Source organism: Genypterus blacodes, unplaced genomic scaffold (assembly GCF_046128005.1).
Source record: "Genypterus blacodes isolate CSIRO-AG114 ecotype Tasmania unplaced genomic scaffold, CSIRO-AGI_Gbla_v1 ptg000028l_1, whole genome shotgun sequence".
Lineage (NCBI taxonomy): Eukaryota > Metazoa > Chordata > Actinopteri > Ophidiiformes > Ophidiidae > Genypterus > Genypterus blacodes.
In genome coordinates this window covers 300,604-440,739 of record NW_027466841.1, presented here as the reverse complement: position 1 = coordinate 440,739, position 140,136 = coordinate 300,604, and the positions used below count along the sequence as shown (strand labels likewise).

Below are 140,136 nucleotides of genomic sequence, written 5' to 3'. Positions count from 1 at the left end.
CCTCCAGCCGCTTCGCTAGTGCTGTGCGGTTGACTGAGCAGATAAAAGCTCGGGTAAAAATGGCTAGTGGATGAGGAAATGTTTTGGAGGTGTAACCGTGATTGTTATTCAAGGGACACCCTTCCACCGCTGCCGCCAGTGTGGCCTTGAGGCCTGTCTGTCATCTCGCTGAATTTCACACTCCCCATTTTTTCCTGGTATTTATTCATTTATCTATCATTTTTCTTAATTCCAGTTTATCTTTTGGGAATTGTTCAAGGCCCTTTGTTTCACTGGATGTTATTCCCCCTCCCCCTCCTCCTCCTCCTCCCCCTTCGCCCCCCTGCAGCCGCTGCTTCTCCGCCTCGCCTGGGCTGAGGAAAGGGAGCAGTCATGAACCATTTAACCATGGGAGAGCAGGAAGGCCCCTCTAAACTGGTATTTCTGAACCAATCTAGGCAGTGTATTCGAATTGCAGAGTAACAAATGGACAGTGGAAGGGGTTTGTAATGGTGATTAGAGTCTGAAATTGGTTCAGATTTACAGTGTCAGTCAGAGATGGAGAGAGAGGAATAAGCAGTCTAAGCGGTCTAATGGATCCATCAGCTTGCTTCGACTGCTCAGTGGGCCGAGTGGGGTCACCAGCCATCCGCAGGCACCACAAAAGCACTTCAATTTTGTTAGGAAATGTATCAATTTAACTGACTCGAGCGGCACACTGAAAACCTAATGAATCTGGACTCAATTTTCCAGCACACTGCCTCTGTGAACCGGAGGAAACAATGTTGGTGGTGAAGGGGTGAAGTCAGGCCGCCGTGATTGGCTGGCGCTGACTTCCCAGCCCTCAACGCGGCCAGTCAGGAAAACAGGGGCAGCCCTCCGTTTATCTAGCGATAGTGGCGGCGCCGACTGCTGTCACTCATCTAACAATCACGTCATTAAAGGTAAATTGGCTTCTATTTCAGCGGGATGATAATGCTAATTGAGTGGCAAAACATAATACCAGGAACTGTTGTGTGCCGTTAAGGGGAGGAGGGGGACAGATTAAATGGCCATACAATAGTGGGCGTCAGGCATGGCAGATGTTGCTTTGTGCTCCGGACTGCATTGACATATCTCTTGCTTGTCAGGCCGTGGGCTTTAGGAGAGACTTACAGGACAGGGGACCAGATGGCCTCATACAGAGACTGAATAAAGCGGTTAAACAGCGGCACCGTTTAAGGACAACTCGGCTACAAGAAATGCGCTGGTTGGTAAATAAAAAAACAGAGCGGGCGGCTTTATCGATCCAACTAGCACGAGCCAGCGCTGACGGGCGGCTAATGAAGGGACTCTGGCCCGTGTTGAGACCCTGATCACTGCTCAGCCTCCCTTTAGAGGAGCTGTCAGCCAGCTTTGTCCTGTTGGCTGCTGAGCGACAAAATCAGGGGCCAGCTCACCGCGGAGGTCAAGGAATATTGTTAAACGGCTTGTATTCTCTTCATGGGAGTTTAGGCCTTTGACAGATAGAATCTTATATTGTATAAGTAGATTAACTAATTCAACGGACTCATTTAGAGGATTAGGCCGACTGTTTTTACGATATCACGTACCTTAGTCGTGCGTCAAGAGCGTCTATATTTTGGACAAGGTCTATCTATGTGCTCTGTACTTACGGAGCATAATATAATGCTCGCTGTCAGGCTGTTATGGAGTCGAGAGTCTGCCCCTCCACTTGACCTCACTATTATGGTGAGCACTGATCTCATTTGACAAGGCCGGCTGGAGCAGCCTTCAATGTCTGACAAGTCTTTGGAGAAGAATCCTCCTCAGTGCACTATTAATATTAAATGGAATGAAAGTGAAAGTCCAGTTGTAATCAGTGAGCATCAGATCCAAGAGGCGAGTAGATTGTAGTTCCATTTGAACTCTGAAGGAGGGGAATGTATTAGAGCTCGTTTTAATCAACCCAACGCTGAGGTGATTCAGGGGGGAAGTGTGTGTGTGTGTGCGCTTGACCCCTTAAGCTTTAATAATAATCAATAATAAATTTAGTGCCGAACCATGATATGATAATGAAAACAACAAGGGCAACCGTAATTAAGTAATAATGATTTAAACTAATTAAAAAACACGTAATTACCAAAATACATAATCATTAAAAATAAATGATGATAAATGTGGATACATTTTGGACCACAGAGAAAAATAAAGTTAAACTGAGAAACTAATTTGAGAAAATGGCAACACACAAAATAAACAAATAAATATATTTTTCTGATCATTTTGGAGTCGTGTTTTCAAGGTTGCTATTGTTTTTTTCATTGATTTCCATGCAAGAAGCAAATGAATTTTCAGTTGAACATCAAATCTGCATTCCTGTTTGTCAGAGTTAACAACTTTTGTGTGCGCCTGTCAGATTTCAACCTGGATGGAAATGAATGGAGGCCGACGGCTGCACAGAAAGTATAAAAAAGTACATTTACAAATCTAACACACTGCCTCTTACTCGTACATTAGAGCAAAACTTAGGATTGGCTGGACGCTATACATCAATCTGGCATCCGATCCTTGTGAAATCAGCTCATTTCGTTGAAACTAAATGAAAAAAGACCTTAAATAAATAGTGACACTTGGTGGAATTTCCTGTACAAATCAAGTGGATTCATCTTTGAATTGCCTCTGACACTATATTATTCAGTCAGTGTTTCCCTTGCTTTGGCTATTATTTATAAAGATTGTTACTGAACAAATCGCTCTGGGATTGCTATTTAAATATCCAGGTTGAGACTCTGCAATCTGTTGGAGGGAAAGATGATGTCGCCTATGCGGCGTGTGATATGGGATTTCTTGATATTTTGCTGTCTTTACTGTTTTCCCTCAATGAGAGTGGACCTCCAGCTTTGTTTATCTCAGCAGGAGCAAACACAAACACGCTAGGATAGATGCGTGTTGAAGCCCCACGGAAAAGGGAACTTAGAGATGCTATTTTACAGGTTCGCACAGACTATTTTTTTTCTCTCTCCTGTCCATCCCCAAGGTGTTTGACTGTGAGACATTTAATCGAGGGACTAGCAGTTTCATATCAGTAACAAAAATCAAATAATGCAAGATGATTTACTCCCCCTAGCAACTAGGGAGCGTACTCTTAGCAACCAGCCAAGCCCCGGGCTTCGGTGTAATCAGCTTGAAAATATTTCAATTATTGTGTTGATTTTAGTGGATTTGAGAGGCGGCCGGTGTGCGCCTTAGTACATTCAGCCCATGACCTGCAGAGGAAAGCATTGATTTAAACAGGTGTCAGAGAGGAAACGTAGAGGCAATTTAAATGGGAATAGGATAGCAAAGTCATTGAGCATTGTTCAGTGCATGTGTGACATCCACCCGATGCTGCCAAATCAATGCAGCTCAGCTGAACTAAAACATCTACCTAGAGGAATCATCCATCTGCCATGGACCACTGGAGCAAAAGGATTGCTTTTCTGTTCCTGTGTCTCTACTATTGTTTGTGCAAAATAAACTCTTGACTCTTTAGCACATTAAACTGATTGAAAGCAAACTGATTCTGTGACTCAAAGAGCACCAAAGGGTTTTATTACAGAGAGTTAAACCCTGTTAGGCCTGTTATTAGTGATTCGGAGCGTGTGGAGGGTTCAAAGAGGCTCGGAAATCTGACAAACGTCTTTCTCAATCTAATAATAGAACTTTTAAAGGTGCAATCTGTGGTCTAAATGCAAACAAAAAGGAACCAATGCCTCATAGTTTCATTGCTTAAAACACAGTTTTAACACTGTTTAGACATTTGTACACTAGCCTCTTAAACTCAGCACATGCACATTAATGATATTATAAATGATGTATTTCTTTATCCATAATCTAACATTTATCTACATCCATATTTGTTATTATGGTCACTTAATGTTGCGTCTAAAGAAGGAAGTTCCAGTTGTCAGATTAGTCCAACTCTAGATGAAGCAAATAAAGGATGTGATGCTTTTTTTCCTTGCCGTTAATTTCATAATCAAAGTAATTTTAATTATGAAACGGCATTTCAAAGTAAATTCTTCATATTTTGCAGAATAACTACAAAGCTTGTAATGTACTCCAGCATCTTCACTGTCTGCGACTCCCTTGTGTTCTCTGTAGCCACTGAGGTATTTTCATCTTGGAGGAGATTTCATTTAAACAGAAAATAATTTTGTTTGTCATAGTGACACGTTATCATACAGCAATTAAATGTGTTGCACTCATTTGGTGCTGTATCTGAAATGCTTGGATTTTACTGTTTGAAACGCAGCCTCATGTGGATAACAAAGCAGCTACTGTTCTGGGGTGTAGGTGTTATGTGGTTGTGTGTGTGTGTGTGTGTGTGTTTAGTTCTGCTATCGGTTTTCTCCTCATTTGGAGAAGAACAAGAAGCGTTACAGCGGCTCAAACGTTCAGCATTTATTGAAAATTGTGAAAAAGTAGAAGCTTGTTTTTGACTCATTGAGACTTTTGTCGAGCCCTCAAACTGTGTTTCAATCTCGAATTCCAATCTAGGAGATCGGACGGAATTTTGTCATGAATTTCAAACGAATCTGTTAACTTGAATATCTTCTTAGCACAGTAAATCATTCTATTGTTGAACTCATTATTTAGGTTTGTTTGTTTCAGTTATTTGGCCTCAGTTTGAGCAAAATCAAATGTCCTAAGAGCAAATCTCTAAAATGGTGAAAAATCCAGACCTGTACTGTATATTGATGCATCGAGGAGTGAAATGAGTACATGTGGAGGTGTAAACAGTAGAGTGACACTTTGTAGGACCTTTTTGACCACTTATGCTGCGTTTATGGTCGTTGGTGATTGACAAACCCTTTAAGTTCTTTGTTTGTTCATCAGGGCAATAAAAGTCTGCTGAGGAAGCTGATTCCAGACCACTGTGTATGACAGAAACACAGCTGAGATTGCTCGCTCACTCTACTCACTCTCACTACTGAGTCTCTAATTCTAAAGCCTGATTCAGCAAGAAGAACAATCCTTCAGCTCGTCTTGGATCCCATGGCAGGGTTACGAATGGGAGCAGCATGAGCCTCTCTTTCTAGGCCTTAAAGTGACGCTATCCAAAATGCCACGTCTTCATTCAGTGTGCACAGTGCTACAGCTCGAGAGAGTACAATTGGATCAGTCAGTTCATTTATATGCACTTTATATGCAACTAGACAGGCATTTCCTGAAGAAAATGCTCTGTTATTGGAAGCGATGACAATTTTGCTGAATGCTGAATAAGTACCTGAAGGAATGAAGCCTTTGTTTATAAACAACAGGTGCAGCCAACTAAGCAGAGACAACAAAAGTCAGAGCAATAATGTTCTGAATATTCTAAACATTTTAATGTTTGAATAGGCTCTGTAGGTTTAAAATGAGGTAATAGTTAACTGCCAAAAAAAGCTATTGAAGAAAAAAGAAGAACAATACCTGTGAAGCAATCACAGCAATACATTGGCTTTTTCAATCAATCTATTCAGGCACATAAAGAACAAATACCACACATTTTGGACATTTAAAGCATTGCCTCTAAATGAAAGTAAGAATCTGGGAATCCGTATAATCAGTCCCTTCTAACCTATACAAGGTTTTTCTGAACAGCTTCTATTAATCGGAATAAAAACCCAGTGGGAGAAAAGGAAATGGAAGCTTGAAAGGGATGGGCTACCTGCTGAGGGCGTATGCACTCACTCTAGGGTGGCTTAATAAATGGCGCACTGAATAAAATACTGTTCGTTAGTCGTTAAAGCCCCCCCTTCATCTCCAGTTTCTATACTTATCTTCTCCAAGCAAAAAAGAAGCGCAAAAGCATCACGAAATGTCAAGTCGGAAAGGTGAGGTGCTAATGTGTGTGATCACATTAATCGTCTGACAGGATCTCACTTTCAGCAGTTAGTCCATTATGATTTCCACTGAAGTGAGGTCCAGGTGTCAGGTGTCATAATTTAATTGTGTTGTTTTCTATTTCCCGGCGATACTTTGGGGACTGAAACAGCAGAGCGAATGCAGTAAGAGTCCACCTTCATGTTCTCGCTCTCTCTCTCTCCCGCTCTCTTCCTCCTTAATTGGAGACGCTGGGGGTTCACATCACTTTTCACTTTAATCTTGACCTTAGAAGATAAACCACTGATAAAGATGAGAATCATTATCTGCCCAGAGAATTCAAGGAATAATTTCCCCGGCTGGTGTTGTGTTCATTAATGGGAGAGCTCCTCTGTAGTGGAGGATATCTTGGATATGCAGACATCCTTTACCATCTGTGACAGAACACGCTTTTGTCAGAAATTGTAGATTATTCAAGCAGCCAGCCTTTAACTGTGCTAAGCCACTTCATTTGCCAAGTGATTCATATCGCGGATTCCATTAAATTGTGATTTTGTTTAGAATGGACTCAGCAGGTTTCTTCTGCCGAAACAATATTGAAAACTTGAGGATATCTTGAACCACAGAAGAATCAGAGTGTTGCCCTCCTCTGACAGCACAATCTAATGAACGCGTCCAATTACGTCTTCCAGTTTTCTGCAAGTCCTCTGGGAAATGCTTTGTCCAATTACTCAAAAGAATAAAAGATACTTCCCAATAACCGTGCCGGAAGAAAAAAACAATGTAACAAACAACGACTTTACCTTAACAATGTCTTAATCAAATTAAGCTTGTATCATACTCGGGAGGAAAAGCAAAACTTTTGTTGCCAACAAAATCTTTCTTCTCTTAACCTTTAGTTCCACATACATTTTCCAGCTATGATATTTTTAGCAAGACAATACTGCGCTTCCACAGTTACACAGATATTACACTGAGCTATGTCTTTATTACTGCAGGCACACCTGTACCACCTACTGCAATCCAGTCTGCCCTGCAAAAAATCCGACTTTTTGGAATCTGGTAATTAGTTGCAGGGCTGGAATGCAATTGGATCCAGGCAGGTGTACCTAATAAACTGGTGGCTGACTTTAATCACAGTAACTTCTTTATCATCTCAGTTCACAAACTCCGAGATCTTTAATTCATATAGCTTCAAAAAGGAGATTTTGTGTAAATTAACAAAAGGTAGGAAATAGTCTGTCCCTTTTGTAATTTTAACCCTCTCTGAATTGCCTCTCCCAGAGTTTTTTGTCCGTTTCCCCTGATATCTTAAGGGTTTGTAGGGAGAGTTTGTGAGTGATATTGAGCTATACAGTACAAATGACTCCATTCCAATCCATTTTGGCATTTTTCCATTGTGGAATTCCTACTTGTGCCACTGACGGCAGCTAAAGGAGCTCCGTGTGTTTTAGCTCTCAGGTCTTACTTTTCATGGCTGAAAACATCTTCAGTCTGTGGGCTCCAGTTGGGTTTGGTTTCATATTTGCCTCTTAAAAAGGAAAAAGCCTGCGTTGTACTGGTCACTGGCTCAATTCCCATCAAGGACGCCATCACCTTCCTGCGGAGGAGACTCGAGTCCTCTGAGACTCCCTGTAGTTTGCGAGCCTCCTGCTAGAAGTGGGTCACCTCACCTCTTTACTGGAAGTTGGGCCATTATTTTCTTAATGTCGTCTCTCTCCCTGTGTGCGGCTTCCCTTCTTGTGATGGTCTGCGCCGTGGATTCTCATTGCAGACGAGTCGACACGCTGCCAACAAACACTCGCAGCCACAGGTGTTGTAGTGGCAGACAGATGGATTGAGTCACAGGTTTTATTTTTCCACGCAGAAACACTTTCATGGCCTGCGTTTCCAATAACAGTTGTTTTGTCAGATGAGGAAAATACGATTCATGTTCCTTCCATCTTACCTTACCACAGTAAGCAGCAGGGATAGTTTATTAGGTCTCATTATAGACTATGATGGCCTGATTTCAGTGCAGTTATGATGACAGATACACATGCTTAATGATAATTATGGTGATAATTATGACAATGTGTCTTCTCATCCACAGCTTGTACACAGATACTCAGGTTTTGCATTTGGTTTTCTTGGCAGCTTGTTTTGTGCATGTGAGCTTTTTCCGAGCTGTGTGATATTGCTTTAAACCAGTCTTATCTTCTGTGTATGAACACAGTCTCCAACACCCACAAGTAACACAAACAGCTATTACCGAGGTGGCTCTACCTCCATTAGGACACAAACACTCTCTCAAACTCGTACCCAACAGTTGTTTTTACTTCCCCTACGCTCTATAGAAGCAGCTTTGCCGAGGTGCCACTGCGCAACCGTCGGCAATCTCTGGACTTTTCATTATACAACAGAACTGTCTGTACAACAAGTCTGATAAAACTCCTACTGTCAGGAATTCAACCAGATCAATAGCGCTGTGGTTTAGAGTATTTGACCAGCAGATTGAGGCTTTGTGAGCTTAAAACCCAGTCAAGTAATAGCATGCCACTCAACTTCATACAGCACCCGACTGATAGAGGAAGGCCAGCCTGAGGAACTCATAGCAATGGTGTAATAAGCTACTCATATGCTTTATATCACTCCGTAACAAAGGAGGACACTTGTGGAATTAACATTCTATTGCATTCAATTATAAGCATGCACAATAATGAATTTCTTTTGTGACAAATTTAGCATATTTAACAAATGGGATGAAGTTTTAATTGGTCTTGGTCCATGTTTTCTCATTAACAGAATACTGCACTGCCCTTTTTCTGCTGATCAGTTATTAATAAATCAAAGGTCAGGCTAATTACTAAAAACAAGACCTGCACTGTTCTTCTTATCTTATCTCGACAAAACATTAGAAACATCTGAGAATATCACAGTGCAGTAGGACGTCATCACTGTGGCCTGAAAGAGTTGAATCGATACGTCTCTGACGGTGACAACAATAACTACAATGACACTACGAGCCGCACAGACGACGGCATTATTGTATCGCTGTTGTGTTGCAGTGCATTAAATTGTACACGTTTACTTTCTAAAGCGGTAACTCAGTATATTCACTTTGCCTTTCAAGAACAAGAGATGGTAAATACAGTATGTGCTATTCCTTCCACTGCCTATATGTTTTAATTATTCCCTCCCCTACTTAATCACCTATTTCGAAGGCCTTGGCTACTCGTCGATAGAACAGAAATGAATGTTACGTCTGAAAATGTTCCTTCCTCCGGTCCTCCTCGAGCTGTCAATATTGAGTGGGGAGGCAGCGATCCTCAGCCCTCCTTAGTGCTGCTGATGGATATGCTCACACCTCCAAGAGGTAAACAGCATTGATTCTGTCCCACTATCACCTCTAATTTGCTTCCAGCGTCTGCACAAGAAGCTCCTTTATGACTAATCACACCCGTTTACAGGACCGATACAAGGCATTTTTATTTCCAGAAGTGTGCCTGAAGCTCTCAGACAGACTGTGTCAGTATTGAAATGTTTCTGGGCTGTCACATCTCCTCACTTCTTTAGCCCTAATGTGATCGACTGGCCCTGCTACAGAGCCATAACACGCTCCTCTACAGGACACTTTTATAGCAACATTTCAGGCCCGGTTGAACCTTACTTCCCCAGGGCCATTAAATGAAAAACCGGACCTCAAGTGGATCTGAGCGTCTGGTCCATCCCTGAGCTTACAGGCACGTTAATGACAGAAATTGTACATGTCAGTACTACCAGAGAGCCCAAGGATTAAATAATGTGCATGTAATAGTGAGATCTGGGGTCTTGGCCTTGATGTGCTAAGAACATTTGCAATACCACTTTAATGACGGAAGTAAGGAGCCGGTCTCAGAGTCTCGCCTTATAGGACATGTCAGGCTTTTCATGGGAACCATTTTTAATTGCAGCCAAAAATGTCTATTAGTGAAGTCTCCCTTAGGCAGATCTTATATCCATAATAGAGGTCATCGTGGTTGGAATACATGAGACTGATTTTGTCAATACTGTATATTTCACTTAAAGGGGCCATGATATCCTTTCTCCTCTGAATGTAATCAGGAGAATGTGTTGAACCTTGTTATATTTGTTAAGCTGAGGATGATGCTGATACAAATGCATGGAGTACACAATCCAATGTGCAGGTAAATGATTAATCAAAGACGAAACTCTCAGGGCAGCTCTGGATCTGATATGTTTCCTTCAACATGTAACCGTTTCATTTTTACACACCTTGAGTCTCCCAGGTCGTGGCTGTCCAATTAGAGCACAGCTGAGTTTTGTACAGGGGGGAGGTTAAAGGCACAGAACCTGTAATGGTCTGTTTTCACTCACCATGCACCCCAGGGCTGCAGCAAGGGACAGTAGAAGTGGTTTGTGTGTTTTCTCCACACTAAAGCATTGCAGAATTGAACCCTAAATAAAAATAACAGAAATGGAAATCTGCCTAATATGTTTAAATACTACTGCTTGTAGTAGTAGCAGAAGTAGTATCATTCTCTTTTATATCAGTGTTGTATCTATAGTATAGTATTTAAATGTCTTTCGAGTCACTTTTTATTATTTTGTTTATTATAGTCTGTGTGTTACATGCTTCATTCAAATAGCCCATGAATCAATATATCATAATTACACTGGAATAATTCTGAATAGTGTTGTGCAAACAAACCTGGTATACTCAGAATGCTTGTCAGTACAACAATTACATATATTAATCATGATAAATGATTTCTGTGATTCCAAATAATTTATCAAAAAGGATGTATTGTATGCTTTCATGAATCCACGCATTTCTTTTCAAAAGCTTATAGTACTATAATTTTTTCTTATAACTTGCTTTACACTGTTTCATACTAGCCACTATATCAGATGTCCTATATTGACATTTAATCAGTCTCAACCTCTAGCTCAATACATCAAATGATATTGATGGTGTTTCCTGTATGTTTTTTTGCATATTGCCCTCCTTATATTCACTGAAGTGTTGAAACAATAGTCAAAAATATTCATGAATTCAGTTCAGCTTCTGGCTTTGATGTTGTGATTACACTCATTTCTGAGGACTTACACACATGGAACACACATGCAGGAAGGCTTTAACCCCAACAGGGGCATCAGATGGCCCATGGGGCCATGTTTGCCAGATTTAAGACTTACAAAGAACCGGCACACACAAATAAATTTGGACAGTGTTGCTTTAACATCTGAGAACACTATTTAACTCATCCCATCTCAGGAAGTTTTCACACTTCACACTTCATTAACCTCTAGGGCACAGATTCCCTGGGAAGTCAGGGAAGGGAAACGCTTGTCTTATTCATATAAATCACCACCAAGCGGTAAGCCTGCAGTGACAACATTTACATGCACTCCGTATTCCAGATAATAGCTGATATTCCGGTTACAGCGTGATTCAGGCCATATTATTGAACTGCATCTTCACGTCTCGATCACAAATATCCGTGCACACATTAATAAACAGAATGTTACAAATGTTACAGTGAAAAACCAAGCTTACAATAATCCAAAAATGGAATGTGTTTGCCTGTTTCAGTATTCCTGATCTCATTGACATACAGCTACAAGAGTGTTTGTGTATCCCTGCTAAATGAGTTTGATCTTCATTTCATGTACGCCAATGTGCCTGTGTGCATGACTGAGAATTTTCGAAATTGTGCCACCAAGATGCAACTTTTTGCAGAATTCAACAACAAATGATATTACGTTGGATGTTTGACCAGTGAATAGCAGCAATTGCCTATGGTCATGTTTGGGTTTCTCCTATACAATACTAAAAATGCTACTGGAGAATCTCAGGTGTTCTAGCTTCTCATCATACAAACTGTGTGCTGTGATGTAGCATTAATAGATCTACTTTTTCTGCACCGTTGACATATTAATGCCTGAGGAAGCCCACAGGCTTGTAAACCAGCAAATCACACCCACAGGTATGTGACAGCTGAGCTTTTGTTAGGTTTGATATTTAATAATAATCTTTAATTGTTTTTGGTGGCAGCTTTATTAGTTCAGGATTACAGGTCAAGAACATATAAGACAAGTCAGCGCTTGACTGGAAAGGGGGCACAAACCACTTGGCTTTGAGACGAGAATTCATATCCACAAACCCCTCACACGGTTAAGCTGTCTGACAATTAAATGGTTTACTAAAGAGAAATAATTAATTACGTTATAAGATGATAATTAAAAGAAGAGATCAGGATCCAGCCATCGGCTGTTAGATATTTAATAACCATTGAATAACTAGAGGAGATGGTGTTAATAAGTGGGTCATGTTTGTGTCTGTCAAAATAACAAACAAGCTTCTTTAAAAACCACCATGTTTTAATACATTTTGTGTCACTTTAAGGAATATTTTGCTAATTATAATCTGCACTAATCGTTTGGAGCTGATGGACACATAGCATGTTCTATAAGTAGGAGTGTGCACCATCTCATCAATCTTAGAGTAAGGTGAAATGGACACAAGTGGACTAGTTTGCTCCTTCTTCAAACTGAGGTGTCTGCTTGATTTTCCACCTTTAGCTTAATTTGTAGCTATCCTCAGTTGTATGTCTCCGCCGATACAGACATAAGAGAAGAGACTGGGGTTCGGGTCACTTGGTTTGCTGTGTCCTTGTTCGTTCCTTTGGAGAATCACCTTGGTTGAAGCCTCTGTTGACCTTTGCGACACGTTCATGTCACTGAAGATTGTGCACCTCTTCCAAAGCTTTCAGGAAACGGCTGAAGATGTGCTTCAGGGTTCCTCCAAGGCACAGGTGGCCTGGTGGTCGCTCACACTGGTCCAGCAGGACATAGTGAAAGAAATTATAGACGTATTGAACCATGAAATCCTACCAGGACTTTGAGCCCTGAGGTTATCTCGTTGCCCTAATTTGACTACTGCTACCAGGAGCTACTATGGATCCTGCTTTGACCCCTGGGTTTGTGTGGTTTAAGACAAATGTACAAGCCACTGCACTCTTCACAACCTCCAGAGTCTGGAATCAAATTGTGGAAGATGGATTGTGAGTCGTCAGTACCCTAGAGGTTATAGTTTAAAGACAATGTCCCTGGAAGAATATGCAGTGTGGATAATTGTCTGGTCATTTTCCAAAGTCTCTTGAAGAAACCAATAGTTGGAATAATCTGCCATTAAGACTTAAATCTTGCCTGATTCTATTCTATGAAATGTTGGGCTCATTTAAGTTCATGTCCAACACCATTATTGGACATTAGAACATCTTTCAAAACACCTTTGTCAAAGCTTTCTGTCTGCATTGAAGGAATCCTTTACAATTTGACCTTTCAGTATGAAAAGCAGTACATTTTCACTCCAGTTTAAATTACATTTTTTCTTGAACTCATCCTCTGAATCCAGATGGTCTGTGTCCATACCTCCAGGCGACCTTCACTTAGCTTCAATTTCATCCTCAGGACCCTCTGGAACAAAGAGACAAGTCTTTCACCCCAGGGAGGTCTGAACGACGAGGATCTCCTTGTTTCCCTTATTTGTGAATTTGGCAGTGTGTCTTTATGGCTCTATCATGGTAGTGAATCGGCTCCTCTCTATCTGTGTCAATGTGATTACAATCAAGGGGACCAGTGATCTATTCGATATGCCTAATCAACCGATGTTTTTCTGCCAAGGCAGCTGTTTAACGATTCCAATAGGGAAAGCGACAGTTTGTCTTCTTCCTCACATTTGCTCACTTTTGCCTTTCTGCCCTGCAAGTCTTGAAAACCTTTTTCTCTATCACAAAATGTATTTGGGCCCATTTGCCCCGTCACATTCTCCCTTCTTGTGTCCTTGAACTGCTGTTTCAAAAAACCTGTGTGCCTGCCTCAACAATCTAATCTTTGCCAACGGTCCTCACACTGAGATTATGTCCAGGCCCTTCTCGATAACAAACTTTAGCAGCAAGGGCTGATTGCTGTCATTTCCTGGAGTTTTCTGCAAGACATACATCCCAACTCCACCGTCCGTGTTTGTACTCTTAGCTTCGCCATTCTCAGGCTCTGATGGTGGTTTGCTGAATAAGATTTGGCCCTTCAAGAGTTGTTTCTGCTTTCTGTCACCCAAACCTTGGGTTACATTCTGGAGATCCATCTGCTCTGAATAGACAGTGGCGTGTATCAGTGATTAATTTAAGCGCACCATCTAATTCCACCTATGACAGACACTGACACTAGAGACCTGTGTTTGTGTCCCACACTCTTAACTAAAGGTTAACCAAGTGATTTTCAGCGCTTTAATTAAACTAATGCTGCATGTCAATCACTTTGTTTGCCCTAACTTTTATCTTAAGTTAATCATGCTTTAGTTGCCTTGATGATATTGTAGAAAACAAATACTGAACACAATGAACATTTAGCAGAAACAAGCAAGTTTGCTGATAAAGTGGACTTTTCAGGTGGATTTATGTTCGCTGTGAACTATATTTATAAGCATTTTATTTGTATGCAAACATAATTATTGGGAGAATTTGTTGGAAAGAAGAGTATATTGATGTTTCAGAATGGATTATACACTTAACTAAATAGGCCTTGTGACTTCCAAGGCTATTCGAAGGCTGGAAGCACTTAATCTCTCTGCCAATTAGCCCACACAGGTAGAAATAGGAAAGTAGCCAAATATAGTCCATGGATTTTACTGTAACTGATTCTCTCTTAAGTACAACAACAACAGATTGTGATAATTGGAATAGCATGTGACCAAGGCTGTCTTACAACATTGTGTTTGGAACGTTTGATGAGTGCTTTATAAATTGAGGTTATTGGAGCAGAATGACGCTGTGGAGACAGTTCAAGTCTCAATGTGCCATTAAAGGTGAATTAACTTGTGGGCTATGAGCGAATGCATTATTACACTCTGAGCCCCTCGTGGCATAAAATGTTTGCTGCTGGTCATTTTATCCTCGATGGCCACAGTTTATGAGACTCGTCTGCTCGGCGGGAGGCCACTCATCATCATCATCATCATCTCCACAACAACACACTTTAAGCACCTGTGTACAATGCAAGGCAACTGCAGACATAAGCATGGGCCTTATGTAGAGGATTGTACTTCATATTTCAAGTTTAGTCGAATTAATCTTATTCTCTGTGCGTCACATACGGAGATGTTTCTAGGTCTCAGCTTCCAGGCTGGAATATTCAGAATTCCTTTTTTGTTTCCCAAACCGTTGAAATATCAGAGAGCAAGTTGTCATTACTTTAAAGGTATATTTAAACACTTGGCTGTAGTAGACATAAGACCCTCTTATCCATAACAACACATTAGGTATTGTTTTTCATATTTAATTTGCCCAAATATGTGTTTGTAAGTAATAATCCAAAATGGCCATGCAGATGAGGTCAATCACATGGCAACAGGTGGAATCATTTTAAAAAGGCTCCTGTAACCTCTAACATCCTCATACAAAGATACAAGGGCTCTTATTGTGAAGAGTCAGAGATCAAATCCTCCCCTGCAGCGACTGCAAGAAGATATGTAGTTGGAATAATACAGAAATGTGCAATATTTAAAGCGTGAGATGAGGCGAGTCATGGTTTTATCGCACTTATAGTTGTAGTAGAGAACTTCGGAACACAATCCAACCCACTGTTGGATCGTGCTCAAAACTAATGACAATTTAACTGATTGTTCCCTGAAACACAACATAAATGATCTGTAATGTGAATCACTTTTTAAAAATTAAATACTGTATATACATTGTCATATGGTCAGGTTTGTCCGAACCGATGTTACGCATTCACAGAAAGTAAGTGAGTAAATATTTCCAAGCAATAATATATTTATACATTTTTGCTCCCTTCACTAATTTCCCCTGTACTTCCCCATCAGCCATATCCACCTGTTTAAAGGTACTTTTTTATAAGCCTTTAGGAGATGAGTGTACTCCAGTCCTCACAGGATGCTTCTGTAAACATTCACTTCACAGAAACACTCTTAGGAGTATTTTTTAAGATGATTGCTGCTGCTTAGTGTAATCTAATCTTTTATGATGTCTTTATACTTTCAAAGTTGGCTAATGTACTTTATGTCTTTGTAAACCTTATACACTTATACTCCACAGTGGTATTAAACATTACAGAGGGTATTTAACTTTTTTTCCTCTGCATCTCTTTACCTTTAGTTTCATCTTGGAGTGTTGTGATAGCGTCTCTTTTTATTGTGGGTTTTTTCTTTTTGGCTGAGCTGTCACAGATCAGGCAGGTTATCTATTTAATAAAAGGGGGGACTGTAGAGTTACCGAACAAAATTGAGACTAATATTTGGTCAAAACCTTTTCAATAATTCAGTAATTCTTATAGGTGAGTGAGCCAGCGGGTGAAACTGCTCTGGGTGTAATATCCCTTTAATATTGTATGAAACCCCTGTACCTTCACATTTCGCCTTCGTTCATACTGAAACACAACAGCGCTTTTTTTTTTTTTTGCAGACGCTGCCTCCACGGGTCAAGAGGTCACAAACAATTGTAGTAAATAAAACAACATTTTTAATGATTGTTCCAAACAGCTCTAATTGAAGTGTGTGTGCTATTTTGGCCAAATCAGAGGTGCAAGAGGTTCAAGTGCTATTAACTTAATTTTGATTAGAGGGATTTCTGGGGGAAATAACCTGCTCAAGGAGAATTAGAATTATTTTAAGGATCGGACAGAAATCAATGCAGATGGTAATTTAAGGCCCTATTGCAGGTATGCAGAGGACAGATAAGAATGATTAAATCCAGTGGCGCATTAATGAGTGTGAGATGTAAAATAATCCTAAAAGGCAGAACAGGGCTGCAGCAGGAGAAGCCAAATGTCAAGTGGCTTTTGATTTGATGGAGGATGCTTTTTTTTGAAAGGAGACACGCTTCTTTCTGATCCAAACTGAGCCCATAAGAGCCCATAGAACAACAGAAACACACACGCACACACTTTTAAGTTGATTTAAGCTTGAGACTTGTGAAATTCTGATATATCTTTATTTATTAAGAGACGCGTGGGGGGATATGGAGCCATAACATTGAGAATATTTTCCATCTGTTTTTATATTTTTCCACTGGGTTGAGTTTGGACTTATACATAAATAAATTCCACATTTAGGAAAAACCCTGCAGGAGACAGTAAAGAGCGCAGATCTGCTAAAAAATCATTTCAGCTTTTATGCGCGCAAAGAGATGAATTTACGTCTCGTCAGGCTAAATGAGTTTTTCCATGCTTATTGGCTATAATATAGCAAATAAACAGTCTGATTGGGATGGGAAACATTTGGTCAGTCAACCTGGAAAATGAGACGAGACTGGAGCTGGAATGTTTGCAAATGAGACTCTTAATACCGTGGACCATAATTAATTGCGCAAATTTGTTTCTATTAAATAAAACTAACACATACTGAGAAAACTCTATTAGCCTTAATTAAGCTTGATATCCTAATTTGGGGAGTGTGTGGTTGAAAACAAGCCGTTTTGGTGTCTTTTTTTTTCTCCTCTTTCCTCCTCTGTCTTCCTCCGATAGTGAGTGCAGCCCAGCAGCTCTCTGCCTTTGGGCTGCTTCGGCTCCTTTGAGACTTGGAAATGAGAAATGGAAATGGAAATACCAGGAGGTGCTAAATTAGCTGCCTGATCTGCACTTATTGCCGCATATAGGCCTCTATTACTTTGCCAATCTGCGCCTCTCTCTTAGCATTCCGGGCATGGAGAAGCTTCCAGATAGCAGATTTATCAAATGGGGAAATGAATGCGTGATGATCAGTTAAATTGAAAATCAGCGTCTGCATGACAGCCCGACCTGACACCTCCGTAATTAGAAAGAAAAATGATGGCGTCCGATGCATAATAGAGCAAAAACAATTTACACTCTCCCATAATGATCCGGCGTTCAAATTGAAAATTTCTCCGGGTATAAATTGAATTCATAAAGTATGATTCATGGACGACACATCTCCTGCAGGCTGCCTGGCCGCGTATCGATTGATAGTTTGTCTGGAATCATGCAGCGTGCAGCTCTCAGGCAAGAAAAAGCTTAACTACTTAAGCAAATCGCTAATTTCACCTTAAGGCCACCAATGTGCAGCCAGCGATACTCCTATTCAGCGCGCTAATGAATAATGGATGAACTGGGCACACGTCCCAAATAGCCCCGGAAAGAAGAAACACACGCAGGGAAGAAGCGTATATGGGGTTAGATCCAAATTGGCCCCTGGTATCCCGCCATTTATAACGCAAACCACTACTTCTATTAATTGGCAGTCTGCGATTTGAGGCTGGACCTGATGTGTGGATATGTACATTCAGACTGCTAATGGAATCAAATATATGATGATGGCACATCTTTAAAAAACCTCCAGATCACTTATCTCACTGCTGACTACCACGAGAGTATTCACAGTATTTTTTGAATATTATGTAAACATGACAGTATAAGAGATAAATGATAATAAAAAACAGCATAAAGTACAATAAAGCGTTCTTATCTGCGCACAGTGGATACACCTCTAACCCTGCACAGGTCTAATCTCCTACACGCTCCCTCTGTGTGTGTGTGTGTGTGTGAGAGAGAGAGAGAGAGAGAGAGAGAGAGAGTGTGTGTGTGAGTGTGAGTGTGTGTGTGTGTGTGTGTGTTCCCCTGCCCCCATCCAACCTAATAAGACGTTGCTTCCTCGAGCAAACAGCTGCATGGGGTGAAATTTATGTAAATATTTTGAAAGGGACACTGGCTCAGAAATTCATTTGCAGCAGCAGCAGCAGCTCAGACGTAAAGCTCGACCCTCTGATTAGTTTCAATTTATTTGCAAATCAAGAACCCAAAGAGCGGCGCCATAAAGGGCCTGTGTGCGCCTGTTTTCCTGAGCGGCTCCATGCGGGGCTTTGAGCCGCAACATCAGCCGAGACATGAGCTCCTTACACGGCGACATGATACTGTGGTCAACGCTGCTTTAATATGGCAAAAGAAGAAAGGAAGGGAGAAAGAAAGAGAGGGAGAGAGAAAGAAAGAGGGGAGCAGATGTCCCAGATCCTGCGTGCCCCCCATCCCTCCCTCATCCTACCCCCCCAACCCCTGGGGACCACCAACCCTATTAGAACAAATGTGTTGTGCTATTGTAAATAGGCACGTTTGCCGCGGCCCGTCCCATTACAGCCGACGCATGATCAATAGCCTGATAACGCCGAAACATCAATGTAAAGCGACAGAACAATGAGGGATATCATCGAACATCTATCTTAATATAGCCCCGCTACAAGGGGCCCTGACAAAGTGGAGAGCGAGGCACGGCGAGAGAGAGAGAAAGAGAGAGAGAGCTCATGAAAATGCCTCCCCACGAATCCCCATCTCCTATCCAATATGCACAAACACACACACGCACGTTTACACACGCACACACACACACTCCCAGCTGCCGGGGCTATTATTTTCCTATTTCAATTTGACACCCAGGCCTTTTCATGCTAATTCTATTATTCTTGGAAGTTTATGTGATTTCATATCACTGGAAATCGGTAATGTATTATAACCCCCTTTGAGCTAAAATAAACTGAATCCCCCCGCAGTAGCCACCGGGAAAATAATTACTTTCATATCAAAACTCTGCAGGAGTCGAGCGGGTCCTTTTCGCCTCCGGCTCCTAACCTCATTTCAGTGGGGGCTTATAGATGAATAAATTTGTTAAGGCAATATACAAAGTACAACATGAGATTTCTTAAGAAAGCCCTACTGTAGTCCTGCTCTGTGTGTGCGTGAGTGTGTGTGTGAGAGTGCATGTGTGTGTGTGCTGCTATTTAAGGTCTCACACGCTTTGAGGTGATTGTATACAATAGATTTATTTACGAAAAACCTTACATATATAAATAGTTATAATGCCTTCTTTTTTTTTTTTTTTACAACTCTTGAGGATTTTTGTTGGTCACGTGGTCTTTTTTGTTGTTGTTTTGTTGTTGTTGTTGTTGTTGTGTGTGACACATGGAAGGATATCTACACACTCCTGGCTTACACACACGCTCAGAGAGAGAGAGGAGAGAGAAGAGAGAGAGAGAGAGAGAGAGAGAGATCACACCAAAACATCAGCAGATTGGGGGAAACCTAGAGATTAAAGATGCAAAGATGGAGTTTCTGATCAGCTTTGGCCTAATATAAGATGTCAATTTTTGCTGTTTTGTTTTGTTTACCCCAAATGTTTTATTCCATGTCGACATCTTCTTTACAGTCTGTCTTTGTTTCTGTCGGATTGTTACTCAGCCCAGACTCTCGGGGCTCCTGGAGCTCCTTGTTGTCCGCTAAATGCTCGCTTCTCTCGGCCTCGCCGGGCTTGTTCGTGCGGTCAAAGTCGTTGCTAACACCCGAGCTCTGAGTACTTTGGCCGCCGGAAAAGGCGGCCGCGGGCGGGCTGCTGCCGTGCGGCGAACTCGCGGTGCTCTCGGTGTCCTCAGAAGCGGGGCGTCCCTTGTTGTTTAGCGACGCGTCTGCGGAATCCGACGCCGCGCCGGTTCTGACGCCGCAGCGCAGGCTCGGCTCGGCGGCGTCAGAGTGTGTCGTCGTGGTCGTCGCCGTCTTCAGGGCGGTTTGTGGAACAATGAATCCAAGCGGCTGCGTGATGGGGTAGAGCAAGAAGTGTCCTTTCCCTATCAAAGGCCGGGAGGGGGGTAAGGCCGCGGGGGTGCGTCTGGGTCTGGAGTCCGACAGGAGGCTCTCCACGCTGAACGGGTTCAGCTTCTGCAAGGTGGAGGCTCGGTTGTGGTTCGAGCACATCAGGTTTGACCGGGGGGGACTGGCGTCGGACGAGTCCAGCTCTGAGCCGCCAGCGTCCCGGTCCAAGTGTCTTTGGTTCTGGTTCTGCGTCTGGAGAGGGTGAGGCGTGTGGTCGTGACCCGACGGCTGCGTCTGGCTCTCCATTAAGTCGAAAGGGCCGCTGGTGTGGTCACAGTCGGTCACATGCGATACCCCGCTGTCGCTGTCCGAGCCCGGGGTGTGGAACAGGTCCCCGGACAGGAGCTTGTTCTGGGACTTGAGCAGACGCCGCTCCTGCTTGCGCTTCTTCTTGTCCTGCCGGTCCAGCTCCCTCCGGGCGATCTCCTCCGGGTCCATGGGCTCCCCGCTGCACGTCGTGGGGTGAGCGTTGTGAGCAGGTCGCCCCGGTCCTTTCTTTGTGTTCTCCTTCTTCCTCCACTTGGCCCTGCGGTTCTGGAACCAAACCTGCGGGGAGACACGAGGGGGAACCGTCAGAATAAAAGTGCAAATAAGGCAGAAAATAACGCGCAGAGTTCAGGGAAATTACCGACATTTTTTACTTCCAGTCCGCTGTCAGTGTCATAACACCATGTGGTGATTAATAAATACTGACGGTGCCTCGTGCTGTCGCTGTTTTCTAATTCATGCAGACTTTAATTAGGTCATTAATTAAAAACGAATATGTTCATTAACTCTGAAAATTTCAAAATAAAAGAAGCATGGGGCAGAAAGTTAAAGTACAGGCACGTTGCACCTTTAAAGAGTCTCATTTGTTACTGAATATTGATTTTCATTTTACAGCTTCTACCCTGTTTGTTAGTCTTTGTGAACACATTTATCATTAATTATAAATTATTATATCCACTCTGAAATGTGCAAAGTAATTTGTTAAAATTATCATGAAATATAATTTTATTTGTATTTGGAAAATCCCCTGTTTTCCCATGCAATTGATTTTTTTGACAAAATAATTTAGCTGTTAAAAAAAACGTTTTTTTCATGTCAGCCTGTTGTGAGGGTAACCATTATTTTTTTCGAAATAAGACTGTAATAAAAATGATTTATTTGCTGACATCCTGGATTAACATAAGCCACGGAAGGTCAGACATCACACATCTATGCAATCATTCATTTTATTTATGACCTCAAAGCCAAATCTGGCCCTCGATGACACTTTACAAGAGTTGGGACTCGTCAGATAATAAACAAAAGGATTGAGATGTAATATAAATATATAAATTCAAAAACAAACAGATAAAAGAGGGGGTCGCCATGCATATTTACCTGCACCCTGGATTCTATGAGGTCGAGCCGCAGAGCCAGCGCCTCCCGCATGAACACGTCGGGGTAGTGGCTCTCATTAAAAGCCTTTTCTAACTCCTCCAGCTGCCAACCAGTGAAATTAGTTCTTGTTCTCCGTCTCTTGCAGCCGGGACTATCTTTGTCTGGGTCTCCCGAGTCTGACAGGGCAAGCAAGCAAGAGCACATGTAAACAAAAGGGGCAACAAAAGCACATTTAACACAATTTTCACCAGATTTCATTCCTCACATTCACATCAAGTTCACAGTTTAATTTAAGGGAGTATTGTTATTTTTGCACATCCAATCAAATCTGCTTTTGGATTGAATATAAGAGCCTGAGACGTGAACACAAACACACACACACACACACCGCTGCATCATCTCGACTAAGTGGCTGGTTGTTATTGCTCGGGTGCATCTTCATTCCCCGCCTGTCTGCGGGTCTCGTCTCGCCTTCCATAAACACGCCACGCAGAGGAGAAGTTGTGGCGCAATCATCTCCTTCTCTTTGTTTCTGTGTGTTTGTGCCTCGTCCAACCTTGAGGAGCGGAGGAGGAGGAGGAGGTGACGGTGCGCGGCGCCTCTGATCGCGTCTTACCTGTCAGCTTGTACTGGTTATCTCCGTTCATCCCGCAGCCGGAAGACAAGAGCGGGTTGGAACTACCCACCGACGCCGCGCAGGAGCCATTGAGTAATCCGTCTATCGAGAAGGGAACCGCGGCCGCAGACTGAAGTTGGTGCCCCGCTAATTCGTAAACATGATGGTGGCTCAGGTGGTACGGGAAGCCCACCATCCCGCCGAGAGAGCCTCCGAACTGGGCGTGAGGTGGATCCAGTATCCTGCTGTCCATCATCCCGCAGGCAGGCGAGAGGAAACGACGTGTGGAGGCCGGCGACCGGGATCTAAACAGCATGCAGCGAGCGAGGCCAGCGAGCCGGGGACATGATGTGGAGGGAGGGATGAGCTGTACTTTATCCACATGAACCTCCCGATAATTAGCCCAGGCTCCGGGAATATGACACCCAATGAGAAGCGGTAATGGGCGCTGACGTCACAGGCGCGCTCTGCGAACGCTCCCCGTATCGATTGCTAATTAAAGCTGACATCCACCTCAATAAACAATATCAGAGCTGTCACAACAAGACAGGAGGGCTTTGATAAGAACTACACCGCCGCTACACGGGGGACCCGCCGGGAGGAAGGGAAGAAAAGGGGGCAGGAGCCGGATGGGTTATAGACCTGGCGCTCCTGGTGCTCCTGGTGCACCTGGAGGACCTGGAAACAGGAGAACATTAGAGTACATTAGGCTGCTGAGCCCCTACATGGACTCATGACTGGATTTTTCAAATATTTTTCATTTTTTTAGGCATTTGGTTGTTTTTTATATCTGTTTTATTTATGTATTTATTATTTATTGTGTTTTTTTTTTTTGCTTTTTTTGTATTTTTATCTTTGTCTTGGCGGATGAAAGCTGTGACCAACACTTCACTCCATGGAAACACACTGACAGTCACAATATGATGCGGAAATTAAACTATATTTCAATTTCTCTTCATTTGTCTCTGCAGCCTCAGACTCTATGTGGACCCATTATGGTCCCTGAACGGCCCCCCCACCCTCAGCTTGGACACCCCACAGAGTTTTAGGAATCAGCACACAAACAGGTAAACAAGTCAGACAAGATAGTAAACAAATGGAGGTGAAACATGGACAGTTGAGTAGAATAGAGGAGACATTTCTTTGGGTCCTTCTGCCCATGTCAGGTCCTTCACATGTCCTGTCACGTTGCAGATCTTCCTCCTCTTCACTCCTCTAACCTCTCACCTCAAATATGCGCCTCGCCCAGAATCCATATCTGCTCATTAACTTCTCTAAATATAATTAATTCGACTTTATTTATCCCAAGTCTGGCGCTGTCATAATGTTAATCAGAGTGGAAGTTTCGCACCCCGCTCACCCCCTGACCCTTGGCACCCCGGATTGGCATGTTGTAATAACCTGAATCTCTCAACAGAAGCTGCGATAATTGTTACCCTATTAGCATGCAAATTGTTTAATTAATATTATTATGAGGAAGTATATAATCCGCTCGTCACTTGACCCCCAAATAACGACGTCAGTGTTCCAGCGAGGAGCCTCACATTCAAATGAAGTGATGAGCGCCACTATTTACACATCCTGTCTTCTGAAGCCTCCACCCCCCCGGCCCCCCCACCTCTCTCTCTCTCTCTCTCTCTCTCTCTCTCTCTCTCTCTCTCTCTCTCTCTCTCTCTCTCTCTCTCTCTCTCTCTCTCTCTCTCTCTCTCTCTCTCTCTTCCCCCTCCCTCCCTCCCTCCTAGTCTAACTTTTTTCTCCTTCTTCGGACAAGATCTTATGAATAATTCCTCCCATTCGTTTCTTTTTGAACATCTAAAATTCAATAATTGCTTTTCGTCGATTTCCAAGCTCACACACACATAGGCTGTCCCCAAGTCTCTCTCTCTCTTACACACACACATTGGGGGTGGAGGGGGGTGTCTCAGTGAACAGCAGCCCTTGACACAGTCTCCTGAGACGCTGCATTTAAATCCGTTTTCCTACAACCGGGTGACATTGTCAGATTCTCGCTTTAATTAACCCGATAATAAGACGAACAAGGCCGCGTTCAGGCGCCGCTGCCCGGCCTCGCTCCCTCTGTGCACCCGGCGCCCCTGGCACGAGCTCAGGAGGGAAATAATAATAATAATAATAATAACAATAATGAAATGAATAATGCTAATAGTCCTCTCTTCTCTTGGTGGGGAGCTCCGGGTCACAGAGGACACACCATCATGCATTGATCCAAATCAATGAGAGCACATGAGCCTGTAGACTAATTGATTAACTTTCCATCCAAGAGATGAATTCCTGAACAAATAAGTGTTGGAGGCTGAGAGATCTGTATGAGGAAGACTCAGTGACGTCAGCATGGAGGTGAACATGTGAGTTAGTGATTCTAAATGAGACAGATCCTGCTTATCAAAACAAATCATCAAACTAGATCACCATGTTTGCTTTTCATATTAAATTTCATTTGAATTAATTCCTCAAATTGGCATAAACCAAACACACACACACACACACACACTGCAGTCTGATGTACACTCACACCTCAGGATCATAAGGTGACGCTTTGTGCACCTTAGGGTGTCACATTTTAGTCCTTTATATTGTTTCCATACCAATGTTACTTCAGTTTACTTGCAATATAGGAAATTCAACTGAAAATCAACAAAGTGAAGGACTGAAGAGACACACACACACACACACACACACACACACACACACACACACACACACACACACACACACACACACACACACACATCAATCCCCTCCATCCATACACCCCACTTAACTACACTCCAGAGGCCACACACACACACACACACACACACACACACACACACACACACACACACACACACACACACACACACACACACACACACACACACTCAGCTTCTGTCCCACTCATATTCATCACAGAGTTGCATAAGTGGAAACAGATCTCTTCCCTCCTTTCCTGGAGTTTCCGGCTCTGTTTGGATCCGAACCTCTCACCTGACGGAGGATCGTCGTGACACCAGGATCAGCTGAAGCAGATCGAGGCTCAGATGTTCCACCTCAGCCCCCCAAACGCTCTCAGGCCTAATCAAAGTGCCCATCCAACACGTTACCAGCTACACAATCAAATTCATTTTTAATTAGGCTGGCAAATTAATAGGCAACAGTTTAGGAGTTTAATTACTCAATTAACTTCACGCACGTTAATTTTTAACTATCTAAATTAGGTTGCACATTATTCGATTTGATGATAATTATAGAATTAAATCTAAATTAATTGTTTTGGATGATTTGGGTGAACTAGATGCAATTCCAATTAAACGCTCAAAAAGCAGCAGTAGAAGAAGAAGAAGGCGCTGTTTCCATTTTAAGCTCGTAAATCCTTTGATTCGATTTTAAGCAAGAAACTCTGGCAGGAATTTTTTTTTTTTTCCCTCTGATCCTGCAAATTCTCTCTCTCCCTCTAATCCCACAATTAAAAGTTTCCTCCCATCTAATTATCTGTAATTGTGCCGCTGTCAAAGTAGAATGGAGAAGTGAAAGCGATTGATTTGGACTTTTAATTCAGTTCATTTCTGATAGAAGAGAAAGTAATTCCCTTCAAATTACCTCATTCAATCCTGACACCCTAATGCCCTTCAAACCTCCGCGTTTTGACTCACCAGCATTTATATATTAAAAAATGAAGCTAGAATGACTGCTGCCTCCTAATAATAATAACCAAACTTCCATTAGAATAATAATTTCATTTCAATTAAAACTGACTTATCACCTTTGCTAAAACGTGCTTAATATGCCGAAAATTATCAATGCTTGAAGGAGCCCAAACTGGGAGTCTAATTGTAATCAGCGAATCAGAGGTGCTTGTCGCCGCCGCGCCTTTGCAGAGCGGCAGCCTCGGAAATAGAACTAATTTACTCAACTCCCCCGGGAAATCCGCTCAACAGATTAACATTTTCAAAATATAGTAATGATATAATTTGAGAAATGGTGACGCCAATTTGTGAGGAGCCTTTGTGCGGAATCATTTGCATTTTCTCCCTCCGCCGCCGCCCGCGTTTGGCCCCCCGTTAATTACAGCTCCGCACATGAAGGCTGTGCTGTTTGACTCGCTGCTTATTATTCAACTTCAATCTCATAATTCAACTCTGCAGGAATGAACAAAAAAAAAAGGAGAAGAGGAAAAAAAAGTGGAGTCTGCATGTCCAAAATTTTATGACATCCCCTCTTTCTGTGTGTGTGTGTGTGTGTGTGGGTGTGTGTGTGTGTGTGTAATCCCAAATGGGTTTGTATGGGTGGCAGTGTGTGTGTGTTTGTATAGGGGTGGTTTGGCTTGTCAGTGTGTTAGTCTGGATGATATAAGGTCACATATGTGTCTGTGTGTACGTATAAAAGTGCTGCATGTGTGTGTGTGACTGCATGCGCAAAGCAATTTAAGGTTTTCTCGCAGGTTTTTCTACAACATCATCAAGGTTTCCTGAGACTTATATATACTGTATGAGTGTGTGTGATGAATACAGACCCCCAGCAGGTCACTGCCTTCATATATTGTGTGTTTGTGTGTGTGAGAGTGAGAGTGAGAGAGTTGTAATGCAGCTTACAAAAGTGAACTTCATCCACTTCTCCAAACTTTGGAGACCAAGAGCGTAAACGGCGAGATAAAGTGGAGACAAACGGCTGAGATATTATCTGGATATCATCAAACTATCCGCTTGGTAGAGTTGCGGCGCTGCGTTTCAGTTATTTAGGCTTCAGCCAAATGGGAAGTGATGGCAGGATTGGAAGTCCCTTGCTAGTTCCTCGCAATACAAAGATCTGGGTAGAGAGGACAGACTTGAGTACGTATTCTGCAGCTCAGCCATCTGTTGTCAAAAAGCTAAAGCCCCAGAGATATTCTACACGCCGACAAAAGCAGAAATGGCGTCTCAATGCAGAAACAAGCATGTGAAGGTAGAAGATGGCACCAAAGCCATGTTTCACTGCTGCCTTTGTGAATTTGGCATCACACAACACATAGGAATACATGAAGCACAAACTGTATATTCAAAGTGCTTGTTGGCTGAAACCACACACACACACACACACACACACACAAACACAAGTTTTCATGGCTCCAGCCTGTGTGATGTCCCTCTTCATCACGCTGTCCAACATAAATCAGTCAAAAATGCATATTGGCGATGGATGACAGGATGTAGTCACACCGGTGTGAGCTTCAGACCTGCAGGCCTCATTGACCTCACAGCAGGCCTGCAGTGAACCCAGAGTGGAAGCCAACGCCACACACGGGCCCGATACAAAGACCTCTAGCATCCTCTTGTGGCTGGATTTTGTTGTTGCGGGCCTAGAAATCCCTTTGAGACATTGGATGTGATTTAAAAAATAAGTCAAATGTGTCTTCCAAGAATCCCACAGAGATAATGTTTAAGTATCTGGTCCTATTGGTGAAATTTGACCATTGGGAACTGAATTTTGAATATCAGTGAGTCTGTGTTTATTTTTAAAGTCATGCAGGATGGGAAGTTTATGCTTTGATGAAAGAAGTTCAACAATACCTGCTGATGTCTTTTTCCTATCACGTGACTCTTCAGTTTATCTATGATTTAGTCTAAAATCAATATGAAAATGTCAACCCTCTTCATGAAAGATCCTGCTGTTCAGCACAACATAGATGGATGAGACACTTCAGCGCCGCTGAGAGAATATGTAACCGTTTAACGTCACTGTTAATCTGAAATTATTGCATCCTTGGAGGAATTCCTGCTTAGTTTTGGTTCTGCATCACATGAGTACATTGTGTGTGTGTGTGTGTGTGTGTGTGTGTGTGTGTGTGTGTGTGTGTGTGTGTGTGTGTGTGTGTGTGTGTGTGTGTGTGTGTGTGTGTGTGTGTGTGTGTGTGTGTGTGTGCGTGCGTGCGTGTGGAGGGCCAGATGTTTTCAGAGCAGAGCCATCTGGCTGCAGCAGTAGCATCTTATAAATCAGGTGTTGTAGAACAGCAGAGAAACTGATCCTCTCTGCTTGGACCATTGTTTGGGGGTTCAGAGGACAACTAGGAAGGAAATGCGCTTACGATTTCTTGTGACCTGAAGTTCTTTTATCTACCTTTGTTGAACACACTTATTGTAAGTCGCTTTGGATAAAAGCGTCTGCTAAATGACCGTAATGTCATGTAATGTAATGTAACTGAGCTCTTATATTGTACTTAAATATACTGTTATGTCATTCATTAAAGGCTGTTTCTGAGGAGACTTAAACATGCTTCACATACTTCAGTACCAGTAAATATGTGTTATTACTACAGAGGAACCTTGTAAGTGCCTGTATAATCACCTGTGCCTGTAATTGTGTGACTTTCATGTTTAAAAATAATAGAAATCAATGATTCAATTAGGTTTTTTAACCAGATAATGGCTGACAATATGCAAACAAATGCATATTTTAACAACAAGCACAAATGTTTCCTTTGGGACCCATTTCAGTTTATTGTCCTTTCTTACATAATGCAGCTAGATGAGTCCTATACTGCCACCAGCTGGTCAGACTGAAGAACATTTTCTATGCATTAAGTCATCCCTTTGCCAGGAACGTAATATACCATCTTAAACAAGGTTGAGGTCAGGATGAAGAGCACTTTAAGCTTTGGAATGTGAAAGATAGACGCCAACATCCATTCTTAATGAATTGTCACAGATTGGCTGAACTGAATTGGATTTGAAATATTTATGCTTAATAGTGAATTTGGAATTATTATGGCTCCGTCTCACTTTTTGTTCAAAGTGAGTTATCTTGTCATGATTGCTGAATATGAGGTTGGGCTCTCTATGGACCCCTGTGGGATTACAGTTAAAACCTAGAGAGGATGTCATTATTTTTATGGTTAAAAAAATTATGCTGAATTTATTCCGTAATGAGCATAAATTGATCCTTATATTGGCTCAGCCTCGAAGATTGTAAAATTAATATAGTGGTTTTTACAGCTACACCGCCAGTGATGAGACAGGCCTGTGGAACTTTGTTCATCATGTCATCACTTAAACTATTGGTAAATGTAAACTGCTACATGAGGTGTATCCCAAAAGCATTGTGTCATCGAGCCGAAGATAATTAGGTAAATATTTGCAACTCCTACTCAAACTGTGGTTAAGGAGCCAACTTTGACAGCAAGAAACTTCACACACTCATCTTTCTCGCTCCTCACACTGCTGGTAGCGAGCTGCAAATGGAGTGCAACAAAAACAGTGGAATGATAAATTAATGGAAACAAATCAGTCTGAAATGTTCCTGTGAATAAAAGCTAACAAAGGAAAAACATTATTAAAAAAAACTATTAAAACATGAACATATTTCAGACCTTGATCAGCTGCAGAGGTTTAAGCTGGAAATGTTAAAAAAGAAAAAAGAAAATCAGACCCAAGTGGGGTCTTGATTGTCTCTCAAGCCAGAAAAAGTAATTTGCATACAAAATGATAAAGCCAGAGAGATTAAATTCGAGAGAGGGGCAGAAGAGTCACTGTGCTGAGAGATACAGTATGTGTTTGGTTATGACTAATGGTACATAACTTAAGGAGTCTTGTGTTGTGCTTGTATTCACACAAACAATTGATTATAATGATAGTTTATAGTATACCTAGTATTGCGTTTTAGAGGGGGAACAAATGAAGTAAACTGATCAAATTAACTCAAAAATGTTTGTTTTATGCACCCAAAAAAATCCCGGCAACAACTTTAGTTTCAAACATGTGAACAATGACTGAGAGAAAGCGTTCAGATCCTTCTAGAATTCTCGTGTTGTTTCCGCTGGTGACATCACGAGGCCACGCTGGCATTACGTCACACGTAAAGTGCAATGTCATTGTTGTGGGAGGAGCTTCGGGTACTCATCAAAACACAGTGAAAGGGGCTCGCGGCGCTGCTCGGGCTGCGCACTCAGAGCATCAATCACGGATAAAACACACCCGGGACGGCCGCTGACTTTATAGCGACTTTATTTGGAGACGTCAGACAGTTTCACCACAACAGATAACGTGGCAAGTAAACACTTTGCCCTAATATAAGGTTAGCTAGTCGGTTTCATCTAGGCTACTGTAGTTAGCTAAAGATATTGCCTGCCTGACTATCTTACCAGCAGCTGTGTACGGTAAAACTCAAATCAACGGAATTATTCTTGTCGGGTTTGTGTTGTGGAATTCAGTACATAGTCTATCATGTGTTACTTCGTTACGTTGCAGTTGTTACCTAGTGTATTTTAGCATATATTATCATATAACATTAGCGCGACACAGGCTAGCGTCTGTTTTTGGTGAGGTCGGTAAAACGGTTTAATGTGGAAACTTTCACCTTATTAAACTGCTTTATTCGCGGAGTGTCATTCGGGTTTGGTTACATAACGAGCTAAGCAGCGCTAGCATTACTTATGACATCTCTGTAATCTAGTTAGCTTCGCCTAGCTGGCTAGTGTGCTATGTGGCCGAATTGGGCTGGGCTAATGGTCTCCGCTGTTTTTTGGACTCGATGTGACAGTATTTGAAAAAACAAGAACAGTCCGTTTACATTGAGTTTGATTTGCTCTTATTTATTGTATTGTAACCCGATGTCAACACCGAGCAGTATTCAAAATGTACGAAAGTGCCAACAGAAGCAGCTAAGAAGGTTTCCGCTGATCACTGGTGTTGTGTTTGTACGGGTTTCCGTGTTATCTGGTAGCGTGAGTGTTTATCTGAAACACTGTCAGTCAGCTCGCTGTGGTGAGTGAGTGCTGATTTCTCCATCTCTCCCTCCCCCTCTTCCCCCTTTAGCTTTTGTTGACGTTCGTCTGTAGCCGTTTTGTGCGAAATGGAGTTTCCAGATCTGGGCGAGCACTGCAGCGAGAAGACCTGCCAGCGCCTCGGTGAGTCTCCCGGGAGCTGGATGAACCCGTCCCGCTAACGTGAACTTGGGACTTGTTATCAACTACTTGTGTTTGCCGTTGCAGATTTCCTTCCAATGAGATGCGATGCATGTCAGGAGATTTTCTGCAAAGATCACATAACCTATGCAAACCACAAATGCACTTCATCCTACAAGAAGGTATTTGTTTGTTGTTTTCAGTAAAGTACAGCTGTGTTTGCTATAATCTGATCAGGGCCACAATCATTGATCTACTGATTGTTTAACTTTTAAAGCTGTATTTAAGACTTTTTTTATACACTCCTTTGTCCTGGTCATAGTTGATTTTAATGGAAATTGTAATATTCTCGTACTTTTTCTGCAATCATTACATTTGTTAATGTCCTTAATTACTCCTATAGGATGTCCAGGTCCCTGTCTGTCCATTGTGCAACATACCCGTTCCTGTGAAGAGAGGGGAAATGCCTGACATTAAAGTCGGGGAACACATTGATCGGGATTGCAAGTCAGACCCTGCTCAGAGAAAGAGAAAGGTCTCCTTTTAAAATGCTCTCTTTTGAATCAATCGCTCACAAAGCAAACTTAAGTTTAAAGACCTGTGACAATATAATGTTTCTTTTCTGTTTTTCAGATTTTCACAAATAAATGTTCCAAAGGAGGTTGTAAGCAGAAAGAAATGATGCGGGTGACGTGTGACCAGTGCCATTTAAATTACTGTCTTAAACATCGACACCCGCTAGACCATGATTGTAAGACTGGCAACAACGTGTTGTCCAAACCGGGGTTGGTACAGTGTTACGCCACGTCTCCTCTCAAAGCCGCCGTACGATGTCAAAGATGAGGATGACTGACTGGTCTCTTTCTGTCTCAGACACGCTGCTGCAATGAGGGCCCAAGGTGCTTCATCCTTCGCTGCCTCTGCCTCTAGTTCCGCCGCTTCAGGATACTCTCGGCCTGTTTCTAATGGCCCGAGTGCAAATAGCAGGAGCCACAGCACCGGGTAAGCACTTCTGCTCCGTATCGATCTACACCGCTGTGCAGAAATTACAAATTCAAGTCAACGCATGGGAGCGAGTTCTGACCGTGAGATATTGACGCTGCTGCAGCAGAGTGTTGGAGGGCATCACAGCAGTGCCAGTATCTCATAGTTAGCAAATCTTATTTATTCCCCTTCTACGTCCTTCCAGGATCTGCTGTATAACACCTAAAGTTCATAACCTCAAGTTTACACGTTTAGACTCAAAGTAACTGTTCCAATATACTTATTCTTTGCCTTTTTTACTTTTGATAGCCCTGCCCCAAGGATCCCAACGTCGGTTTCAGCACAGAATGTAGTCCCAGCAACGGCATCACTTCAGGGAGGCCTGGTATGGACATTTCTCCAGTGGCATAGAGAGCGAGTGATAGAATGTTCCGGTAAGGCCCTGTTCACATTACTTAACGGCTCTTGTGCTGTGATTGCAGACCGAAGAGCAGGCTTTACAACGGGCTCTGGAGATGTCACTGGCTGAGTCCAAGCCCGCGGTCCAGCCGGCGCTCAGGTGAGAAACCCTCATCAGAAACCATAATCCCATAAGTATCTCATGGCCCTTGAGATTACTTCAAGACGGCTGCTGTTGTGTCCATGTTGTGCTGCTGTGGAGAACAACAGGAAATGTCCCACAGCATAGAAGAGAGCGTCTTCAGTTGTGTTGCCAGGCAGAGTCCGTACGTTACATATCCTTAAAGAGATTCCTATCGGCTCACACACATTTTTGATCAGGCACAGGTGGCTTCATTCTTGGTAGATATTTACTTACACTCAAAACCAGGTGCATTGTGGGAGTATGAGGGTGATTTCATCATATTTGCACCACAATGGGATGGAAATCAGCACAAATGTAGAGGGGCGGACCTTCATTATGGAATTGTAAATAGTACACGGCCTAAACATAAACAAGTTTTGAGGGCATGGAAACGTGACTGTGGATACATTAACAGGAACCTCTGCTTCTTCCCCTTTAGTGTAAGTAATGCAAATTCACATTCCTTTGTGCGTGTGTGTGTCTTAGCCCTCAGGAGCAGGAGGATCTGGCTCTGGCTCAGGCCCTTGCTGCCAGTGAAGAAGAGTACAGACGGCAGCAGCAGAGACAACAGGTATCCGGAAGGCTTAGCCGACACTAGCATGCTAACAGGAACACATGGAGGTACATTACCATGGCAACTTCCCCTCTGATCTTTCGTAACTGGCACATAATGAAATGAGAGGAATGAAACAACACTTTACTGAATAGTGTTATCTTTGGGGTGTGTGTGTGTGTGTGTGTGTGTGTGTGTGTGTGTGTGTGTGTGTGTGTGTGTGTGTGTGTGTGTGTGTGTGTGTGTGTGTGTGTGTGTGTGTGTGTGTGTCGTACATGTTGCTAACTGAAACTGTCTCTGTTGCTAACTGAAACTGTCTCCGTTTCAGGTGCGAGAGCAGCCCAAGCAGTCCAACTGCAGCCTCTCATAAACCAGGACCGCCAACTTGGCACCAAGTGGCGTTGCTGAAACTGGACACTGCACATCTGGAATACCAATATACATTATATGCCGATTATAAAATGAATGGATTATCATTGGAAGTTATGGAGACATTAGCGCCTTCTGAACCATGAGCACACACTTTCCCAGCAGGATCTGTCATTTTGACTAATGATGCGCTGTGTAGATATTTTATATGCTGATCATGATGTCGTTATATCACCTCAAATAAATCTTGAATAAATTATTTAAATGATGCACTCTGACACACTTTGAGTCCTGAATGTCTGAGTTGATCCAGAATGTCACAATATGAGACGCACGCAGGGATTCACACCTCAGCGATCACAGAGTCACTAAGGCGTGGCTCCTGTTAGCGAGGCAAATCAGTGGGATGAGAGCCCTGTGAAGCTGTCAGGTCCTTGATTCAATCATTTAGCAGAGCGGTTCAGGTTCATTTAGGAGAAAGATGGGTGATTGATGATGGTTGATGGGTTATTAATGGACTTGTGACTTTAACATTCCATTTGACCTGAGAGCTGTACTAAATGAAGCAATTCAGTTCAAAAATAAGACGCTCTGCATTTTACAGAAACTCCACTTGTCTACAAATAATTAACTAAATCCACTTGCTGTCAACCGTCCATGTGACATCCAGAGTGTGTACAGCAGAGGGCAGTAAAGCAACATAGCTGATATTTTCTCCTAACAGGACTTACTGCAAATGGACCTGCTACTTGTTCACCTTGGAACAGATGTCACTCATCATTTGGTAGAATGTAATGAGAATCGCTCTTTGTACTTTGGCCATGGCCCATTTGTAAGATAAAGAGGCAACAAGCAGGTCAACAGAGTCATGAGATGTGATGGAAATATTGAAATTGCTGTGACGTGGGCCCAAGGCCGCTCACATGGGGGTGTGTAACGATCTGAGCTGAGGGTCATACATCTGCTGGAGGAGATCCTCTTTGCATTGGGGTCTAGTTTGTTGTTTGTTTTTAGTGTCAGACACACAATTTTGCTGTCGTTCTATTGGGGCCCCCCTAAGGGAGTGAGACGGTAAATCTGGTCACAGCAAAACAAACAATGCACATGAGACCATAAGAAAAAGTGAATGCCCCTCACACAACAGATATAACTCACTGCCTAATTTAAGAGCTGACAACTTGAAATTAAAACAGTTTCATTTACAGAACCGATTGCTATGGTGATACGACTAAATGCAGCATGCTGCCAGAGCACTCGTTAGGGTTTACACCCACTTTTGCATACCAGATGGTGAGCCAGCTTCAGGGGTAACTCATCTCCTGAATATATACATGAGCTTGAAGAAGCTCCTGGTTCTGCCTGATAACAGTGGCCACTGGCAGCAGACTACCTGAGCTTAAGGTATGAACAAGGACACACACCTGGCTAACGGCAACCCAATGTGCACCGGAGGAGCATTCAGAAATATGGTGGTTGCTTCAAACATCACTTCTAGAAACTGCAGTTTTTTTGAAGAGTAGAATAGATAGCACCAGACTGTGGATACGGGGGGAGAACACATGAATCACAGCTATAAATACAGTGGAATGTGATGGCTTAATGAGAGCTCTGAACCCAGAAGGGAACATTTCATTACAAGTGCACTTGGAACTTGTTGTGATGTGAAATTGGAACAGATCGAAAATAGCTCCAGCTTCAGATGAGTCCTCTTTACTCTCTACTCTTGACCAGAGATGTTCTCTAAACTCTGTGAGAAGTGTAACATCATAAAAGGATGAGTGGTAGTGGAGCACAGAGCAGGTCAGAGTGGTGGACCAAGTTAATTGATTCTGAGCTGCAAAGTAGCTTGAAGCAAGCTGAACTGAGGGAATGTACGAACAGGATCAGAAGTGAAGTATCGCCTGTTGTTGTATATTGACTGAACGGAGGTGCATTGAAGGGCAAAGGCAGCACAAAAAATTGAATTATTGATTAAAACACTATTTCCTAATCAATTAATTTGTTCTATTCTTTACTACTGCTGGTACACAGACCACAGCTTTCACCTCTCAGTATTATTCTGATTCCAACTCTTTTTTGGCATTGGTACCAACACCACTAACGGCTTTATTTGTTGGTTAACAAAGTGGACACGCTTTCTTGTCAGTAGTAACCCTCTCACACTGGGTTCTGCCGTGTGTGTGTGCTCAGCTGTCTGCAATGTATTTGATGGGCACTTGAACATAAAAGGGAACATACACGAGTACATACAAAGAGTGCGAGGATCTCATCTCATATCTCAATAGGAGCTAAAACCAGACTAGCGAAGGGTTTGAAGTGGAATCACATAAAGGATATAGTATAACACACACTGCGTCTTTATGGTGTCTTCAGGAGGTTCAATTCTTCTCAAGAGCTTTCACTCGCTATTATCTCTACCTCTCATTTCACCTTTGCTCATCAGCAAGTGTTGACTTTACCAATACACTTTGATCAATAAGACGGCAATCTCAGGTAGGACACACTCAGAGAGTTCAGCAAGGTAACATTTCCTCACACTGGATTATTTTCAACCATTTGAATTGTTATGTATTGAGCACAATCTAATAAATAAAAACAATCATAGCTTATTGATTATTGTTTCATGAATGCAAAACTGTTAGATATGAAATTTTAATCCCTAGAGTATTTTCACCCAGAGGTCAACACGCCTCTTTGTGTGTTCTGACAGAGCTTCTCATGAATGTGCTGTGGGACTGGATCCAATCAACTTGCTTCAATAGACTCAGGAAGTAATTGAGTGTGTGCTATAACATTTCTATTCTATTAGAGCAGAAATAAGCTGTAAGACACCCAAAGGGTGAAAGCGTGCTTGTGTTCCTCTCAAATCAATGCAATGATATTGAGGAAAACTAGAAATACATTTCTGGAAGAAAATGCACTGTGATCGAAAACGCTGTAAACATGCTGAATGCTGAACCGCCTGCAGAGTCGAAAAGATTGAAGCCTGGTGACGTCAAGTTGAGTATCACATACAACGTCTAAAATGGTTTCTGTTCCTGAAAGTATGAAAGGCCTGAGCAATAGGGAATCGTTTTTAACAGGCACTTTCTAAAAACCCATGAAATATGTGAAAATGCTGAAACCCCCCCTTGAAAGAATGGAGCTATCTGAAAATGTCTGAATGGTTTCTGTACCTGAAAGTGTGAAGAAGTTAGAAGCAGTTTGAGTGACAGCTAAAGTTCATATCCTTTGAGGCTACAGATTGTTTGTCAGGTGCAGGTGCAGCCAATTAAGCAGAGACACACAGCTGAGTCAGTCTAAAGGCGGGAGAAGAAGGAAAAACACATATGGAACAACTGGCTCGCTCACAAAATCTGTAGCTACTATCTGAAAATGGGTTGAACCGTGAGAAGCAGGAGAACGTAGGGATGTATTATGGTCCAAAAAAGGCCAGAAAATAACAAAGGACTGGCTAAATTAAATTTCTCTGCTGAAAATGTAACATTAGGCCATATGGGGGAAATCCAAGGCCAGTTGTCCCTTAAAGACAGAAAGATCAAAAACTACGCATGTTACATTTGAACAAAATACATTCTCTGAGAAAAACCCTATGTGTCTATGTATGTGTTGTCTGTGAAGTCTAAAATTTTGGAAGTTATTTAGAGTTGAGGACGTTTTCAGCAGCTGAATTTAGAGTGCGAGGCTCTCAGCCAATCAGCTTCAACTTGTTTCCACTCTAACAAGCCGCAATACACACACATGGGGAAGAATGAAAAATCTTTTGCTTATAATATGATATAATATTGCGATATGTAATGATTACCTTGCGCTCATCTTTAAATTTGCTCACCATCCTGAATTAATATGGCCAAATACTCATACACACTCGCAGTCACACACACAGCCTTGGAGGGATGCTCACCCTGAGTGGCGATGAAGTGGTTGGATCGATAATAGCCGTGAAAAAGAGGAGAGGGATGGCATGCCGAGTAAGACATCTGCGCCACAGACACAGCTGCATGGAGGTGTGTCTCTCTCTCTCTCCCTCTCTCTCTCTCTCTCTCTCTCTCTCTCTCTCTCTCTCGCTCTCTCTCTCTCTCTCCATCACACTTTTAGTTCTATCTCCCCTTTATCCTGCTCTCTCTCAAAAAGTTCTTTTCAGTACAGCATTGGCTTCAAACACAGGTTTCACAAACTATCCACACCAATATAAGGACCAACACACAGCATAGTCTTCTAGGCAACATTGGGTTTGTTTATGTTTATGTTGCTAAAGGATAAAGACAAATATCCTGAATCCTGAACGTAGTTGCTGTGTTTCATTGTTTGCTGCCATATATAACACTTATACCTATCAGCAACCCCGATACCTTACACGTCTTTGCAATAGAGAGGCTGGGTCAATAATAAGCCCAGGAATCAATCAGTATGCGTGCTGGTATAGCTTTTATCTTTTGCATAGAGGATCTTATTAATATGTCAAGCTTATTGACGTCGCTGATGGATTGCTAAGATGAGTTGCGTCCAGTCAGATAAACGGGGACATGTTTGAAATGGAGATGGATGATCCCTGCTGTGAGACCCGCTATCCACTATTCCTCCAGCCCTGAACAATGGATACTACAACTCCTCCACTTCAGATGGTCACCATAGCAACTCAACTTAGACTGAGTCTTGGCTAGTCCGTAAACTAAGGAAGACAACAGGGCCCTCTGTCCAGAGAAGACACACCTCAGTGAGTTCATATAACATAATCAACTGAAAGGGCTGTTTAACGGTTCTGTTAAATGTGCAGATTAGAAAAAAAAAACCTTTTCAGCCAATCACTGTTAAAATACATTCAAATTTCCTTCGGGCCATCATACTTTCAAGCCCCTCTAACTTCTACATACTATCAGGTACAGAAACCATCCAGACATGTTTTAGACATTCCTCCTGCGGTCATGGATTCATCGTTTGGGGGGAGAAACCCAGTTACTCAGGGAAGTATTGAAAACGTTTGGTATGGTTTGGCCTATAGAATTAATCTCTTGCAAACAAACCACTATTTGGTGCAGGTCCAGCTTGAGACGCAGCCCAGTCGCCAGTCACTGCCAAAGCTGCACCAACAAGCACACTAATGGGACAATAGTGGGAAGGCATCCAGTCAGCATCCTTCAACAAACTCCCCGAGGGACCAAGTCCGGATAGAGGAAGGAAACGCGGAGATGAGCAAGTAGGAATGTGTTTTCACTTTCTACCAATGTGGTTGTTTGTGTTTTACAAGTGGAGTCAGTGCAGGTATATAATGTTACTTGCGCTGAGTTGTAGCAGTGGATACTTGTCATGCCTTTGCAAGACTAATAAGTGAGAGAAAGAGATTCCAGAGGTGGTTTCCATAACAGCGACACACACTTGCACACCTATCAGCTGTTACCATGGCTACTATTTGTGACTGTGGCTTTGAAAAAGTATGGCTTTATCTGTCTTATCAGTGTGGGAAATATGTTCCAAGTACTCTCTGTCCTTATTAGCACAATAATGCTATAGTGAAGAATTGCCTGGCGAAGGCTGTGACACTGAAAAGAGTTCTTCTGTATATCAATTGGAATTGCTGACAATGTGCAGAAGCTGTTGTTCATGTTAGGCTCAGAACTTAACAATCAACCGATGTAATTGAAATATTATCTTTCTTGCCCACACACTCTGATTTGATACATAAACATATTATTTTGCTGTCATACGATGCAATCACTCAATTTCTGCTGTTTAAATCCAATGTGAGGCAGATTTCCGAGTAAACATTTCTGATTCTCCTCAGGCATTGAGTTCTAGTTGTTCTTGTCCATGAGAAAACACTCACTCGGAGTCATTGGGCATAGTTCACAGTGTTCTTCCTCAACAGCTGTGCGTGGAAAGAAGCTCTGAAAGCAGCTCTAAGGCTTGAAGGGCTGTTTCATTTTCAGTCAGTTTATTCAAATGATTCTGCAAGTAAAACCCAACACTGTATTTTAGCAAGAAAGTCCCCTTATTTCTTTCTGTATTTTCCGTCCATAATCACCTTTGAATCAAAGACCACTCAGATCAAACTATCACCCATCTGTTGAAAAGGGGACCAGATTCAAACCGTTCAGGCTGAAGCTGAACACTGCTTCATGTTTTCACAGGCTGTGCTTTTCCCTCCAAGCTTTCCTCAGTTAGGTTTGGTTTTTCTTCTACTTTTGCTCTGTCAATTACACAGAAGCAAGTGCTTGTTGCACAGAGAGTACTGGCCATCTGTTGTTTTCCATGGCGCTTGTTAATGGTGCTTGGGAGTGCTTTTCATGGGCAACAAATGCTTCTGTCTCTTTCCACTTAATTTTCTCAGCCAGCCATGTGGGCTTTGTCTGAAGGGTCATAAGTCTAATTGGGATAATATAGATTGAGATCTAAACAGTATGTTAGCAGCATATCTGGGAACAATAGCCATTAAACTGCTTCTGTCCAATCCCTGGCTTAAAACCACACAAAGGTGGACTCACATAATGAGGTGAATGAAACATCAAAACAGTTTTTTTTGTAGTAAAGGGACACAAGTGAAGTGTGATGGGTTTAGCATAGTAATGTAACCACTATTCTAAGTACTTAGTCATAGAGTAAATATGCCACCTGTGAGCAGAAAGAGGCAGGGATGACAAATAAAAATCTGAAAAGTGAAAATCTATACTTCAGTGTTCCCTCCTCAGCAGCGGCAGAAAGTCACAGTGCTTTGAAAAAGACAGGAGCTCTGCACAACGCCACAGAGTTCCTCCGCCAAACAATATGATGACACAGCAAGGAACCCTAATGGATGCATGCATCATTGAGTGCAGACACAATATTCTCTGCATCATTCCTGTGACGGCCAGGGACAATAATGCACATCCGGGAACATAGACTGACGCACGCTTACAATTTGCAGCATTTTTCAACCTTCAATTAGATAATAGTTCAATGATGTGATGAGTGCAGTGATGCTGTGATACAAGGTTGCACTTCAGATGGTTACACTCATCATATCAGGCAGAATGATCGCTGCAAGACCGCCCACACAGTGTTTATGCATGTTTAGAAGGAAATAATCCACTTGCTAATTAATCTATTCCCATGTTCATTTCAAATAAATCTAACACTTTTATTTGTAGTTTATATGTAGATTACACATCTTATATATCGTCATCATCTATTTTATAATCTTGTTACACTTTTCCAATGAATTTACATGACTGTATAAGCACATGCCATAATATAATATACATCAGCACTTGAATGTCTAACTAAATCCAAAAATATTGATGTAACTCGAAATAAGTCAGTTTTGTCAAAGGAAAAACAAAAGTATAAGTACAGCAAATTCCCCGCCTGTTCATATCATTCCGATCTTAACCTCTTGAACACACATGATGTCATAGCTCAGACTTCCCATCTCATAGGTTGGAACTTCCCAGGGGGCACAATGCCCCCGTATGTTGTCAATTTCTTTCCACTTGAACAAGGTGACTGCTTGTCCACATATTTCTGGCCATGCAGTGTTAATTAGACTTACTCCTCACCCCACTTGCTTTGACTGTCTCTGCCGATAGGTGGCACTGCCGCGCGCACACGGTGTCATTAACACACCTGATTCCTGTGTTGGTGTTCAGTTGGCGGGACAAACAAACTAAAGTGCGTAGAAACAGAAAATCTGACTGTTGAATTGTTGTCAAAAAGAAGCAAATGGAGCAACACGTAGTATTAAAAGCGAGGATGGCGGCGGAAGGTCAACATTTTTGGAAGAAGAGGAGAACAAGGATTTAACAGTCAAAATGGTGCCCAACTAGCTAATAAGCAGCGACGTCCATTGAGTTTATTAGTACTTTCCTGTCGCAAAATACGAGTAAAACTACTCGTTTTCCACGGAGGGAGGTGAAGTTATGCGGAGCCGAGCCAGGGACGTTCGAATTGTCTGGTGGACTGTTAAACCCGGTGGCAGGCGGAGAAAAATACCTGGCTAAAGGTAAGAAACTACTCTGTTACTGCTGGTTTATGGATCAATACAAAGGCCGATAGCTGTGCTTATGGATAGAGTGTGTGTATGCGTGTGTGTGTGTCGGTGGCAGTGGACAGCATTGTTTTGGCTGGAAACGCAGTTTTGAGCAAACACACACACACACACACACACACACACAGGTGGTATTGGATGATTCAGTGGTTTACACAAAGGCTTTAGTAGTAGAATCGAATCAGCCGATCTTGCATTGCAGTTATGTGGATTATTATTATTGTGATTATATTATTGTATTACTTAGTTTTCAACATCATTTTTGCCTTCAAACTCCTCACACTGATGGCATTTCACCCCCTGAAGCACAACAAGCTGCAGCTGAAGTGTTGTTCATGTTTTCAGGGAGAAGTGAATGTCTGAAGCAGGAGGAGGAGGTGGAGAAGGAGGAGGATGAGTTGTTCTCAAAGCCTTAATCGCAATGCCCACAGCAGACAACTGCATCATCCCTGTTCTCTGGCGAAATGTATCCATCTTGTATAGAAACCTTTTGGCCCAATTAAGAATTGACGATCAGGCCATTGAAATGAATGCAGGAGACACACCCAGACCGCCGTAGCTCATTTCTTCTTCTACACTTCACACTCAGAACTCATCAATCCTCCCATCCATGCAGATTCTTCTCGCGTATCTGCTAATAGGATGCGCTAAGTGGCTTTCATGTTGACTTCAAATAGTCTGATAGCTGATGGAGAGGTGTGTGTGTGTGTGTGTGTGTGAATGTTTAGCTCGTATCAATGTATTAGGTCGCACTTAGGTTGTTTTTTAATTCTGCTGTGGAGTTTCTCCTTCCCGGTGCGGAAAAGTGAACGTGTGTGAGATTGTGTGCTCTCACGGCTCATTGTGGAGCTTTAACATTGTGCCTTTTTGTGGCATTTCTCTGTCTGAACTAAAAGCACCTCCAGAGAATATGGAGAGGGCGGATCTTTGAAGAGGCCTTTTGTTGAATGCTGTGACTTCAGTCCTTGGAGTGGAGCGTCGGTGACTCACTGAAGAGTCCTGATAGATGGAGGCTCTGCTGACTTTGATCTGTGCTGGTACACATTTTCTTCTGCAGTTTATGCAAATACAGCTTCTAAAGCAAAAAATGAAACATCAATCAACCTGATGGTGACACTGTTAAATGACATCACGAGTCATAGTTAGGAGTTGTTGGCGATGTTTGCAGTCTGAGCTCTTTCCAGTTGGACACGTGTTGAAGCACGTGTTAGTCGTGTTATCTTTGATCAAAGACGATACATGGAGAGGTCGCATCCTTCGCTCACTGCAAGCGGGGCTCAGATTTGGAGATGAAAGTCGCCTCCAGATCTTAATTTTTAATTTCCTCCAGTTGAGTTACATAAACAAGCTGTTCTCATTTGAGAGAGTGGAGATGAATTTGAGGATCAGTGACATCAAATCACAACTGCAGCTGAGTCGAGGCTCATGAGTCTGGCATGTATATAGGCATTAGCTTTTATATTATGCTGTGTTTGTTCTGTGGTTACATAACTGCGTTGATGTGGGTAGCTGGGACGGTGGGAGAAAATGAACAATTAATTCTGGTGCGTTACTATCCATAAACTCCCCCGCAAAGGTGAACGTCATCATATCACTCCCTCTCTCTTTCTCACCACAAATATCACAGTGGAAACAACAAACTAACAGCTAATAATACGGTGCGAGCCGTCGTCTTCCCTTCACAGAAACAGATGACATGAATGAGGAATCCCAAGCTATTTGCAGAAATCCGCGATCAAGTAACATCCTCTTTTCTTTTTTTCCCCCGAAACACCCACATAAGACTCTTGACTGTAATTGAACTAAAGACGGGAGACTGAGGGTGATGCTTGTGTGGGGGAGAGCAGCCAGCAGGCAGAGCAGAAGACAGCTGATGCTTTGTCTCAGTAATTATAGCGTTCAGGCGCCATCCAGGACTTGCATCACATTTAGGTTTGACAGTTAAATTCAGCAGAATGAAACAACGCATGCAGTTATTGGGTGACTTCTCATTAAGGACGTGTCTGAGTCACACACAGCCAAACATACTGGATAGACACACACATCCAGGTCCTGATGTAATGGATACGCTCAGATCGATGCTGCCTGCTTGCTGACAGATAATATCAACAGTCTGCTTAAAGGATGATAAGTTACCTAAAGCCAAAAGGAAACATTCAGCTTTAACACGTCTGTATGTTTGTTTGTCTATGACCTTTCTGAAAATGCAAGTATTTTTCAGATATCCTGCTCACTCTCACTCACTCTCTCTCTCTCACACGCACACACGCACACACACACACACACACACACACACACACACACACACACACACACACACACACACACACACACACACACACACACACACACATTTATCTTCTGCATTAGAATTTCTGATGCTCCTGACGTTGATGTTTGTAGAATTCATGGATGGTTTTAATTCCACCAACACATCAGATGTGTTCAGAGTCTGACTGTGAGTTTGTAGCTCCGCACTAAAGAACGTTTATTTGGTTTGATTAAAGATAAAATCTGCAAGATCATTACACGGGTATGTGAACATCGCCATGTGCCTGAGGGGGGGGGGGGGGGGGGGGTGTGTGTGCACGTGCGTGCACGTGCGTGTGTGTATGTATGTGTTGTGCTCTGCTCTGCTCTGCTCTGCTCTCATCTCTCTGCCTGCCTCTGTTCACAGTAATGTAATGATCCAGTGGTCATGAGGCAGAATGAACCTGGTGAGGGTAACAGCTCACCTTATGTGCTCTGCTCCTTTGCCTCTAAGGCTATTACACCAATTCATCTTCTGCGCTGAAAGGGAAGCAATACAGCCGGTGAACACACAGCTTACAGACCATACACTCATAAACTCATTGATTTCTACAGTAACAGTTCAATACCGAATGCCGCAGAATAATTGAGTTGAGGGCGAGCCATTTCTTTACCATGCGAATTCTCGCGGGTAGTGATCCTATGTTTGCCATAGAGGTGGTTGGGCTTTCTTACATCACCCTTCACCAAAGTGTCAAACCAAAGTGCTGTATCTGGTACGTTTCTAAACACGCCACATTCATTATACATGTAGTGAATGAAAGATTTGTATTAATGTCAGATTTCTTTAATGTATTATTAAGAGCATTCTGGCTGTAGAACCACTTTCATCCGCTGGCCTTGTTTCTGGCTTGTTTTTTTGTTCTTGTGGATATCTCTACCTGTGATTAATAAAAGAATGGCCCACTTATATACATTATTATATCACCTATCAATGTGTTTATCAATGTGTCGGTGTCGCCTACAGCCGTATTTGATTAATTCACTTCTGGCATCCTGGGACCGCCGTAACATATCATGCAAAGTACTTTGTGTTCGGGGTGGAAATCAATCCTGTGTTTCCACCATCCGTCGGCGGTTGCTATGGAAACGTTCACATGGAACAGCTCCCAGAGGTATTTCCAAATGTTAATTTGCCTTACGCCGAGGCCAGCATCCATCTATGTCCGACCTGAGCTCTGTACGTCGGCCATTCAAAGTGAGCGCGGTGGCGAAGAAACCAACCTGCTATCAGAGCCGCTCACAGCTTTCTAACTGGACATTTGATTGGCAATAGCAGAAATGTTACTGTCCAATTAATGCGTGACATCATTCCGTGACGATGACCAATGTTTTGGGGCGCTAGTGTTGTAGAAATGGCAAAGAAGAAAGCTCAGAGATCGATAGTAAATAGATTTTCCCTTCCCACTGTTATGTTTGACCCGGTGGCGTTTTGATGGATGGCAGCTGTTAGCGGCTCAGACCAGTGTGTCACAAAGTTCCTGTGCGGCGCAGACAGGAATATGCTATACAACGTGCATGTCAACAACAGGTCCAAGTAGCTCACCAAGGTTTCTTTCTCCACGGATAACGGCGCACCTGCGATTCTGATGTCAGGAGCCGGTGCCGAACAGGCGAGCGTCACCCTCCGCCCGTTGCGACGGCTCGGTGTCCTTGGCAGCGTTCAGAAGAACAGACATATTGTCAGTCGCTGCAGTATGGTAGACCTTCAGAATTGGTCACAGGGGACTCTTATTTTGCAGATGGCATTTGTCAACAGAAATAAGGATGAGTCAGAGCTCAGCGATTCCAATATTGCCTCATCTACTCTCTGTTTGCTCTGGCTTGTGGTTAAAAACAGAAGGAGAAAAAAGGTTAACTTGACCCTCTAATGGCCTCAATAACCTTCGAGTCATTCCTTGAAGCCTCTCAGTGTTCAGTGAAGGTAACATGAGCACTCCAGTAAACTCTACAACCGACCATCAGAAGCAGACATGGTGCTGCTGTCCATCCACATGCCTTGAACAAATCATGTCACTATAATTGCCATAATCTTTATGGTATTTAAAGTACAATTGGAAAGTGAGGAAGGAAGTTGCTATGGAAACCTTCTTACCCTGAATGGTTCTGGGTAATTTAGATCCAGACTGAAGGTTCCAAATCGTCTTATTGCCGCAAGTCACTATTTTGTTTCTTACTATGATAAACTGATACCTTCAACTAGGGATTTTTGTTACTATGACTACAAATACATACACACCGTTGCAGACATTAATAAATAGGTTCCAAAATGCTGTCAAATGTTTCTGGCTGGTTGTAAATGATTTGCCTGGTGTCCTGATTGAAACCGTAAGCTGTATTGACATGAGTCAGCTGCTCCGGTGTTTAAGCCAGATCCTGCCCCGCAAACGGCGTCATCATTTGGAAAACAAGCTTTGTCCCACCTGATTAAAATCAATCAGCTTTCCTCTTGGTGGTCACTCCATCACAAGCCACGTGTTAAGATGTATGAAGATCAATGCGAGCACAAAGGCCGCCCCCTCATGCTGAGACGGGCTGGTGTCGCTGCATCTGTTGCCCCCCACAGAGGAGGTGTAAAGGTGTTTTTGTCAGGGAACCCCGTGATTATGAATCGAGCGCTGCGGCATCCCTCCTTTTCTGCAGTGAAGTGTGAATACTTGAGTGTGTGTGCGGAGGAGGAGTTCTCACAATGGGAACGGGGGGCGGGGGTGGGGGTGGGGGGAAATCAGGTGGGATGGGGGCGGAGAGTGAGAAGCGTAGCAGCGCAGGCAGATAGCGATGTAGAGAGGAGGAGCAGAGGCTGCACAGGGCAGCATGAGCATCTTAACAGAGCGTCTCTGCTGGGAGAGTGGTGTCTAATCTGAGCAGAGAGCTGACGCGCTGGATGCTGTCCAACATCACACTGGTAGGTGTCGCACGTCTGCCTGATCTGCATGCCGACTGTGTTGTGTGAGAGTGGAGACATATTTCTCAGTTTTGTTACGTTTGCAATGGGAATCTTTGGAGACAACGCCACATCTGCAGAAACAAAGCTTTGATCACGGGATTCAATAGGAGACGTTCTAAAGTTTGAAGCCAACCATCTGCTGACATGTACCATAATAGCCATAACAGTTCACTAAATATTCTGGCGCGGTGTGCAGCCTTATTTATGTCCATCCATCATATTTCATCTCTGGTCTCACTTAAGATGTAAGCTGTTCAGTCTGATTCACCAAGAACTCTCTCTCTCTGGCTCTGCTGCTTTCATTGCTCATCCTTTCTCCCAAATATTCTAATTATATCCTCGATATCTGCCACGCTGATCTTAGCCAAATTCCATAATCTGTCAGGTCTTATACTCCTGCGTTTCCATCTCAGGCTCCCTGTATGTGCTCTGTATGCTCTGATCCCCCTGAGACCCTCACAGATGTTCTCTGCTGATCCTTGATATCTTACCAGGCGTCAGAAATTCAATAAATATGTATCGAGATTGTCTTCCCTCGTGGGTCGACTCCGAGCTCACCACGGAGCAGGCTGTGGAGTCGGGCATGAACACAGCTGAGAGCAGGATTCCTTTGCAGCAGTCGTGCTTTGATTCTGCCTCCAAACGTTTCATGAGGATGTGTGGTGCGTTTCAAGCTTCATTGTAACCATCACGCAATCCATTGTGATCTGTTACCATATTGTCAATGTTTTGCTCTAAGATACCTTTCTTATAGATGAGACAGAATAGCAGCAGAGGTGTTTAATACACAGAGGGAAATGTAATGTTGTTTAATAATTAAAAGCTGTAGCTGTTGTTCAGATTTGAGGCGTAGGATTGGAGGAGGATGGCGATGGTGTGGTAAACATCTATCTCTGTAGGCTAAGATGGGTCTGTATTCCCTGTGATATTGATTTTCCCGTCCAGAAGAATGCAGACACCATGATATCTTCATCATTGCTGGAGAGGCGACTGAAAATGAAAAGTAATGTGCCTCCATCCATAAACAGCTGTGTGACAGGTGGAGCTGCACAGCGTTGGCATCCGTAAACACACTCTGACTGTTGTTTCTTTGGAAGTTGATTACTTCTCATGAATGTCTCTCATCTAATATTTCAGCATGGTAATTTATGGATAATCACAGAAAGCTATTCATTGTTTTTTTTATTTAAATAGACATCAGTGACAGTGAGCTGCTCTCTTGCTCTGTTTGACTTCCATTAAAAAATACATTTCTGCCAGTGTTTAGTCTGAACAAAGTGATGCTGCAGCTTCAGCTCACTGTTCTGTGGCGTTCACTCAGAGGCTAACAGGTTGGCTTTGTTCTGCTTGAAACATGTCTCACTGAAGGAGCGGATGTCTAACCACATTACAGCCATTAGAGAGAATCAGTCAGAATTACTAACAGGCATTTTACCTTCGTTATGATTTAACATCTCACAATTACAAGAACATATTGCATAACAAACTTTATGATCAATGACATTAATGTCTCCCAATGCCTCAAACCAAAGAGGAAATCAGATATCGGATCTGCTGTTAACCGTGTGAGTGCTGGTGCTGGATATGTAAACAGGCAAACAAGCAAAAGGGATATAAAATTCATTATTGCACTTCAAGACCTGTTGAATGAAGTGTTTCCTTTGTCAGAATTGCATTTGCTTATTTGGCAGAGGACACACACAAGCTCTGGGGAGAACAAAGAAAGGTTTCCAGCTGGATATGAACCCACTAGCTGTGCCAACCACTCAGCCACTGTGCTTCCAGAATGTGGATATATTTTTCACAGTTATTGTTACAGAGTATTTTTTGTGATTGCAAGATAGGGATTCAGAGATGAGACGCCACTCCAACCGCTGGCACGCCGTCTGATTCCAACTGTGTCATTTACTTGAGTGTACTCCAGAGCCACTGTGCCGTGTGTTATTATTAGTGATATTATTAGACTGCTGTTATTGTACAGTAGTTCACATGAGAGTGACAGCATTTCATTTTCAAGCCCAAGTGGTTTGTTTGTTGCTCTCCAGTGACAGGGGTGTGGCCACAATACGTCCAGCTCAAAAGAGATTCATCTGTATTGTTTCTTTTTAAAATGTTGACCTGCACATTATATAATACATACTGTAGGTATAATCTGACATCTTGACACATTGCAATTCCACGTAATGGCCTCACTCCTCATGAATTGCAGATGCATCTATGTGACATTTTCAGCCGGAGCTAATCTCTTTGTGTGTGATGGGAGCTCCAGATGCGTTCATGTTTCAGGAACACCGCAGGGCCGCTCGGTGTGTTCGTCGTCACCGTGACTCATCATCTACTTTAGCGGCACCAGCGGCTCTCAAAATCACAGCATTGCATGACACTTTTACACTCTCGTAACGGAGGGCATTAAATCCTCACTGTAACCTTGTTTGTGTGTGTGCGTGTGTGTGTGACCGCATCAGAAAAAGCATGACAAGACTAGCAGCTTTTATTTTAGTATCAAAAGGTAAAGGGTAGATGTTTCCATGACCATTCTTTCTTTGTTCACGCGTTAGGACTCAAACTTTCTTGACGCAAAGTGGAACAACCCTCTGGAATGATAATGGTGACTTTTCTCTTTTTCTGTTTCAGACTTGTAAAATGTCTGATTTTGAGGATTTCAGCAGGGCCGGGTCGCAGTCCAACATATCTGAAAGCTACCAGCTCAACCCCACCAGTGTCATTGTGTCGGTGGTCTTCTCTCTCATCTTCCTCCTGGGCACCATCGGCAACAGCCTGGTGCTGGCCGTGCTGCTCCGGAGCGGCCAGGTGGGATACAACACCACCAACCTGTTCATACTCAACCTGAGCGTAGCCGACTTCTTCTTCATCATCTTCTGCGTGCCTTTCCAAGCCACCATCTACTCTCTGGAGGGATGGGTGTTTGGCTCCTTTATGTGCAAAGTGGTTCACTTCTTCATCAACCTCACCATGTACGCCAGCAGCTTCACGCTCGCCGCCGTCTCTGTTGACAGGTACGTTAATAACTTGCGGCTCAGATTAGATACGGAGCCTATTGCTTTCTGTAGCAAAAGGTCCCTACCTGAGTCGCAGATGAAAAATGTTCCCTTAGATTAATAACACACACCCTGTTTGTCGGAAGCAATAGCTGTGAGATATTATACTCCTACTAAATACTGCTTGGTGAATTTGCATTCGTATTACGGACCACTGGGGTTTCATTGGGCGTAGATATGAGGATATGTTGCTCCTTAGGTTCTTTGACATCTGTTGGTAAATGTGTTTTGCAGCTGTAAAGAAAGGGGAAAAACGGTTCATTGTATAAAAAAAAAACAAAAAAAAAAAGAGTTCTGCTGCTCAAACTGAAGCTACTGGACAATTTGTGCAAGTTTATCAAATTTAATCAACACCTGCATCACATACCACTCTTCACCGTGTCCAGGAAAAAGCAAGATGTACAAATGTGGCACTTACCAACACATTGCTCTGTAGCACCTCTAGTGGTCAAAAACCCCACAAGGACCCTTTGGGTAATGAAAGAGCACTTCCCTCTACATGCATTCATTCATGTCATTTTAAGAATCCGAGGTGGTGAGGTGCATTTAATTCCTGGCGTGCACTCTCATCCTGAGCTCTGATGGAAAAAACCTCTCCTGGGAGCAGCAAGGACCCAGAGGTTTGGATTAATGGAATTAGACGAAGACCTCACACAAAGTCTGAGTCTGTAATTGAATATTAAATGAGTGAAACACTGTTTAGATTCCCCTAAAATGTATATCCTTCACGGGGCTAAGCTGTAACCCTCCATTACAGCTGAACCCCCTGGGCTGAGTGCACAGTGTCACCCCGCAGCTGCCCTCATCAGATCACACACACTCAGCACACACTGACTGTGTTTACCTGTTCGCCCAGCCAATGGCTTTGTTAGCTCGCGAGCCAGACAGTCGGTAGGGAAAATCGGGGGGAAAAAAAAGAAAAAGAACAGAGGAGTCAAGGGGTTAATTCATTCTCAGTTTCCTCCTCAATTCCTCCACAAAGAGGCATGAAGGCGGTTACGGTTGCATATGCGAACCTGCAACAGGAGGGAAATCACAGTTTGGCTTCAATCAGCGGCACACTACAGCCCGGTGCTGCTGCTGCCCTGAGGCGCCTGGCACTCTTACTCCCACGATATCGACTTTCCATTTGTGATTTAGTTTTAGTAATATTGACTGCCAAGCCAGTTCCACACAAAAGACAGCAACTCGTCCTTATTGATGCTACTCAAGATTGGAAAATACGATATGTGTAGGAGGGAAATAACGCTCTCCCTTTATGTCTTGTGTTCTTGACTTTATGTTATATTGGACTGGAACATTCTTCAACAAATATGTGAATACAATACAAACACAGTGGTGTTCTGATTAGGTGGTAATTTCTGGGCCACATATGTAGAACAATCAGTGCCCACAGCTTTTAACTGACGCAGCCTCTGTGTTGAATCAGTAATGTACTACTGAAGTGGCTGATCCGTGTTTTCCAATTCCACTTGCAGACTCGCCTCTTCTATTTCAGAGCAGATTCTGTGATTCGTTATTACGTCCAATAGCTCTGCTGTCTTATGGGACCCAGTCGGCTATCGGCTCTTTTAATTGGATTCCTTACTAGAAACACAAACACAGTGCTACAACAAGCAGAGGCGTCTTCTCACAGACTTCACCCGCCTCGCTTTCTCAAGGAAATAAAGTCTAGCAAGTACTGTCTTGTACAACTGGAAAGCCTAATATCAGAACTGTTATAGATGTCATTGGCACAGAGGCACTTACTGCTCTCTGGCTAAGAATGCCACCTTTTCTCTGCATGGCAAGGTTGGTTGAGAGTCTTCACATTGACATTTTTAGGATGTAATGAAAGCGGGAGTGGAATGAAAGGCTGCTCCCTCCGTCTGTGAAGAGGCTCTGAGGTGTCCTCAGCTATACATGAGGAGGAGGAGGAGGCAGGGCTGTAGCTTTTATTCAGGATACCTTCCTTCGGCAAAATAAGCCAAAATACTTAAAGCAACATTGTCATTATTGGAGCTCCCTGGCCTTTTTTATTGACTTTGCAGAGCATGGAGGACAGAGCTGTTTGAGAAAGCCTATTTGGGAACACATTAACACACCAAGAGAAAGGATGCAGTAAACAAGCACACACACTGGGGGGTTGCAAAGATGACAAACTCCTGCTGTAATGTATACTTAATGTGCAATCACATCCTTTCTGGTACGAGCTCACATAAATGTGATCACATGTTGCTGAAACATGCTGCCTGAACCAAACAGAGAAGCAAATACGGTGATGATCATTCAGTAAGCTATCATGAATTAAAGAGGTGTAACGCCTCAGGGTGTCATCACTGCTGTGCCGCAGCATCAGATGAGCCCACTGTGTCCTGTTTTGATGGCAGTGCATGGTGCGATCGGCTCAAATGCACATCAAAAGCACACAGTGGTGGCATTCTGTGCTGTTAGCTGTAATAAGCCTGCAAGCAAGATCAGGTCCTGTTCTAAAGCCGGTCACTAGCTTTGGGGCTATTTTTCTCTGTTTGAAATGTTTCCCCAAAGCCTTTTCCATAAACATGCAGACTCAAATTGGACTGCAGCTCATACCGAGGGCTGTGTGTTTGCCATGAGGAGAGCCATGGTACCAAATGAGCACAGAATGCAATGCCTTCAGGCACATTCAGAATGGGATTGTATTCAGCATCCTAAAATGTAAACTTTTAAAGGTCCATTGTAGCGTTATTGTGATTTGAACATGTCCTGCTGTCCCGTCACTCTTCTATCCTGTTGAGTACAGTGTGTCCATTAGCTTACAACTTGGCTTACATGTTTGTAATATTTATGAATTTCTTTAGGTACCTGGCCATTCGTTACCCACTGCGTTCTCGAGAGCTACGGACACCTTGTAACGCAGTGGTTGCCATGGTGGTCATCTGGGGTCTTTCCCTGGTCTTCGCAGGTCCGTATCTCAGCTACTACGACCTGATCGATTATGCCAACAGCACTGTTTGCATCCCTGGCTGGGAGGAGCACGACCGCAAAGTGCTGGACACCTGCACTTTCCTATTTGGCTACGTCATTCCCGTGCTGATTGTGAGTCTCTCCTACACTCGAACAATCAAGTACCTTTGGACGGCGGTGGACCCCCTGGACGGCATGTCGGAGTCCAAGAGGGCCAAACGCAAAGTCACAAAAATGATCATCATCGTCACTGTGCTCTTCTGCATATGTTGGCTGCCGTACCATGTTGTGATCCTGTGCTACCTTTATGGAGACTTTCCCTTCAACCAGACCACGTACGCCTTCAGGCTGCTCTCCCACTGCATGGCCTACGCCAACTCCTGCGTCAATCCCATCGTCTACGCTCTGGTGTCCAAGCACTTCCGCAAAGGCTTCAAGAAAGTGTTCAGCTGCATTCTCAGTAAAAAGAGGAGGAATAAAGTCCACGTGGTCCACGTGGCCAACACGGTGCCTGGCTTTGAAGCCGGCTCCACCGAGGTCTCCCAGATGCACGAGGAGAACGTACGACAGAACGAGTGTGAAATGGTCAACAGGCCCATCGCGGAACCGAGAGAAGCCACAGTGAGGCTGAATTTGCCCTTTCAGCAGCAGCAGCAGCCTTGATGAGCCATTCAGCCGGCCGAGTGCTGGATTGCCTAAAAAAAAAAAAAGACACGAACATCACATGAATGTATTTGCGTAATTGGTGGCAATTGAGAGATGAGATGAGTAAAAGCAAAATTTCTAGAACTACACACTGAAGCCACTCTACACTGGGTCCACTACCAAAAACCCTTCTGTGTTATCGTTCATCATAACACTTCTACATTTCAGGTAAATATTATACCACTCAAAAAAATGAAAGCAACATGTAGTTCACACGTACAGGATGTTTCTGTACTCATCTTTAATAGCTGTAATATAAGTCCCATATGTCTTTATGCTGTTGCTTTCATTAGTCTGAGTATATTTCTCATAGATCCACATCATTTCCCACTCATTTACTGTAGATAACACTCAACCAAAGCATTTGCTCACACTTTCGGAGTCAACATTTTCAATATTTAAAAAACATGTTGATTAAAACAAACAAAACATGCCAGCTCTGTTTTCATGTTTTTGTCAAACCGTGTTACTTCAATGCTACTTTACAGCAAAGCGTCTCATAATTAGCTCCGTTCCTCCTTTTCCCTTTTCAAAGGAAGGCAGAGGCGTTTTAATGGGGTTGAGGTCCGCTGCCTGCCGAGCCAGTGTCGACATTAATTGCTCTTCCTTGGCCGTCAGACGGGCCGGGTTCATCTATGATGCTTATTAGGATTGTCGGTCACGGTGGAGTTCGTCGTCATGGCAGTGTTCATAACCGCTTTGTGGCCCCGCCTCCGCTAGCATGCCTGTCTTAATGCAGGGATTTATGTCCTCTTGCATCAGTCTCCTTGCTCATCCCTCTGCGGACCCAAAGTTTGACCTGAGCAACAAACCAGACTTTAATCAGCACTTACGTTTTTTTCATGTTGCTTAGCTTTTGATGAGTTCTTGGACACGGCTGCTATCTCATTAAGGCCAGGACTCATTTTGACTGTAATTTTTGCTTCCTGGCGCAGGGCCGGGCTGTCTTTGCTCAGTTGGATTTGTATCTCTGTTGCTCTTTCTTGTAAACAGTTCTAGCCTGATATGCAGGCTTTCAGATGTTGTGGTCTGTTTGCTGTTGTTCCGGCTGGTTTGGCTTTCATTGGGGTTGTGAATATCTCACCAAACTTGCATCGCACTGCTGCCTTAGTGACTCATTAAGGAGCCGCTAGGTTTTCAGCAGTAGAAACCCACAGCGGGCCTTATTAATTAAATCAGCAACACTTGTTAGTTCTCCAAAGACCAAAATATGTCACACGGCGTAAGGAACAAAAGTATTTCTTTATACTTTGTATTACATTTGGTTTGTTATGAAGTGTGAGAAATGTTGTTGGTGGGAAACTAAAGGTTTCTGGACGCTGCAGGATAAACGGCGATGAGCGGTTTCCTGCCACAACAGTATTTTACATGGATTGTGTTAATTTGCATGTTTCTGTTGGATGTGAAATATAAAGTATATGTAAATGAACATGTTTATAAATGGGTACACTTCAGCATTTAAGAGTTTTGTATTGTTATTTGAAAAGCTGTGAAAAGACTCTTCTTGTCGGCACGTTTTCTTTGATCTAAAGAAAGCCGAAGCTGAGCATCTCTCTCTCTCTCTCTCTCTCTCTCTGTATCTCTGTACGCTTCGTCCTACCTCGCTCCTGTGAGAGTCCTCTCTCGCCTCTTCGCCTTTTGTGTTCTGTGAACTGCTCTGTAACATGGACTGTCATTTTCTTCTCGCTAGGCTCGTTTCTGGAAGCTATGTTCTCCTTTTTACAGATCAATTTTCTTCTGATGTGTTTACAGCAATTCTGTCCCCTGAATCTCTATGTATGGGTTTTATTGTCTCTCTCTCTCTCTCTGTTCCGCTCCATCGTGCACAATTTTCAAGTGTAACGACCTGTATATACTAGACAGATCAATTTAAATCCATATTTATCAAAATGTTGACCATGTTGTATTACACATTGAAATGATGAAATAAAAATATTTTCTGCTGTGAATTTTGTTTGTGTTCTGTTTGATACAAATATGGACGTCTAGCAGAGCAACATCACCTCCTACTGACAGCTAGAGTTTTCATGTGGTTCAAAGTATAAACATTGAGAGATTCAGTTCATGCATTTCACCAAACCGTTTGTAGATGTGTGACAAAGATTTAGCCTTGATTCACTTGAGTCATCATTACGACATTGGAGAGACGAGAATTCAATTTACTACCAAGGACTCACAGTAACCTTGGTAGGTCAAGATGCGACACGATCTCTTGAGTATCGATGTGAGCTCATCTGAAGTGTTTACCTCCACAGTCTGGATGGTGAGGCCAACACTTGTTTCCCTGTGTGTTTGTTCTCTCTGCCCGGGGGGGGGGCATTTTCTGAAAACTGCGATCTGAAACGTAATAATAAGAGAATAACTCCTGCTGCTCCCCGTGGCCGTGTGCCTGCTTAGTGAAGAAATAAACTCAAGATATAGATTTATCTTGGCACGCTGTCCAGTTCGGAATAGAGCTGACAAACGACAACACCTCTGTCTCTGCTCTACTCCAGCAGGTCAGAGGGATTTCAGTTTTTGACAATTTTACACATTGTCCTTTTCGTGGCACCATCAGTCGCTCTGTCTGCCAATCTTTCTAAACTAACTTGTCGGACAGCAACCGTTTCTGCCGCCGTAGCTAATCTGTCTAATCTGTCTGCTGCTTTGTCTAACCTACCGCTCTTTCTTATCAGTTGTTCTATCCGCAGCTCTGTCTCATCCGATGCCTTGGCTAATCTGCATCTGCCTGCTGCTCTGTCCGATTTGCCACTCCGTCAGTTGCTGTAGCTCTATCTAGTCATTCCATCAAATATGTTGCTTGACCACTGTGTCTAAATTGTTTCTGTATCTAGTTGTTCTGTCCATCACTGTATTCTGCCGCTCTATCTGTCATCGGTTAATCATTCAGACTACATATTGCCCGTCTGTCTTTGGTGTAGTTTTGGCTCCGTTATGTATTTTCGCTCCTATCTCAGTCAGCATCATTATTTGACCTCCCCACTGTGTACATTCACTGCTTTACTGCTTGCCACAGACATTTACAAGCAATAGAACACTGCATCATTACACACTAGTCACACGCTGAAAATGTAAAGACCCAGATTCAATATCAGGGAAGGACAATTCAATTTTTCTTGCTATATGGTTTCACCAAATGATGTCAGCAGCCGTTTTCTGTTTCCAGAGTTGCTTGTGAAAAATATTAGGGAATGCAGCAGATCCTAAGAGAGCACAGGATCCATCTGGCATGTGAACCGATGGAAGTTGAGCAAGAGGCATCATGGGAATGTTCCACTTTAATTGCAAAACTAATGAATAAGCTGTAACGACGAAAGTGCTCTTAGCTGTAGAAGAGGCACCTTGAAGTGGCATCACATAATGGGGGGAAAAAACCCTTTCAGCCACGTCTTCCAGTTGTGTTGGACTTGTTTATGCATAGAGAGGAAACAGATGAGCCTGCAGTGTGAAAAATGGACAAATGTGTAATAATAAATTCTCTTCATGCTTTCACTTTGCCAAGCGTAAGGCCAGCTGGGAAATCACCAAGAGCCGCATCACTTTGATCATCTTAATTAAATTGGTCACACTCATTTGTAGCCCAACATCACACATGACGTCTCAAAGGGCTTTATAGGGCCACACAACAAAGCTCTCCAGGAAGACCAGGAAGAACTCCCAAATATGAAGTTCTGACAAATCCTGACTAAGCCTCACATCCGTAGTGTGTTCCATCATGTGACTACTGAGCATCACAACAGAGGATTGTTTGTAGATTTCCATTTTCACACATTTGTAGCCACTAGTGAGTGTATTCTGGGATATGTTGTTGTTGTCCTAGGATCCTTTCACATTCTCAGACGTGGTATACGACGGGTTCCTGGGTGTCGGTTTGTAAGCAGTATGAAAGCTTCTCCAGTGAGCCAGTGTGAGCCGTGTTGACACAGCAGAGGATGGTTTGCAACGCCTACACCGCTCAGACCTTCACCGGAGAACATAGCTGTTTGCACACGGAGAAGAGAAGAGGACAATGCATGGGTTGTACCTGTGTTTAATAACCCTAGAGTGAAGTAAATGAATTGGGACAACTGTGATAAACGAATCAAAGTCACAGAGAGATTCAAACGTAGTCTGTTCGGACCAAGGATACAACTCGATACCATAAGTCAACAAAGTCGACACAGCTCACCGCAGTCTAACATAGTAAACGACAATAAAAGAATAGAAGGGAAATCTCCAGAAGCACACAGAGGTTGTGTGTGAGATGAATATTTTCTTGTGATCACGGAGTGTGATTATGTCATCGTTACAGCCTGAGGAAACTGCATCCAAATGAAGACGCCCACCTAATATCCCTTTCAAATACTAACCTGAAAATTAATTTCCGCTGAGCTCACTGATTGCCTCATCACTTGGGAACACACATGTGTACCGCAATATAATTAGCACGTTTTATCTCATGATCACGAGAATACGGTGAGTTTTTTTATGGTGTCAAAATTCAATTATAGTCCTCAGCGACATCAGAGCTTTGGTCAGGGGTGGAGTGGCTGACATGGGGTGATGTCGGTGATGTAAAAGCCTTAATGCTAGTGGCTGTGAAGATGATGCCCTGTAGTTTGTTTGCAGGGATGAAAGGAAATTGATTCTTACTTTATCTGGCAACCTTGACGGACTGCGCTTTCTGTGCCATGGTTGCTGTGGAAACTGACCTGCAGAAATCGATTGTGAATATGCCCAAAGACAAGGTCTCAAATTTCTATACAACCATGGAATAAACAGTGTTTTTGTTCTTCCAATGCGGTCGTGCCCGTTCGTGTCATCTGACGTCAGATTGATGAAAGACGTGACAGGATGGACTGAGGGAGCAGGTGCGGGGATCGTGCTCTCCTATGACCTCGATAGCCTCTGTGCTGTCAACATGATAACAACATGCAGGGGAGGAAAACAGATTCTTAGGTGAGCTTCATCCAGCGGCGCTCTGCCTCCTTCAGTGATTTCAATGATGAATCAGGCTCTAATTCACTGCAAATCAGCTGAGGGGAGAAGGAAGTACTGAGAAACTGATTGAAGTCGATTTGAGCTCATTGAAGGCACATTAGCCTCAGCTTAGTTATTGCAAATGACAGTTTCTACTATAAATGGAGTCACCTTCCTTTTGTCTGAGTGGTTCATTGAATAGTGGCTGTCACTCCCACTTCAGTGTCAGGAGTGTGTGGCGATGCCGAGGTGCTATGGTTATTTTTACCCCCACCTAAGAGGGAACAATGAGAAAGAACCACGTCACCACCATGTCGGGTGGTGCACCTTCAGATATAAGACATAGCAGATTACGTAACTTAATATGGGACTGGTTAGGTGGGACTAACGTGTGACTGGACAGCTGGAAGTGATCCAATATAATGTTATATTACAATCCTGCGTTCCAGCGTTCGCACGTCAGAAAGCAGCTCCGCCCAAACTGTCTGACACTTCCCTTCAAAGCCGTGGAACACAAGATAAAATAGGAAAACCCTCAGAGTGGAACATCAAAGTGAGACCTCGTCCACCCCTTCAACATGAGAGGAAGTGCAACATGGAGGTGTACGATTGATTGACATGTTGACTAGATGGTTTAGAATCGCCTGCAGGTTTTTATGTGAAGTTTCTTTTTTTTGATGTCTGTGGAGAAGAAGTTTGAGGTTTCAACAAGGTCATTATCTAAATGATCAGCTCGCCATTTTCACATCATTTCATCCAAATTTGAGTGGGCATGGCTTATTCTTCAAAAAGGAGGCGTCTCATGAATCAATTAGTGGATAGATTGAATGATTCACCAGCAATCGTGCATTAGTTGCAGCATTTCCTTTAAGGGCTCAGTGGGTTGAGGTTGGTCTGTGTGTCATACAAGTGCGAGTTAATTAGTTTCTATACAGGGCAGCATGTATGTGTGTACAGAATACATGCTGTGACATGCAGAGAGGGAGAAAGGGAGAGGGAGCAAGGTAGCAACAGGTCTTTAATAGGTGTGAACTTGCCCACTTTAACTCTGTTCTCCATCGCTGGCAGTCACTCAGTAATTGTCTCAATGTGTGCCTTTGTGTTGAGAATTGGACCGGAATGAGAGTGAGGAAGCAGCACATCAATTAGCACAGGATGAGGATGTGCTGGTGGTGTATGAGAGGGTTCAATTTCCTGTCACATGCTCATCTGTGAGCTCCCTGGGTCCCTCAAGAATCCGACTCATTTAGTGAACAGTAAACCTGCCTTCATCCCCTCAGTCAGCCAGGTTCTCTCTCCACACTCCCAGTCCAATTTACCTGGCAGTGTTGCTCAGATTCCCTTTGATCTCTTATTTACTCCACGTCGATAATGTGAACAGAAGCCGAGCGTTGTTTCCACTGCTCCGGTATAAGATAAGATAGAACTTTATTCATCCCGAGGGAAATTGTAGAAAAGTATGATGTCGCTGCAGCTGATCCAGTGGAAATGTACCATCTAGAGAGGAAGAGCAGCTCAGCTCTGTGTGTCCATGCTGTGCAACTACTCATGCATTATTCATCTTTCTATCCATGTCTCTAGTGATTTGGGTCAAAGGATCACTGTGTGTCCAACGTTACATAACAGCGCCCTCTGCTGTTACACTAACACCAGTGTGGGCGTCGCCTTTCTGATAATCACAAATACATTTGAACCGCAACCATGAGCAGCATAGACAACATGTGTGTGTGTGTGTGACAGTAAACAGAGGAATCACTCGCAGTACTCAAGTGTTGGATTATTGCATGTTTTTTTATTGTCGGAGTACCTTGAAATGATAACTATGCTAGTGTGTGTGAACACAGACAGGTCCGGGTTCTGAATGTGCTGACTGAGCTGCTGGTCGATGAGGATTAAAATTGTACATATTTACATAAAAGAGACAGAATAGTGACAAATAAAACACTCTCAAAAGAAATCAAATAAAAATCTAAACAATCAAATGTAAAGCTAGTCCCTGGTACTGACGGCCCACATCTGTCTGTCTGTCAGTCACACTGCAGACACTAATAGCATAGAAATAAAGGCACTCTGATGTTATTTACATTTCATTGATCTTAAATAAGGGAGAGTTCACTTTAGGGGCTTTCACAGTAAGACTCAAGACATAAGAAGAAACAAACAAACATAATTTAACACGTACAGTGTTTATCTGACCTTCATGGAAACAAAAAAAAACCTCACGTTTGAACGCGACGCCGGTTCTTTTTAGCCGGAACCGCTGGAGAGCAGAGCCACTTCAGATCGTTACGCATCTAAAAGTGTAAACGTCAGAGGAGAGAACGCACGAGCACATTCTGAATCCAAGCTCCACCCCTCTGACATGAATACTAAATGATATTAGAACGTTTCTGCTGTCTGTCTCTTATCAATAATAAAGATCTAGAGCCGATCTGTGGTCTAGGCAGGTACACGGTACCTTTACATATTATTCAGTCTGAACATGTTTATAGTCGTTTCCCCACATGTGCGGTCAGCATTTTACGAAAACAGCGTCGAAAAGTTTATCAATTTCAAATTGAATGTGCAAAACCTGTGTATAGGTTGAGATAAACATGACGACATAAAGGAAACAGCATCTTCAAATCAGCATTACAATAAAAAAAACAACCTAAGTGTCAAAGGACGGCGACATGGAGATGCTTTGCCTCTACCATGTTACAAAATAACCCAAAATAAAATAAAACTCTTCACTTTCTATACACAAGCTTCATTATTTTTTACACAACAATTTGGCTAAACGAAGACATCGACATGATAAGTGCTGCCGCCAAACCAAGAGGTCGTTCATCTACCAGTGATACTAAGTTCCTCTACTGCTGTTTTCTCTTTGGTGTATCGTGACCTTCCAGAAGTGGATCATTGTAGCTAAAACGCGTCTCTCTGCCAGGCACAACGCGTGGATCTGCAACGCTTTGGAAGGCGAGAAATCAAAAAGGCCAGATCTCACGCCAGACCCCCCTGTTTTGAAACCGATGAGTCGTTTTAAGGTTTTAGACGGCTAAGAATGATTCATTTGGCTTCTCGTTTTCTCACGTCCTAGAAAAGATAATAGCACAAACACACGCACGCACAAGCACACGCACACGCACACACACAGACACACAAAGTCAAAAAACCAATGCGACAACAAAGTATACGGACAAATACCTGGACAGCCGTGTAAAGACCAGATGTAAACACCACTGTGTCATTTCAGTGTCTGGTAACAACCTCATGGTTCAAATCTGTCTAACTCATGTAGGCTAACTGTAAAATGCAAAGCGTGTACATTAGAGTATAGTTCAATCATTATCTAACACCTTTGACAGCGTCCTGGTTTCATTCAGTGTCCTTTTCATTCACGTGCTCAGAGACGACCTCTGTGATAGGTTCAAGGACCTCTCTGATAGGTTCAAGGACCTCTGCGATAGGTTCAAGGAACTCTGAGTGTGCAACATGAGGTTTCCGAAAGATCAAATCGGAACATAGCACTTAGAACTACCAATACTAAACAAAAACAAACCCGACCGGTGTCATTCAGTGTTTAACTAGAAATCAAATAAATAAGTCAAATCAAAACGTTTCTGAAACCTTTTGAGAACCTCGTCGGCCTCAATCCAGCGGAAATGTCAGTTTAGAGTGAATTGACCGAAGTGGCACTTATGCAAACACTTCAATAAGAGTATATTTAGCGTAATAGCGCCTCTGGTGGGCAGGTGGTGAAACAACACTTTCCAATAAAGTCACAACTTAAGTAAATACGAGGAGTCACTAAGAGCCTCAAAAAACAAACGTGCAGGGAGGGAAAAAAAGCGCAAAAGAGCAAATTTGTGTGCACTAAAAAAAAGTAATAAATAAAGCAGTTATTATTTCACATTTCCCCTTTTTTATAAATCACATTGTGCCCATTGAATCCCCCAAAGATTGACGGTAAATGCTCAAAGCAAAGCCCTTTACTAACACGCTGCAGCTTCACCGCCATGCAGAGAGTGACGGACGTGCAAATGAATCTGCCAAATAGTGGTTAAGAGCCACCTGATATATATATATATATATATATATATATATATATAAGAAGAAGGAGTTTAAAGTCATTGATTTAGAGGAATTAGTGCTTTAAGCCGAAATGTAATAGTGAGCATTGGCTTCAAACTGCAGGCATAAATACATACACATCCTTTAACGTGATATTCTGCATGTTTACATCAGAGTCTATATGTGTTATCAAAGGAGCGTCGGAGTTAGGAATTCCTTCCATGACTTGGCTGTCCAACACGTTGGTCTGCACGGGTCAGATGGACGCTCGGGTGAACTGGTGGTTGATTTCCAGCTCTGTTTAGCCGCAAGCCAAGGGTTCATACAAGAGCAGAGCTGTTTAGGTTGAACTTGCATAGATATTCAGAGCGGTGTGACGGTGTGACGGCCCCGATGCGCACAAGGCAGCTTTATCAAAACTTCAACTAGGTTTGGTGGAAGACAAAATCAAGTGTCAGCCTGTGTGTGTAGAGAGTGTGTGTGAGTGTGAGTGGTAAATAACACGCAGCCACACGAGCGAATGAGTGAAGTGTGACAAAGCGCAGGGTCAAAGCTTCTAAGGTGTGCGGGGCTGTGGGTCAATCAGCCCCTGACTGGGACTCTGATCGTCTTCAGACAGGGAAAGATGCTACTGCTTCAGTAGGACTGGAATTAGATTCTTAAATAATTAAATAGATATAAAATGTAGTTATTCTTAAACAAACTGTACACATCTGGTACCAATACATATCAAAAGTACAAGTGTTGTTACTTTAGAAAGTTTACTTTAGACACCTTCTGATACAAAAATATGTAGCTTTAGTAGCCGATCAGCTGTCCGTCTCTCTAGTGTCACTTTACAAACGCTACATTAAACTCTGAGCCAGCCAGCGAGCGAGCGAGTGAGTGAGTGAATGAGGTCGTTTCTTCTCCTCACACTCAGAAAAAAGGACCACAGAGCCTCAAACGTCACGAAAACATGTGACCACCCGCCGCACGTTCTCTCCATCCATCATCCAACTCTGCATCCGCTCCAGACGGAATCACTTTCTGTTTTCCCGGCTACTCCCCGGGTTCTCCATCGCCACGCACTTCCTCGTCGCCATCCAGCAGCCCCACGGCTCCTCGCTTCCCTCCTCCGCCGCTGCCACGCCTCAATCAATCTTTTCCACTTTCCCGATAATCTTCTCCTCAAAGATGGGCAACACGGCGTCATCCTCCCGCACTTCCTCGAACACGACCCCGCAGTCAAACTCGTCGCTTACCTTCTTGAAATAATACCTAGGAAGAAACAAAAAGCAGAGAACTCTTCAGTCAGTCCGTTGTTTCTAAAGAACGAGATCTTTTGAGCCTTCAGCTAAAATCAGAATCCGCATCTGGCACATTCAGGCTGCACGTCACCTGTAGTGTCCTTTCTTGGTCAGCAGTTCTTTGAATTGGCCCAGAGTGACGACTCTCCCCTTCACTGACGTCCTGTACGGTATCGGCTCCCCGCAGAAGTAATACGCCACGGTGATGTTCTCACACGGCTGCTTCTTAGTTGTTTTGTGTCTGCGGACGGGAAACAAAGAAAACAACTGAGAAAATGTGTCGTTTTCCACACTACAAGAACTAACATGCTACTGTAGAAATGTAACACAAGCTTAAACAGAGCGCAGGAGTTGGGAGCGCTGCTGCAGTGATGAGATGAGGACATTAAGACACACAGACAAACATCAGCCAAGTCTACAGGAGGTGAATGAAGGAAACAAGGGAAGGAGAGGAGTGAGCGAGGAGGTGTGAGCGTCTCTAGATTGGTTGTGATCCTGGACAGATTCTGTGGCGTAAACAGGAAGTACAAAGTCTTTGCTCTGCTTGCTGAGGTCCATTTAGCAGTCAGACTTGGTGACCCCGACGCAATTATAAGGAGACGATAGAGAGCAGCACATCACAGATACTCAGATAGACACTCACACACTCATACACTCACACACTGATACACTCACACACTCATACACAGATGAGTCTGTAGCCACATGAACACAGAGCCAAAACAAACATCAGACAAAAGGAAACAGGGGCTTTTGTGTCGTCTTGTTATCCACACAAAAGCGTTTTTAAAGGTGCTGTGGATTCCTCAGAGGAATATGTTAAGGTAGTTGCTATGGTAACTCAATACCTGCTTCAGGAAATAGAACACTCCTTACTTTTTTTTGGTGATATTGCAGCGTTTTAAACTCTCTCTCTTTGAGGAAATGGTTTAGGTTACGTGTGTTTACACAGAAACGTGCAGCAGAAGGAGGAGCAGAAACATGGCTGAGGGTGGATCCATCACGTCCTCAGCTCTGCTCAGCTACCTGCTCTGTCATTGGCTCCTCATGCTTCGGCCCGGTCAGGGAGAATCTTCTCTGTATATTCAGTAAATGTTTAGCGTTGTATCATATTTCTGTATTTGTGGCACCGTTCAGAAACACACACAGAATTGACTCTTAAATGGAACGTTGCCACATGACCTACATGTATGGAAGTACACTGTTTTGAAGCCACATCAATCAGCCATATAAACAACAGTGCCTAAGTTCTTAATAAATACTGATGGGTATATATCAGTAACTCAGCCTGTATCGGTTTGTGCCTTGGACCTGCCTGTTCCACTATTCCCTCGCTCCCCTCCGTCAGTTTAATGCACAACAGAGGAAGCAGCCAACACATCAGTCGGATGCACATCGACAACATCTAAGCGTCTTCACAACCAAACCCAGGCTGAATCTCCTCCACATCCTCTCCAGATGTCCCTCTTTCCTCCACGCAACATTTCAGATAATGGTTTAGAATTAGATCATCGCATGCTACGACAATGATTGATTGATGACGCTGCATAATAACAGCTGCTGTAACGTTGAAATGCACACTGGATGCTCATTAATTAAGGCGAAACTGGACACGAAATGCAAATACACTGATTTGCATCACTGATTACTGAGTGCTATGCCATTACTGCCTCCGGGCGCTCGTCATCAGTGATGAGGATGGGAGGGGAGGTGGGGGTGCTGGGACTAATGTGAGGGGAGACTGGAGATGCTGGAGGGGTGCGGGATGGGGAGGACGCTCGGGTGGACATACTCGGACTCGGAGAGCTCCGTGTCAGAGACGGCGGGCACCACGCTGAGCGGAGGGAAGAGTGCAGGCCTGACAGCGGTGCGCCCCCTCTGGATCACCTCCATCACATACCTGAGGGACCCAACAACCCCAGCAGTTAGACACACACACCAGGAAGCATGCAGGTAAATGCGCAACTGATACTTAAGGGAAAGACGGACGTAGAGATGCGGCCGGCCGCCGTCCGACTCCCCCGCCCTGATGAGAGAACTGCACTGGTTACTGAGACGTGTTCCATTTCCCCTGCAACGCCACCTACCGCTGCTTAGGCTGCGAGGCTCCAGACTTGATCTTCTCCTCCTCCAGCCGCCTGCGTGCCTCCTCCAGCTGGGTGAGGGGGTTGGGCGCAGGGTTGGGGGGCATGGTTGGGTCCTGGATGAAAGGGTGTGAAGGCTGCACGTTGTTCCTGACCCACGGGTGCCCTGAACCCGAGCGGTCTTGCGAGCTGAGCCGCGACCCCTCGTGCCCTGTGGTCTTCTTGGACCCCGTAGTGCTCCTGAAACAAAAGGTCATGAGTGGTCAGCTTTTTGAAACAAGCACCCTCAACCAAAACACCGATTGTAAGACTCTAGAGCTTTCTTGCCCCTGTCTCTCGTCTTGTTGGTGCTCCAGGTTCCACTCACCCATATGGACTTCTCTTATGGCGAACCATTTCTTTCTCCCCTTCCATCATCCACAAGAGAATCTTCTGTTTCTTCTCCATGTCCTCTGCAGGGGCCGACAGGTCGTAGGGTCGCACCTCCTCGACCTTCTTCGACGCCTTTTTACACTGTGTTCCACTTTTGCTACTGTGTAATAGAAAGAAACAATTAGAATTCATCATAAAAGCCAAAAGGTGGAGTTTAGGTGCATTTAAGAAGAAGCAGCTGATGTTTTGGGTTCATACCTGTAACCCATGTGGTCCATGGGATTGGACCCCATGCCGTCAGCAAAGGTGCGAGACTTTGATCCGTAGTGATTGGGCTCCACCGCCAAGGAGAAGCTGCTGTGCACACGCATGGCCGCCTCAGCCTCCACCTGCTCTTTGGGCTTCCCCCCGCCGGCGTGATGGACGTGGTGGACGTGCTTGTGGTGGTACAGGTGGCCGGCCTCTCCCTTCAGGTGCCTGGGTGGATGTTTACCCTGCCCGTCCGGCGAGCGAGACTTGGGAGAATGGCGTCCCGTGCCGGGCGACTGGCAGCCGGGCGTCTTCATGACCCGCTGCACGTGATCGTCCAGGATGCTCTCTGGATTCTCCTCGTGAGCGTCTCGCGCGAAGAGACCACTGCAGGCGACGTCGATGCATCGAGGATTGCAATTCTGAGGATAACCACTAGGGGGGAGCCTGTGACCGGGCAACAGCGTGGCTGTGGACGTGTCGACATCATCGCCTTCCTCTTCCTTTTGTGGAAAACACACAGACAGAAAAAGCTTCATTTAGGAGAAGGAGCACAATCTGTGAAAAACATGAGAACAGCAACATTTCCTCCTCCTCATCACCATGAGGCTGGAGTTCCATGTGGCTGTTTTGATTTCAACCTGCAGATGGCAGATAGTTCTCGTGAGTGAATCCACACCTTCTGCTTCTTACTGCAGAGGTTTTGCAGGTAAACCCAGAGAAGCACACAGGCACAGTCAGATTCTCTCCGGTGTGCGTTTGTATCGTTTCATCAGGGGAAAACGGAGCCGTGTGCAGCAGCCTGCAACATTCAGCTCAGCTCTCCTCTGTAGTGTGTAAGTGGGTTAGTGTGTTAGAAAACACTTTGGCAGAGAAAACAGAGCAAAGCCAACTCCGGAGGTGGGAAAGTGAAGAGGAGATAAAGCTTTCTTTTGTCCATATTTGATGCATGTTAATAATTCACAGCAGCATCAGGGACGAGCTTGCCGTCCGTCTGCCGTAATCCGCATCACGCTTTCTTTCTCCAATTCATCTTTGAGCCCAAAAAGATGCTCCACTTCCTTGGCGTGTTTAATAAGTAGCGTGACTGTGCATATCTCTGCATCGGTGGAGCTCAGACCGGAAGCCATTTAAGCACCGCCGACGCCTTCGTCTGAGCTTATCTGAGGGCTTCTCCCTCTCTCTCTCCCTCTCCCTCGCCCGCCCGCCTGCCTCATTCCCGTCGTTTGTACATGAAAAGCTTTCGGCAAACAATAGCTGCAATTCTCTTCTTTTTTTACGAGAGGAATTTTAATGAAGTACAGGTAGCAGATGATGAGGCGGCGCTGAGGGATCTCCTGATGACAGCCAGACAGCTCATTTAGGGTGAGACTGGTAGCTTCTCCCTGTGAGGCGTCGCGCTGTCCGTCAGGAATCTGCGTTACGTTGTTTGCCCCAGATAAAGATTCAGTCCAGACAAGCGTAGGCTGTCCTGCTGACGTGCGTCTCCTTCTAAGTGTCATAGCTGCTGCTCGGCTGTGTGAATTATCCGGAGCATCGCCGTGGAAACAGACCCATTGTCACAGAAATGACACTAAGTGAAGCCGTGGATTCCGTTGCTGGCAGGTTGTGTGACAGCAATAGAACCTCACACACACACACACACACACATCCACCACATGCAGCTGACCTTTTCTTTACCGCTCTAAAATTATTAATTTACTAAAGTTACTGATTCTTAATCGGGGGGTGGAATTTTCTGCATAAAGCTCCGGCGTGTTTACGTATCTTCTATCTCTAAAAACCCCAACGGTGCATATTTGTTTTTTCCGTGTGCACAAAACGTCACTTGATGTAGACGAAGCCATTTCACTTTTGCCTGTAGCTTTTAATAAGGAGACGCTGCAGCTCCTCTCTGCCTGCAGGGCCAAACAACACAGATCTGTGCGGGGAGACGTCACACGTTTGGCTCCGCACCCTGAGGGAGGCTTCATTTGTGGTCGCAGTAACTGTTTCATCGCCACTCGAGCGACATCAAACGTGCGGCGACGGCGGTGGAGCGTCTGATGCAAACATAAGACGGGCCGAGGACATAAACATCCAAATCATGTTGAATACTGGTTAACTTCAAGCGCAATGGCGAGTTTAACGTCCTACACACACACACCCCCAAGCATACACACACACACACACACACACACTCAACAACATGCATTTAGCTTTTCCATCGTTCATACGAGGTCACAACAGCACAAATGTGAGTTAAGTGTCAGCTACAAAATACAAGTTATGCAGAGCTTCTTTTTACTGTGGATATATTTTGTACTTTAGTTGCCACAGATTTCAGGATTTTAAGTTTTTCTGAATCCATTTATGAAGCTTCTGGCGTCTTGGCCCAGACTTTATTGTTCCATTCTGTTGAACCAGAAGCTCATTTAGATGGAAATAATATTCACATCCATAGTTGAATGTCTAACTGCATGAGATGAACAGATGAAGCTGGAGATCAAGCTACACTAAGAAAACCCTACAGCAAAAACAAGCCTTCTTTCTTATCTTGTGTGTGGAGGTAATTCAGTCCACAGACGGGCAGATGTTGCTCACTCACACGCGCTTAACACAATTAACCAAACAGCTGATGCTGCTGTGCTTTAGGTGAGTGAAAGCTGAGGGGGGAATGCAGTGAGTGCGTACCAGTCGTACTCTCTTCAGTCGCTCCTCCAGTTTCTCCTGAGCCTCCCTCTCCCTCAGGACTCCTTCCAGTCTGCTGATCAGGTCTGCGGCAAACCGCTCCGGCTCCACGTGTATGTCCTTTGGAATCCGGTTTGGACGCTGGGGAAAAGAAAGGTGTCGCACGGTAAATGTCGGAGCACAGGGGGGGGTCGTTCCCGAGCGCTCTGACCCCTCACATCCTGTCTGCTTCCAAATGAAAAGACTCAAACGTGAGAGAGGAAACATTCAAACAGACGGTGTCAAGAGTGAACACGCCCGAAGGGATTATTAACTCCACATAACGTGTCGTCTCCAGAGTCGCACACACCTTTCCCTTTCCCTATTCAAATGAACTACACCGCTCACATTTCTAATAGGGCTCCATGACATCATCGTTGTTATTATGAAGAAGCTGTCAGAGCAAACTTGCTATTAAATAACCCACGTACGTATAAACAGTATGTATATATATATATATATATATATATATATATATATACAGTCTCTATAATGTGTGAAGGCAGCAGCTTCCTCAGGGACGCTTGAATGTCTGATAATATGAAGAAAATGACCTACAAGCCTCGTCGGCTCTCTCATTGGCAGCATTCTGAGGCGGTGCTGAATGTATGGGGCCGGTCTAACAGCAGGGTGACGCCGGGGAGGTTTGTGTTGCACCATGCAGTCAATGCCCGCATCCTAATAAGATGCTAAGTGTGGAGTTTTAATTTGACTCTTTACTCCCCGGCCTAATTAGGGCCGAGGTTTGCCTACCGGGAGACAGCCGGGCGCTGCAGAGGGAGGCATCAGGCTGTCAGGGGGGGGAAGGATGGTGTGTCTGCTAGGCCTCGGCGCACACAGCTTAGGAAAGCATCAAGCAGCATTTAGACAGCCTTCTCTTTCACCATCAGCTATTCTTATGCTCCATCAGAGGCCCTGCGACACAGCGGGGCTTAAATATGCACGTCTCCAGTGGAAGGGGAGAGAAACGAGGCGGAGACAGGCAGTTCAAGAAAGGCAGAGCGCTGTGGGGACGGGGGGGAACGGGGGAAATAAGCCATGAATAACTCACTGGGATATGAGGTAGTGGCACTCGCCCGTTTGCTTTGGCACTTTCGTGCATCTGCCGGCGACGCTGTTTGTGGTATCTGCTGGGTGGGACCCCGTCTCTGGAATTAATGACAAAGACATTTTCATAAGACAGCCTCATGAATAAACAACACACACACTCACACACACACAGAGCTTTGAATTCCAAGTAGGAAGTTCCCACCTAATATTAACTAAATATTTGCCTCAAACGAATGAAAGTATTGCTTCATAGAGCAGAGTGATAACTGCTCTCTCAGGTCCATCGCATCGCTGCTGTAACACAAACGCTGTGTTTGCTGTGCGTCTCTGTGGTCATGCTGGGCGTCGCTCCTGTGCTTGAACGCTCTGGATAACAGCGACTAATCCCTTCAGCTTCAAACACTTTCTGTCCACTCATCAGCTCTTTGACAGGTCTTTCATATTTCCTCTCCACAGCCACACCTCTGAAACCTTTTTGGTCTTTTTAGTCCTTTTTAGTTCTTTATACGTGTGGAAAAAAGGGCAAATTGCGCTTTCTTTGTCCCTAAATACGATTTAAAATCAGCGGTTCTGTCAGCAGGTTAGTATTTGAAGAGATGACATCATCACACATACAATATTCATCAGAATATCTTTGTGATGATAGAAGTCTGTTGTTTCTGTGGGAGAAGTGTGTGTGTGTGTGTGTCTTGCGTGTGAGGAGCGAGGGTAGGGGAAATACGTACACGCTGCTGTCGGTGAGAGAGATGGTGTCGGCATCACTGGACATGCTCTGCTGCTCGCTGTCGTTGGCGCTGGTGGCCGGAGCCATGGCGTAACCGATGTTGACGTAGTACGGGTTGACGGGCTCTCGACACGGTGCGTGCCTGGAAACACGGAGACAGGAAACAGACCTGCTGAGCTACAGCTTGTCCTTTGGCACTGTTACCAACTCAGCACAGACGTACATGCTCCTCTGGCCTTCCCCTCACTTAAGGACAGTTGAAATATTGTGGCATAGAAACCGGCCAGAAGAAGCCAAAGACGTAAAGAAACATTAGAAACGATGCGAAACCTCAACTGGACCAATAACCAATAGATCCTTCAGACTCTTGCTTTGTAAATGATTGACGTTGCTTATGTGTGAATGGGCAAAATGGCTTCCAATTAAAATAAAATACCACATTTTTTGGCAAAACCTAGTTCAAAACTACGTCTTTGCACAGTTTTTGTTCACAGCCGTATGAATACTCCCCCGGAGCTGATGTCCGGTTGTATCCTTTGGTTGATTCCGTCTTCTTTACACAAACAGACCTCTAATGAAAGCTGGTATACACTTAGGAGCGGCGTGGTGTTTGACAGCACTCCAGGTCCCTCTGTGGACACCTCTACTATCCTTCACAGAGCGTCTAAACAAAGGCAGGCAGGCTTCGTCGGACACATTGACATTCTTAGTCATGGACTCATCTATGCGGCTGAACATATTTCTTACAGGCTTTGTACACATGAATTATAGATTTTGGCATGCGTCTTCTCTTTTTATTCAAATTGGAATTCCCCCAGGGCCTTTATTTCATACTTTCTCTCCTGTTTGGAATGCAGAGGCTCCCAGAGTTCAAAACGAAACCTTTGCTACCAAATGATTTTCATTAGCATCCACATTCTGCAGCAGTGAATAATTACAGTGCCGCGAGGACTTCAAGACAAACAACAAGTGCGGCCCATTGAAAACGCGTCCGGGGTTTGTGTGATTGCATTTCTGAGAAGGAGGAATAAGAGGGAGAGAGGAGGGAAAAATCAATGGGATTTCAACTGATCTTTCTGATTCCTCCAGCAATCCTCTCCTGCAACGCCGCTCACAACAGATTAAACAGTCTCAAGTTTGATGTACAAGCCACAGACACGCAGCCCCGAACTCTGGTTGTACAATTTCTGGATGTCTGAAAGGTAAATCCCTCTCTTGCAAACAGTACACCTCCATCTCTGCCTCTCTTCCATCTAACGTCTCCTTCTAATACCGCAGATGAAATGCCCTAACGTGGATTTGAGAGTGTCTGTGTTGTTCCATGTTAGCGACACACACAGAGATCACACTGAGGCAATAACCGCCTTTATCAGACCAGCTGTGAAGTCCGTCGCCTTTGAAGCCCGGAGCCGAGCAAAGCTGAGCCGTTAACATTTCAAAATCCTCATCAAATGTTAATGACTATATAGGTCAATCTCTCAACTGGTTTCATTTCAGTTTAAGCTGATCTGAGAGACTGCTTAATGTCCTTTGTTAGCCTTCCATCTCGTCTCTCTGAAGATTTCAGAAGGCAAAACTCAACGGATAATACTGAAAAGGCTGCTGAAAAACGTTCCTTCTGTATTTCCAACCAAAATACTTAATTATTGTAAAGTGAAAAGAGCCTCAAAACAGCGCTTTAAAGAGAGTTGCACATTCAGATGGCCATCTTTGTAAAATCGACTTCTAAATTTGTGGCTAAAGTCAACAACAACACTACAAACAAACAAGCACATTATTGACCTTAAAGGGCAAAGACAGCTCCAAAATCTCCAGTTTTGGGGCTAGTGTGAGTTTAAAATGCAAATCTACTTACGGAGAGAAGGGAAAGTGAAAGAATGTGTCTCCAACGGGACAAAGAACAAGCAAACCTCAGGGGGAAATGATTCCTACCTTAAATGAGTGCAGCACATTAGTTTGTTATTGTCCCTCCCTGTCGTGATTCTGCATGATCCAGTTTGTTAAATAAACTAAGAAAATGACTTAGAACAGAAACAAACCACCAGGTTGTTCGTCTAAACGTAGAAACAATTCTTCAGTTGCAGCTGTATGGACCCAAATCACAACGCGTGTGAGTGTGTGCATAGCTGCACACACTCACACCTGAAAGTCTGCCAATACAACCTGCTCTTATCTGCTGACTGCAAATGAGCTAAGCTGGAGGAGCCGGGCGTTTAGTTGAAGGGCACCGCCACGGTAACAGTAATGACTGCACGACCAATGTGACTCCTTTTATTGATCCAATGAAACGACCGACCCAAGCCTGCTTTTATGACCTTCAAGGTCCTAAAGAACGCGTAGGAACTGATTCGTTTCCGCAATTTGATGTAAACCTTCTTAATGTCAGCTATTTCTGCACATAACCCGCTGGCAGTCAATCCTTTAGACCTGTGTAGGAATGGAATTATGAACATTAACCAGCTTGTCATTGTGGAAGAAAAGGATCAAGCTACAAGGTTAGGCTAAGCAATTCAATATTTACTGCACTTTCCTGTTAATGTTGCAGCTTCTTCCAAGTCCACTAGCCTCGTCTCATTATTTATGGCAGCAGGAAGACATAAATATCATACCCCACAATGAAAAACAAGCCAGTTCGGTCAGTCTAAAAGGATCATATGTGCCAAAAAGCAAAGGTGCACATTATCTGGCAAAGGATCCACACGCCCTACGAACGCACGACAGACGTGGAGCGGAACGTCGAAAGGATACGTTCACTTATCTGCTGTAATGAGTGACTACTAACAAGCCTCTGATTAGAATGTTCAGACACATCGGAGTCACTAAAGGCTGAGCAAAGCAGGGGAAAGGTACAGAATGGAATTATGTGGCTGAATTTACCAGGCAAATGAAATTCACGTCAACACAAAGAGGCCAGTGTTTGAACGCTGTTGTTGCAGATACACACACCACTCTGCAAAATACGCCTTTCCTTTCTGCTCCCGGAGAAATCAGATATGTTTAACACTCCTCACGTTTTCTCTGCATCCTCACAGAGCGATGAGATTCATGCTAAAAACAAAGAGAATCCTAACATTCCAGAGGTAATTCTATACGCCTACACATCCCCATCCAGCCCACGGGTTTCACGGCTGCTCTCATATGTTGTCTTGTTTGTATCTTAAAGGATCAGCGTCGAAATCCATCACTCAATAGGAGTCAGATTTTAGTCAGTAGAAGTAAGCAGAAGAAGAGGGAAGAAGCGTTTCCAATGTTAGAGGGGAGAGCGTGAATTAGTAAAGCACCTGTTTTTACAGAGAATCAAAACCCCATCCACACGTTCACCTCCTATTTCAACCTTCCACAAGCGAGTAAGGGGGCTTCTGCAACCTCTGACATTTCCTCACCATCACAGCGCAAAGCCATAGGTATTTCAAATCACTTCACACACCATCTCCCTCTTATCTTTGCTGCCTCTTGTGCTGTGCTTGCACTCTCTTTTCATTTCAGAACTTCAGACAGCATTGATGCTAGTGTGGGGGTTTCGGGGTTTATTTCTAATTCAGCAGTTTGCAGAGAAAACGGCCTGTGTACCTAGAAGCTGAACTTAAGGTTTCTAGATTGGCTGCGAGGATTTACCTGTACTCGTGACTGTCTTGGAACCTCGGGCTGTTGGCGACACGCTGCGGCGCCGTCTCCATTAGTAACTTCTGAGTGAGTCGGTTGCTTGGCGCAGGGTCACACTCGGGATGCTCATCCAGCTCTTGATCACATCGCCATTCCTCGTCTTCCATTAATGTTGGTAGGTAACCCGATAGCCCCTTTCCATTCCCGGAAACAGAGCTCTGATCGCTGTACGGCTTAGGGCTCTCACCCCCTGTCCGGGTATATTCCAAATAGATGTCTGATTTCAGGAATAAAGGGTAGGTGTTTTCCTCCATCATAGTCTGAATCTCAGTCTGAGCCTGGTCAAACATAGCCGGATCAATGTGAAGCTTCATCACGCAGTCTTTGATGAAGCACTTGGTAGCCGGTTTGATCTGTCTGGAAACGATCCCGTTGATGTCCAGGATGTATTTCTTATAGATTGCCTTTGCCAGTTTAACTCTCTTCTCCTCGTTACCCTCATTAGCTTGTTTGCGGAAACCGCTGCATGCGAACCAGAAGTCCAACATATCTGCACACTCCTCCTGCTTGAGGAACGTCCTAAACAGATGGATACCATCCTGGTCATCCAACAGGGAGTGAAGAGATTCGGCCCACTTCAGGTAGGGTGGCGTAGGGGAGGCGCTTCCCTCCGGCTCATAACCCAGATCCAAGTCGGGTCGTCTGGGTGTGGCGACAGAGGCCTCGTTTTTGAGGACCTCGTTCTTCGAAGAGAAGACGAGGTTGCTGTACTGGCGTCCATCGCTGCACACTAGCTCCCCTTCCTCTCCAGGGACTGGAGGTCTGGGGGCATCCTCAGTGAAGCTGCCTCCCAGGTCCACTAAGTAGCCCCCCTTGTCGCTTATGCTCATAGTCACAGCGTCCATGTACCGCGTCCCCGTAGAGACCACGCAGAAAAACTATTAGATCCAGACCTCTACTTATGCCACTGCAACACAACTTCTCCTGCAAGGGGAAAAATACATCATGAGTTTCAGCTTTATAAAATCCTCCAAACGCAGACTAACCCTAACGTTCATTAGGCACCATCCAGACATTTTAGATGTAACAAAATGTTCTGTGCTGACATGAATTTAGAACTAAAATCAAAATACCCACATTTCTATTTGAGTACCAACACTCGCCCACTTATCATTTATTTAAAATCATTACTTGAAAAACAAACACCCGCGAAATCAACTTAAAGGGACATAATATTATATACACTTCCTGTTTAAATGTACCAAATCAAATGGAGTAAAGCTTTCATTCATAGTTTACAGTAAAACCTCAGTAAACCCAAGCATCAACTCAAGTCTTTGGGGCTGTATTGTGGTATTGTGATAGTTCTTTAATTAAGTAGTACTGGGTCACATTCAGGTTTTTGTGGCAGAGTCCTCGTAATCCAGACCATGAGTCATAACTATGGTGCTGTCTGGCCTCGAGGCAGCTTTCTGCCATGCAGTAGTATGAATACATTGCAGTGTTAATGTAGTATGCAGTAATAGCCTACTGATTTATATGCATAAGCGTATCATTACTTTACACAGCTCGCCAAAATGCAGCTAAATCAGTACTGGAGTGTGTTATCACAATGATGAGCTCATAATTTCGATTTACAGGCTCAATAATGAAGTCTACTATTCACAGATATACAGTAAGTATTACAATAGAAATGTGACTGATCTTTTCAGTTCAGTTCTCTTTGAATGTCAACCCCTCTACACAGATGTCACAGCGTCAGGTCAGGTACAGAATAGCATCCTGATGCTTTTAGGATTGAATGTCTTGTTCAAGGACACATCCTGGTCCCTGTTTGGGCCTATTGTCCCCCCCCCCGCTTTCCTGCTGAGCACAAGCAGGAGCAGGAGCAGAGGAGTGTCTCTCTCCTTCTTCACCACAAACACTACAAATCCATTCGCTTTTGAATGCTGTAGTACGCTGTAGTGATAACTGGTTTATTGCTCATTTTCTAATTAACTGTGGTGAAGAAAACAGTTTTAATACATGACTACATTCATGTAGCAGCTGTTGACCAATCAAAACAAAACATGTTCTTATATAAACAGATGAATTAAAATAGTAACATTTCACGGTGATATACAGTTTATTTCACAGCTGGATTCTAAATCATGTTAAAAAGAACATTTTGATGAACCCTATTAATAAGGCGTGATGTTTATGTGGAAACTGTTTTCATGTCAAAAATGCTAATTTATAAACTCAAAAAGGCAAAGAATACGATTTTTTTTCAGTAGCTGTACAAGTGATTCAACTGGAAACATTTTTATTGGTTGCCATGACTTTCCCTTTAGGGCACACCCACTCTCTGTCTTGTCCAATATGGATATAAATCATTTTGCTGATTGAAGAATACAGTAAAGGCGCACGTCTCTGCAGCAGCAGGTCAGCTTGCTGGATTTGGATTTATAAAAGTATTATCACCATCAAATCTGGCCTTTTTCTTAATACCTCCCCGTTTCCTGCCCAGTTTCTCTCTGTTATACTTACAACACTGTGGGAATAATCTTCTAGTTCAGAATGTGTTTGCTTTGGCTACAACATTAACCATTAAGATTCATTTTTTTAACAGCAAAAATATCAAACTGTAGTCTTTAAGCGCAGAATGACGTCTGTACATTCTGTCAGATACAATGCGCCTGTTAGCTACGAGTCCATCCACTGTCATTCTCCAGGGACTATAAAGTGGTTCCATGCTTCTCTGGGCTATTCTCAAATCACTTTAATTGACGGCCTGGAGTTATACTACACTCTAATAAAAACAACACTCCAAACAATCAATAATAACGATTGATTATGGCTGGTAACAGCAGCTAAACAACAAGCTTGCTAGGCTATACACATACAGTAAGTGGCGGCATTGTTTGGCGCATTCATATTTAAATGAGGCGGTTCTGCGGTCTCAGGTGTGTGCGCCTTGATAGGCATTTTAAAGGCTTCGATCGTGAGTGAGCCAATCAGAGGCCAGAGCCGGAGCTGTCCGTTATATAGCCGCTACATAAGCGCAGCGGCTAACGCAGCCCGGGCGCCTTTGAAGTGAGCCTCACATCACATTCATGTCTTGGCCTCTACCACAGCAGCGGCGAGTGGGGGAGGGGAGCCAGAAACAAACTCCGTGTACACACACACTCACACTCACACACACTCACAGCCAGGCCCTTCAGCAGCCGACCGACAAGTGCACAACTTTGTCACACTATGTACTTATTAAAATCTGAGCTGTCTCCGCAGAACTAAGCGAACAACTGGCGAGCGCAAACATTCCGCCCCCCGTTAGAAGATACGGAGATAAAATAGACCCCGCACCGATTTCCGAATAGGCTTTAGAGGCAGCAGAGCGATGGCACATATCTCCCGACTACCGCAATCCCAATCTGAGCTGGCTGGGGGAAAAAAGTGACATGTACTTCACCGGTGGGAATGTGGTCGCTCCTTTCGGGTGCATCGAGGATTTGAAGCGGCACAGGTCACCGGGAGCAGTGTCATAGGTGCGAAATGCAAGAGTTTAAAAATAACAAAGACAACAGTCCACCGCTCTCCGCCGCTCCATGACTGTGTCTCCCTGTCTGCGCGGAGCTCTCAGGCTGCGGAGCGGAGGAGGCACAGCGCCGCCCCCGGTCACAACGCGACATGACACCGTGAGTCTCTCCACTTACGCTCACTTCAGTCACACACGGATTCAGATAAAAAGACACAAAAACACAACATGCTCCCATTTAAAATCCTATCTTCCTCCTAATATATCAGCCAGGAAGGAGAATTCAAAGACACAGCACAAGCAGCAACGTGTAACAACGGTGTAACTGTATATGTTCTTAATTCAAGCATAATAATTGTGATACTTTATCTTTTATTATAATTGTCACGTTTTATAAAAACTTTTGTTTAACTTTAAAATCTGCCTCATTGCTGAAGTTGTCACAGTGATTTGATAACAAACCCAACAGTTATGTGTATATCCTAAGTTGTGTTATCAGAAATTAAATATATATATATATATATATATATATATATACATACAGTATATAAAGTAGGAAATGGTACACATCTAGTATCAGCCAGGCTCTACTGTTGATCACTTTATAATTTCTGCCCACAGTACACATGTACATGGTTTAAGAGTAAAAACAAGTTGTTCACTAGTGTTTTATGTTTACTAAAATGCTTTATGTATGAAGCCTTTACTTTATAGGTTTAATAATCAGTTAAATCATCTGGTACTTTCCTGCCATAAAGATCATCCAGGCGCTCATCATCTCCTAAAGACTGATATTTCCATGTTTACCACCGGGAAGTTGCTCGTGATAGCAAACTCAAGCGAGTTTCACAATAGCTCCATTTATGAGTGGACGGCGCACTTCAAGACGTGATGGCACGCACAAAGAATGAGATTACTGGGTAACATATCAATCAATCCGTCGCAATTCGTTTACAGCCTCCACGTTGGCTGTAACCACATGCCCAGACTAGATCTACAAACAAGAACAAGCTAGGAAGTTCATGTCAGGTCTCCATTCAAGAGAGCTTTTACCAGCGCAAACCAAAGGTCAGCCCCATCCATTATTTTAGGGTGGTGACATTTAATGTAACAAACCAGTATTTGTGAGTCCTTTTTACGACTAGAACCACACCAACGCTTTAAACTAAACATTTGCTGCACTGAACACACCCTTGGAAAATACCACTCAATCATGTGGTAACTTTCCGTCTTCACCAGTTAACGACAGATCAAAAGTAGCAACAGAGGCTACTGTCAGCTTTTGTGGTTCACCTGCAAACCACACAGACAATTACTGGGTAATCACCAGGCTTTACTGCGCCCAAGATGAAAGAAAATGGAACGCCATAAAAACACGACTAAATCTGATTACGTAATGAGATCAAAACGTTTCCGCTCAACAGGATGAGTTGGTCTATGTACTGCAGACTCGGGCTTATCTGACTTGAAGGACTTTCTTATCTTTACAGCATTTCAGATAATCAGGCTGAAAATGTGGCGGACGTGTTTCACCGTCTGAGACCAGACTGATGGGCGATCATCTGTTCTAAAGTCACATTTTACAGCACTTAACCATGACCAAGCAAATACTTTATCAGAAGGGCAGATAGATAGAACACAAAGAGTGAAGTCTGTAGGGTAAAAATAGAAACCTTATTCTCTGCAGCATAGCTAACAACAGTCTGGACATATTGACTCGCGCTCTTAATTCATGACATAGACAAAACGTCTGGACAAACACATGCAATCTGTCCACAATAGGCCTTTAAATAATGACTAGACAAGACATTCCATTCTGAGTGAAAAAGAAAAAGACAGGGCAGGATTGCTGCATCTATCTCTCACATATGTATTACATGAATTAATACAACCTAAAATAAATTAACTCTATAATAACCAGCCACTAGATCTATACAGTAAAGAATAATAGTGGCATGATCATGCTATGAGACATAGATGACATGAAAGATGATTGAGATTAGATGGTGCGTAATAAAAGCAACTTTTTGAAGGTAATCAGCTTTAAAAGAACAAAAACCTTTTTTTTCATTGTCATTTGTGTTCCAAAGACCCAAAGAGTGCAGCTAAATCAACACAAGTATGGCTTCAACACAAGAATTCTTCCAACCTGGGCCAGGAGTCAGGGCTAAATCCTGTTAGAATCCACCACAGAATGACATAAAGACAGAAGCTCAGGGATGATTTCCATGCAGCTGGACCAAGTTTGAGCAGATGTCTGGCCTTTTTCACACCCAAACTAACTGTGTCTGTGTGTCTGTGTGTATGAGCACATCCCACACGTGTGTTTTACCTTGAGTGTGAACGTGTTCCATATGCATCCCCCAGCAGTACGTCCCTTTATCGAGGATTCCATCGCACAGGCGCTCAGTAACTCAGAGGGCAGTGAAGGCAACACTCCTCTCAGTCGAGTGAAACGGGAATCCAACCATAACAATCTGTCTCTGTCATCCATCTCATCCTGAAAGAGAAGAAGCATTTGTTAAGTATTAAGTTCATATAGTCAAACATTTACATTTCACACTAAAAGTATTATTCAATAGATTTTGAATTTACTAATTCTGTATTCTTGTATGTGTATTTTAAATATAGCTCATTATCTCATCTCACTCCAACAATTCATGTGTTTCAGCCTAATGACATCACAAATGATAACCAGTCAGAAGTTGTTGACAGCCTGTACATTCAATATCCAGACACACACAAACGCACACACACGTGCTTTGCTCTGCTCTGCTCTGCTCTGCTCTGCTCTGATTGGCCGGCTCTGTCAGAATGCAAAACGTTTCCCTTGTCTCAACATCTCCACCAGCGAGTCGCCCATCTGGGCCCTCTGGGCGCTGGTGGAGCAGCACGGCAGACGGACCAGCGACATCAGACTGTTTTCAGATCGATTCCCAGGTGTGAATGTGTGAACCAGACGACAGCACTGCTGGAAACATCAAAGATTCATTCCGAGCGGTGCTTTGTCCCTGTTACATGTGTCGCAGAGAAACGTTATGTTATAGCATTATGTATAGATTCATTACATGTTCATTGGTAATATTTCATTAGAGAAAAATGATTAAAATCTGCTTGTGATTGCTATTCCATCAAAAATACTTCAAATTCTTGCCTATCCTGTTAAGTGTTACCAGATGAGTGTTTCCATGTCTCCCAATTCATGTCTTTCAGCTGTCTTTGTTCCACCTGTCAGTGTGGATTTACTCCCTTGTAGGCCTCGGCTGAAATAGGCTTATCTTTGCTGAGGACTCTCTGATTAACAAAAGGCCCATTAAGATGTTAAAATGAAAGCTCCCATTCTGAGCCAGCACAATGGAGATTTTTCTATTTTTCAAATTGGACGTCATCGAATACTGATATGTAAGAAGAACAAAAGAGCCAGGAACAAGACAAACTCACTTTGGAAGCCTTCGAATCCTTTTCAACGGGAAAACAAAATAGAGACAGAAAACATACACATGGTATATAGTTCAATGAAATAGTTTTATAAAGCTGTGTTGGACATACAAAGGTTTTACAATGTTTATTTTAAGCGCTACATCTTTCCATAGTAATATCAAAAGACCGAAAATGTATTCTGGAGTCCTGCTGATGTCCTTTGTCCTGGCTGAATGTATCATGACTAACAAGCCCTGGAGTGGATTAGCCACAGAGGATTTAGCAATTTGCAGACTTCATTTTTATTTTGTTAGATCTTCCAGCTCATAGAGCACCATATTCCTACAAAAATGGAAAGAATCTCTCATAAAAGCCCATTTTTCGAATAATGTTACAATGGCGACATCTGCAAGCGTCTAGCAAACGGCGAAAGTACCTTCAGACATCTGTTGGCTGGAACAATGCAAATTAATTTAAGCCTTTGGTCTATCATGGTCATCAGCAGTGCGGTCATAGGACATTCAGCAGTCACATCAAATGATGTGCTTTGCTTCAGATGAGGCGGACACAACAAAACCAGCGTGGCTCAGACGCGAAAAACGACAAGTCATCGAGACATAATAGAGCCGTAAACAATAGAATGTGAACTTACTGCTAAGCGCAATTTTCATCTTCAGTAATTCATAAGCAGACATCATACCTGCTGTCTTCAGTTTGATTTACCTCGCTATGTGGATCTTGGTTTTGTTGTGCTGAAAGGCAGACTGCTCCCGCCGTGTTTCTGCGGATGGAGGATAGTCCTTCGTAGTCTGCAGCAAGAACTGCCGCCATCTTTAATCATAAAAGAGTCCATCTGTCGATGGTTCTTCCCTTTCCACCCTCTCTTCCTCTGTCCCAGTCTCTCTGTTCCAGCCCTCCCTGCGTTTGTTGTGGGGGGTTCTTATTTTCCATCCAGCATCAAACATATCGACAGGCTCCTGTGCCGCCCAGCAGGGGGGCAGCTCCTACATGCTGCATTGGCTGTTGTCCTATTTCGAGGCGCTAACTGACATTTACTTTTCTCAGAACGATGTGAGTAGCAAACAAAGAAATTAGAATTCAAGTCTCAGGCCTTTGATTTCAGCAAGTTTGGCCTCCGAGCTGCTTCACCGACTAAATACAACTTCATCTCCCATGTTCTGACTCATGACATTTGGATCAATCTCTTTGATTGAGGCCACATCTGTGTAACCAGTTACAAAATAACACGTTTACACAGAGCAGGCAGAAGTATTCCATAGTGAAAACTTGAATTAAATCAAACGTTTCATGTTATTTCCTGCTATCCCATAATATCTCATACAAAAAGAGACTTTTCATAGTAACTCAATGTTTAGCTACACTTCTTTGGTCACATCAGTGGAACCCAGATTTGACCCCGGGAGCACAAACTCCTTTTTATCTGCCTTCATCTAACTAATGCATTTTCATTTAAAGTGACACCTTATTTTTTGTGCCTCCTGCTCCCTTGTTGTGTTCAAAGGCTGAATGCTGGGGCATATCTTGTTTACTGTGACTGTTTTGTTCCTCTAAGCACTTTCAATGGACAATAAGAGGAGTTGTATTTCAAAATGGTCGATGCTCTCACCTTCTCCTGCTGTGTGGGTCGTCGGATCTTGTTTCTGTTGTCCGCCATTACTGGGCGCAGTCCCCTGTTTGCCACTCTGCAATACTTTGTCACACTCCTGAACCTGTTTCTGTTTCTTAGTCGCGTGTTGCTGAAAGATGAGCATCTTGTCTTGACATTGCAGCTTCAGCCGTGCCACCCTATTGGAGGAAACAAGGACCAGATGATTGTCTGCACAGTCTGTCGTATGGTAGCTATGGTAACAGACCCAACAGCCGTGAGTGATATGCACCTAATTGCCTTGTGCACATCAAGCAGCATCCAGATAATGAATGTGATCATGGTTCATTAGGATTCAAGTGTGTCAGTCAAACAAAGATAAGTTATTAAGAACAGACACATAAATTGAACGCAGCGATATGATCTCATCAGTGACACAGATATCATCCATTATCTTTTCAGTTCACTAAAGCGCCGTATTTGCTATATGAAGAGCGAATAGTCCAGTTATAGAGCAGATGAATGCAAAGAAAGGAGGAGATAGATGTGGCAAAAGAGAATGCAGAGAAAGGGGAGATGTGATATTGCCTTTGTTGTGTGGCTTCATCAGCTGCTTACCTCTCAACGTGATTTCACACTTGCTTGTCTCCTTGTGGCGAGGGTCAGATCCAGCAAACCTCTCTCACAATGTGCCATTCTCTCCTCACGCTGCACCACTTATGACCCTGCCACTTGCATTTTCTTTGATTAGAATACATTCTTTATCTCAATTTTAACTTGTCATCCTTGTGAGACATCTATCCACTAAATATAAAGGCAAACTTAGCTACTACCACTACTAAACTAAATGAAAAAGTACAAGGACAAGATAGACAAAAGAAAATCTCTGATAAAGCTCTTTAGCTTCAATAATTTGAATAAATTCTAGCGGATATAAAGCTATATCATAAGCTATAGGTGCTCACACTATTTTATTATGTAAAGCAGGGCTTGTTTTTTTATCAAGCTGATGTTCTATATCATATAACAAAGCTTTTCTTGCCCGTTTCATGGATTTTGCTGGAGAGATGGATGATACCACACAGTTTGAGAACCCCTGCTCTCATTCTTTCCTTGTCCTCAGTGACTTTAGCAGACGGGGCTGTAGATAGATTCCCCTCCTGCTGTGAAGTGTATTAAGGTGCAGGTGAGACAGAGATCTACTTATGCATTTCAATCAGTACTCAGCTATTAATTAGAATTATAATAATGCATTTGCCATAAAGAATGTTTGAGAGAAATATTCAACCTAGTTACATTCAGCATAATAGGCATAATAGCATGAGTGGCCCAGGCTAATGGGCTATTCAGATATAAAGCTTGAACATTAGCAGAGGAGATATCTTACAGGAATCCTACAAATGTGTTGAGCCCTCAGTAATCACATGAACTCATAGCTGATGTGACTAATAAAGCCAATGAGTCACTCCAGTGTAATGAGGAATGTAAAGCAACAGCAATAGGTTTATTATTGCAATGCATAAATAAAGTGGTCAGCCAGTTCTTATAAATCAGGCCACCATTGATCAGTCAGTCTTTAATGTGCAAGCTCCATATGGTAAATATGCATCAGTGCACAGCCTCATTAAACTGGAGTGCTCCTGCACACAAAGAGCTGATTTTCAAAACAAGAGGAAAGACTAATACATAATTTAATACATTGCAGCTACATTGATAGGCCTTCTTATTCTCTCAGGGAGTGTTGTTGTTTCCCACAATGTAAAATGTCCAGAGCCACGTGATCTCTGGGAGATATCAGTGTTACGGAAATGGAAAAAAAGCAGTTTCAGAAATGATGATCCGATATATTCTATCAAGGCTCAACTTTCTCATGATGAGTTATTCACTGAGCTGTTATATTTCCTCCAATGACAGTTCACCTCCAGGGCAAAACTACATTGCGATTAACAAAAATCTATAAAAACAATCCATAAGAGAAAGGTTATCATTTATACTTTACACTAAAACCTTGAAATCTGGCAGACGGTTTCCACTATATATTCCACAATATTGTAACCACAAAGCTGAGTCACTTACAGGACAGTGTGTTGTATTTTGATCTCGCAGCCATTTCCATTAATGTCAATCTAATATCAAATAGCTTAATAACATTACATCATAGTTATTCATGTTTCAGACAGATGTTTTGCGAGCTTATCTCAGTGAATCAGAATGAAAAGCTGAATCACAGAAACGCAGTGTGTTACATTTGGCAGATCTGTGCATTATCTGCTGCAACCATGTGTGTGTGTGATTCATGGCGGCGGAGCCTAAGTTTTGCTCTACTGAACAATCGCTACAATAAGCAGGTCAAGGTGAATTCTCCACATCCACTCCACATCTGCGATTTTCGTTGCAAACTCATTCCCAATGGAAATGAGTCTTATTCATTTTTCAAACAGCCTCTAGGATATCTGATCCAAAAAAAAGCCCCTCAGGCGAGCTTTCATCTTTGATGTTTTGAAAAGAGCAACAGTGAAAAGCTCAGTCTGGCTTCATGCATATTGTATTGCTCGGAAAAGAATTACAAACACGCTACTGGATCTCATAGATATCTGCTCGGCCCGCCTCATTTAGTGAGTATGGATATGCTCATGTGCAATGCTATTACCATAATTAGAACTTTGGCTTTATTCACTGCAGCATAGATAAGCTTTGTCAAGGGTTTAATTTTTTATGCTCACAGCATTGTCAGAGTTGTTGAATATCTTGAACATGGCCTATCATCAGATTTGCATTGCATGTTCATGGTCACCAGAGGAGGATATTTGCATGCTTCTGGCTTCCTTCTGGCTGAACTTAACACTTTTATACAAGAAATATATCAATATAATAGTGCCACAAGTGTCATTACATTTACAGTACAGGTTGAAAGCAACAGCATGAAGCTTTCCTGATTACTCATATACATTGTCCTTTAAAAGTCAGCGTTGTAAAGCTTTGGTCCCAAGGCAGTTTGATTCAGTTTTGATTGTTTAGGAAATGATTTGATGCATCAGAATTCTTTCGTCTCCACCACCATTTGATTTGATTCCATTATTTCAATACACAAAAATAAATGACCTCGCTGAATTTACAGTGGAATTTCAACTTATTTACACACTTTTAGAGCAGTACAAACAATATATGATATTTACAGGAGTATTCATTTTTATTCGTTCAGATGTGCTCCAAATCATCGATTATTATTATTTTTAACAATCGATTATTGTCAATTTTAATGAGATTAAATGTAGAGATGTAATTTAATGTCATTACCACCTTAAAACAGTCCTTTGTCAACGTGAGAGCAGAGACCTCTGTCTGTTGCACCACGGAGGCGCGAGTACACAACTGGAGAGCTCCCTCTGGTGGCTAACGGCGAGCGTTACACGTGTTTAGACTAAATTGCGTAACACAAAGGCGTAGAAAAGAGGAAATAGAGGCGTGGCGCACAGAACAGCGCTTGTTCTTAAACGGCATGTCTCGGCGAAAGTTAGCGCAGGCGCGGTGGCCAAGTGGTAAGGCGTCGGTCTCGTAAACCGAAGATCGCGGGTTCGAACCCCGTCCGTGCCTTTTCACGACCTGCGGCGATTGTAACCCGGTCTACTCTTGTAATCATTAGTAAAATTTCATCGAATAACTATAATTGAAGTTCGTGCTCAATCCAACTACCGTTAGCTGCACCCTATGCCTATGCTCTCAATTTTCTCTTCAAATTATTTATTTAGACTTTTAATGACTTCAAACGTAATCATGAATTGGATTTTACATTGATAAAGCAATACCACCTTAATCTTCCTGGCAGGTTCTTCAAAATAAAATTGAAGTTCATCAAATATGATAAGATGACTGCTTGGGAGTACAAAATGTACTTCAAAATTAGAGCCTCCTGAATTAGCTTTTAATTAATTTACTGCATAATAATGTAATAATATTTTAACATCCTAAAAAGTATCATTTCTCAATGACTACTTTTACTTTATTTGTTTCAGATATGGTCCATTTAGTTGAATTAGCAATTGGCATAAATCTTCCTCCTGCGGTGCCTGTAGATTATCAATTGAGCCACTTAACACAAACACGAGTTTCCTTGGGGGTTCAACTGAAATCCTGTGGTGCAGCAGCGGTGCCACAGGGGGCGCTATAACCCTCTCAAAGTCCTAGCGAACCTGTAAAATAATAATGCACAGAAAGGCTCTTTATTTAACACCAGGCACGTTCTTGATTCAAATAGGATTCCACAGGACAACATATAAATGAAAATGACACAAAAGAGTGAATCAATTTCACCATGCAGACTAAAGGTTTGGATGATTTGTTTCAGTTGCAGCTTCACTTGCAGTTGCTCTTGTATACATTATTCCTGAAAAATACATGAACATGAGACATCACCATAAACATGAATAATCACGTGACACTGTGGTCTAAGTCTGCAGTGTGGTTTCCTGGGTAACGCACCATCTAGAGTCATAGCTTCATATTATTACATCCATCCTGCAGCACATTGTCTCTCTCCACTCCATCTGTTGAAGAGGCTCTTTGTGGAATGAAGCATGATGCTTGGCAGGCAACATTTGGGATCTGCTGTGCGGACTTGGAAGAGCGGCTGGAGAGCAGTCTCATTGCACGTCCGTACCACATTACTGTAGAGTCACGTCCGCCCTTAAGATCAGATCAATGTGAGATGAAAAGCAGGAAGAAACATTTGGCCGAGAAATCAGTACCTTGATCATATAATTACGATCCAGGTGGTAAAACTGCTGGTTTTGAAGTAAATTATGATTATTCATGATGTTGGATCATAGAGGTGTTGTCCTTCATGCAGCTCTACTCATGTGGACAAACACATCTAACTACCTGAAGGCTACACAGATGACCATTTCACTTCCTTTATGAGATTGTTACACTGAAATTATTGACTGACATATGTTAATATGCGTGTGCTGCCCATGCACCAGGAGCTTGTTTCCAAGGTAACATGTAGGATTCTTTAGAGCATCATTTAACATAACTAACAAGGAATCCATATTGGGGGCACAGATCAGGTCTGCTTCGTCAGAGTGGGAAATAACTTGTCTCACATTTCCACAGACGTCATCGATGGTAATAAGGAGATAAACGCCACGCTGCAGGAATGTGACATCCCGAACAAAACAACAGAACTTTGGGTTGGAAACTAACTGTTGAGATGAGATCACAACTCCTCTGAAATATGTTTATCTAGAGAACATTGCAACCACTTTCCCCTCTCATTTTGTTGTGCACTCTCCAACTCCCATTTTCGACCAAACTGAACAAAAAGCATGAAAAGATTAGATTAAACAATCTGTTCTTAGTATAAAGTTGATGCTGCCAGTAGAAACAGAACCAAAATAAAGTTGTGATAAGCGTCTGAGTCTACAGAATCTGTTGATCTTCTCTTCTTAAACTAGGAGTCCGTCATCTTACTGCTAGAAATAACTCACAATGTAATACTTCAAAACAAACAAATACCCATTTAGATATGATTTACCAAACAAAACAAAGGATTAAGTGTGAAACAGAAGGAGAAGGACAGCAGAGCCACACACACACACACACACACACAGACACGCAGCACTGGCAGCATGTCTGGGTCTGCTGTTACTGTTGGCATAGGTACTGCTATTGTGTTTGGAAGGAGAATCAAGCTAAATCATGTCATCTACTGTGTGCTATTGTATTCTAGGTGCTTTTTATTTGCAGACTCATCATATTTGGAATGTATATATGTAAATCATACTAGTAGTGCCAGATATAATTTGATGTATGAGCATCAGTCGAAAGTAAGAATGATCTGTGATGTAACTACAGCGGTAAAACTCCTAATCCTTTCTGTCAAACAACGGCGTTCAAACCTGCAGCAGTTCTTTCCTGTTGTTTTGATCAGTTTGAGGACCATCTGGCTCTCAGCTGGGCAGCCAAAGAGTTGATTAAAAAACACAATTAACCGGGGAACAGGTTCTGTCACCTCACCCGGCTGCGATTACAGAACGGGTTCATTGGTCATGACAACCCTGCATGTGTTAGGACGCACGAGTCCACCAGCATTTACGCTTAACGGGGCTACAGAAATGTTGCTATGAGATGGCAGCATCAAGCATACAACATATCATGAAATAACTTATATGAATCTCTCCATTAGTGACATCAGACTCCCTTTAGCTCTTCTCTCAACAACATCATTACCAGGCAGGCTTATTCATTTCTTATAAATGTCTCAATGTGGGGATTGTGATTGTTGCTTCCTGTGCTGTGGTTGTGTTTGGTATTTGTGCATGTGGCTCCATCCACAAATGAGCACCGTCACCTCTTGTTCTTATAGACACAGAGACATTAGAAACATTATAGACGCATTAATCATCCATCTATCCATTACCAGCACCATCCAGTGATCATGACGGAGGCAGGTGTTGTGCTCATGTGATCATGGTTTGGTGTCTCACAGACCTCCACTGGACAAATTTAACAGATCCTGTGTGTGTTGAGCAGGCGGAGGTATGAAACTTGCAGTGTGTTGCTACTTTATCGCCAGGATTGAACCCCTGGTGCAGAGTGATGATCCGGTAAATGCCTCTGCTGACCCAACTACATTTCCGCTGGAATTCTCAGGGGTGTAGATGTCTGCAGGCGGTGAGCCGTGACCGGCTGAACACAAACACCTCCATACATTACTTACTATGCGGTCATAAAGTTCAGGGTGTAGCCTTATCACTTACTTGCTAGACTCTGAGTGATTCTGGTTAAGCGCAGCAGCCATGTTGTGTCACCGTGTCTCAGCTGCAGGGGAGGCTTTTGTAGCCGCTTTTAGAGGGTTTTCCCGGAGGGTGGAAGTGTTTGAATAAGTTCTGAATCAGTCGTCTGTCTTTAAGAGAGTCGTTGCTAAGTTGGTGTGTCAATTTCATCACTCTGGCAGTGCCGGTGAAACATTTCACATGGAAGCCCTCGAGAAGAAAAAAGGGGAAAAGTTGTGAGAGGAAAAGTGGCAAAACCTCAATTTGCTTATTAGGTCACAAGATTTCCAACTAGTTATGTTGAACCTCCGGCACAGAATCCAGAACACAGAACACAACCACACTACAGTATTTCAACAAATGTCTTACAAAAGTACTGTTGTGAGGAGCAGCTATCTGATCCTTCACAGGCTGATTAACATTTTGACCTTCTGACCAAGACTGACTAAGTTTCAACAGAGTGACCGCTGTGTGAATCTGCTGCTGTAATCCGTCTCCAGATATCTGCCAAACGGTCACATCCAACCGCCGAGTTTCGCCTCTTAATGAAATGACACCAACCTGTAAGAACATGTAGGGTGTAGTTTGTCATCCACCTCAATTGAATCCTGAAGGAAACAGTCGTAACAAAGAGTGGAACCTCTTTTATTTACAAAAATCCAAATAGGACATCCGGGTACAAAGTGTGTGTCAGTAAATATTACATGTTGGGTGTTCATCCCCGCAGAGAAAGTCGGGCCACAGGGCGAAACGTTTGTTGAATCTTGCTTTTCTCAAACATTTTCCAGCGTCTCTGTCACACTTACAAAGCATTTTCTCGCATTTGTCCTTCAGATCGTCTGCAAAGGAAAAGAATCGTTACAACGCCACTTATTTCAAAGATAGTTGTGTTTTGTTATTGTAGGATACAACTCCAGCCTTCTGCTTTCTCTTCTATCGGAACTCTGCTCAGATTGCAGCGACTCACAGACGAGTACTTATGCTGAACTATTACCACTTAATTGGTGTATTGTTAAGGAAACTCCCCCTCATAGTTGCTTGGTGGAACTCTGTGTGAGCCTCCTGAAGGCCCGAGGCTATTTGTGATCAGACGTTAGTCTGCTTCTGCCAGATTAAGAAACCACAAACAGGATACAGGATATAAAACAGCCAGACCTGCCCACCAATCAGCTGAGTGTTGACTCTTTTTATAAACACCTCCAGCATTTGGGCAATCACATAATAACACGTGTCAAATTCCGGTTTTCCCATGAGGGCATTGAAGAACTAAAGCAGCAAAACTGTAAAAAGCATGCAGTGTTTGAAAGCATCTGAATAAATTAGTCTCAGTCATTACCACAGTCTGCTTTCTTGTCCTCACACGTCCATCGATAGATGTCGGTTTTGGTTTGGCAGCCGTGAACTTCTGCGTCTCCGTAACAGCAGTCGTGCTTGTGGCAACACCTGCAGTGTGTAAAAAGAAAGATGCAGCAACAATAACAAGGAAGATAGATGTTTTATTTTGAAGGCTGCTAGGTTGTGCCGCCGCGTCCGACAGAGCGCGCAGCCTGAGGGAAGCCCGACAGGAGGCACTGTGGTTTGGGTCGCACAAAAGTCTATTTTAGAGGCCCGATCGCCGCATGTGTGAGCCAAACTGATACTTAGCACTTCAGCGGTTTGAGGGGGTTTGATGTCTCGTGGTTAAGAAGGAAAAGAAGGAGACGGTAATTTGGAATTGGGTGTGGGATTTCTTTTTTTGTTTTTGGGTCCTATTTTGAAGAACACTGCAGACCGAGTGAGTGTGCTGGACATGATGTCCTGTCCCGCCGCCGATTGTGGTCGGGTTCGCCGGATACGGACGAGTGAGAAGGGAAGGAGGGAGGGAGAGAAGGAGGGAAGGATGCATGCACGTGACGCATAAAGTGGAGGGTTAGGATTAGCAAAATAACAACCTTCTGACCGCATAATGCATAGGCTGAGTGTTTATGTTAAGGTGCACGCTGTTATCAGGTGTGCCGCGCTTCAAAATAACAAAAGATACCCTGAATCCGACGGTGTGATTGGGTTCTGCCGCCTCACCAGTCGGTCCGGTCCCGGGGCCAGCCCTGACCCCCCAGCCCGCAGTAGCACCCGTACATCATGTAGGACAGCGCAGATCTGCCCGTGCTGCACTTGATGGCCCCCGCGAGCTCCAGCAGGCTTCGTTTGGCCCGTGAGGCCCCGCGCATCGCCACAGGGGCCACAAGCACTGCAGAGAAAAGAGAATGGTACAATACCTCTCACACAGCTGTTTAGATACTCTTTAGTACGCTTACAGGGTCACTTTATAGTCTACCTTCCTCTAGCACTGCTGTCTTTTGTCCCTCTGCCTGTGTAGGATGAGGACTGGATAAGCTACCTTTCAATCTTAACCTGTGCTGTTAGTTGTATGAGTGTATACCACATGATCAGTGGAAGTATGATAGCTGTAGTTGCTGTGGTGATATTCAAATAAATAAGGTTCATGATAAGAAGCGTACAGGTCCATGTAATCGCTCATTAAGCCATCTGTTCCTCCAAACACATTATATAACTCCACGTGTGTGCTGTTAACTTAGAGTTCAAATTGTTTGTGCAGAGTGTGGGAGTAGCCACACACACACACACACACACACACACACAAACACACCTATGTTATATTAAGAGAGCACTTGTTTCTGTGTGTGCACCACCTCAGTCCAATAGTGAACACAAGCTAGACACACAAGTGACTTTACACTGTCGCAGTCCTCCTGAAGACTGAGAGACAGGAAATCCAACATCCGATGAAGATTTAACACCAAATCTACAGAAGGAGTCGGTCAGTCCTTGGTTTCAGTAAACGCTCACAGGTTCAGTTAAGTATTTGTTCCTGTAGGGATTTGCTTCCAGCTCTCTATGTTTGAATTCACGTCAAAGTCTATTTACATTCCCTCACTACAGATGTTTGAAGAAAGAAACTCACCAGAGAGGAGGAGAACTATCCTGGGGAACACCACCATGGCTGCAACAGGCTGCTCTACACACACACACACACACACAGACACACACACGCACTTTCACTCCAAGCCAGGGAGCGAGTGAGCGAGGGAGTGAGAGTGGCACGGGACGAGGAGCTTTTTTTAGTTGCTGTCTTGAATAATCTCCTGAGCATCACTCCAGGCCCCATTGGCTAATCCAGTGTTTGCGAACCGTACGCCCCCTAGAGGAAACGCCTGGAGGTGATAAGTGCTCCTCCTCTGCCCCTCTGCATTAAGGAATCGAGTTTTGTGAAAAGTCTGCCTGCACAGGAAGCTTGGTCTCTTCTTTTGTCAAACCAATCACAGAGATAGAGACAAATCAAATCTGAAACATAATGGGTGAAAACAATTCGATTCCTTTTGTAAAACTTGTACAGAAGTATTTGACGATGTCACCCCTCAGTTTGTGACCTGTACTGGGCGTTTATCACTTTTCATAGACCTACTAAACCATGAATGGATGACTTGAACAAACACACACACACACACAGTATGATTAGGAAAGGAATCGTTTGTTGCAGTCCTACTTCTATTCTCTAATGATAAATGAAGAACCCTGAGGCCTTCAGGCGTTGCAGTGGCTGAGTTTTCTCACACACACAGCAGATTCTCAATGAGTGTAAACGACACAACACAGGCCTCCAGTTACTCACAGCAAATGCAAGTAGACTTTCAAATGATGGTAATTACACTCTAATAATATACCTTTTCCTCCTTCACTCTCCACTCATGCGTTCCACCCGTCCCCTCTCCTTTGTAGATATAACTGAGTCACTTTCCACAGAGGAAACCCTGCAGACACACCGCAGCTCTCATTATTGTCAGTGTGATTTACACACTCTTTGGGTTGACAGATTGCCACCGTAATCTTAAAACGACATGAATTGTATCGCATCTTTACTGAAATCTCATTATTATGTGTCAGTGCAAGTGTATTTTCAGATACGCTTTGGGTTTGATGCCTCTGCAGGCTGAACAGCAGATAAGTGCCTCCTCCTGGCAGTTATTATAGCTGCCAGGGTGACTGTAAGATTAGATGCAACCCCCTGGAAGGAGACAGAGATGGATCCTCGTGTATCTGATTGTTCCACGCGCTGCCACCAACCAGCCATCCGGCAGGAAGATCACGTTTGACTGAGCGCACCTGAGTGAAGTCAACTTTAGCTACTCCCAGACATGCTTATGCTGGATGAGAGAGAAGGTGAATAACATCCGAAACTACTCTTACTTTACTTTTTTTTAATTACAGCAAGAAGGTCCTTAAGCACCGCTCTCATCCTGTGCTTGTACAACACAAACAACTGACAAAATTCACACAATTTCTGGAATGCTGCTCTCGCTTTGTCACAGTGGACTTGGCATTTAACACATCGTTTTATTTTCAAAAGCAGGAGACAGCTGCTTTCCAACATGATTTCAGAGAGAAATGACTGCTGTTTGACTGTGTTTTTGATGTTTGAACTGTTATCTGTCCAACTAAGGAATCTGTGGATCAGCCTCTCTTGGGTGAGGATCAGACAGCAGCTCCAGACTAATTAGAGGAAAGGGAAAGGCGCAGGAAGCAGCTGCTGCACAAATCGCACTACTCCTCATGGTTTTATGTGGCTTGTTATTGTAGTTTTATTTTACACAGAGAAGGAAGAGACGTCGCTCATGTCATATGAGATCTGTATAGATGTGCACTTCTTCTTTCACAGAAGGGCATTTTGAACTGTACATGAAATTAAATAATTGATCATGTTACTGCGTTGTGTGTCTCCCTGACCCAGCAGACTGGCCTCCAGTATTATCAGGTGTAAGAAGAACACAGTCTGCTACTCCTAATATCCGAATGCACCTTTCCCCAAAAGAAACATCACAGAGTGGATTGATGACAGATTGTTCTGTTTACATCTTATTTGTTTGTTTAAAAATTTTTATAGATAGAAATGTGAGGGATGGAAAGATGTATTAAAACAAAAAAGTCGATTTATGTAGCAATCATATCCATCGTCGGTAAGTGGCAGCACTGTGCCGGAGTCGGTGCGCGCTGCCTCCGAACTTCCACAGCAGAAGAAGAAATAGAAAACAGCGGCCTTCCGCGGCACAGCACATCCAGCCAAGTTGATTAGAGCCCAAACGAAAATTCACTTTCGTTCCGTTTTGATATCCAACGTATGGTTTGTTTGGAATTAAGGCTCTGTTCATGTGAGTATGGACCAGACTGCTGTTACCTCCTGTGCGCCTCGTTAGTCCCGGTTGTGATAGGACTTGAAGCGGTGCTGCGCGCTATTGTTTGCGTTGGTAAACTAGTTTAACTTGGACATGCCTTTGCTTTGTTAGGTTCAGTCTACTTCCTAGAAACTTCGTTCGCTAATGTCACCCGGTAATGGCCGTGTGTCGCCGGCGCGGGAGGTCACGGCTGTGTGTTTATCATTTAGATTAGTTTTTTTGTTCACAAATATGACATTGTATCAGTTCCAAAGTGCTACTATTTGTTAGCTCGTGTGATAGCTAATATCAACTGTGCCGACGGAGCTGCCCGGCCGAAGGTAGCACACGTGCGCTAACTGCTATGCGCCTATTCTCGGACACGTTTGTCAACCAACTCCTTTTCCTTCTTCCGGTTAATCTGAACAACCTGAAGGTTTCAACTCTCGTCTACGTATCTGTTTGATTTATGTTTAACATAGATAACTCAAGCTTTCGTTAGTGAACTTGAAGCTCAGCCGCCGCCAAAGCTAACATTAGTCCTGTTCTCCCCTCGGGTCATGGTTTGATCTGTGTGTTTGATCTGTGTGCTGCATAATGAGCTTCGTGCGCTTCAGCGTTAAATACGTGTGATGTGTGACGCGATATTGGTGATTTTCTCAATCGATAAACAATGTTATCAGCTCCGGGACGCTGAGCTGCTGACTTTAGTTCCAGCCGCGCCCGGCACCGTCAGCATTTTCCACACCGGACCTCCTAAACCTGTGTGTTTCTGTGCGTTTTTAATGTTTTTATCGTAAATGTTTGCCACAGCCTGAGAAGCGCTGTCCGATAATGGACCCAGTGACACAAAGTTTCTACGTTAAACGGTCCAATAAGTGCTCCGCTCGCCTCTTGCGCCTTCAGAGTGACACCTACCACTTTAGCGTTCGGGCACAAGTAAGTGCCTCATTAGTTTGTTGGCTTCTCGTCTCACAAAGACGTACGCGCTCATTTCCGGAACTTACGTGGGTGTCGTCATTATTGAATGCGGATGCACAATGAAAGAGTTTATTGTTATCGTTGAGTGCCAGTGAAGTCTGCCGGTCAACCAGTTGCGCGCTGCCTGACGGGAAAGATGCAGCAGAGGGGAAAGAAGGCAAACGAATGTTCAACCAAGCAAAATGTCCTCTTGCCCATCCTTCCAGGTGCTAACTGGATCTAGAGACAGCAGCATGTCCGGAGCGTGTCAGGACCGAAGAAGCCGCTGGCAGGAGATCCAGAAAGGCCTGCAGTTCATCCAGTAAGTGAGGAGGACCACCTGAGAGCCGGGGAACAGGTTCCCAAACCGAGAGGCAGTATGGGGCACAGTTTTAGAAAGTTTAAGTAAAGGCTGATGTGATGGTGATGTCTCTAATGTTGGCACCCTGTAGTGTTCGTTGACACACGTTTGAGGTTATGTTACAGTGACATGTCTGTCTGTCTGTCCCTCCTGCCAATAAGTTTTGATTCTCTCTCCTCTCTGTCATGGCGTGATGTTTCTGTTTGGGCCTTTTGTCTTCACGTCATCATGTGGTGCAGTGTTTCAGCTAATCCTTTATTGGGAAAGCAATAGTGATACTTAAGATACCAGATGGCACTCAGTGGGTGTGTGTGTGCTGCACAGTAATAGAAACCTAATCGGTCTCAGAGATGTGTAAGATTGCCAATAAGGTAAAGAGGAAATGAAATGTTCCTCCCAGGACTTTCCCCCATTTTCTCTTTCATTCAACACACAACAACAGTTTACAAAAAGAAAACAGCAGCAGAGCTTAGAGAGAGAGAGAGCGAAGCTTGTGGCTGAAAGGTTAGTGGTTCAATTCCTTGACTGGCAGGATGCATGAGTTTGGGGAAGTGAAAGAGGCTCCAGACTGTGATAGGCTTGCCCGGTCCTGTTGACCATTTTCAGAGATGGTGTGACTGAAATTTCCAAATAGGAGCAGCAGCCGCCCTGCATATTTAGCTGTTTATGAATGCCTGAGGTCATTATGTCAGAGAGAGAGTGTGTGTGTGTGTGTGTGTGTGTGTGTGTGTGTGTGTGTGTGTGTGTGTGTGTGTGTGTGTGTGTGTGTGTGTGTGTGTGTGTGTGTGTGTGTGTGTGTGTGTGTGTGTGTGTGTGTGTGTGTGTGTGTGTGTGTGTGTGTAAGAATAGCAGAGCAGTTCTATTGAAAACGATGTCAGAGTGAGTGAAACCTTTTGACTTGTTAGTTCTAATGTGACACAGTGTGGACGTGTTTGTCTTCTCACGGTAAAGATTTGTGACTGGAGGCTTCTTTGTATTTAGGTCGACTCTACCATTTCCTGGAACACAAGAACAGTATGAGGTAAGAGCAGAGAATTCAACTCTACCCGTTTGCATCACAGTGTTGTTATGATCCATGTGGATGGAGAAGTCTTCATGTCTCCTCCTCTTCTTCTTCCTCTGTCTCAGGTGTTCATCAAGGAGCTCGTATGGAATCTATTTGGAGAAGGGAACGACGTATTCAAAGAAGGGGAATGGACCAAATCCATTGAAATGTACACAGAAGCCTTGAGTATAGCAGAGTATGCAGACTCTGAAGAAATCTGCATCCCCTTAGGATTACTGGAAAAGCTGTATGCAAATCGAGCTGCGGTGTATTTAAGTATTGTTCCGGTAAGTTTGATTTATTTGAGGGTCACGGAGGGAAATGTCACACGCGGCTCCGGTTCACCTGCCCACTGTGGAATGGGGCGGCAAACCAAACTTTGTAGGATGCAGGATGTTGTCAGGTTGCTACAGTGATAATAGTTCAGTTGCTCAGATTGTCATCGGCATTTCTCAACACATTTTCGCAACAATGTCCTACTTTCTGTCTATCGGGCTGGATCGCATTTTTCACTCCCCGATATGTTTTCAAGTCAAACATCCAGCAGCGGCAGAAGAGTCTCAGTTTTCCACACTTGGAAAGTATCAGAAAAGGAGACGGGGGAGGATTTTCTTTGGCCTGTCGTTTGGCCGTCCTCTGTTTAGACAAAAACAAAACAAGAAAAAAAAGATAACTATGCAAAAATGCCTTTGTTGGAAGAACAGAATGTGCTTAAGTGTGTGTGTGTGTGTGTGTGCAATCACGCTCTCAGCGGAGTGCACAGGCCACACCCATGCCTGCCCCAGTCGACCTTTAAAGTGTAGATTAGGATCAAAGTGGCGTTCCCAGGTTGCACGTCGAGTTCAGTGATGTCATGCTTCTAACGCTGTGACGGTGTGTTTCCTGTTCTCAGGGGCTCTATGACCAGGCGCTAGAAGACTGTGAGAAGGCCCTGCAGCTGAACGAAGGGAACTCCAAAGCTCTGTACAGAAAAGCAAAATCCTTGAAAGAGTTGGGGAGACATCAAGAGGCCTATGAAGCCGTTGCCAAATGCTCCCTAGCAGTGCCTCAGGTGAGCCCGACACGCCCCCGCCACCGCCGCCGTCTCCGCACATTCGATATTAGAAGTAAATTGAGGTTGTGATGCGGTGGTGCGTGTAGGCGGATCGCACCCACGGGAGGCACGGCGTTCCTGGCACGCCGCCCAACAAGCGGGAAGCGGGCCTCGTTAACATACCTGTTCCGTGTGCTCAACTCAAGACGGGACGTGGCGGAGAGTTTGCTGCCCTTAGCGTGCGTTAAAAAAACAAACTAAAAACAGGTCGTCCTGCTGCCACGTCTGACGCGGGAGGACACGCCTTATTAGCGCATCAGAGGAAGAAACGCCCAAGACAAGTGTGACAGCCGTGCTGCGTGTGTTTGAATAACAGCTGTTACTCTGATTTGTTTCCCTAGGATCCCAGCGTCACACAGTTGACTCAGGACCTTGCCAAAATATTGGGACTGAAAATCCGTAAAGCTTACGTACGGAGTAAGGTAGGTGTGTCTGCAGGAACCACTATGTCACACACACACACACACACACACACACACACTAACAGTCCCTAAGACGTCTTTGTTTTCTTTAAACCGGCTCCCGTTGACATAATATTTGCAGTGTAACTCTCTGATCGATGGCTTTTGTAAATGTTGATGTGTTGAAGTGTTCACTCCATGTATTCACTTGGAAGGATGTGTTGAGTTCTTGTTGCGTCTTTTTGTGCGAGCGTGACGTAACGTTCTTATGTGGCTGATGTCCCTCTTGACAGCCTGCCTTGAATGTCTTGCGTGGATCTAGTTATCCGGACGCACCGTGTGATAAGGTAAAGGACGGCGCCGCTTCTCTTCTGTTGCATGTTTGTACTCGCAACCTTTTGACCCCGATCTCTCGTCTCTGTCTTCAGTATTCTCATGGCTCCTCCTCAGTTGAAGATATAGAAAGCGGTAAGTTTTTCGTGCCGCGCGCAGCTTTGATTCCGTCGTCGTCGCGGAGACGAGGTTTACTCATTTTCTTCTCCCCGCGTTGCAGAAGTGCCTCAGCCGACCCCCGACAGCGGGGTCCCGGTTCAAGTCCCGCCCCCGCTCCAAGTCCCGGTGTCGGTGCTTCCGCCTCTAAACGACATCGTGGTGGATGAGATCCCTGCCAGTAACAGTATCTCGTCCGTGACGCCGTCCGAGCCGCCGGGCTTCGAGTCCGTTCAGCTGCCCGTGTCCGCCGCCTCGCCAATCACCATCCCCGTGCCCTCGCTAGTCAACGGCTGTCGAACAGGCAACCACTGCTCGATGCTGGAAGCTAGTCAAGACTTTGACACGTCCGACATCATCGGGGACGACCTGGACGACCTGCTGGACCAAGCGGGCCCCGAGTTGGCCATGGTTGGTTCTTACTCGCCGACCTCACTGATGAACAGAGCGTGCCTGCTTGTCTGTCTGTGACTCTGTGTCTGCTCTGTCCCGCTCCTTCAGGTCATTCCCACCATGAAGGGGCCTTTACCTTTGCCAACCAGTATTGCTTCTGGCAATTCCATGCCAAGTTCATTCCTCATGCCGTCTCAGATGGACCGCTTCCACCACGCCGCCCAGCAGTGCACCGTCACCCTGCCTCCTCTCTATCACAAGTCGGGATCAAGTGCTTATTTTGGTATAGACACGTATGATGCCCTTACCCCCCCTCTGGATGCTCTGGACACCCTGTCCATATCAGAGTATAAGACAGGTAGGACAGTGTTGTTGTTGTTACTGACCTGGTGTCGTTTGTGTGTTGCTTTGTTTATTCATTGACTTATTTCCTTTCATTTTGTTAAAACTTTCAGATTTTGTTCCGAATTCATTCATCACTCAGGTAAAAGCACCTTCAGAGACCCCCTGCAGTGTGTTTGCTGCCTTTATTTGTCCCTTATCTGCTGTTGTCCCCCTCCCAAACGCAGCTAAACAACATTGACAGCCCCATGGGGATGGCTGTGGGGATGCCCGAGGTGAAGGGCCTTCCTGCCGCCGTGGATTTAGCCAAGAACCCCTTAGCCGAAACGCACGAATTCAAACAAGCGTGCTCGGCCTGCTTCGTCAAGACCGGTAAGGCGATCGCTCTGCGGCTTCCCACTCTGTCGGCCCGGGTGGCGGAGGAGCTGGGAGTGCTGCTGGTTGTTTATCCTCTCATTTGCATGTCCACAGGGCCCAGCGTGTTGGATTACACATTACACACAGAAGAGCATAAATGCAAAAAGGACGCTTTACTCGGTCGAATCAAACACTCGCCAGATAAAGCCTGGAAGCTCATCAGACCCAGACCCACAAAAACCCAGTATGTTGGGCCGTATTACATTTGCAAAGGTGAGATTCTGATAGGAAACTGCTGCATTTGTTTTCATTTGGGAGTGAATGATGCATGTTTGCTTCCATGTGTGTGTCCGGACCAAAGCTAATGCATGTGTGTTTCAGAGGTGGCCGTGGGTCAAGACTGCCTGTACCCCGGCCACTGCACCTTTGCATACTGCCAAGAGGAGATTGATGTCTGGACTCTGGAGCGGAAAGGCTTCATCTCCAGAGAGCTGCTCTTCGATCCGTTCGGGACGACCACCAACGTCCGGCTGACGGTGCCCAAGATCCTTCAGGAGCATCACGGCATCTTCATGTTCCTCTGCGGCGTGAGTATCTACCCTAGTATCTACATCACCGACTGCAACACCCACGTGGTCTAATCCTATTTAGTGTAACTGCTTTGTGGCTTTGTCGCGCCCAGTTTCTCCTGGTTTACAGGAGGAGATGTTAGTCAAAAGTCTGACAATCCAGGGAGCACAACAGTCCATGTGGTTTAGACAGACAGGGAGTCATGCAGCAGTCTGGGAACGTTGGACACGCAGCGCTGCTCTGTGCTCTTAACTTCGTATTCCTTAACGTGTGCCAGACGCTGAATGTTGTGATCTGTGATCCGCAGGTGTGCTTTGATCACAAACCCAGAATAATCAGTAAAACCAACAAAGACATCCCCTCTCTCTGCTCTCATCCTGTGACAAAGCATCATTTTGAGGCTCACAAGTAAGATCCTAAAGTTTAATGCCACAGATTGATTTTCACACTTTGCTGGGTTTTGGATGGTGTTTTGCTGTGATGAGTAACTTCAGTCCTGTTTGTCTTTGAGGTGCCTGGTCCATATTTTAAAGGACAACACAGTGCGTTATTCCAAAATCCGACCCTTGAGTCCGCACTGCCAGCTGGACCTTTGCCGCCATGAGGTCCGGTACGGGTGCGTCAGGGAGGACGACTGTTTCTACGCCCACAGCCTCATCGAGCTGAAGGTCTGGATGATGCAGCGCGAGCTCGGTAAGGCTGCATGCAAAACGTGCCAGCTGTGTGTGTGATTGTGTGTGTTGAAAGTAAAGCTTTACTCACATTTAGACGTACTTTTCTTTCTGGCTCTGATTGTTTGTTTTGCATTTAGGCATCACACATGAAAGTATTGTCCAGGAAGCACGGAAATTTTGGAATGCAAACGCGTCTCTGCAGGGGGTGCAGGTAAGTTCACACCGTTGCTGCAAATGTAGATAAGAAGCTACGGAGGATTGAATGACTGACTGATGTAGACGAGCCGAATGGCTGATTGTTGAACTCTGGTGTAGTTTCTTCACCATTATTTTGGAAAATGTTTCAAATCATCACCGAGTTTGTTAACCGAGCTTTGCTTTGGATTACAGCAGCAGCAGCTTTCCAATGCACAAAGAAGATTTGGGCCCCCGAACCTAAAGATGATGTTTGTGTGCGGGCAGTGCTGGAGAAACGGCCAACTGAGCGAAGCGGATAAGCACAAAAAGTATTGTTCAGCTAAGGCGAGACACACGTGAGTACAGCAGTGTCTTCACCTGTGCAACACAATACAAACAGCACACAGTGGGGTGGGTCAATACACACAAGAAGTGAGCGGGCTGAGAGTTTAGCGCAGTATTGTTGAAATGTCTCGGTAACATCCAGGGACGACAGGTGCAAACTGTAATGGCTGTTGATCTGTCTCCTTTAAACCAATAAGCTGAAGCCCTGATCTGCTCCTCTGCTCTGTTTCAGGTGGGCCAAAGACAGACGGGTGGTGCTTGTAAGTTCCCACGAAAGGAAGAAATGGACACCAGTTCGACCTCTCCCAACCAAAAAGCCCATACCCTCTCAGTTTGAGGTGAGAGTCTGAGCTTTTGTGAACGCAACCTAGCAGAAATCCTTCAATACAAATCTGTCATCAGTGGTCACCATGTTTGTTTTCCTTCCTCCTCTAGATTTGCATGCATGTGACAGCTGGTAAGAAGTGCCAGTACATTGGGAATTGCACCTTTGCCCACAGCGTAGAGGAGAGAGACCTTTGGACCTACATGAAGGAGAACAACAGTGAGTTTTGTGGAGAGAAGGGGGAACTCTGGAATGTAGCTGGTACCTGGCCCACCACACCCAGTACTCACACCGAGGTTACTCCTCTGTTCAGTTCCAGATATGGATCAGCTTTATGAGCAGTGGCTGCAGTCTCAGAAGCCCGGCTGGAGCGAGGAGACGTCCAGTAACTCTGTCAGAGAGAACGGCAAACAGATCCACATGCCAACAGACTATGCTGAAGAAGTGGTGAGTTGACAATCCAGGAAGTGCCGTCATCTTTGCTCCAACTAGTTCCTCAAGTTCAGTAATTTTAATTCAAGAGCAAGGACAATCATAGGTGTACACTCATAAGTCTTTGTGTTCACAGGCGGGTAATCACTGTTGGCTGTGTGGTAAAAACTGCAACAGTGAGAAGCAGTGGCAGCAGCACATCACTTCAGAAAAACACAAAGACCGAGTATTCAACTCTGAAGACGATCAGAACTGCTGGCAGTATCGATTCCCCACCGGCACTTTCAAAGTTTGTGAAAGGTGAGGTCGTCGGCTCTGTTGTCCAACCAATAAGACGCCGCGAGTGGCGTTACAGGCGGTTGATGTTTGGTGTCTCGTCCACAGGTTCCTTAAAGGCACGTGCACAGAGGATGACTCGTGTAAGCTGGCACACGAGGAGCAGGAGCTTAATGAGTGGATGGAGCGCCGGGAATTCCTTTTGATGAAACTTGCCAAAGCCAGAAAAGACCATCTTATAGCCCCGGATGACAATGACTTTGGAAAATACAGTTTTCTCCTTAAGGACATTAAATAACGATTTGATGACGACGTTCTCTCGCAGAGTTTGCAGTATTGTTATTGTATGGCATAAAGCGTCTGGAGTCAGGTGAGCCCTGAAAGCTGGTATGGGACAAAAAGGAAATGTGATCACGGCATTGATTTTAAAGGAGGGCGCCCAGGACTGGCCCCTTTATAGGAAGGCTGGCTGGTTTAGTCTAAATCGGAGCAGCTGGAGAGTTACCGACCTGTTCAAACGGCAAATATTAAAGTAAAGGAGACGTGATGCTTTGCTATGCACCGATCAGTAGAATCCTCTGACCCCGGTGCTGAATCCAGCATCTGTTACGCTCCACCACACCTGTTCCAGCTCCAGAAAAATGTTTTCATAACACATCATAGGTTAAGACCTTCCCCTCTTTAACTAAGTTCTAAGTGCAAAATACTTAAATTGATATTTCAGTTGACATTCTTACTTTAATCTCTCTTAGGTCATTTTCACTTTATATTTATCTAATAGTGTTATTGGGCACCAAACCAAATAAAGACTTCTTTTCTAAACAGTTTAAAAGCTTGTTTTTAATGAGTTAGTCTCTAAAATGTCACCGGCAGAAAACAAACTGGATGAAGACTTTCACTTTTTTACCTTATTTGTATCATTTAGAATTTTAGTATTCTGAATTTGCTGTTCTAACCGATGAACTTAAACCAATTTAATCCATTAAATTCATTAACTAGTCCACATTGAAAGAAGCCTCTGGCCTCTTGACCGTCATCCCATGGGACCTCCATAATGGCTGCCTTGTTCTGAATTTGTATTCTTCATGTGTTTGTCCACATTGCAGGTAAAGATGCATTCCAACTTCATTGAATCGTGCAGTGTTTTTCTTCCGCAGCAGATTGATACAATTACTAAATAAAGAAACATAACAAGGTTGTCAAGTGATTACAAACAGTCAGTTTACTGAGCTGAATCGCCTTTTTAAGCTCCACACTTGTCCTCTAGCTGCACCCTGCCCTTCGGAGGAGCGGCTGAAAACAGTCGATTCATGGCATACGACTGTAAAGACCCACCAAAACAAGTGAACCATTAAATACTTAAATAGTGGCCAGGGACTCGAGCTCCATGAAAGCCGAGAAGTGTGGTAACTTTCAGCCTCAGGCCTGTTTTTTAGACATCCTTTATGAGAACTGGCTTTAATTGGAGCAGTCATCGTATATTAATATAACATTGCCCCTCAGTCTCCAACCGGCTGCCTGCAAATAGCACCATCTCCCATTCAGCATGGCAACAAGCACATTCAGCATGGCAACAAGTTGGGCTTGATGTGTGACAATAACAGGAAGTCCCCGGCCCCAGAAAGCTGACGTTTCCACACACGGTGCTGCTGCATCATCATCATGTGAGCACCTGCTGCAGATCCTCCACCTCCAGCTTCCACATGCTCCTGTGCAGAGCGGCGTGCTCAGACAGGTCCGCCATCTTCACTGCATGGATGAGCGGCTCTGGGCAGACGTTCTTGATTACCCCCATCACCATGACGTATTTACCTGTTCAAAAACAGCCACAGAGGGTCAGATTCATCTAAGGAAATAGATGAACATGAATACAACCAACATGTGTTCACGCTTAGAGCTCATCAATCCACCCACATATGTTAAACAGTTGAAACTTTCACATGCATTATTATCCATGTAGACCCATGAAAATCCCCCAAATTTTTGTTTATACTTTTGTTAGCAAATGAACAAACAAACAAACAAATGGAAGGCAGTAGCTCAGTGGGTAGAGCTTCGGCTTGGGAACTGGAGGGTCGCCGGTTCGAGTCCCTGCCAAGGTGCCCCTGAGCAAGGCACCGAACCCTCAATTGCTCCCCCCTCTGCGTAGGGTGGTAATGTAATGTAAGTCGCTTTGGATAAAAGCGTCTGCCAAATGCTCGTAATGTAATGTAACAAGGAATTTTGTTATTATGGATCAAAACATAACGTAAACCAACCACACATGAGTTTAATAGTCTAACTTGAGGGTTTTTTGTTAAATATGGTGCGTTCAAGGGGGGGCGGATATGTCGCCTTCAGATACCAAGCGTATGACAGTAAATTCATCATATATTTGAAAATCATTCGACTGAACATAAATAACCAACCCTGAGAGGAATGCGTGTAAAACATTTATCCGACAAACCAACTGGAATACAGTGTTACACTGACGGATACCAACAAAATGCTATACGACTATTTTGTGATTGGATAACGTTTCCATTAATTATAAGCTAAACTAGGAAAGGTAAGGCGACCTATTGACAAGCGCTCAAAGTTATCGTTCATTCTCTGCTCCTGTTCCTCATCTTTACCCTGGGATAAGCACGGCTTCCCTTTAGGAATGCTGTTCACGCCCTGGACCCCAAAGGTCCCCGTCTCGTCCATCAGGGTCGCGGTGTTTCGGTCCAGCTGGAGCTCCAGAACTGTCCCCTGCATCCAAACCATCGACACGGGCAGAGAGCGACCGCGGCCCGGCCTCACGACAAACTCTGCCCCGCCGTCAGCAGCCCCCCGGCGCTCTGCCGTCCTCAGCTGACAGGACAACACTTTGACGGGCGGAGGACGTTTTCTTTCCGGGGTTGCGGTGTTGCTTTGGTACATTGAACCGCTGCCGTCACTTCAAAATGTAAACGGAAAACCTAAAGCTCGGCGTTCATTTTACCCGCGTCTTCTGCAATCAAGGAAGATGTGGAGAGAGCCCGACTTCCGTCAACAGCAACACACTTCCGCCTAGAATTCTTCAGAATAAAAGCCCGCACACCACGGATGCTGTCTGAAAACACGTTTAGTTGAAACATTGCAGTAGCAAGTAATATACCATATAACAAGTAACAAAACCATTTCCCGAATAAAACACTACAGTAACACATTGTATAGTATGGTATACTAGAGGGGGTTAGAGAACATTTAAAAAAACCTACTGCATGCTCAATAGGTATCTTGGACCAAGTTGGTAATTTTTGTGAAGGATAAGACTGTATTGTATTTGTCCCGTTGGACATTGTTGTAATATAGTCCTTCGAGACAGAGTCGAACCAGCGACCGAAGGTAGCCAAGTTTTTAAGGGGTATGACACACATCATGGGGCAAATAACATTTTTGGTCACCAAAGCTTAATATTTTGATTTGGATAACGAATTATTTAGAAAACAACGTAGTTTTGTATTTTTCTGCTTAGGGGGAAGAACGGGGAAGAAGAGCCGTTGATCCTGGGGTTACTGGTTCGATTCCCACCCTTGGCATTAATTAAGTTGTTCATTATATACTGAGAGGTTCATTTGTTATTTTTGGGAATCACATAATTTGCTTAGATATGATTGATTATTAATATTATATCAGCAATGTGAATACTTTTCTATCGAATGTCAATGATTAAATATCATTTCATATATTTAGCAGCAGTTTTGAGGAATAGAGAATTGCATAAAATTAAACTAGTATTTTGACTACATTTTTCAGTAGCTTGCAGGCATATCAACAACATTCATGTTTACTATCTTTCATAGGTTAGTACAGTTAACGTTATTGTTGTCATTATTGTGCAGTTAACCGCTGAAACCATTTCAGGAAAAAATTGAAAGGAATGTCCATTAATTTATTCGTTGTTTCCGTGTGTAGCAACGGGTAACACACAAATCATGTCAGTGTAATCAGTGAAAAAGATGTGAAGAAAAAGAGCGATTGAATGAGAAAATTACACAAAGGTGAAGAAAAACAGAGAAAAGAGGTGAAGAAAAAGAACGAAAATTAAAAATTGAGAAAAAAGAGAGGAACAAGAGAATGAAATAAGAAGAAATGGAGGTGAAAAAAAAACACAATAGAAGAGGAAAACAAGACAAAAAGAGTTGAAGAAAACCAACGAGAGAATAGAAAAAAAAAAAACGGAGGTGAAAAAGAAAAAAAGGGGCAGGAAATTCATGAGAGCAAAGTTCAAACTCATCAAAAAATATTGATTGACTGATCAATTCTGCTCCTGAGCTCCTGAAGGGCGGGAATGCTTACCATTAACCGTGTTAATGTCTAACCCAGCATTACACTTTATAAATGTGGACTAATCTCTATCTTCTCTTGGTTCTCCTGGGACGCACAGAATCTGGGTCAGAACTACAACTGCCCTCTGATATCACTATCTCCCTTTTATGTTTCAGTTTGAGGAGCTGAGCTGTTGTCAACCGGCATGCAGCCGAACGGTGAACATGACATCAAATGTGAACGATGAGATGTCAAACGTCATTCAATACTAACCCTCCTTCAGGGGCAAACTTTCTGAGATGTTCAATCTTTCGGCTGGGATGAGACGATTCTGTGAGGGGGGAAAAAATGCTATTGTAGGAGTAAGATCGAGAATTTGTGGTACGTTTATATACAAAGTCTGGATTCCTTTAAAACACTATTGATACCTAAACCTGTCAAACAAATATCACACACCAGTAGATAAGGGAGTGTGTTACCAATGAGAGGCTACGACATCTAGACCATATTAAGACAAACAAACATTTCTGAGTGCATCCATTTCCTTAAATAACCTTTATTTCTTTAAGAACAACTGAAGAAAAGTGTTAGCAATTTCTGTACAATTGTTTCATGGTTTTCCCTTGGTTTGCTGAAAACTGGATGATCAACAGGGCTGAGAAATGTTACGCTGCCACTTAGTGCACTTTTAACCTAAAAAGAGTATGATTAGTCCACAGGCATCCTTCAGTTTTCCTTCTAATATATTCCAAGGAGTTCCTTAAGCCTCATTCTGATCTCCAGTTTCGTTTTGTCATTGGCTCCTCTCCATCCCAGTTCGTCAAAGTCAAACAAAAAAAAGAGGCACATTAGAAATACTGCCATTTTCCAAGGACTGTGTCTTTGATTGCATCGACAAACTGTGCAGGCACCCAGTAGACCCAATACTGAGAAGCTTCTGTTGGACCCAACTGAAACGCCTGCAAGCAAACAAAACAAAGGGGATCAAAATCAACACGTGCGCACACAGACACCCTACTTTGCCGCCTACGGTGGGGCTAGAGTGACAGGGGGGAAACTAGGGGAGCACACCTGCCGGGGTAGTTCAGGGACAGTGTTACCTACCTCTACTAACCTGTAACCTACTTGAACAGCGTCCCCTGGTACCGTTTACTCACACAACACTAACTGCACACAGTAACTAACTACGTCCCAGCTATTCCCTCCACATGCAGTTTCCTGGTCCTGACGGCATTTGGCACTCGGGTTCAGGAAGTGTGAGCAGGTTGAACACTTACCACCATGTAATAGTCCTCGTGGCCTTCGATGGGTTCAGACACTACGTTTTTAATGGATCCCATTGGGACTTTCTCCGTTCTCTCTGTGGGGGAGAACACAGGAGAGAGATGAAGAAATGTTGATTGTTGAAAAAATTAATGTTGCAATCTGCGAATTAGTTAAATGGGGCACAATGACGCCGGCCGCCGTCTCACCCTTCGTTCCGAGCCACAGTTGATCCTGCTCCAGTTTGAACGTGAGTCTAACTTTCCCCCCGGATTTGTTGAACATTCCGGATAAAGGCACTGTTGGTAATCGTTCCTGTTGGCGGAACAAGGTGGTTAGTGGCGGCGTGTGAGATTTGATGCAGATTTCACGTTGGCGGTCCAAACCCGACGCCGGTCTTCACCCTCTCTCTCACCTTGACTCCTTTAACCGATGCCATTATGTCCTCTGGTTTACCTTTGTCCAAGACTTTCCTGTGTTGCTGGAATAACCGTGCAAGTTTAGTACCACACAAACACCATTAACTATTCAATGCCTGAATGTAATAAATCTTACCTTTTGCCTGCACAGAGGCTCTTTCTTGTTTTCCTCGGCTTTCACTTCCTGCTGAATTACCTCTTTGGGTGTGTTCACAGCTAGTACATCATTTATCGTGGATCCTACCACCATTATTTTTGCTCCGTTTGTAACCTTTATTTCACGTAGCGTCTTGTCCTCTGGAAGCAATCCTTTGTACATCACTTTCTGCATTGCCGGTGGAAGACCTGGTGCGAGGAGAGAAGGTGAAGTGTTCGTCACTTTGCACACTCGGGGTCACGTCTAGTCTGAGGAGCGCTGAGCTACGGTGCTTTTCTTACCAGTGAGTGAATGGATCCGCTCTTTTAGTGTGGCTCCGCTGCTGTCGACGGGAATCTTCAGATCATATTTAATCTTGTTCCAGATGATCTTCAGGTCCACCATCTCCTGCTCGTCGTCAGCATCGTCTCCATTGCTAATACTAGAGTCCTGAGTTGTGGCGTTTCCCTCGTCTGTGTGTCCGTCAGCAATTCCAGCTTGTTCTTCAGCTTCTTTTGCCTGTGCCTCGGTTTCCATTATGACTTCCTCACTTCCTGCAAAAACATGAAAACTTAATTGCATAAACTCCAAAGCGGCTGCCGAGCGTGACACTGGTACCTGTCAGAAAACTGAGGATACCTCCATCATGGAGCACACCAACTCCACCTCGCAGTATCACAGGACAGGATTCTCTAGACTCATCGACTGTATTACATCACACATTAGACCAAATCATGTTATCTTCTTCAGCATTGTTGACGTGTCACTTCCTGGCAAACATCAAACAGCTTTTTCTACGCGCACAACGACACTAACTAACTTTCCTTTATGTTGTTTTATCAGAAAACACAAAATGACATTGGTCAAACGTACGGTCAAAATCAGAAGCTTCCAGCAGGGTCAGACTTTACAGCTACTTAAAAAAACAATAGTGATGTCATCAACCTAACAAAGTACATTTAGTACTGCAACTTGTAAGTTACTAAATGTAGTTCATCTTTGGCTCGTATACGTGAAGAATCATAGCACAGGTATAGTAAAGTATATTATCAAACATTTATTAGGCTGAATGATCTCTAAATGATGTCTTAACAGACTTTCCGTACATTTCTGTTTGTTTGTATTTGGTTTCAGCTAATGATCGGAGCGAATAAGGCCACAGTTAACTAGCAGTGTCAGACCTGTGGTTTAGATCCTTAACCTCAAGTGCCATGTCACGACAGGAAGTGGGCAATAAAAGAATGTCGACTTTGAAAATGCAGATAATAAATGAACCGGCAGCGCTGTGTGAGATTTCCATTTTGGGTTTCAACGCATTAAATCCTAACGTATAAAACCCAGGTTGTAATCAATACATCGCACTCCTGTGAATACAGGAGCTAGGTTACAATCACAACTTTGCCCCCCCCACACAACAAGCACGCACAAACACTCACACACACAAACGCTTCAGTGTAACTCAGCCAAAATGATAACGAAAGTCAAAACAAACAGGTCACACAGGCTGATAAATCCTCTATTACAACATCATTCCCCTATTACAACACACACGGATGTGATAAGAAGGAGCTGAGCCGAGATCATTTAATGCTTTCATTGTGTGTCTGTGTGACTACATGGACAAAGATCACATGAGGATTAAGCATGGAAGAGTCTTCTACATTCCAGCACATCTATCAGTCTGCTTATGTAGGAGTAATCTCACTGCATTGTCACATTGTCACATTATGTAGCAGCTTTCTGCATCATCATCTCTCAGTACACAGCAGGGCTACACCTAAATGTTACTTTCAGGATATATATATATATATATATCTATATAATACAACAAAAACTGTTTTTACTTGATTAATGAGCGAATCGAGTGGATTTTTTAAAAACATTCTGTGACTTTAAGGGACTAATAACTGATAGATTAACTGTTTCTCCACTATTTATTCATGTCCAAACTCTTACTCAGCGTTTATCAAATGTGATGACCTCACTGCTCCATTCACAGCCTAGCTCTTTAAGTTGGAAAGCGTCGTTTCCCCCACAGAAAGTAACTTTACCTGCTAACTACAGGCACTTCTAGATGCGTAAATAAGCCAAACTTCAGGGGGAAACGCCGCCGGCTGTAACGCTAGTAGCGCAAACGGCACAGTCATCGCTGCATGTAACGCTGATGATGCTAAATGACAGAAGTCGAGATATAATCGATAGAAACTCGCCTCATGTCCGAAGCTATAATTTAACGAGCTGTCACTGAAAACGACGCTGCGCCGATTAGCTATCAGGAGCGCGACGAGAGACAAAGTTATGAAAGTTACACAACGTTACGCGCTTTGCTACACTTGACTCTTCAATGTGCCCCGTCTCTCCTTAGCGGCGCTAAGATGACGAACGCTGCAGCGACGCTCCGCACATACTAAACCCGGAAAATAGTGACAATTGTAACGTTAGCTATGTCGCTACCTGGTGTTAGCTGATGCTAGCCGTTGGTAACGTTAGCTTCAACACTGGTGAACATGTCAAAGAATGACGCTGCGGAGGAAGCTGGATTCAATCTACACTCACTATCAGTCCATGACACCGGCGAGTCAAATACAAACGCTGGTTATTTCATTAAAACAGTGTAGGCGCAACGTAAAGACATGAAGGAAATACAACTATATTCTCTCAATACCCACCATCCTGGGTCGCCATGATGATTGTGTACAATCTGCTGAAGATTCTGGGAAAAGAGTAAAACGTCAAGGATAGTAACCTGATATTCAGAAAGAAGTGTCGATTAAAGCAAAGTCTTACCCGTGCTGATATGGAATGAAGACCAAAAATCCCTTGTCTCTTCTAAATAACATAAGCCATCAAAGCGATATAAATATACTCGCTGACACAACGGAAAAACATTTCTTTCGTTTTAGATATCGGCAGTTAGCAGGAAGCTACGACGGCAAGGTCTGACTGCGCATGTGCGAACGGTTAAGGATGCAAAGAAATGATCACTCAGAGGTAATTTCACTAATGTAACGTAATTAAATCCATTAATAAACACAGATGTGCTTTAAAAAATCTAAGTGTAAAGCAAAAATGTATATCGCTTCTCTGGTAATGTATACAGCCGCTAAGCGAACGAAGCAGTGAGTGGCAGGTAATGCTCTCGCTACGCTGAACACCTTTGTTGTTGTGGCAGCAAACGCGCACGCCAAGAGTTGCTCACTGGCTATTGGTTACATTTTCTTCTTCTGTTGTACTTTTGGCGATTATGGTGATGTTGGTGCATTAATGCCAACTAATGGATTTTGTGAACAATCTCCAGCTAAAAACGTTGAGTCGGCAGTTTGTAGATACACACGAACAGTGTAATGCAGTAATGCAATACAATAAAACAGTAATACATTCAGTCTGAGTGAAACTTAAACAGTGGTTGATGTTGGACCGGATTGAAGTGTGTTTCTAATGTGTTTGTAATGTCTCGTCCACTTTAGCACAGAACACTGGAGATAACCGCGGTGAAGCCACCCGTCATTTGAAATTCCGTGGTTATATCAGCCGTACCTACATTTAGAGTGCGCGCGTATTCTCGCATTTATGGGTTCGAAAAGTATCTTGGCGAAGTTAGCACAAGGGTACACAAGTGACTACGTCCGTTTTTCAAAATTAACTACCAATTTAGCTCGATAGATGAACTCGTAGATGCCCGACAGAGTGACGGGCTGCTCAAGGCTTTGCTGGATGGCGATGGCTATCAGAGCGGCAAGAGAACAACTGAACAGTTGTATTTAGTTTCCTTAATAACTCTGTTGACAAAATTACCTGAACATTGTTAAATGTATTAAAACATTTTATAAACATTTATCATACAATTTCTGATATAAATATTTTATTTTATTCTGTTTGATTAGATGAAGTGATAATCAAACTTTAAGAATCTCAAAAATGGCTTGATTAAAAGTGCTTGATTTTGTATTAGTGTGTAGTCAGAGATGCCCTGTGCCAACAAGGCAGTCAATGTCAGTGGGGGGTTTACTGTGGGTAAATATTTATTTATAGCCCCACAAATATCAGACATCAAGCCATTTCCAGGTAAAAATGTGTTAATGTGTTTTTTTTTTTAAAACGGACCCTCAGGCTAACTTTATAGTTTATTTTGAAAAAGGAAGATAGTACCCCTGCGCTTACTTGCCAAGTTCCGTTTAAATCCCCTTACCATAAAGGCGAGAATACTCGTGCACTCTAAATGTAGGTGCGGCTGATTTGACCACGGAGTTTCAGTGTGACGGCGGGCTGGACCGCAGTTAGAGACACCAGGAGCCCAGTTTGGGAACCATAGTATTCACATAGCCTTGTATGACCCATAATACTATAATATTAACTACTCTAAGCACTTTCAAAACTACCGAAGGTGTGAGGTCACATCCAGAGTTAATAACAATAATGCGACTAATAATGCAAGGGAATGAGAAATGGCCTCAAATTATCTTGTGGCCAGGAGACTTTCATCTCATTCCCATGTGTTGTAAATCTAATCTATGTACGTTGCAATGAATGCAAACAAAATGCATACAAAGCCAACAATTAAGTCAAATATAATAATAATACTAATACCAATACTACTACTACTACTACTACTACTACTACTAATAATAATAATAATAATCGCAGGAAAGTTTGAGAGTGTGTTTGCTCTTCCTCGCTGCTCCTCTGGACGGCAGCAAAACGTGACTGCAATTTTCCCCAAATTGCACCAGCAGAAGAAGCGGGAGCGGATGACGACAACCGTGACGAGGAAGACAACGACGCTCCCCCCCCCAAAAAAAAAGACAACCGCAAAGAACTTTTCGTTTAATTAAAGTCACAAGATGTCATGTGTACTTCGTCTGATTCAGCGGGGGGGCGGAGGGGGGGAGGGAGGGACGTTTCCCGGCGCTCCACTTCATCTCTGAACTTGAACTCCTCTGCTGTTTTGCGCATTAAACTGTGACAAACTACGAGGACGGGCAACTTTTGTTCTGTTTCACTTCAGTGATTCTGTTCGGATGGCTTTAATGAGCCCGTGTGGGAGCCGCTGCAACCAGAAAACCCAACAAATCAATGAAACGATCTGTTAGAGAATAAGAAGAAGAAGAGGAGGAGGAAGAAGCGGAGCGCCATGGCAGACCTGAGGACCTTCAACGTCGTGATTCTGGGTGTGGGGTTCCTGTTGATCTTCACCGCCTTCACCACGTGTGGAAACATCGAAGTAAGTTCGACTCGTATACTTCGATCATCGGTGTTACCGGCGAGTTTCTATTTACATGCAAAAACATCTGGAGACTTGTTTGGAATTGTTGGAGAATTGAGAACTGTCTGCAGGAAGTTGTCAAGAGTTCTTTATAGTCTCATAAACAGAGTCAATAGCTTCATAGTCCAACATGCAGCAAGCAGAGATACAGTGGACGGACAGGCACACACACACACACACACACACACACATACACCCAGAGACTAAAATACTTATGATACTATATTATACTTACTTAAATAGTAATTATGATATAATTGCTAATTGCCATGAGCCAACTTTGGGATATTTGGGATATACAAAGTGAAGAATATTTTCACCAGAGTAAGATTCGTTTTTGGTGATATTAAATGAAGCAGCACATGTCTCATTAAGTGAAAGCCAATCAGAGCTCTGCGTCTGGAGCAACTCGTGTTTCTCATTTCCTTCAATAGTTGGAAGCATTTTTCATGCTGGGCTTGATCTTTGTCCTGTTTCCCACTCGGCCCCTGTGCTCCCTGTCATTTCCCCTCGTTTTCTCTCTGCAGCAAACTGTGATCAAAAGCCTGGAGAACGACACTTTCACAGGAAGTGGGTACCACAGGTGAGCCACACACACACACTCACACACTGAGATGCTGCTGTTTGTGTCTCTGGAATAACAATGTGCCATAACGCTCTGACCTCTGTGTCTCTGTGCCTCTGTTACAGTCTGGGGATCATCTATGGGGTCTTTTCCTTCTCAAACCTTCTTGCGCCAGCAGTTGTTGCTGTCATTGGACCAAAAATCTCCATGTTTGTGAGCGGTTTAGTTTACAGGTAAGGTTGTAATGTTAAATGTACTAATTGACAAAGAGATGAAGGAGAAACGTGACGCTCATTACTGTCGTACATGCGTTTGCTTCCTGTAGCTGTTACATCGCCGGCTTCATCGTCCCTTCAACATGGTCCTTCTACCTGACGTCCATACTGATCGGCATGGGAGCAGCCTGTAAGTGATGATGTCATACACTCCCATCTGGCCAAAGACCAAACACAACATTGTTATTATTCTTTATTACATTCACATTATGAAAGTTAAGTCTTGTGTTTACCTTTTTGGAAAAAGTATTCACTCAGTGTACACAGCAGTGCTGCAGCAATTTATTTAGCATAGTAAAACATTGCAAATAGCAGTGAAAAGGAGCCGTTATGACTCTAATGAGCTGAAACTGGGCCACTTTTTCTTGGCTTTGAGTTTATTTGCCAGTTGTTACTCCAAATAGGTAATTTTTTATTTATTTTTTGCAATAATCTGCATGTGGTCTTATAAATAGGATACAGAGGTTCAACATCAGCCAGAAAAGGGAGGCATATAAATGTGGCTCCTGCTGGGTTTTTCCAGTCTGTTTCTGTGGAGGAAAATTCCAGATACTGTTTAATCATGCATTCAGGACTGCTCATGGTTTGGAATATGATGATGCATGTAAACAGTATAACCCAAATTAAACCTTAAATAGGTTAGGAGGGAGATGTTACTGGAAATAGTGTTGCAGCGCTCCCAGCCTGTAAAGAGTGGGAGAAGCTGTTTACTGCACAGATCATCAGGGGTTATTTTTAATGCAAAGTTTGATGAATTCCTATCATCTCTTTGACCCACTGTATGGTTAGATACATTACTTACCGACGCAGAGAGATCATTTTTCACTCGGGGTGGGTAATTAACGGACTCTTTTCCTGCACAAACGACCCTCTTTCTCACTTTCCCACAGTGCTCTGGACAGCTCAAGGACACTTCCTGGTGCAGAACTCCGAGGCTTCCACCATCAACAGGAACACAGGGATGTTCTGGGCTCTGTTACAGTGCAGGTGTGACCCAGGCTTTGCTTTGCTTTCGCTTCTATCTCCTTACGGAACACACGGAAGGGTTTCATCATAACATCTCAAACAGAAGCCCTTTATTTTTAACAATCCTATAAATCCTCCCACTGTTTTCCTATCCAACTGAAAATAGCTGTTAAAAAATTCAATTATAATACACCTTTCCCACTACTACAGGCTATATGCATAAAACACTTGGCCGGGCCCAGCACAGCAAAATAAAAACAAACCCGGAGCTGCTGCCGGTGTAATATTTACAAATTCATCCATTTCTTGTTATCATTTGTACTGCAGCTGTCCCAGTTTATCAAAGATCAAATGACACGGCAGCCAAATGACAGAACACCTCCTCCTCCTCTGCACTTTGTAGAATAACAGGATATTAATTCTCACTTTGAAACGTGTTACAATTAATCATTTTTTACATTAGTATTCATTCATTTCTGGGGTTGAAATGTGAAAAGTTAAAATATGAAGCTCTGCAGGTAAGAACTCGTTTGGCTCAGCGCCTTTTTTCATTTCTTATATTTTAGCTGAGCGCTCTTGCAAACAGGCTCGGGCAGCTAATTTGTATTTGTTAAAATATGCAAATTGATTTAGTATAATAATTACATTGGCTGTCACCTGCGCCAAAGCTCACAATAGGGCAGCACTAATCTGACTCCGCCATGGTAATCCGCACCACGCTAGATTTATGAATCAGTGTGACAGAATGCAGTTACCGCTATCTTTTATGAATAACACACATCATCCATTACTGGAGGATTTGGGACAGACTAATTGCTCATTTACATTCTTTAGTTTAGGTGAGATGTAATTAAAGACAGAAATAGATCAGGAGAGTGTTGTTGCCGATAAAAGGGACGAATAAACAACTGCAAAATGAAAGAAATGTAGATTACCGCGTCGCTGTGAAGTCGCTTTTTCTGATCCAGCCCGAGACATAAACACGGTCTGCAGTCGTTCGCCATCCGCCGAGGTCCGTCTGCAATTCCTCAGATGGCGTCTCAGACACCGCCGGGCACCGTGTTCCAGCTTTTAAAAATTACATTGATTGGCCCAATGGGAGCAGTACGATTAAAGGTCAAACGGTTAGACTCTGAAACACGACGACTCCTTCACCGGAGGTTTGATTCACACACAGGCTATCATCACAAAGTGCACTAATTGGCCCATTGCGGGTGTCACAGCTGAAGGCCAGCATGTTCGTCCCCAGACAGAACCTGCTCAGACACCGCTGGTCTGATTGTGATGAAACTTTGATGGATAATTCGGATGCCATTTCTCTTAGTTTGGCCTGAGGGCCTGAAGCCTGAAGCGACAAAATGTGTTTGTGTGGGTTTTGTTGTTTATCAGTGTAGGTTTGGTCAGAGTTTGTTACTTCTCCCCAGCGTCTGTCAGAGGTTTCTTATCCGGCACTTCCACATTCACGGGTGAGAGGATGGTGGATTGCTTGTCACTGTTGTCAGATGGAAACTCTAAAATGTCAAACGGCTTTTAAGAGGAAAATCAGTCTTGTTTTTCTTATCTTATCTGGACGCGGCCCTGAAAGTTCACAAACTGGAGGAGCACAGGGGGGCGAGGCTGGAAACCTGCAGAGAATAAAAGAATTGGAATGGAATTATTAGCAAATCGTTGACAAATAAAGTCATCCAGATATATCCTAAGTTTAAGTCAGAATTGTAAATGTTTTATATGTTCAATCGTTATTCTGCTTCACTTAAGAATGAGGAAGACCTGATGTGTTCCCCTAAAAGCTGCTAAGACGTTTAGTATTTGTGTCAGTGTGATATACTTCATTTATGTTGTGATTAACAAAAACGTGTTTTATTTTCAGCATGTTGTTTGGAAATCTTTACATTTATTTGGACTGGAATGGACGAACAGAGATACCAGGTAACGCTTCAATTCTGTTTAAATTCCATTACAAATGTATCTAAGTTTGGGTATTTTCTGCACGATTAGTTAATTCTCAGTAGTGTTAATGATCTTGTACTGTTTTGTGTTTGATTGTGTATTTTTTTGACGAGCCTCTGCTGTTTTGTTTGGTGTCTCTGTCAGACAGCAGCAGGAGGAGCATATTCGTGGCCCTGCTTGTGACCTCTGTGCTCGGCACGCTGAGCTTCCTCGTGCTGGCAAAGACGCATCGCGACGAGGAGATGCTCTCCGAAGAGGAAGGGCAGTCGCTGCTCCCCGCCAGGACGCTGTAAATGAATATCCTTTAGATAATAGCACGTTTGTCGCTGCGGTCCCACAGGGGTCACCCGAGAAAATAAATGAGCAAAGGACGCGGGGGGTGAACACCTGTCTGGGAAGTGAACCGCTATTACACTCAAATAGAAGAGCTGCTTTTTTAACATTAATTCATCAATGTGTGATGACTTTTAAAGTGTCAACACAGCCAGGGACATTAGAGTGAATGCCACCAAGGGTCAGAAAGCAGAGAATAGATGCTCATTTGCCTTTCACTCAGTGGACTCCATCACGCCGCTCCATGTTACGCTTTAATCATCCAGGAAATTGTTATTTACTGGAATAACCCCTCTCCAGTCGGTGCTGCCAATAAGCACAACAGTTCTATAGTGCTTTTAAACAACTCTCGTCCTTCAAAATGACTCAGGCCATTTTTCTCCAGATCACTGCAATTTTGACAGTCATGTCTGATCATAGCACTTTCATACAAGTAGGGTGCAATCAAGCAGACTTTGGTGGCAGATACTTTCACTTTGGAGTGTGACAGTAAAGATTCTGTCTCTCCATGCCAGGCTCTCCACAAGAAGTGTTTGATTCTTTTATTATTCAACCTAGACAATAAACTAGAGCTGGAAAGTAGCACCAGAAGCTGGATCCTTGTCTATATAACAGTACATATAATGGAAGCACAGGGATGAGGATCTTTGGAGAATCTAAATGTAAATCCTGAAGCCGCCTAGGAACAGGAGTTATAACTGTTTGTGGTCTACAGTTTATTTGAGCCATGTTTCATTTCATGGGATTCATTCTTTGAAGCGGCTATTTGAAGAAGGCAAGAACAAGTAGGAAAGATAAGAATGAGGTCAAAGGTTCAGGAGTTCCGTGCTAAACTATGATGCGCTTTTGTGCCGGCCACATGGTGGTGCTGTTGGATCCACATCCACAACAACAACCATGTACTACTTCTTTGGCTTTCCCCCCTCCGAAATCTTGCTGAAATTTGGTACATGGTAGATTTTGAGATTAACATAAACAAATGGGACCACAAGCAGAACATCCTCAGCGGAGGTAAAAGCTGAAGGCACAAAATCGGACAGTTTAACATTAAGCATTTGTGTTTTTGTCAGAATGTGATTGTCAGGCTGAAAACACAGATCCGCTCTGTCGTCTTCTGCGTTTGAAGTTTCGGTTGGAGGATATATCAGCTATCTGCAACACTCGAGTACTTTTCATCCTCTGTTGTTCCCTGAGTTTGAGTGTGTGTGTGTGTGTGTGCATGATTGCAACAGCACACAAGGAATCCTGTAGGGAGCCATTATTTACTGTGAAAAACAGTGCAGACGGAGGAAGCCTGGTAATCCATATGCAGCCAAAGTCTCTTAGAATTGTAAATAACTTCTCCACTCCCTCGCTTGAAGGACGCTGTATCAGTTGTTTTGCTCGCGGTTTAATTCTTCCTTTTCAGTTTCGAGTGGGTAAGCAGCGGAAAGGGTATTATTAATTTATTTTGTGTCTTGCAGGTATATGCAAAGAGCAAACACTGCTGTAAAAGATGCAAAGTCAGAATTCAGTAAGTTTGAACCGGCGGACGCCACACACACACAGCTCTGCATCCTTTATGCTCCTATTGATCTAATGTATGTGAGGTAAACACACAGAGGAACTGGTCTGCCTTTGGCTTTCTAGTGTAAATGTTTCAACATATGAAAGGTGGCTTTTGTCTCTGTTTTTACGTTAAAGCTCCAAAAAGGCCCTCTGTGCGTTTTCCTCACTTCAGAACTTCACTTACTTCCATACTGCAGACTCCAGCCGCTCTCCACATTTCATGTGTTTGCCATAAAACCATGCGGCCACGTGCGCCTTTGTTTTTCCCCTGCAAGTGAAAATAGCTTTTATGTGGATAGAAATTTGCTGGCATTACAACTGAGCACACACACACACACACACACACACACACACACACACAAAGTGTCTGTGCGAGTGCTTTGCCCCAGATTCTATCAGTGTTTGTCGGTGAAACACTCCTTGCCTTCAGTGCCGCCTCCAGTTGTTTGGCTGATCAGATTGCTCTTTTGTGTTGCGTGCGTCTTACGTGAACGCAAACCTGCCTTTAAGGCGTCGCTTTCATCAAATATGCACACGGAGTTAAGTCAAGAGAGGGGACGCGGTCAGATGTCAACAAATCTCACCTGATGTTTTCCCCTGTAACTGCCTGATTGAAATTCTCTCCTGGGTGTTTATCCACCTGCATAGTAACGTGTGTGTGTGTGTGTGTGTGTGTGTTATGGCCTACTATCTGCATTGAAATGTATTTGTCAGATGCTATTAACATCTGGTTGTGCATCTGTTTTATGTATTCAGGAATGATTCTACAGCTTCTGAAGACTAGAACTATTCTTCTCCTGAGTGCCTGCATGGCGTACAGTGGTGGGTAGAGTGAGACGAAGTACTTCCTGACATATCTCGCCTCTAAAAAAAGCAAAAAACAGGCTTCCAGTAATGACGTGTTCTGCCTGTTCTCCAGGCCTGGAGCTGTCTTTTTACAGTGGGGTGTACGGGACCTGCATCGGTGCAATCACACAGTTCGGAGGAGCGGCTAAAGGTCTGATTGGGATCTCTGGAATCGTGGTGGGCATCGGAGAAATAGTGGGTAAGTTTGCCGTCCCCCGGCTGATTTGTAGTCACGGTCCAGCTCCCATGTTGGTGTGGTGCTCGAGCGACAGATGCTCTCTCTCACCAGGTGGAGGCCTCTTTGGATTGATGTGCAAGAACAACCGCTTCAGACGGACCTCTGTGGTGTTTCTGGGCATGGTCGTCCATTTCATCGCCTTCTATTTGATCTTCCTCAGCATCCCAGACGACGCACCTGTCGTTTTCAAAACCACGACCCAGTCCAGCCCGTATTTAAGCCCGAGGTAGGAAACGTCTCTGCTGGCTTGTCTGATTGGTTATTTGTCCAAGTCGAATAACTACAGGACATAATTAATACATACATTATTATTCTTATTATTGAGCTAAGTGACTGTTTTGTATGTTGCTCTTCGCCAACAGAATAACAGAGGAGTCACATAGGAGCTTTATTAGGGTCTGTGTGGCTCTAACATGGAATCCCTCTCATGCATGTTAAAAAGGGGGGATAGTGGGAGCACAGGGAGGTCAGGAGTCTGTGTGGGTTGAACATGCGTCCTCTCTCTCTCCCTCTCCCCCTCCCTCAGCGTATCCGTTGCCTTGCTGTGCAGCTTCCTGCTCGGACTCGGGGATAGCTGCTTCAACACGCAGCTGTACAGCATCCTGGGCTGTGCTTACGCTGAGCAAAGCACGGCCGCCTTCGCCATCTTCAAATTCATCCAGGTAATCCCCGAGCCGCCGTTTCCCAGACGTTGTTAGCCGAGCCGAGTGAATCCCGCTTAAAATGTTGACCTGTCATGGGGAAAATAAATTCACCTGACGGCCCATTAAACGCCCCAGAACGACTTATCGCTCTTCTTCTGGCCTTTTCTGCCGCTCCCCTGTGCTGACAGAGTTTTCTCTTAACAAGAAATAAACCCTTGGTATTTTCTCAAATTTTAAAATATGTTAATAATGAAAGCACAACTCACTTAAGTGCAATAGACGAGAGCAAGTTGCATTTTCAAAATAAAACTCCATTTTCCACAAGGTCTTAAAAGCTCAAATGTGAACTCTAATGAGGCACTATGTGTGTGTGTGTGTGTGAATAATAATTTCAGAACAACTCTCATCACTTTGTTGGCTTTTTAAATTTCAAAATAAGGGTTCAGACTCATCAGATAATATTTTGTTACTCCCTCACTCAGTATTGGGACGCAACGGCTTAAACAAGTATCACCAAATTGAGAACATAAATGGGAGTGACTCCTCTTTATCTGCTTTACTTTACCTTATAAATATAATTACAAAAGGCATATTTAACTCTAATTCATTTGTCCGCTTTTGTCAGTCTGTTTTTGCCGCAGTGGCATTCTTCTACAGCGGTTACCTCTTGTTGAAGTGGCAGCTCCTCCTGATGGTCATCCTGGGCTTCACTGGAACGCTCTGCTTCTTCGTGGTGGAGAGGACGCAAAACTTCAGTCTGGAATTGCAGGAGTATTAAGACAAAATGAAGCTGAGATCACACAGCAAGAGGGCTGTTACAGGGAGGGTGGCCCTTAAAGAGACAGTACATTAAAAAAAAGAAAAGAAAGTGCTGTTTTCACTCAGTGTGCAGAGCAGTCTCAGCTTTTTGAAACTCCTAAGTCTGTTATATTTAGATGTATGTCCCATTTAAACTGTCCTAACATAATGATGACAAAGGTTTGTTACATTTTCACCAAACCGAACCACAAACATTAACATTATGATTATTAACAATACAAATCAAATCAAAACACCTGAGCTGGAGCTTAGACTTTACATTTACGTTTACATTGCACATGAACTTTCTGCTGCACCTCTGCACTAACACTCACCAGTCTTGAGCTGTCCTGCTGCGTCGCCTCAAAAGCTCAGGATTGTTATTTAAGATTGATTTCTTCACTGAACATTTGTCAAAGATGTTGCTGTAAAACTTTGAATGCTGTTTATAATTTGTCAGAAAGAATAACGACAGACGAGGGGAAAATAATGAATGGTCCCTCCTGTCAGACTGTACCTGGATATATAAGTACATAATGCTCCACAATATGAATCAAATGTTTCCCTGTGGACAGAATCTTTGATAAATAAACTTCTTTACATATTAATGAGGACAAGCAAACTCTTATTGTGTTATATAGAAGAGTTAACGACACAAAAACTGTAATTCAGACGGTGTTTGTGTGAAACAAGGTTAAAGGAAAGAAAGGCCACGTTCAGCTAATGTGCGACACGGAGGAGCTCAGATTCAGAGATGAATATTCCTGCAGGGGAAGATCTCTGATAATTTAGTGAGTACATGCTCTTTAAGCAAGCGGCACGTGACCTTTAAAGCAGACAAACTGGGAGGCGTCTGTGTGAGTTAACTGCTGGATGTGACACACACACACACACACACACGCGCGCCTGTGTTCCTTTCCTCCTCCGGCACCCTGACACCTCACATGTAATGGTCACTTTATTCTATTACAAAACAAGGGGAATCTGCAGGGTTTAATCTTGATTTGCCAGATTTATTGTGCGAGCACCGAGGCCATTCATCAAAGCAGAGTGGCAGAGGGTCTTAGCGGAGGAGGAAAGGGTTATAGGCCCCACATTACTTCACTGGTAATTGAGTATTGATCACATTATAATGAGAGTAAGCAGTTTTGTGTGCTCTTCAGTCAATTGTGCCACTTCTTTGACAACAAAAGCATCGACGGTGGAACTGGAAGGTAAGAGCATAATGCACAGAATGTACACAAGTCAATGACGTTACAGTCGTGCTCATGTTGGATCGGAGACACGGTCCACAAACTTAACACATCTCACACACCAGCTTAGTTATTCAGCAGTTTCTCCGTTTAAAAGTCACAGCGTTTAATCCAGAGTGTGTCACTTGTAGGTGTGTGTGTGTGTCCACCGAGTGTGAGGCTGAAACAGCAACACACCAAAGGAATATTTCTCTCTCTGAAGTACTAATCCACAGTTGAAGTTAAATATGCCAGATTCCTTGCACGTGATTGAATTTGACTCGGTTGCAGACATTTGAGCTTCACCAAAGAAGGTTAAAGTGAGAAAGGATCAGATTGCAACCAAGTTTCGTAGCTGAATAAGACTCAGGTCAAGGAGATTAGATCCTGATCCAAACCTGAATCTGCCTCAGAATCTAATCACCCGCCTATGTTGAAAAGGGAATTCAATCTAAATGATCCTAAATTACAAACAACAAACTTTCCCAGACACATTGACACTCAGAGGGTTTAGTCCAGAACAAACATCTGACAACCAAGCTGATCTGACAAATGAATCCAGGTTTGATCCACGAGTGTGTGTGTGTGTCCATCTTTAATGTATCTGTGATTGATTGATGACGATGATGAATGCTTCACTACCTGACTGATAATAATGGTAACTTCTCCTTGTGAGAGTGTGTGAGATTCTTCTTTTGATTTGTAGAGCGCGACAGCCTCTAATTAAGGTCCCATAATCCAGATTTTTCAATTTGTTATCATCTTTGCTCTTGCAGTTAGAAAGAGCATAAAACCTGCAGTAACACTTAAGCAGGCGTGACCCCAGTGTGCTGATGAAGGAGCGCTTTGCTGTCCAGTGAACACGAGTCATATTAAAAGGATCCTGCCCAGTTCTTCACCTCAAATTCACTCGTCTGCCTCCTGCAGCCTTGATTTCCCCAAACGCAACTCGAGCTCAGTGGAAGTTTGGCTGCAATGCAGATGAAATGTGCACATGATTCCTGATGAAGTTAACTTTATCACATCCTGATGTACCTCATTTAGCCCACCTGATTGAGAGGGGAACTCTGGGACACGCGACAGGGCCTCCTAACATGTCACACACACACACACACCAACTGAAGTGAACTGCTGCTTTCTTTTGTCATCGGGGTGGAGCTTAGTGTTGAATATTGCATCAAGAGTTGTGCTGTTGGGGTGTCGAACCAATACGACAGCTATAATTACAAAGTCTGTCTCAGCCCAGAGGAATAATTCTGTTCATTTATTAATTTCATCTCTTCTGTGACCTGCTTGATCGCTGTAGACTGTGAGTTTAACCAGAAAAGGCTGTTTACCGCCACATTCCTGTACCTGTAGCTCACCCGCTTATTCAATTTGAGGTCTTGTCTCATTTGCATGAATTATGCAAATCACATCACATTTGAGAATATTTGTAGGAGTGAGGTTGAGAACGCAATATACCAATTAGAAAAAAAAAAAAAAACGGGAACATATCAAATTAGATGACTAACGAGTCTCTGTAATTAATATGCAGCAAGAAATGAGCACAGTTAGTTTTAACTGCTCATTTATTTCTTTCCCTGCTGGTAACTTTCCACGCAAACGACGCTCTGGCAGTCGTGAGAGGCACAATTAAACATAAGTGTGTGTTCATTGTTCACGGATCAAAGGTTTGTGTGATAAGCAGTCGTTCTAACATTTTCAAGAGTTTGCGTTATATTGCCGATGAGCTGCACGTTCACTAAAAAGCCAAAACTGAAGATGAACTCTGATAGAGAACGTGTAGAAAATTAGATTTTTATTGCGTCTCTTACGATCACGACCACCAGAAGCTGACGGAGAAGCTGAGTTCCAGGGATCGGACGTAATGCCAGTGTCGCACGGGGATGAACAGCACGTCCCCGGGCCGCAACACACACTCCTGATACGGCGCCTTGGCGAACTCTGGGAACCGCAGCTCGTCTGGATTCTCCACCTCCACCTGCACGGAAGGAATTGCTTGATATGGGAAACAATGATACAAACACAGGAAGAGAGGCGCCGCCCGTCTCTACGGACTGTCAATCCCACCTGGCTGGTGTTGTGCAGCAGCTGTGATTGATGAGGGTACAGCTTGTCTGTGTCCTCTGGGGAATATAGGCGAACGTATTTGCTTCCCACCACCTGTGTGTACGCAAGAGAGAGAGATTCTTTATGTGAGGAAAAGGACACAAAAAAACACACCTCCAACGCAGGACCCTCACCTGCGCCAGGAAGTTCTGCTGAGGGTCTTGGTGGAGCGGGGACACGGTTCCTCCGGGACCGAACCAGGCGTTGACGGTGATGTCGTCGTCGTCTCCTCCTTCGCCGAGGCAGCAGTAATCAGGGATGCAGATGTCTTCCTTCAACTCTGGGATCTGACATGCCACAAACAAAACGGACAAAAAAAGGGGATTCAATTTTGTCACCATGGCAACCAAAAAGTGGACTCATCTGAGGTACACGGTTAACTAACATCCAAATAACATCCTGTACCTGATCAAAGAGCTGATGCTGAGCCAGATACCCCAAACTCTTTCCTCCGTCCTTTGCAGGGAAAAACAGATTAAAAGATGACGTCATCTTTACATTCCTTTGTTCCCACAAACAATACAACAGCGGTTTCATTACGGACGCGCTTACTTTACTTAAAATGTATCGATCGATGAATTCGCCCACAGTGAGGAGAGTTTGCGACCATTCCTCGTCCGTGTATCTGGAACCGACCTCGACCGGGACGGTCCGGCACCCGGCCACGGATCTCAAGTATTCTATGCTTGGCCGGGGAGAGAGAGAGAGAGAGGATGAATTAAACATCAGCGTAATGACAGGCGGACGTGACTTTCATAGAAGTCGGCCTGAGCTGAATCTCGAGGAACGCTGGCAAACATATGCTGCTTGTTTCAGATGTCAAGAGCGGAGAGTCGGATGCCAGGAGTCAATATCACATGTCAGAGCAAACAGTCAGCTGTCAGGAGTGTGAAGTGTTTGCAAACACACACACACACACACACTCAGGCGTCAGACATTAGCGTCAGGAAGACAGCTGTGAATCCACAAGAACACACCTGAACTTGCTTTACCTCGTTTCAGCTCACCTGCAGATGCTCTAACATCATGAACCTGATATCAGACTGATGTCAGATGCATGTCCGCTCAGCTGTGTGTCACAGGTGTGAATCAGTGTGTAAACCCCAGCAGGGGGCTGTGATGTGACGAGAGGCGACATCACAGCATCGCTTCTTGACACTCTCTTCAAACATGGCAACTAAATATCAACAACCGCCGCATCTATTACGGTAGAACGTAAATAAAAACAGTTTCAACTGGGAGGAAACAGGAAACGACAGACGGATGAGCAAACTCAGCGTACCTCCAGGGGCGCTGGCTGAGAGCAGGCCAGTGAGCCGTGATGCCCTCTAAGATCACAGGCCTGAGGGGGAGCAGGTGGTTGGTCCTGAAGCTCTCCAGTGAAGGACACGTCACCCTGGGGACGGACACATTGTCTGCGATCACAGGGACTTGTGACGGCTCCAGCTTCAGTTTCTGCAACGACGTGAAGACGAACAGCTGTTTCATGAATGCTCTTAATTACATACTGATCATCTCTATGTGACGGTAAGGAGGAGAAGTGAAGGTAAAGCTCCTCTTTAGTAAATATATTTATGTGTGTATTCAGCAGCTGCACTGGGTTACTTCCTGTCGCTGTCTCAAAACTAAATGCACATCAACTCATAGTTCTTCAGCAGAAACATAGACTTTGTCCCTCTTCTGTCACTAAAGCCTTTATCCAGTTGTTTTTACAGGCTGATTCTTGCTGCTCTTGACCAATAAAACGCAATTTGATAAGCCTGAAGATAAACGTACATTCTCAGGGAGTGAACTCTCACCTTGGCTGCCGTACATTCAGCTTCATCCTCTCCTTTTGCCGGATCCTTGATTTCGCTCTGCAGAAGCTTTACCAGGACCTGCAGAACATTATCCATGATGGCCGCACCCATGAGCAAGGCCATGTCACAGGTCCTGACGGCCTGCAGGATGGCATCAGGCGACGGCTCTTGGCGACACAGCGCCGCCACCTTGAACAGGCAGCCGTAGGAATAGACGCGCCGCCACTCTTTGTCCACGTGGCGCCAGGTCCCCGTGTTCAGTTTCTCCCATGACAGGTCCAGGATGACCTGAGCGAGGAGCAGGCGGCCGCTGTTTGCTGAGTCACCGTACAGCTGTCGCCTGCAGCGCCTCAGCAGCTCCAACACGCTGGGCTCCACTTTGTCACTGAACTGGAGAGGGAAGTGCGTCTCGTCCGGAGGCAGAACAGCAGAGATTCTGGCCCACAGCTCAGCCATTGATAAGTCGTCACTGATGCTGTGGAGCAAAAAACACTTTAACTATTGGATTCTCACTTTGTACGTGTATACGTTGTTTGGACCTTAAAGACGGCCCGACAAAGGCTTCCATTTACTCAAATGTGCTCTGCTCACTTGGTTACAGCTCACTGATTTTACAATTTGTTCAAACCGAGGGCCATCATTATTTTCGCAATAAACACACAAACACAAACACACACACACACACACTTGCTCTTCCCTGTCTCCAAAGGATTTTCCGCTGCAGCAAAGCAGGAGGACAAAACCTCATTTCCAAACTGGCAAAAACAAAAAACAGGTGAGGCCGTCGTGAGCCAGAGCTGTGAATGTGACACCTGCACAGCCGTGACACCGCACACGCTCACAGCCTCACACGGGGCTGGAACCAACAACCCTGGCTCCATGTAACGTCCCCGGCTCTATTCAGGTTTGCCAAACGACCGGGCCAGCCAGAACCTGATTCATTGCACTACATGACATGTCACACTAAAACCAGACTGCAACGAAGCAACACACACGTTCAAAACATTCATTATCGTTGTAAATGGAATCCTTTCACATTTGCTGTTTGTGTTTGAGAATTTCTAATGGCTGTTAAATGATTAAAAATGAAATATGTTACAAAGTGAGCAATTAATAAAGAATAACAAATCTGGACTAATCAATAATGGAGGTAAACACCGGGCAACACGAGTCTGAATGGATTTCTGAGAGACATGAACAGCAATATCTGAGTAAGAGAAATCTGAGGATGATGATGATGATAGACTGAAAATATAATTCTTTACATAAACAATATATTTTGACCATAGTTCTGATTAAGTTAAAATTTACTGTGCATAGTTGCTGGAATAAAAGAAAAATAAATACCAAACATAAATGACAACAAGTTATGATGTGCAATGTTAAATTTTAATTATCCCCACATGTCTGTCTCTCTCTCTGTCAGACACATTCATGCTTCTTCATATCCATTCAGATATTAACATTACAATCCCTGATTTATTACTTCTTCAGCCTAATATGTGTTAATGCGCCACAGTGTGTCCATAGTAAATACATTCATAAAATAAATAAGCGGTAATTTTTAGTTTCCGCTCATTTGTTACCAAAAGAAAACGAGATTACATTATTCATACTCTATAATAATAAGTAACCGTGTAGAAATGAGCGGAGCAGAAACCAAACAAGTGTATACGAATATTTTATAACTCGAGTCTATAACTCCTTTAATATCAGATTTAAATCGCGGCGTTTAGAAAATACTTAAGTATCTTCCAACATGGCAACTAAATATAAACTATAGCTTATTTAAATGTCGCGTATATTACTGTTAAATGTATATATTCAAACACACACACCGGACATCAGCTACGTCTCCAGCTACGAGTTAAATTACATGTTTAATTTTGAAGCAGAAAATTCGCCGATGTTTGTCTGGAGGACTAAAGATTAACTTACTTCGGGATCTCGGTATGAAACTCTAACAAGCTAATTAAACCGATACATTGCCTGACAACCTTTCTAAATGTTTATAAAGGCTGTTGTTTACCTGAGACGTAAACAACATGACATCAGAGGATCTTTGTAAAAGTTGTAATTTCAAGCATCGCTTCTGGTACCGGTGGCACAACAAAAACACACCGGAAGGGAACACAGGCATCCAAAGCCTTGGTTCCGCTTTGTGTTGCTCTCACGAAATAGCTTTTGAATGGTTCCCACAGCTTTAAATAAAAATACGCAGCGTTATTATTTATACAACAAAAATCGTTTCAAACCTTTTCTACGCAGGGTTGAATTGTTTTTGTTTTGTCTTCATCCATATATCCGAAGCATTAGTCCGCGCCTACTCTGTGTTCCAATAGAGGGCAGCAACATCTGAACACGCAGCCAATCGTGGAGTAATAATTACACACACACACACACACACACGCACGCACGCACGTACACGGGCATACAAACGTACACACACACACTTCACATACATATGAAAAGTCACATGAGCATTTATTCTTCCTACATTTCAAACAAGTGAATACCACCAGATCATTGAGATGCAATAAAACAAACAACTGTGTAAGAATTGTTGCACAAACCATTGTTTTACCTCCCTATAAATACAGACGCTCCCTGGAGAAAAGCCGCCCCCATGAGTGGCACTGATTGGTATCTGCTCATGCAAAGCTGAAACAATAACTGGATTTGTCGCTCTGATGTCACGAGGATATATTTGAATTTTCCTATTCAGCTGATTTTTTGGGAAGCCTGAACAAATATGATAGGAAACCTTCGGATGGGAAGTGTAGAATCTATAAACACACATCACTATTATCAAATGTCAAACACCCTATGAAATTCAAATCATCTCAGTGCAAACCCGGGAGGCAGCTCTTGTATGTAAAGCAGATGGAAACAGCCTGCTTTACAGAAATCACAGGGGGCTGGAAAATGTTTCATGCATTTCTGTTCATTCTCGCTGTGTAAACAGCAAAAATCTCAGCCGTTCTACTGTTCACTCACTTGCATGGAGGCAAGAAATTAGACAAAAAAAAACCCTGCAGTCTGCTCCATTTGTCACTCTTGTGCCTTTGTGCTGCAGTTGCTATAGCACAAAAAGCATTTTAGAAAAGAGAATAAGAAAACTGAAAGAAAATGTGAAAGAAGAAAGGCGAGCATAGAGAGGGCACAAAACTTTTCACAGGCTTTTTGTAAGACGAAAGTTTGACATGTACTTCAAAATGAATAGAGGATTAAAAATGTGTTTGGCTTAATTTGATGAATTACAATAAAAATACAATAATTTCTACATTGACTTGAACAAAAAGACTAAAAGTACATATCAACCTGCAATCTAAAAAAGCTAAATAAGCATTTTTTTTAAAGCTGAATAAATATCTGGAGAAGTGTAAGAAGTCAGTGTAGATGTATCATTGTATGGAAGCAGTAGGAGACAAAGTGCACACTATGGAGCGAGGGCTTGTGTCGATGTGAGGTGAGATGTGTTTGTGTATTGGTGGGGGGGTGGTCCCAGCAGGAGAGGGCAATGTATTATTCAGATGTGTCTGACTCTCTGGTTGTAAGGAGTGAAGGGGTGGGGTGGAGTGGGGGTGGGGGTGTGTACACTGAAGGTCAGAGGCCCTGTGATGTTATTTCTCCCCGTGCTGTCAGCTCAGACTTCATGTGCTGCACGGTCGTCTCCCAAATCTTCATCAGCAGGGGTCAGTGACCTTTCCCCGGTCTACGCTGCATGTCTGTTTCTCCCAGGGACTCATTAGCTCCTGCCACTCGCGTGCTTTTTGTTCAATTTTATTATAAATTTCCTATCCTCACACTTGGTTCTCCACATATGGTTGGATCAGGAGCAGCCCATTTCAAACATTCAAAGACTAAAAGATCTCATTGTCCCATGCACACACAAACAAGTTGCAGTGCACAATGAAATTCTTACTTTACAGTCATCTCAGTTTTTGCGGTTTTAGAGAATAATACAAAACTTTCCAAACAGTCCAAACACTGTACTAAAATAAACAATAATAAAAGGCAATCGTAGGTAAATAGTGGAAGTACCACACTGACATACTCACGATGGAACTGGCTTCATCATTCAGACATGTCACTAGATTTTCCTCGGGGATAATAGAGGTACTTTTTTAAATGTAGGCACAGTGGCCTTGGTGAAGGATACGTTAAAGATACAGCGTCGTGTGGGTTACTCCTCTGTGAGGCTTTGAACACATCAGCATAGGAGAGGGATAGTAGTGGTTGATGTGTGTTAGAGAGCTTCCTGAGTTGCTCGTTGTTGAGAGCCTTGAAACATGAATAAAAGGTCTTGAGGTCATCTGAAAGAGAGCCGTTGATGTCTGTTGCTGCTCCACTCGTGCCTTTGTAGTCTGTGGAGCGTTGTATTCTTTGCCAAATGCGACTGGGGTCTGCAGTTGTGTAGTTCTGCTCCAGTTTGTGCCTGTACTATCTCTTGGCCTCTCTGATACTCTTCCTGAGGTTGTGTCTGGCTGTTCTGTATGCATCTTCAGCTCCTGCTTTGAATGCAGCAGAATGGGTGTGGAGAATGTGAGGCACCTTACAGTTTATCCAAGGGTGTGGGTTGGGATTTGTTTTGAAAGGTGGGGGCAAGAAGAAGCTTGGATGCACGTCTGGGATCCTGGGAATTTAAAAACTAATGGCATCTACCTTTGCTACACATGGATGCTGTTGCTGCTATTATTCTGTTTGCAACAACATATCAAAACCTAGATTTTACCAAGACCTAAAAAAGCTTTGATTTTGATAGCACATTTGCAGTATTTTATCCTTTTCATTCTTTAGGACATTGACTACACCATATGCTAGTGGATATGTGTTTACTCCTAATTGCATACAATCAATCAATCAATCATTTTTATCAGAAAGACTGCAGCTACAGGGAAACATTGAACTATTGAAGTGTGGTATGGTGCCATATGGTGTGTACCTCTAGTCTCACAGGCAAGACAACTTGATTGAACAGACATTAAATGCATTAACACAATATCCAATGAAATGGAGTTCTTTACTGGAAGATGAAACCCTCTCTGCAGGTAAACAACACGCTTGAAGACCAAATTTGAAGCTGATCCAAGCCGTGAAGAGAAAGTAAAATGAAGTACAAATATGTTACTCCAACTTGGAGGCTTTACACATAATGGATGCCAGCAGGTGCACCGGCGGAGGCTATACAGGGAGTTAATCCTCACTCTTTCACCTCTGCACACACACAGGCTGCCTCCAGGCTGCGGTCAGTTCATCCCCCCCACCCCCTCCAGGCTGTGTGTTCATTCCCAGCTTGAGGTGACAGTAGTTTCTATGGTGTTGCAGTTAGAGAGGAGAGCTCTTTGTGGGTTAGATATTTCTGTCAATTTTTTCAAAAATAAAACACAGATCTCAGTGAAAGCCGATGCAATTTGTCTTCGGTACGGTTAAAAACGGTTTCTCGAGGCAGTTAAGTCGTGGGCTCTAATGAGCGTCCTTAAGTCAGATGATTACATCCTGATCACTCAGCAGAATTTGTCTTTGCACTTTCAGAGAGGCGTTATTAATTGTGATTATAAATCCTTGTGTTTTGATGTATTTCCTTGTTTGTGCTTTTTTGTGATTCGACTTCTTTTTCTCTCTGTAACCATTTAAAATCTGTAAAGCAACAAAATTGCTATGCCTCCTTTGTGTGTAATTGCTAAGTGTAAATAATCATAGGAGAAGTAATTAAAGTGGGATTTCAAAAACAGACTTCCAAATTTCACTTTGCTAATTAAAAGCCTCCAAGAAATGGGTAGTTTATGTATAGTGTTCACATTATGAGCGCTTTGTTCTTGGTTTTGCAAAAGCAAACCCTTGAAATTGAATTCTGCAACTGGTGAATTAGCTGATGTTATCACTGGACAAATACATGCAACTCTGCAGCCTCCACTCCACCTTTTTATATTCACTTTGTGCATGAAACAATTAATTGGTTTGTATTATCATAATCCCATTAAACCTGGGGTTGTCCCAGCAGTGCCGTCACAAAAAGCTGGAGCAGCGTCGGCTTTGCCAGGAGCCAAAGCCGGGCAGCAAGGCAGCGTGGACCGTGACTGTCAGCAGTGAATTCCTAGGAGTGTGTGAAGGTTCAACCATTGGGACACTGCAGGAGGGATGTAATCACCACCATTACGCTCCAGGTGCTGCTGAAATAAAAGATGGAAACAACCCTCCGGTGGCGTTGCCATGGATCAGAATCCAATTAAACACTGTTTAGCTCGACACAAACTGCCAGTCGTAGCCTGTTGACTCATGAAATTAATGTATTGTTGTGGCACAAAGACACAGTTTGAACAGAGAGTGCAGCATGACCCCAGGCAGGACCCAGTCAAAGGGTTGGAGCTTCATTCTTGGGTGATGAAAATTTCACCAGGCAATTACAGTATCAGAGGAACAAGTGGTGGAAGAAGTACAGAAGGTACAAGAACACAATGGAAGAACCTGCAGCCGACGCGCTCATTCACATAGGACATGCACTGTACTGTGTGTGGTACATGAGGATGGATCATAAGTCATACGTTAAGTACCCATAATAGGAGATATGAGATGACATCTGATCTCCAGCTTTCTTTGTAATGAAACACTGAAAATAAGAAAGGAAACCAAAGCTTGTTTCCATGTAAATAAGAAGAATGTCTAGATGCTGTGAAGTTCTTAATATGTTGTCTAAATTGCTCTGAGTTTAACTGATGTTGAGTTTAAAGCCTCAGCCAGCAAAAAAAAAAGAAGGAACTAACTAAAACTAACTAGTAACTGCAGCCATCAGATACAGATGGAGAGAGAAAAATGGAAATACTGAAATAATAGAACAAATAAAATTTAATATAATTTAATTTTAAGTACCTTTCTTGAGTAAATGGACTTAATTACCAACACAGTGTTGGATATACTTCAAGGTCATTTGATCATATGGGCGCGCACACACACAGACACACACAGACACAGACACAGACACACACACACACACACACACACACACACACACACACTTCTCTGCCGTGTCATGTCGATACCCCAGTGTAGCGTCACATTTATCTCCATGGGCAATTTATGCATACGTAAAAGCCAGTGGAGGTTAAGGGTTACCTCATTCCTGGGATACTTGTAATGGATATTTGGAAATACCCTGAAGAGGTGACAAATGAGGGGCGTAAAGTTAAATGTCCTGTGAAATCATCAGGAGATCTGAAACAAGCTGCCATTACGGCCTCGGGGAGGTTTCCACAGCCAATTATCCTGGGCACACCCTGCCCTCAGCTGAGAGTGACTACAGGTCCGCCCCACTTACACATGCTGCAGGGAGTCGGGGGGAGCAGAGATGATCGAGACGTCCCCCGGGTCACTCGGAGGGGGAGACGCACGTGGACTCGCCTGCTTGGCTCGCCTCCACAGAGCCGCATGTTAAAGCGCCCTGGCCCGCTCGCTCCTAGCAGGTGCTCAGTTCCAGTGGCTTAATGTGGGACGCCAGAGTGCAGGCAGTCCGTCGAAACCACTTTGGATCAAATTAATGCAGCCAGGTGTGCCCCTGCAGTTGGGGCTCAGGTGACACCTGCTACTTCCCTTTAATTAGAGCTAAAACAGCTGTTTCAGGATAGACAGAGAGGCGGCGGGTCCCCAGGTTATTCCGCCGCCTCGCTCACTGGTTGCTATTGGTCACATTTGATTACCGCTGCAAGCTTTGGGTAAACCTGATACACAAATTAATGCACAGGAGAGAGGATATGGCCCGTGTTCCTTCCGTTCAGAGGAGTACGGAGTGTGAAACCAATGTTGTAACCTGTTTTTGATTGTTCAATATGAAAGCGTTTTCAAACACAGAAAATGACTCAGATTCCTGTGTATTTAAATCTGAATATACTTTTTTTTACACTTTTAATTGCCGATTATGCAACCCAGCCTATGGATCAGTGTGTCCTGTGTGAGAAACACACTCAAATAGGACGTAACCATCGTTTCCCTTATTAAACCTCCACAGGGCCGTTGGCAAAGTTTGTCCTGTCCTGCGGTCAGATACCTGCTGTTTAGTCTCTCTCACTCACACACACACACACACACACACACACACACACACATACATACACACACACCTCTTTTAGAAAAGATAAGTCTACATTTTCCATTTTGTAGTGATGGATGGTTGTTTGTTGTTCTACACGTACCACATATTGTGTGTCCTTGTTTTGTATGACGGCACATCGGTTGGTAGCTTCAAACTTGACCCCTGCCAGCTGGAGGCATTTTATGCACGTGTTTTTGTGCGTACCTCCTGTTTCATCGCGGTTATTTGATTACCCCAGTATCACTTTCAGTACCTCCGAGAGCTTAACGGGCCCTGGACAGCAGCAGTTCTGGACCCAGCCTCAGGTCTCCAGTTAGACAAGTACAGGATGTCGAAGAAATCCCCCAATGCAGCAGATCATTCATACCACACCTCAATAAAAGAGTTTATGTGGTTTAGTCCCGGAGTTTCAAGACGTGGATGTGTCCCGGTTCCACACGACACACACATTCTAACTAGGTTTTGAATATCTGATGCACAAGCGGTGTGAAAGGAACGTAATCAGGTTTAGTCAAAGACCTAAGTAGGAAAAATCTCTTTTAAAAACAGGTCTTCATTCATACATTTGGTAGCAGTTCCTCTTCAACAGGATAAGCGATTATTGAGCAACAGACATGAAATAGCGGCACTGAGTTGTGTGTCCGCCTGCCTCGTCCACGCACTGTCGCCACGGTGAGAGCAAGCTCGCCTGTATTCGGGCTTAAAAACCACACAATTCCTCAGCGTGACTCCAAGCTAAGATAAAAGTGGCGGCAGGCTTCACCTCGTTAGTCCAGCGCTGTGAAGAATCCCCGGGGTCCCGCCAGCGCTGAGGGCAGTTTAGGTGGCTTTGATCTTCCTTGGACACTGTAATAAGCATAGTGCAGATGAAGAGAGAGAGAGAGAGAGAGAGAGAGAGAGAGCGAGAGAGCGAGAGAGCGAGAGAGAGAGACACATCCATCTTGAAATGCGATTTCCGTTTGGTGCTTTCAAAGAGGTGGGTGGTCAGCTCCAGGGGGCTGCGCTGCAAATTCGTCCCCCCTGACACAAAGTGTGGATCCAGAGCTCATATGACCATTGGATCTTAACAAAGTGCTATTTCTCAATGTTTGAGGGCCCTGCAGGTTGTAATTCTGTCAATCGTTACTAAAACGCCCACCCCCTCCTTCCTTACTGTGGGGGTGAGCTGTAATGTAAAGCTGCAAGTGCTTGAAGACAGGAAACCCAGAGCCGAGTGTGTTTGGAGCTATGCATGCCTGATGTGCTGAGGTTCAAATGGAGAATGAATCCTTAACAGTACTATTATTATTATTTATGTGCATGGATTAGACGCTGACCACTGATTACAAGGTCAAAGTGCTAATTTCCATGACAAAGAGTGAAATCACAAAAATGAAAAACGAGACGACGGCGACGACTACAGAAAATTCAGACGACGTATGTTGGTGTTTCCAGGCAGCAAATCAAAAGAAGAGCCAATCAGAAGAGCTCGTTGGGATGCATTGGGATGTCGCAATCAAACCGGGGATTGTGTTGCGTTCACAAAGTTTGCATTAGCTTCAAAACCACAACAGCCTGAAGAACTAACGAGAGAGAGAGAGGGAGAGGCAGAGAAAGAGAGAGGCAGAGTAGAGAGAGAGCGAGAAAGAGAAAGGCAGAGAGAGGAGAGCAGACAGAGAGAGAGAGAGAGAGAGACAGAGAAAGAAAGGGAGAGAGAGAGGGAGAGGGAGAGAGAGAGAGAGAGGGAGAGAGAGAGAGATCCACAACTTGAAGCTGTATTTGTGGGCTCGTCATCCTGGAATTCATGCTAAGAACATTGGAGGTGTGTGTGTGTGTGTGTGTGTGTGTGCATAATTTTACTGTTGACAAACCTACTTCTGACTTTGTCGACTAAATATCCAAAACTTAAATAAACCAGCTGACTAAAATACGAATAAGCCGACAATAATAAGAGACAATAATAATAAACGACATTTCAGCACAAAGCCTGAGATTAAAACTGAATCAGAATCTTGCTGTCAAACTGAACACGCCTTGCCTCTGTTCTTATGGATCAGATCCCTTTTCTAAATGCTAGGGATTCTTCCTCCTCCTCCTCCTCGTCTCTCTGCTGCTCTGCCCTGGAGTTGTGCTGAGGTCAGGCTCAGAATGGGGAAGTTCATGTACCAGCAGAGAGCAGCATTGTGGCAGCAAAGCCCTCAGCCCTCCCCTGCTGGATTAGTATGCAAAGAGGGACACGGAGACGGCCGCGTATTCATGTGGTCTTCGTCGACGGAGTGTTTGACTGAGAAGGCTTTTCATCATATGAGAGCTGTGAACAACAAACTGAGCTGAAACAGAGCAGAGCTGAGCTGAGACAGAGGCACAGACAAAAAACTCTTTACTGTACATGACAGACACTGATTATGAGCTAGGAACACACAGCGTTTTGTTTACCCTTAATTCCACCACGCAGCACAGTGATGCTGTATTTATTACTTCAGCAATAGATCAGAAAAAGACCAAAATACAACTGAAAAGATATTATTACATCACATAGTAATATCTTGCAATCTAATATCACTGTAAATCTGAGCAAACATGCAGATAAAGCCCACCAAACTGAGATTTCAATAGATTTGTGACACTAAAAGTGAGAATATCTTCTATCAACAAAGGAGACGAGTGCACTGAAGGACGGAAGAATTTTAGTGCCACTTGATTCACAGGAAAGATCCTCTACCTTCTTCTTTTTACACTGCACTTACTTTATACTGCCCACAAAGGTAACAGCAGATCAGAAAGACATCCAGGGTTGAACACGACCTCATAACTGCGTGTACACACACACACACACACACAAACACAGTCTCAGATGCCTTTTGGCGTGTTGTGCACAAATAAAGCCAGTGAGTGTCTGACCTTGGCACATGGTACCAAAGCTCCAAACTGGGTCAGCGGTCACCTCTGAGTCTTTTTGTTTGGGGGTCGGCGTGAGGAAATCTAATGCGGCGGCCGAATGCGCGCACATCCGCAGAGTTACATGTCAGTGTATGGAGGGTAAATGTTGCCACTTGTTTTGCCGCGGAAGACGGGGAGATAGTTCATTTCCATGGCACCTGTGACCCGACACAAAGAAGCGCCTGGGTAAACAAGAGAGGAGAGAGGAAGATATATCACGGCGTATTCGGTGGCAGAGGCTCGTTTCTGTCCTAACAGCTCTTTGGCGGACGCGGACGCGGGGGCCTCGCCCAAGATGTCATCACACGCTATTGATTTAGGAAACCCGAGGCGTTGATGGATGATTTGCACTCTTAAATAATGAGCTTCCCTCCCGCTTTGGCTTCTGCTTGTGTTTGCATCTTCTCCCTCGCCTTTTAATCATCATTGGGAGCCTGTTCTCTTAAGCCTGTGCCGTACCTTTAAGATGCCTCGTTATGGTTTAATACTTTCTTCAGAGCTGAAACAGAGTCAAGTCATTCGGATACACAAACAGCGACACATCTCTGAACATGCCCAGGAGCTCTTATCACAGCGAGCTGTCCAATGGGCGATGATGCATCAACCAGGCTCTGTGGTAACACTTTGACATCTTGACTGCTCGGAATGAATCTTTAATTTCATTCACATTGTGTGCTGGAATTTGCAGGCACGAGTGTCCACTGCAGGGGCTGTGCACACGCATGCATGCATGTTATTATACTGGACCACAGGTTAGGGGGTGGGGGTGGGGGAGAGATGTGCGAGTGTTTCTGAATCCATTGTGGTAATTTCACTCTAACGGTCTTATTTTCCTAAAACAGAGCA

The 140,136-nt window shown here is 43.7% G+C and overlaps 10 protein-coding genes, 1 long non-coding RNA gene and 1 other non-coding gene across 19 annotated transcripts; 5 read left to right on the top strand and 7 right to left on the bottom strand.

Annotated features, from left to right (window-relative positions):
• Positions 1–19,989: 19,989 nt before the first annotated feature.
• Positions 19,990–22,694, bottom strand: uncx (UNC homeobox). Its single transcript, XM_076144311.1, has 3 exons — positions 22,439–22,694; positions 21,823–21,998; positions 19,990–21,003 (listed from the first exon to the last, which is right to left on the bottom strand). Exons 1-3 carry the CDS (start codon positions 22,692–22,694, stop codon positions 19,990–19,992), a joined length of 1,446 nt encoding a protein of 481 aa, XP_076000426.1.
• A 7,602-nt stretch (positions 22,695–30,296) lies between these two features.
• On the top strand, positions 30,297–34,077 carry zfand2a (zinc finger, AN1-type domain 2A). Of its 2 annotated transcripts, none has more exons than XM_076144271.1 (10): positions 30,297–30,453; positions 31,222–31,313; positions 31,398–31,492; positions 31,714–31,845; positions 31,944–32,095; positions 32,184–32,312; positions 32,604–32,679; positions 32,777–32,853; positions 33,364–33,448; positions 33,759–34,077. In XM_076144271.1, exons 2-10 carry the CDS (start codon positions 31,259–31,261, stop codon positions 33,798–33,800), a joined length of 843 nt encoding a protein of 280 aa, XP_076000386.1. In that variant the 5' UTR covers positions 30,297–30,453; positions 31,222–31,258; the 3' UTR covers positions 33,801–34,077. The 2 variants fall into 2 exon arrangements, with proteins under 2 accessions (XP_076000386.1, XP_076000387.1); XM_076144272.1 differs by having other exon boundaries at positions 33,364–33,498.
• A 15,449-nt stretch (positions 34,078–49,526) lies between these two features.
• Positions 49,527–54,688, top strand: galr2b (galanin receptor 2b). Its single transcript, XM_076144234.1, has 2 exons — positions 49,527–50,093; positions 52,955–54,688. Exons 1-2 carry the CDS (start codon positions 49,720–49,722, stop codon positions 53,721–53,723), a joined length of 1,143 nt encoding a protein of 380 aa, XP_076000349.1. The 5' UTR covers positions 49,527–49,719; the 3' UTR covers positions 53,724–54,688.
• An 8,102-nt stretch (positions 54,689–62,790) lies between these two features.
• Positions 62,791–78,466, bottom strand: axin1 (axin 1). 2 transcript variants are annotated; one of them, XM_076144323.1, is made up of 11 exons: positions 78,312–78,466; positions 74,873–75,844; positions 71,259–71,399; positions 70,535–70,631; positions 69,448–69,585; positions 66,784–67,277; positions 66,521–66,685; positions 66,157–66,393; positions 65,862–65,969; positions 64,161–64,310; positions 62,791–64,040 (listed from the first exon to the last, which is right to left on the bottom strand). In XM_076144323.1, the coding sequence occupies exons 2-11, from the start codon at positions 75,763–75,765 to the stop codon at positions 63,914–63,916; spliced, it is 2,550 nt and encodes an 849-aa protein (XP_076000438.1). In that variant the 5' UTR covers positions 75,766–75,844; positions 78,312–78,466; the 3' UTR covers positions 62,791–63,913. The 2 variants fall into 2 exon arrangements, with proteins under 2 accessions (XP_076000438.1, XP_076000436.1); XM_076144321.1 differs by lacking the exon at positions 65,862–65,969.
• An 8,459-nt stretch (positions 78,467–86,925) lies between these two features.
• On the top strand, positions 86,926–86,997 carry trnat-cgu (transfer RNA threonine (anticodon CGU)). Its single transcript has one exon. It is a non-coding gene; the product is annotated as a tRNA-Thr (tRNA).
• A 3,824-nt stretch (positions 86,998–90,821) lies between these two features.
• On the bottom strand, positions 90,822–93,293 carry pla2g10 (phospholipase A2 group X). Its single transcript, XM_076144267.1, has 4 exons — positions 93,139–93,293; positions 92,235–92,403; positions 91,513–91,619; positions 90,822–91,015 (listed from the first exon to the last, which is right to left on the bottom strand). Exons 1-4 carry the CDS (start codon positions 93,173–93,175, stop codon positions 90,867–90,869), a joined length of 462 nt encoding a protein of 153 aa, XP_076000382.1. The 5' UTR covers positions 93,176–93,293; the 3' UTR covers positions 90,822–90,866.
• Positions 93,294–95,244: 1,951 nt separating this feature from the next.
• zc3h7a (zinc finger CCCH-type containing 7A) lies at positions 95,245–104,751 on the top strand. Of its 5 annotated transcripts, none has more exons than XM_076144101.1 (23): positions 95,245–95,380; positions 96,571–96,665; positions 97,686–97,725; positions 97,833–98,036; positions 98,642–98,800; positions 99,184–99,264; positions 99,537–99,590; positions 99,672–99,711; positions 99,797–100,143; positions 100,234–100,483; positions 100,581–100,609; positions 100,695–100,839; positions 100,939–101,097; positions 101,206–101,411; positions 101,702–101,802; positions 101,906–102,087; positions 102,206–102,279; positions 102,465–102,601; positions 102,823–102,928; positions 103,026–103,134; positions 103,229–103,362; positions 103,484–103,647; positions 103,732–104,751. In XM_076144101.1, exons 2-23 carry the CDS (start codon positions 96,598–96,600, stop codon positions 103,919–103,921), a joined length of 2,979 nt encoding a protein of 992 aa, XP_076000216.1. In that variant the 5' UTR covers positions 95,245–95,380; positions 96,571–96,597; the 3' UTR covers positions 103,922–104,751. The 5 variants fall into 5 exon arrangements, with proteins under 5 accessions (XP_076000216.1, XP_076000214.1, XP_076000213.1 ...); XM_076144099.1 differs by having other exon boundaries at positions 102,459–102,601; XM_076144098.1 differs by lacking the exons at positions 95,245–95,380; positions 96,571–96,665 and adding an exon at positions 97,060–97,208.
• A 31-nt stretch (positions 104,752–104,782) lies between these two features.
• Positions 104,783–106,629, bottom strand: rmi2 (RecQ mediated genome instability 2). Its single transcript, XM_076144102.1, has 2 exons — positions 106,239–106,629; positions 104,783–105,435 (listed from the first exon to the last, which is right to left on the bottom strand). Exons 1-2 carry the CDS (start codon positions 106,525–106,527, stop codon positions 105,284–105,286), a joined length of 441 nt encoding a protein of 146 aa, XP_076000217.1. The 5' UTR covers positions 106,528–106,629; the 3' UTR covers positions 104,783–105,283.
• Positions 106,630–108,537: 1,908 nt separating this feature from the next.
• ubfd1 (ubiquitin family domain containing 1) lies at positions 108,538–112,628 on the bottom strand. The gene is made up of 8 exons (XM_076144316.1): positions 112,504–112,628; positions 112,386–112,429; positions 110,019–110,270; positions 109,717–109,925; positions 109,577–109,642; positions 109,371–109,476; positions 109,176–109,258; positions 108,538–108,857 (listed from the first exon to the last, which is right to left on the bottom strand). Exons 1-8 carry the CDS (start codon positions 112,554–112,556, stop codon positions 108,747–108,749), a joined length of 924 nt encoding a protein of 307 aa, XP_076000431.1. The 5' UTR covers positions 112,557–112,628; the 3' UTR covers positions 108,538–108,746.
• Positions 112,629–114,565: 1,937 nt separating this feature from the next.
• On the top strand, positions 114,566–123,500 carry LOC142993405 (UNC93-like protein MFSD11). The gene is made up of 13 exons (XM_076144107.1): positions 114,566–114,937; positions 115,507–115,562; positions 115,670–115,777; positions 115,870–115,949; positions 116,710–116,806; positions 118,656–118,714; positions 118,880–119,024; positions 120,532–120,581; positions 121,373–121,438; positions 121,536–121,661; positions 121,752–121,926; positions 122,227–122,362; positions 122,970–123,500. Exons 1-13 carry the CDS (start codon positions 114,848–114,850, stop codon positions 123,120–123,122), a joined length of 1,341 nt encoding a protein of 446 aa, XP_076000222.1. The 5' UTR covers positions 114,566–114,847; the 3' UTR covers positions 123,123–123,500.
• LOC142993407 (uncharacterized) lies at positions 115,961–117,918 on the bottom strand. The gene is made up of 3 exons (XR_012961118.1): positions 117,721–117,918; positions 116,622–116,844; positions 115,961–116,503 (listed from the first exon to the last, which is right to left on the bottom strand). It is a non-coding gene; the product is annotated as an uncharacterized LOC142993407 (long non-coding RNA).
• kdm8 (lysine (K)-specific demethylase 8) lies at positions 122,991–130,396 on the bottom strand. Of its 2 annotated transcripts, none has more exons than XM_076144108.1 (9): positions 130,315–130,396; positions 128,286–128,760; positions 127,769–127,941; positions 127,039–127,171; positions 126,892–126,942; positions 126,621–126,773; positions 126,448–126,540; positions 126,192–126,358; positions 122,991–123,101 (listed from the first exon to the last, which is right to left on the bottom strand). In XM_076144108.1, exons 1-8 carry the CDS (start codon positions 130,335–130,337, stop codon positions 126,194–126,196), a joined length of 1,266 nt encoding a protein of 421 aa, XP_076000223.1. In that variant the 5' UTR covers positions 130,338–130,396; the 3' UTR covers positions 122,991–123,101; positions 126,192–126,193. The 2 variants fall into 2 exon arrangements, with proteins under 2 accessions (XP_076000223.1, XP_076000225.1); XM_076144110.1 differs by lacking the exon at positions 130,315–130,396 and adding an exon at positions 130,224–130,308 and having other exon boundaries at positions 123,009–123,101.
• Positions 130,397–140,136: the final 9,740 nt, after the last annotated feature.

What these genes read in the sequence shown, in the direction of transcription:
- zc3h7a (XM_076144096.1), top strand. Translation starts at nt 97,087, where the DNA reads ATGAAATGTTCCTCCCAGGACTTTCCCCCATTTTCTCTTTCATTCAAC. An exon ending in CGGACGCACCGTGTGATAAG is followed by an intron (nt 99,591 to 99,671) that starts GTAAAGGACGGC and finishes CTCTGTCTTCAG; the next exon opens with TATTCTCATGGCTCCTCCTC. An exon ending in CATATCAGAGTATAAGACAG is followed by an intron (nt 100,484 to 100,580) that starts GTAGGACAGTGT and finishes TAAAACTTTCAG; the next exon opens with ATTTTGTTCCGAATTCATTC.
- ubfd1 (XM_076144316.1), bottom strand. Translation starts at nt 112,556, where the DNA reads ATGTTATTTAGAAGAGACAAGGGATTTTTGGTCTTCATTCCATATCAG. An exon ending in GCGGATCCATTCACTCACTG is followed by an intron (nt 109,926 to 110,018) that starts GTAAGAAAAGCA and finishes TCCTCGCACCAG; the next exon opens with GTCTTCCACCGGCAATGCAG. An exon ending in AGCCTCTGTGCAGGCAAAAG is followed by an intron (nt 109,643 to 109,716) that starts GTAAGATTTATT and finishes CGGTTATTCCAG; the next exon opens with CAACACAGGAAAGTCTTGGA.
- uncx (XM_076144311.1), bottom strand. Translation starts at nt 22,694, where the DNA reads ATGATGGACAGCAGGATACTGGATCCACCTCACGCCCAGTTCGGAGGC. An exon ending in TAACCAGTACAAGCTGACAG is followed by an intron (nt 21,999 to 22,438) that starts GTAAGACGCGAT and finishes TTGCCCTGTCAG; the next exon opens with ACTCGGGAGACCCAGACAAA. An exon ending in TCATAGAATCCAGGGTGCAG is followed by an intron (nt 21,004 to 21,822) that starts GTAAATATGCAT and finishes GTCTCCCCGCAG; the next exon opens with GTTTGGTTCCAGAACCGCAG.
- LOC142993405 (XM_076144107.1), top strand. Translation starts at nt 114,848, where the DNA reads ATGGCAGACCTGAGGACCTTCAACGTCGTGATTCTGGGTGTGGGGTTC. An exon ending in GTGAGCGGTTTAGTTTACAG is followed by an intron (nt 115,778 to 115,869) that starts GTAAGGTTGTAA and finishes TGCTTCCTGTAG; the next exon opens with CTGTTACATCGCCGGCTTCA. An exon ending in TGCCTGCATGGCGTACAGTG is followed by an intron (nt 121,439 to 121,535) that starts GTGGGTAGAGTG and finishes CCTGTTCTCCAG; the next exon opens with GCCTGGAGCTGTCTTTTTAC.
- pla2g10 (XM_076144267.1), bottom strand. Translation starts at nt 93,175, where the DNA reads ATGGTGGTGTTCCCCAGGATAGTTCTCCTCCTCTCTG. An exon ending in GATAGTTCTCCTCCTCTCTG is followed by an intron (nt 92,404 to 93,138) that starts GTGAGTTTCTTT and finishes TTTTCTCTGCAG; the next exon opens with TGCTTGTGGCCCCTGTGGCG. An exon ending in GGACAAGAAAGCAGACTGTG is followed by an intron (nt 91,016 to 91,512) that starts GTAATGACTGAG and finishes TTTCCTTTGCAG; the next exon opens with ACGATCTGAAGGACAAATGC.
- kdm8 (XM_076144108.1), bottom strand. Translation starts at nt 130,337, where the DNA reads ATGTCATGTTGTTTACGTCTCAG. An exon ending in TCATGTTGTTTACGTCTCAG is followed by an intron (nt 128,761 to 130,314) that starts GTAAACAACAGC and finishes TTTGCTCCACAG; the next exon opens with CATCAGTGACGACTTATCAA. An exon ending in AGCATCAGCTCTTTGATCAG is followed by an intron (nt 126,774 to 126,891) that starts GTACAGGATGTT and finishes GTGGCATGTCAG; the next exon opens with ATCCCAGAGTTGAAGGAAGA.
- galr2b (XM_076144234.1), top strand. Translation starts at nt 49,720, where the DNA reads ATGTCTGATTTTGAGGATTTCAGCAGGGCCGGGTCGCAGTCCAACATA. An exon ending in GCCGCCGTCTCTGTTGACAG is followed by an intron (nt 50,094 to 52,954) that starts GTACGTTAATAA and finishes GAATTTCTTTAG; the next exon opens with GTACCTGGCCATTCGTTACC.
- rmi2 (XM_076144102.1), bottom strand. Translation starts at nt 106,527, where the DNA reads ATGTACCAAAGCAACACCGCAACCCCGGAAAGAAAACGTCCTCCGCCC. An exon ending in GAAGCCGTGCTTATCCCAGG is followed by an intron (nt 105,436 to 106,238) that starts GTAAAGATGAGG and finishes GTTTTTGAACAG; the next exon opens with GTAAATACGTCATGGTGATG.
- zfand2a (XM_076144271.1), top strand. Translation starts at nt 31,259, where the DNA reads ATGGAGTTTCCAGATCTGGGCGAGCACTGCAGCGAGAAGACCTGCCAG. An exon ending in AACGTGTTGTCCAAACCGGG is followed by an intron (nt 32,096 to 32,183) that starts GTTGGTACAGTG and finishes TTTCTGTCTCAG; the next exon opens with ACACGCTGCTGCAATGAGGG. An exon ending in AGCAGGAGCCACAGCACCGG is followed by an intron (nt 32,313 to 32,603) that starts GTAAGCACTTCT and finishes TACTTTTGATAG; the next exon opens with CCCTGCCCCAAGGATCCCAA.
- axin1 (XM_076144323.1), bottom strand. Translation starts at nt 75,765, where the DNA reads ATGGACGCTGTGACTATGAGCATAAGCGACAAGGGGGGCTACTTAGTG. An exon ending in TGCCACTACCTCATATCCCA is followed by an intron (nt 69,586 to 70,534) that starts GTGAGTTATTCA and finishes TCTTTTCCCCAG; the next exon opens with CGTCCAAACCGGATTCCAAA. An exon ending in ACGGAGCTCTCCGAGTCCGA is followed by an intron (nt 64,311 to 65,861) that starts GTATGTCCACCC and finishes TCCCGTCCGCAG; the next exon opens with ACACAAAACAACTAAGAAGC.